Source organism: Phoca vitulina, unplaced genomic scaffold, assembly GCF_004348235.1.
Source record: "Phoca vitulina isolate PV1807 unplaced genomic scaffold, GSC_HSeal_1.0 scaffold81, whole genome shotgun sequence".
Classification (NCBI taxonomy): Eukaryota; Metazoa; Chordata; class Mammalia; order Carnivora; family Phocidae; genus Phoca; species Phoca vitulina.
Window position 1 is genome coordinate 4,906,329 of NW_022589784.1, and position 144,179 is coordinate 5,050,507.

The 144,179-nt window shown below is 41.7% G+C and overlaps 2 protein-coding genes across 2 annotated transcripts; both read left to right on the top strand.

The window, feature by feature from the left end:
• The first annotated feature begins 1,390 nt into the window (after positions 1-1,390).
• On the top strand, positions 1,391-60,838 carry ADGRE1 (adhesion G protein-coupled receptor E1). Its single transcript, XM_032394680.1, has 22 exons — positions 1,391-1,478; positions 3,814-3,867; positions 19,871-20,017; positions 22,317-22,472; positions 22,589-22,708; positions 24,352-24,498; positions 26,619-26,768; positions 36,290-36,430; positions 36,516-36,653; positions 37,804-37,892; positions 39,207-39,290; positions 43,180-43,357; positions 44,675-44,794; positions 45,921-46,126; positions 46,583-46,753; positions 48,251-48,445; positions 49,739-49,974; positions 52,861-52,927; positions 55,021-55,112; positions 57,870-58,038; positions 58,144-58,248; positions 60,048-60,838. The coding sequence occupies exons 1-22, from the start codon at positions 1,448-1,450 to the stop codon at positions 60,051-60,053; spliced, it is 2,802 nt and encodes a 933-aa protein (XP_032250571.1). The 5' UTR covers positions 1,391-1,447; the 3' UTR covers positions 60,054-60,838.
• Positions 60,839-76,889: 16,051 nt separating this feature from the next.
• LOC116625802 (putative adhesion G protein-coupled receptor E4P) lies at positions 76,890-124,131 on the top strand. Its single transcript, XM_032394681.1, has 16 exons — positions 76,890-76,932; positions 80,589-80,639; positions 82,376-82,495; positions 87,523-87,672; positions 89,979-90,019; positions 90,681-90,816; positions 91,350-91,457; positions 96,424-96,608; positions 97,210-97,377; positions 98,912-99,106; positions 108,379-108,614; positions 110,545-110,611; positions 111,196-111,287; positions 112,463-112,643; positions 121,611-121,706; positions 123,819-124,131. Exons 1-16 carry the CDS (start codon positions 76,902-76,904, stop codon positions 123,924-123,926), a joined length of 1,965 nt encoding a protein of 654 aa, XP_032250572.1. The 5' UTR covers positions 76,890-76,901; the 3' UTR covers positions 123,927-124,131.
• The last annotated feature ends 20,048 nt before the right edge of the window (positions 124,132-144,179 follow it).

Sequence of the window (144,179 nt, forward strand, 5' to 3'; positions counted from 1 at the left end):
CCACGTCATTTGTGCTGGCTCTTAACTACAACCTCACTGGGTAGAGTCCCTTGATGCACACACGGGGGACCATTGATGGATCTTCTTCAGTGATCATAACTGCAAGGTGGGTATTTTGCTTTGCACAGAGCAAAAGGGAGAATGCAGAAACATGTGGGGGCTTTTCTTCCCAAGAACTTGGGGCTGGCCTTTGTGCCTCATTTTTAACTTGTGGCAGATGCTTTTGGTGCCTACTCACACCTGTGACCCTCAATCCCTTGGGTCACACTAGGCCAACTATCAGCTGCTGCATTTTGTTATCAATGGGGTTACACTCTGGTTATGCACATTCTCTCTGCTAGGAGGCCAGGCCCAAGGTGTTGTGGGTTGATGTGAGCCTCAATGCATGACCGGCAGTAGCTGGTTGATAGATACCCCAGCTCCGTCGCCCCTCTGTTGGGGTAACTGAAGACTACTCTGGGCTGCCTTTCAGAGGTCCCCAGTGAGATTGAGCTCTAATGCAACTTTCTAGATGGCATGGCCACCTGGGACCCTTTCCCATCCCAATCTCACTGCCCACCCCCCCCCAGCTGGAGTTTTCTGGGGTCATCTCCCTGATAAACTAATTTCACTAGAATCCTGGTCTCAGCATCTGCTTCTGGGGACCCTGGCCAAGACATTACCAGACCTCCATGTGTGTGAGATTGTGTGTGCAGGTGTGTTAGGGCTGGGAATGTGGTAGAGTGCTGCTGTGCAGGGGTCAGATGTAGGAGAGATGGAGGCATATGGGATGGTTCAAGTGCTAGACCTTGGAGCCAGAGGGTCCTGCATTCAAATCTTGACTCCAAGTAATCTTGGACAAGTCCTATCCCCTCTCCATGCTTCAGTTTCATTTTTAATTTAATTTAATTTAATTTAATAATTTAATTTAATTTAATTTAATTTTTGTAAAATAGGTGGGGGTCAGAATCCTTGCTTGATGATATTGATGTGATGTGATGAAATTAAATTTTGTTGGCAATGTGTCTAGCATGGCACCTGGTCCATGATGGCTGTGGTGGTTATTTGTGTGGGACATTCTGGGAAGATAACTTTGGGTCTGGGATTTGCTTCACTGGGGACAAGTGGTTGTAGTATATTTATAGTTGGGGGCAATGAAAGAAGGTTGAGAGGTAGCTGTTGGTGGGGAAAGAAAAACAAGTGTGGAGGAAGACGAGCAATTGGAGAAAGGGAGAACACAGTGACACATTAGCCAGACCAACTTCTCTTCATTCTGGCAGAGAGAAAATTAGGGGTTTGCCATGCTGTCCTCATTCAGTGGCAGGCAATTCAGCAAAAAGGGCCGTCTTGCTCTGGTGGCATTGAGCAATTCTGGCTCCACCCCTCCCCTCTTCCCACACATTCTGTTTACTGAAAACCCCAAGACTGAAGAAGAGGTTCCCTCTTCGAATGAGAGAAACACGGCACCATGTGGAACTTCAGCTTTCTCCTCTTCTGGGGTGAGTGTGGGATGAATGGTGATGGGAGTGTTGGGGGAAGCCTGCACTGGATGTAGACTGTAGGGAAAAGGGAAGGACATGAAGTATCCAGCCAGAGGCCCCAATTCTAGGTTGGATACTGCCAATACCTTCATTGGGGGACCTTTGGCAAAAATCACTGAGCATAGGGAATTCCATCTGTCAGGGCCGACTTTCTTTATAGTTATTCATTTGACCTGTAGTTCCTGAGCAACTATTATGTGCCAGATGCTGTTGTAGGCACTGAGGGGAGAGCAGTGGTAAACAAGCAATTCCTGCTGTCTGCTGTCATGAGGCTGACATCCTCGTGGGAGGGACAGGTAGAAAAGAAGCCACTGGCCATAACAGCAACCACCCACCTAGCACTGTTTTAAGTTCCTCAGATAACTTCACAAAACTCTTCCAGATACTGGGTCACTAATAGCCCCATTTTACAAAGGAGGAAACTGAGGCAAAAGATATTAGATGACTTGCCCAAGACTACTTAGCTAACTGGGGGTAGGGCGGGCAGTCTGACTCCAGAGTCTGTATGCTTTATTGCTTATCACTATGCCATGCTGTCCCAAATAATAACTACACAAAAGCATCTCAGGCAGTGATAGTGCCGCAAAAGAAGAGAGTAACTAGGGGTTATGTTGAAGGGGGAAGTCAGGGAAGACCTCTTGGAGGGGGTGACATTTGTGCTGAGGCCTGAGCCGTGAGATGGAGCCTTCCTGTCTGTTCTCTTATTTCCCTTTCTTCAGGCGTCAGTTTTGTACTGGTCTTGTTTATGGTCTATGTTGTGGTTTTCTTCCTGTCTTTCAAGTTTTTTTTTTAATTTAATTTAATTTAATTATATTATGTCAGTCACCATACAATACATCATTAGTTTTTGATGTAGTGATCCACGATTCATTGTTTTCGTATAACACCCTGTGCTCCATGCAGTATGTGCCCTCCTTAATACCCATCACCGGGCTAACCCATCCCCACACCCCCTTCCCCTCTAAAATCCTCAGTTTGTTTCTCAGAGTCCATAGTCTCTCATGGTTGTCTCCTCCTCCGATTCCCCCCCCCTTCATTTTTCCCTTCCTTCTCCTAATGTCCTCCATGCTATTCCTTATGTTCCACAAATAAGTGAAACCATATGATAATTGTCTTTCTCTGCTTGACTTATTTCACTTAGCATAATCTCTTCCAGTCCCATCCATGTTGATGTAAAAGTTGTCTTTCAAGTTTTAGTCACTGGTTCAAATCTATGAATGAGAGAGATGAGCACTGGGTGTTATACACAACTAATGAATCATTGAACACCACATCAAAAACTAATGATGTACTATATGTTGGCTAACTGAACATAATAAAAAAAAAGCCAATAAATCTCTGAATGAGGGACAATATTTTGAGCAACAAGTGTGGGCTTCCTAGGCTGTGGTCCAGTGCATCTATTTGTGGAAGAGAAAACTTAGACCCAAAGAGATTAAATAACTTTTCCAAGGCCATGCAGTCAGTAATTAGTGAAGCCAGATTTTTAAACCCAAACATTTTGACTCCAGAGTTGGTATGCTTAAAAACAGTGTTCTGTTGCCTCTAAAATAATTAACGAGCAGAATTTTATTTGATGATAATGAATGGGAATGTCAGGGGTTTGGGTCTGTGGGATTTGTTGACTGGCAGGCTTAATTAGAAGGAGCAGGTAACTCGTGGACCACAAATGCAGGAATGCCAAGTTGTTGTTTTGGGGTGTCAGGGCTGGTATTAGCTATTATTGCTGCTTATTCTGCCCTGAGGTTTTTTAGCAGAGTAGTGATGATGACATTGATGGTGGGGATGGTGGGGATGAAGGTGGGGGTGGTGGAGGTCGGGTAGCGGGAGTGGTGGGGTTGGGGTGGTGGTCATGGGGGTAGTGGGGGTGGTGATGGGGGTGGTGGGAGTGGGGGTCATGGAGGTGGTAATGTCAGAGAAGAGCTAAATGCTGGGGTCTGCACTGCCTTTTAGACACTTTTTTTTCATCTTTCCCTAAGAACCAAGTTTTGCCCTTTTGGGGGGAGATGTCATTTCTTTTGAGAATACATGTTTTAGGGTATATTTTTGAAAATCAGCTGGAACTTTGTTTGTAATTGAAAAGAAAATTAAGATAATACAAACAAAATGAAAAAACATAAAGTGCAGAAAAGCAGGAATGGCTGCTGTGAGTATTACGTGAAATATTGTATGTTTGTCATTTGGTTGGATATCTCATCAAACTTATTTAAACGAGGCCATTCCAGGAGTACTTTTCAGGTTGAGCACATTGCTTCTTGATGGTTCATGGTGTTTTTCTTTTCTTTCTTCACAGGGTATTGTGGTATATTCATCTGGGTTTTGTTCCCATTGGAATCAATGACAGATGGTAAGTGGGTCAAAGAGAATCCATATGTTCAATGTGTGGGAGGATGTTTTCTGGGGACGAGACCCTTCTGTCCCAGGAGGCTGAGCCATAGCTGAACACTTGCTGGGAGCTACTCAGTGGCAGAGCAAGGGATAAATAATATCCAGGTCTCCCGGTTCCTGCTCCAGGCACTTACCTTTGTGCCTTGGATTCACTGTGTGACCTCAGGTGAGTCACACAAAATCTCTCTGATGGTCACTTTCCTCAGCTGTGAAATACAGTTAACACAGGTTCCTATCCCAAGGGTACATTGTGAAGCTTAAATCAAAAGAGGTAACTTTGTTACCCACCTGGTATATGGATGAGAGCTTCATAAATGGTAGTGTGGTGGGAATGGGGATGAAATTTACTCAAACTACAACTCAATGTGGAAAGAATGCATTTTAAAAATGTATTAAGTGTTCTCATTTTCTACATAAGCTGCTGCTGGATGGAGAGGAAAAACGTTGCCAGGTCTTCAGGTCCTTAGTGTCTCAGTCCTGGCTCAGCCTTATTTGGGAAACTCAGTTAATCTTTCAAATTTCTTACCCTACTCTTGGTCCTCCCAAAATGGTGGCTGGGTGTTAGAGTAGGGGCAACTATGGGATCTTGTGGCTGTCAAGGGTGGACTCTGGATGGGATGTTTTGTCTACCGGTAGAGCATGGCCCCACCTTGCTTGTCTGGTAGTCCTCTTTGCAATTCTGTACCCCCCAGGGGTCCACAAAGGAGCTTCTGCTTTCCATGTTCAGGCTATAGGAACCCAGAAGAGTTTTCTTGGACCTCCTACTGGCTACCTTCCTCTGTGGGTTCTAATCTTTGGCTCTCATACCCTGTTGGATATGATAGCAGCAGAAAGGAAACTTCTCTTCTAGACTGGGAAATTCTGCCTGGCTTTTGTTGGGAGAAGTCAGGCCCTAGCCTTGATACCCCTAAATTCACCCATTCCTGTCCAGAAGTTTCTGAGGTGAGGTGGCAGAGGAGTAGGGCTCCTGGTGGGTTCCTCTCATCTCTCTTTATTAGCTTCCTACAATGTTTTCTCTTCCCTTGTGATAGATATTTCCCTTATACCATGGCTTAATGAAAACTCTACTTTCCAGTCCTTCAAGCCTGGTTACTGCAAAATCTTTTTATTGAGATATGACTGACATATAACATTGTGCACGTTTAAGGTGCGTGCATGTTGATATGATACACACGTATATTGAGAAATGATTATCACCATAGTGTTCACTAATATCTTCATCACCTTATATAGCTACCATTTTTTTTTTCCTGGTAAGGATATTTAAGATCTACTCGTAGCAACTTCCAAGTATACAATACAGTATTGTTAACCAGAGTAACCATGCTGTACACTAGATTTCCAAAACTCTTTCATCTTATAAGGCTTTGCTTTCAAGGCTATTGTTTTGCTGGGAACCCAAACATCCAGTTTGGTAATTAAAACCTGAACATTACTGTTTGGCTTTCATGTATGTCTGCTGCTAAGACATCTTAATTCTTCCTGAATGAGAGTAAATCTTTTGGCAGAATGTGTTGGGGGAGGGGGCTCACAACCATATAAGTGGAAAAGAGAAAATCATATCACTATATTTCCAAAAAGGTCACCTTGATAAAAAAAAAAAATCGAGGGGCGCCTGGGTGGCTCAGTTGGTTAAGCGACTGCCTTCGGCTCAGGTCATGATCCTGGAGTCCTTGGATCGAGTCCCACATCGGGCTCCCTGCTTGGCAGGGAGTCTGCTTCTCCCTCTGACCCTATCCCCTCTCGTGTGTTCTTTCTCTCTCATTCTCTCTCTCTCAAATAAATAAAATCTTTAAAAAAAAAATCGAGGGCGCCTGGGTGGCTCAGTTGGTTAAGCAACTGCCTTCGGCTCAGGTCATGATCCTGGAGTCCCGGGATCGAGTCCCGCATCGGGCTCCCTGCTCGGCAGGGAGTCTGCTTCTCCCTCTGACCCTCCTCCCTCTCATGCTCTCTGTCTCTCATTCTCTCTCTCTCAAATAAATAAATAAAATCTTTTAAAAAAAATAAAATAAAAATAAAAAAATAAAAAAAAATCGATCATTATTATTGATTCCAGAAAGCCCTTGGCTGGTGAGGAAGTCATTGTGTGACTCTTCACAGCTCTGGGACCCAGCCTGGGCCTGATACTGCACAGGCGAGTTAGGTAGATAAATAAATAAAAGAAAGAATCTGTGCCTCACATGAGAGTGTGAGAGATGTTATAGTCAAGGCACATACAAGGAATTTGTAAGTGGGAATTCCAAAGGCTTAAATTTGAGAAAACTGGGCACTACTGGAATTAAAAATTATAAACACAGGGATGTTAACTTTGTGATAGTTCATCAAAGTGCACACTTACAATATTTGTGCTTTTCTCTCTATATCATACTTAATAAAATACTATGAAAATGCATATACACTTTGACACAGAAATTCCTAATCCAGAAATTTATTCCAAAGAGATATTTGTATAACGTACAGAGATACGTCACCATACACTCAAGGATGTGTTCATTATACTATTCCGATAACAACTTGGAATAATCAATGTTTGTTTACATGAGGGACTGGTTGGATAAAACGTTGTGTTTGTTAGAGTAACCCTAGCTACTGTAACAAACCCAAAATTGTCCATGGCTTAATAAAAAATTTTTAAGAGTCCAATGCAGATATTTCTGGCCAGTGGGTGATTTTTCCTCCAAACGGTAATTTGGAGACCCAGACTCCTTCTGTCTTGTGGCTCAGCCATTTGAGGGTCTCAGAGTCTTCTGCAAACCATGGCCAAAGGGAAAAGAAACAGTGGAGAAGGCACACCCACTTTCTAAAAACCGAGGTCTGGCAGTGAGGCATGTGGTATTTGCTCAGGGTCATAGGACCATACCTGGACACAAGGCACGCTGGGAAATGTAGTCCATGGTGGGTAAGCTGCCTGCTAGTGACAATTCCATACCATGGAAAGGGGAGTGTGGAGTTTCTGCTTGAACCTTTGGCTATCAAGACATCTCTGGCACAGTTAATGCCTTTGGACACAATGGGAACTACACAGTGTTCAAAAGCATGAGTTAGATCTGTATGGACTGACTTGGAAAGTTGCCCCATACATATCCTTCTCTTAACTTTTTATTATAGAAATATTCAAGCATTTCAAGCTGGTGCAGCCACTCTGGAAAACAGTATGGAGGTTCCTCAAAAAGTTGAAAATAGAGCTACCATACGATCCAGCAATTGCACTACTGGGTATTTACCCCAAAGATACAAAAGTAGGGACCCGAAAGGCTACGTGCACCCCGATGTTTATAGCAGCAATGTCCACAATAGCCAAACTGTGGAAAGAGCCAAGATGTCCATCAACAGATGATTGGGTAAAGAAGATGTGGTATATATATACAATGGAATATTATGCAGCCATCAAAAGGAATAAGATCTTGCCATTTGCAACGACGTGGATGGAACTGGAGGGTATTATGCTGAGCGAAATAAGTCAAACAGAGAAAGACATGTATCATATGACCTCACTGATATGAGGAATTCTTAATCTCAGGAAACAAACTGAGGGTTGCTGGAGTGGGGGGTGGGGTGGGAGGGATGGGGTGACTGGGTGATGGACACTAGGGAGGGTATGTGTTCTGGTAAGCGCTGTGAATTGTGCAAGACTGTTGAATCTCAGATCTGTACCTCTGAAACAAATAATGCAATATATGTTAAGAAAGAAAAAAAGAAGAAGAATATAGCAGGAGGGGAAGAATGAAGGGGGGGAAATTGGAGGGGGAGAAGAACCATGAGAGACGATGGACTCTGAAAAACAAACTGAGGGTTCTAGAGGGGAGGGGGTTGGGAGGATGGGTTAGCCTGGTGATGGGTATTGAGGAGGGCACGTTCTGCATGGAGCACTGGGTGTTATGCACAAACAATGAATCATGGAACACTATATCTAAAACTAATGATGTAATGTATGGGGATTAACATAACAATAAAAAAAATTAAAAAAAAAATAAAATTAAAAAAAAAAAAAAAAAAAAGAAATATTCAAGCATTCAAAGGTAGGGGAAATAGTACAATGAACTCCCAGTACCCATCACCCAGCTTCCATGCTTGACAAATTTTGCTGCTCTTGGTTTGCAAGACCTACTCCTAAGTGAAAAAGCAAGTTAAGAGCACAACAGAGTTGTCCAACAGAACTTTCTATGATGATGGACCTGTTCTGGATCTATAGTAGCCACTAGTCACAAGTGGCTACTGAGCAATTGAAATAAAGCTAATAGGATCGAATAATGGAATGGTTCATTTTATTTAATTTTCATAGATTTATTTGTTTGTTTGTTTGTTTTTAATTTTATTATGTTATGTTAGTCACCATACAATTAGATGGTTAGTCACCATCATTAGTTTTTGATGTGGTGATCCACGATCCATTGTTTTTGTATAACACCCACTGCTCCATGCAGTACGTGCCCTCCTTAATACCCATCACCGGGCTAACCAATCCCCCCTTTAAAAGATTTTATTTATTTATTTCAGAGAGAGAGAGAGAGAGAGAGAGCACGAGTGGGGGGAGGGGTAGAGGGAGAGGGAGAAGCAGACTCCTCGTTAAGTGGGAGCCCGAGACAGGGCTCTATCCCAGGACCCTGAGATCATAAGGTGAGCTGAAGGCAGACACTTAACCAACTGAGCACCCAGGTGCCCCAATTTTCATAAATTTAAACTCAAACAGCCATATATGATTTGTAGCTACTGTTTTGAAGAACACAGTGGATTGTATATTGTATGATCTCACTTGTGTTAAGAAAATTGTGTGAATTTATAAATTTATTCATATTTAATAATATACTTGCATGACTGAGCCTGTGAATAGGACTTAGCGTGGAGGGGATTCACTCTAAGCTTTTGACAGTGATTTCCTCCAGGTATAAGGATGGGGGACTGAGAGATCTTCACTTTTAATTTTATATACTTCTGCATTGTTTGAATTTTTTTTACAAGTAATTACTATCTTCTTAAAAAAAGATACAAACAAAACAAAAATGCACGAAAATAAGGATGACCATCTGCTTTTGGTCAGTTTCTGTAGAAGCAGAGCCTGATAGGATTTTTGTGTGAGTAATTTATTGAGGGAGGACTGTCAGGAAGCACTTGCAGGGGAATGAGGGAAGTAGGACAGGGCGGAGGAGAAACTAGCCTCCCAGAAGGTGTTTTGGGAGAGTTTCAGCCATAGCCTGGTCTCACAAGGAGCCCTGGAGTGTGAAGTGCATCCCAGAGGTTCACCTGCTCAGATGCAAGGCAGAAGCTGTGCTGTAACTCACCTGCACCTGTCTGCCAGTCATTGCCTGGGGGATGGGTATGCCATCCCGGTAAAGCAGATGGGGGGTGGTGGGTGCCAAGAGTGGCCACTATCCCACCCCTTCTTACCTGGCAGGTTGTGAAGGGCTCATGAGCTGATGTAGGAGAATCCCCAGGAGGAGACTGGGTTTTCCCCTTCACATACCCACTCCTGCTTTCCTAACTTGCTGCTGTAATCACTGGCACTCGGGGAAATACGGAGACTGGCTGGCTCACGGCCACTTTCAAAGGGATCTGATGGCTTCTCATTGCTCTGCTTGTGGGCTGGTGACAGCTGCAGAGCATGTGTTCTGGGAAGAGGCCTCCCAGACTGAAGGCAATTAGACCTTGGGCAAGCACCTTCAGCTCTCAGTTTTGTCATCTGATTAATGGGTATTGCAATGACCCCACACACACACCTGATCCCCCCCCCCACCTGATGGGATAGTTGTGAGGACTTGACTCCATGTGCAGTTGTTAAGAGGTGGGTTCTGGAGTCATACTTCCTGGGTTTGAATCTTGGTTCCAGTGCTCACGTATTTCAACAAATTCCCTAAAACTTCAGTTTCTACGAAAATGAGGGTCAGAGGGGTTAATCCAACTGGGTTTTGATGAACATTATATGAGGTAAGATACAGGTACCAAATGGTACCTGGAACATGGCAGGTGCACAATTATGTCAACCCTCCCTCTCCTCAGAGAAACCTAAATTTTCTGGTTCATACTGGCTGGGCCAAAGCTGTAGTGAGTGGGTTCAGTCAGGGCAATGGCCAGGACCCCTGGATGCCCTGCCAACCTTGCCCATTCTAGCTGCTGTTCTCTTTCCTTCTGACTGGCGGTGTGACCCGGGGGAGGCTATGCAAACATATCTGTTTCCACATCTGTAAAATTAAGTCCTAATGTTTACCTTGACATAGGGTAACCAACTGTCCTGGTTTGCCTCTGACAGGGAGGGGGCTTCCCGGGACTCTGGACTTCTAAGGATAACACCAGGAAACTCCTGGGAAAACCGGGGTTACTAGGTCAACCCATCTGGAAGCATTATTGTGGGCCTGCAGGAAATGCATGGAAGGGGCCTGGTGCTTGGGGGGCACCAATGAAACAGAAGCTCTAGTTCTATCTTTAAAAGTCTTTTTTTGCCCCTTGGAGTCTCCTTACGCTTGGGTCAATTAAGTGATCATCCATTAAGTTGTTTGGCTCATGATTGAGGATCATGTGTCTGTCTCAGGGGGATTGTTGAAGGGGTTTCCTGGCTTCTTGCCCTTGCAGTGGCCACCAGAGGACACCAGGGAGTGCCCAAGTCAAGTTCCGCCTCTTCTGCCCACAACCCTCCAGGGCTCCCACCACCCTGGGGTAAAAGCCCAAATCCTCCCGGAGGCCCCCAAGGCCCGACATGACCTGCCCTGTCCCCTCCCTGCCCTGCCCTGCCCTCATCCCTCTCTCCCCCTTGCTTACTCTGTTCCAGCCACACATCCCTCCCTTGCTGTTCCTCCAATACCTCAGGCCCAGTCCTGCCCCAGGGCCTTTGCATGAGCTGTGCCCTCTGCATGGGATGCTCTTGCCCTACATATACACTTGGCTCTCTTCCTCACCTTCTTTATATTTCAGCTCATGTGTCATCTTCTCAGTGACTACTCTATTTTTGACGTTGTATCTCTCACCCTCAACTCTCCAGGTTATCAGCTCTGTGAAGGTGGGGAATTTTGTGTGTCTTGTTCCACTGCTGAATCCATAGTGCCTAAAATAGTGCCTGACATATAGCAGGTGTTTGTATTTGTCAGAGTTATCCAGAGAAACAGAACCAATAGGATGGATACATATAGATTAAAAATTTATCATAAGGAATTGGTTCATACAATTAGGGAGGCTGGCAAGTCCTAAGATATTTTTTTTTTTTTGATGGCTTAAAACAATAGAAATTTATTCTCTCACAGTTCTGCAGCCCAGAAGTACCAAATTAAGGTATTGGCAAGACCATACCTTCTCTGAAGTTTTCAGAGGAGAATTCTTCCTTGCCTCTTTTTATCTTCTGGTGGTTGCTTATATACTTGGCATTTCTTGATGTATGGACACATTGTTCCAATCTCTGCCTCATCATTATATGGCATTATCCCTGTGTGTCTCTGCGTTCAAATTTTCCTTTCCTTATAAAGACTTCAGTAATATTGGATTTGGGGTTCACTCTAACCCAGTATGAACTTATCCTAACTTGAATATATCTGCAAAGATCTAATCTCCAGGTTATGTCTCATTCGCAGGTTCTAGGTAGACATGAATTTTGGGGAGCCCGCTATTCGAACCCAGTAGAGTTGATATGACAGTTAGGTGAAACACTATACAAACTGTAAAGTACAAGTTGATTCCATTTCTCAAATTTCTAGTTGTTAGATAATTTTTATGTAGATCTAAGGAAACAAATTATTCATTCAAGAGCTACTTTTATAAGTTGTAAAAAAATCATTTACTAATTAAAGAAAAAATGAGATAATTCCTACTCCAAAATAAAGTTACAAAAGAAGACAAAAGAATTTTTATGTCTAGTATGACATTTCATTATGTAAAATTAACTCATTTTAGAAAATCTATAGTCATGGGATGTATGAGGCAGGAATTACAACATATTGAACATCAAGTTTAATTTTCCATTAGTTATGTTGATGATTAAATTATGTTGATGAGATAGTGTGCCCTTGAGCCAAAGCTTAACAGTCTACTTGCAAGTTTTTGGGGGTTTTTTGCTTTTATTTTATTTTATTTTTTATTTTTATTTTTTATTTATTTTTTATTTTAATTTTTTTATTATGTTATGTTAGTCATCATACAGTACATCATTAGTTTTTGATGTAGTGTTCCATGATTCATTGTTTCTGTATAACACCCAGTGCTCCATGCAGTACGTGCCCTCCTTAATACCCATCACTGGGCTAACCCATCCCCCAACCCCCTCCCCTCTAAAACCCTCAGTTTGTTTCTCAGAGTCCGTAGTCTCTCCTGGTTCATCTCTCCCTCAGATTCCCCCCTTCATTTTTCCCTTCCTTCTCCTAATGTCCTCCATGCTATTCCTTATGTTCCACAAATAAGTGAAACCATATGATAATTGACTTTCTCTGCTTGACTTATTTCACTTAGCATAATCCCCTCCAGTTCCATACATATTGATGCAAAAGTTAGATATTCATCCTTTCTGATGGCTGAGTAATATTCCATTGTATATATGGACCACATCTTCTTTATCCATTCATCTATTGAAGGGCATCTCGGCTGTTTTCATAGTTTGGATATTGTGGACATTGCTGCTATGAACACTGGGGTGCACGTGGCCCTTCTTTTCACTACATCTGTATCTTTGCCCAATAGTGCAATTGCTGGGTCATAGGGTAGCTCTATTTTTAAATTTTTGAGGAACCTCCACACTGTTTTCCAAACTGGCTATATCAACTTGCATTCCCACCAACAGTGTAAGAGGGTTCCCCTTTTTCCACAACCTCTCCAAAATTTGTTGTTTCTTGCCTTGTCAATTTTTGCCATTCTAAATGGTGTAAGGTGGTATCTCAATGTGGTTTTGATTTGAATTTCCCTGATGGCTAATGATGATGAACATTTTTTTCATGTGTCTGTTAGCCATTTGTATGTCTTCTTCAGAGAAGTGTCTGTTCATGTCTTCTGCCCATTTTTTGACTTGATTATTTGTTTTTTGGATGTTGAGTTTGAGAAGTTCTTTATAGATCTTGGATACCAGCCCTTTGTCTGGAGTGTAATTTGCAAGTATCTTCTCCCATTCCATGGGTTGCCTCTTGGCTTTGTTGACTGTTTCCTTTGCTGTGCGGAAGCTTTTTATCTTGATGAAGTCCCAAAAGTTCATTTTCACTTTTGTTTCCCTTGCCTTTGGAGACATGTCTTGAAGGAAGCCCTATGGCCAATTTCGAAGAGGTTACTGCCTCTGTTCTCCCCTAGGATTTTGATGGATTCCTGTCTCACCCTGAAGTCTTTTATCCATTTAGAGTTTCTTTGTATATGGTGTAAGAGAATGGTCCAGCTTTGTTCTTCTGTATATAGCTGTCCAATTTTCCCAGCACCATTTATTGAAGAGACTGTCTTTTTTCCATTGCATATTTTTTCTTGCTTTGTCAAAGATTATTTGACCATAGAGTTGAGGGTCCATATCTGGGCTCTCTATTCTGTTCCATTGGTCTATATGTCTGTTTTTGTGCCAGTACCATGCTGTCTTGGTGATCACTGCTTTGTAATATAGCTTGAAATCGGGCAACGTGATGTCTCCAGCTTTGTTTTTCTTTTTCAACATGTCCTTGGTGATTCGGGGTCTTTTCTGATTCCATACAAATTTTAGGATTGTTTGTTCCAGCACTTTGAAAAATGCCATTGGTATTTTGATTGGGATGGCGTTGAAGGTATAGATTGCTCTGGGCAGCATAGACATTTTAACAATGTTTATTCTTCCCATCCATGAGCATGGAATGTTTTCCCATCTTTTTGTGTCTTCTTCAATTTCTTTCATAAGTGTTATGTAGTTTCTAGAGTATAGATCCTTTACTTCTTTGGTTAGGTTTATTCCGAGGTATCTTATGGTTTTTGGTGCTATTGTAAATGGAATTGTTTCTCTAATTTCTCTTTCTACAGATGTGTTGTTAGTGTATAAGAAAGCAACTGATTTTTGTGCATTGATTTTGTTTCCTGCCACATTACCGAATTGCTGTATGAGTTCTAGTAATTTGGGGGTAGAGTCTTTTGGGTTTTCCACATAAAGTATCATGTCATCTGTGAAAAGAGAGAGTTTGCCTTCTTCTTTGCCAATCTGAATACCTTTTATTTCTTTTTGTTGTCTGATTGCTGTTGCTAGGACTTCTAGTACTATGACCAAATGGACCTCATAGATATATACAGAACATTCCGCCCTAAAAAACAGAATACTCATTCTTCTGGAACGCACATGAAACTTTCTCCAGAATAGACCACATACTGGGTCACAAATCAGGTCTCAACCCAGAATAGACCACATACTGGGTCACAAATCAGGTCTCAACCTCAACCAAAAGACTGAGATTATTCCCTGCATATTATCAGACCACAATGCTTTGAAACTGGAACTCAATCACAAGAAAACATTTGGAAGAAATTCAAACACTTGGAAGCTAAAGACCATCCTGCTTAAGAATGTTTGGGTCAACTAGGAAATCAAAGAAGATCTTAAACAATTCATGGAAACCAATGAGAATGAAAACACATCAGTCCAAAACCTATGGGATACTGCAAAGGCGGTCCTACGGGGGAAATACATAGCCATCCAAGCCTCACTCAAAAAAATAGAAAAATCCCAAATTTACCAACTAACTTTACACCTCAAAGAACTGGAGAAAGAACAACAAATAAAGCCTAAGCCATGCAGAAGAAGAGAAATAATAAAGATTAGAGCAGAGATCAATGAATTAGAAACCAGAAATACAGTAGAGCAGATCAAAGAGGCTAGAAGCTCATTCTTTGAAAGAATTAATAAGATCGATAAACCACTGGCCAGACTCATCCAAAAGAAAAGAGAAAGGACCCAAATTAATAAAATCATGAATGAAAAGGGAGAGATCATGGCTAACACCAAGGAAATACAAACAATTATTAGAAATTATTATCAACAACTATATGCCAATAAATTAAGCATCCTGGAAGAAATGGATGCCTTCCTGGAAACCTATAACTACCAAGACCGAAACAGGAAGAAATTGACAACCTGAATAGAACAATAACCAGTAACGAGATTGAAGCAGTGATCAAAAACCTCCCAAAAAACAAGAGTCCAGGACCTGATGGATTCCCTGGGGAATTCTACCAAACATTCAAAGAAGAAATAATACCTATTCTTCTGTAGCTGTTTCAAAAAAAATAGAAACCGAAGGAAAACTCTCAGACTCATTTTATGAGGCCAGAATTACCTTGATCCCCAAATCAAGCAAAGACCCCATCAAAAAGGAGAATTTCAGACCAATATCCCTGATGAATATGGATGTGAAAATTCTCAACAAAATCCTAGCTAATAGGATCCAACAGTACATTAAAAAGGTTATCCATCATGACCAGGTGGGATTTATCCCTGGGATACAAGGGTGGTTCAACATTCGAAAATCAATTAATGTGATAGAACACATTAATAAGAGGAGAGAGAAGAACCATATGGTCCTCTCAATTGATGCAGAAAAACATTTGACAAAATACAGCATCCTTTCCTGATTAAAACTCATCAGAGTGTAGGGATAGAGGGAACATTCCTCAATTTCATAAAAACCATCTGTGAAAAGCCCACATGTGAATGTGAATATCATTCTCAATGGGGAAAAGCTGAGAGCATTTTCCTTAAGATCAGTAACACGACAAGGATGCCCACTCTCACCACTGTTGTTCAACATAGTACTAGAAGTCCTAGCAACAGCAATCAGACAACAAAAAGAAATAAAATGTATTCAAATTGGCAAAGAAGAAGTCAAGTCCTAAGATCTTTGGGGTGACATGCAAAGGTCCTGAGATCAGAAAGAATTTGGGGAACTGAGCAAAGGTGAGCATGGCTAATGGGACAAAGTAGAAGATGAGCTGGAGAGGTTGGCAGGTGCCAAGTCACAAAGGGCTGGGTTGCAATTCTGATTTGGGGTGGGTTTGAGTTATGAGCAATTGAGCCAGAGGAAGAGGGTAATGGGAAGCTCAGATGAGAGACCGCAAGTGGCAATGTGCCGGAAGTTTGCAAAGAACAATGTTGCCTTTGTAGATGAAAGAGGAAACTGTTAATGAGAAGAGGTACAACTAAGATGTCCTGCAGGGAAAGGAAATAAACAAGGCATATTGTAAGAAGTGAAGAGCCTGACTCTAAAGACCCAGAGAATAATCCATCCCTTAAAGTTTTTGCAGCACTTTATAAAGTGCTTTCCCACTCTACCAATCAATGTTGGCATTACCGTTTACTCCTCTTTCTTTTACACCCCACACCCAATCCATTGGCAAATCCTGTTAACACCACCTTCAGAATAAACCCCGAATCTTGTGCCTTCCACAGCTCCCAGTGGGGTTGCATCCACCATCCTCGCTTATCTGGACAGGTGTAGGCACCTCCTCCCTGGTCATCCTGCCCCTCTACAGTTCATCTTCCAGCCAGGGGCCACAGGATCCTGTTAAAACCTCAGTCCTGCTGTGTCCTGGCTGTACTCAGACACCTCGTGGCTCCCAATGCTCTCCATAGAAAGCCAGAAGTCTAGCAGATCTAACATGATCTGTCCATGTCCAGGCCTCCAATTTCCCCCTGCCCACCCTGTTCCAGCCACACCGACCTGCTTGTAACTCCACCAAATCTCCAGGCGTGGTCCTGCCCCTTCATGCACTTACTGTTTCCTCTGCCCTAGGTACCTTCATAGCTCACTCACCTCCCTCTGGTCTTTATTCTAATGTTAGCTTCTCAGCAAGGTCTTCATTATTGAGCACCGACTGTGTACTGGGCACTGTTGTATGCACTCAGCACACAGCAGTGAATGACACAGACACAAATCCTTGCTTTCTAGAAACTCAAAGTCCATCAGGGCAACAGACTTAATCACAAAAGTTTTCACAAAGAATTGTCTTAGAAATTGCCTGAAAATTGATTCCATTTCCAACCAGAGCTACCTCTTCTTGGGTAGCAGTAGTGAAAATCCCTCACTTCAGGTTTCGACAGGCTTGGAGCTGCCACTCAACAGCTGTGTGTCCTTGGACAAGTTACTTAACCTCACTGAGCCTCAGTTGTCCATATCTGTGTAATGGGAATTGTATTAGTATCCTACGGCTGCTCTAGCAAATTACCACAAACTTGGTAGCTTCAAACGACAAAAACATTAGCTTACGGGTCTGGAGGTCAGAAGTCCAAAGTGGGTCCCACTGGGCTAAAATCAAGATGTCAGCAGGGCTGTGTTCCTTTCTGGAGGTTCTAGAGGATAATCTGTCTTTTTGCCTTTTCCAGCTTCTATAGGCCACCTGGATTCCTTGCCTGTGTCCCTCCTCCTCCATCTTCAAAGCCGGCAATGACTGGCCAGGTCTTTCTCACATTGTGTCACTTTGCCTCTCCTGGCTTCATCTTCTGTTTATAAGGACCTTTGTGATTACATTGGCCCCATCTGGGTAATCCAGAATAATCTCCAGAATAATCTCTTCATCTTGGGATCAGCTGATTACCAATCTTAATTCCATCTGAAACCTTAGTGCTCCCTTACCACATAGCATAATATATTTGTAGGTTCTGGGGATTAGGATGTGGTCATCTTTGGAGGGGCCATTATTCTGATGACCACAGGAATGATAATATCAAATAAGTCTCTTCCCAGGCACCTAGAAGCCTGCCTCCACCTCTGGCTTTGTCTTTCTGGAGCTCACAATGTGGTGGGGGAAATGATCACTAAAAAGCTAATCACACAAATAACAAGCAACTATAATTATTATAAGTGTCATAGAGGAGGAGCACAGGAAGCCTTGGGAGAGTGAGGGTAGGCTTTCTGGAGGAAATGACACTTAAGCAAGACCTGAGGAGTGAAAAGGAGCTGGCCAGGCAAAGCAGAGGCAAAGGGAATAGCACATGCAAAGGCCCTGAGGTGGGAAGTCTGGAAATGGAGACGAACACGAGATGAGGCTTAAAGACGTCGTTGGGTCTGGTCACAGGGGTCTTGTGGGTCCTGTTAAGTGGTTTGGATTTTAATTCTGAGTGTGACAGGGAGCACTGTAGGCAGGGGTGGAGGTAGATGATCAAATTTGTATTCAGAGATGACTACTATGTGGAGAAGAGATTGGAGGGGACAATGAAGGATTTAGGGATGTAGAATCCAGAAGAGGATCTGTGGAAATGGAGAAAAGTGGGTAGATGCCAAATGCTATTTGGACAGAGAACCACAAGGGCTTGGGGACCCACTGGACGTGAGGGTGAGGGCTAAACAGGTAAACTGAGGTACAAAGAGGTGAAATCACTGGTCTCAGAGCTGAACGGGCTAGGATGTTGTTTTGACTGTTTCCACATAAATGAAACAACAACTTAGAAATTTATTTTTTAGAAGTTCATTCTTTTTCTTCTCATACATCTCCAACTTGTAGGTGGAACAGGGTGACAGGGCTGCCCAGATCATCCTAGCTCCCAGGTGTCTCCCATCTTGTTGCCTCTCTATCCCTCAGCATGGTGGCTTTCCCAAACCATCATCCCCATGGTGAGGAATAGATCAGCCCACTCTGTCCATGTTCCAGCCCAGGGAGAAGGGGAAATGGGAAGGAGGCAACGTGTTTATTCTTTTTAAGGGCATGGCCAAACACTATGCATATCACTTCTACATGTGCCCACTGGGCAGATCTTAGCCTTGTGGCCACACCTAGCTGCAGGAGATGCTGGGAATGCAGTCTTTAACTGGATGGTCATGTTACTAAAAAGAAGCAGGAGAGATGGGTCTGGGGCAATAGCTGCTGTTCTCTCCTTGGAGGTTTGCTGCTGGAGCTTTAACCCAGGTCTTCTCTGCTCCAAAGGCTGAAATGTTGAGTCTCAGACTCTTGTGTCTAGAGTTCTGATGCTCATGGTGTGGGCCATGGACCAGCAGCATCAGCATCATTCAGGGGCTTGTGAGAAATGTAGAATGTCAGGCCCCTTCCTAGACCTGCAGAATCGGCATCTGCTTTTCCCAGATCTGGGACCCAGGTGAGGCAGATGCTGTTGGTCTGAGGACCACACCTGCATTAGCAAGTGTCCAGGTCAGTGCATCTAACACTTTCCTGTGCACACAGATCACACAATGGTCTTGCTAAAATGCAGATTCTGATTTATCAGTTCTGGGGTGGGGCCTGAGATGTTGCCTTTCCATCAAGCTCCCAGGTAGTGCTGATGCTCCCACTTGACAGCACTGAACAGTTTCTCAGGGCTGTTATAACCAGTTGCCATAAACCAGGAGGCTTAAAAGAACAGAAATCTATTCTCTCACTGTTCTGGGGGCCAGAAATCTGAAATCAAGGTGTCTGCAGGGCCATGCTTTCTCTGAAGGCTCTAAGCGAGAGTTTGTTCTGGTGTGGCTGGCAGTCCTTGGTGTTCCTTGGTTTGTAGGCACATCACTCCAGTCTCTGCCTCTGTCGCCCACATGGTGTTCTCCCTGAGCCTGTCTCTGTGCCTCTTCTCCTTTTCTTATAAGGACGTCAATCATATCAGATTAAGGGACCATCCTACTCCAGTAGGATCTCATCCTCACTGAGGTCTTTTTTTTTTTTAATTTTTATTTATTTATTTGAGAGAGAGAGAGCGAGCATGAGAGAGAGAGAGAGAAAGAGAGAGAGAAAGCACGAGCAGTGGGGAGGGGCAGAGAGAGAGGGAGAAGCAGACTTCCCACCCAGCAGGGAGCAGGATGCGGGACTCCATCCTAGGACCCTGGGATCACGACCCAAGCTGAAGGCAGATGCTAAACTGACAGCCACCCAGGCATCCCCTTCACTGAGGTCTTAATTACATTTACAAAGACTCTATTTCCAAATAAGTTTGCATTCTCAGGGACCAGGGTTTAGGGCTTCAGCATATTTTTTGGGAGGCACAGTTCAGCCCACAGCAGTCCCCTTCATATTCTCATGCTGGCTCCCTTTGAAGCCCACTCTGGGGCTCTAATTTGACCTCTTCCCTCTGTGCTGCCCAGATGTGAATGAGTGTCTGGATACCACCATGTGCCCAGCTTACGCAACCTGCACCAACACTTTGGATAGTTACTACTGCACTTGCAAACGAGGCTTTCTGTCCAGCAATGGACTGACGCAGTTCAGGGGCCAAGGAGTGACATGCGAAGGTAAGTACATACCCCCTCAAAACCCTCCAGCATATTGTAGGAAAATCAGGTGGAAGCTGGCTGGGTAGTGGATGTAGGTACTTTTTCTTTTCCTGAACATTTTTCTCCTCCTAACCCTCCCTTATCCTTCTTTTCTTTCTTTTTCTTTTCTTAAAAATTTTTTTAATTTAAATTCAGTTAGCCAACATAGAGTATATCATTGTTTTCTTTCTTTTTCTATAATGACAATGATTCCTGCTCACTCAACATTCCAACGATTCAGAGCTAACATTAGAATGAAAATAAAAGTAAAAACCATGCTATTTGTCAATATCCAAAAATAACCACTGATTTCATTTTGGGAAGTCTCCTTTTGGTTGTCTCTCCATGCAGAAAACAACAATTTCTAACATTCACTGAGTACCAGGTCCCCTGTGAAGGGCTTTCTATGCATTTTTACATTAAACTGAGTGCAGGCATCATGATGATCCCCACCGTACAGATGAGGAAACTGCTTGGGGCACTGGAATGACTCATCACGGTCTTGTGGTTGAACTGGCCTCCAAACCCACATCTTTCTGACTAACAGCAATTTCTGAATCACGTCGCCTAGTTGTGAGGTGTTGGGGAAACGTATTTACCCTCTCTAAGCCTCAATGTTTCCATCTGTAGAATGAGTGTATGAGAGTACCTACCTCAAAGGATAGTTGGGAAAATTAAATGCAGTCATGTGTATGCAGTGTGCTAGGCACAGTACAAGTGTTGTAAGTAATATAAATTGAAATAATCCCCAGAATGAGCAAAGTTCTTTGTCTGTATTTCTTATATTTAAATGCCAATTCTCCCCTTGACAGTCAAGATCTGACTGTGCCTCTGAATAAGAGCAGGGGTCGGCAAACTATTTTATGCAAGGGGCCAGAGAGTAAATATTTTGGAGGTTGCAAGCCATATGATCTCTCTCATGACTACTTAATACTCCAGTTTTAGTGCAAAAGCAGCCATAGATGATACACGAAGGAATGATGTGGCTTTGTTCCAACAAAACCTTATTTATACAAACAAGTGGTGGACTGGATTTGACCCATGAGCTGTAGTTTGCTAGGCTCTGAATAAGATAATTCATTTCCATTGTTGTAGTACCCAGGGTGCTCCCAAATCCTTCTTTACCTTTGGGTTACAGTTCATGGGTTATTTGGTAAGCTTCAGTAGTCCTGATGGGCTCCGGTTTCCAAATTTGGGTTGAAATCAACATTCCGCATCTAGAAAATTATGGGATACTACAGCAAGGATTTCATCCCCTTTATGACTTTGACCTCCCTATGGTGCCCGATATCTTGTGAATATTCAGTAGATACTTGTTGAATGAAGCAACACGTTACCTTATTCTTTATGTCAACTACAGATTTAATCAGCCTTAATTGGTTGTTTCTAATGTTTTACTACTTCAAATAAAAGTGGAATGAACATTCCTATGGTCTGATCTTGATGTAGAGGGGCAGCTCCCAATTTCTGTCTAGGAGAGGCACAGTTTTCTGGGAGGAGCTATAAAAGACTTGCCTTGAAGCTGTATTTGCACAACAAATATGTAGCAAGAGTTTAGGATGACTTGGCAGACCAGGGCTGAAGGAGACTTGGGTTGGACCACCCCATGGTACCACGACTGCACAATTTTATGGGTCCTCCAATTAGTAAATTGCTCTTTGTGGGTTTGCAAATTGTTCTTTTTTATCTACTGCTGGGTAGCAGAGCACCTGCGAACTTAGTACATCAAAATAATGGCAATCATTTTTTTGTTCATGAATCTGTCATGATTCCGCAGCACCTCACAACATGTCTCCCTATCTGTCATTTGGGTTGAGTTTGGTGAGTGTGGCTTGTCTCTGTTCCATGCAGTGTCAACTGAGTTGGGTCAAGTGGGGGCTAGAGGATCCACTTTAAAGAGAGCACACTCACATGGCTGGTGAGCTGGTGCTGGCCTTAGGCTGGCTGCTCCACCAGGGCTGTGGGCTGGAGGTCTTGGTTCTTCTCCATATGAGCTGCTTTTTTCATGGCTGGTTCCTCACAGTATGGTGGCTGAGTTCCAAGAGAACAGGGAGGGAGTGCACGGTATCTTTAGGACTTGGTGTCACCACCTTCACAGTCACAGCATGCTCAGGTTCAAGGGGAGGGAATATAGACCCCACTCCTTGCTGGAAGGAATACAAATTCCCATAGAATGAAGGGCATACAGCATGGAAGACATCATTTCTGCCATCTTTGAAAATACAACCTGCTACACATGATGAGGCAAGTTTGTAACTCCAACTCTTTCTGTGTCCAGATATAGATGAATGTTCTCAAAGCTCCCCACCATGTGGTCCTAACTCAGTCTGCAGAAACCTTCTGGGGAGATACAAGTGCAGCTGTTTCCCTGGTTTCTTTTCTCCCACCGGAAATGACTGGGTCATGGGAAATCCGGGTCGTTTCTCCTGCACAGGTAATGCTCTCAGGCATGGGTCTTTGGTGAACAGTGACCACTTAAGTTGGGTACATGTGTCCCTCACCTTAGACACACAATCTTTGGTCTGCTCACTCTCCTCCACTGCTCCTCAGACATCAATGAATGCCTCTCCAGTGGTGTCTGCCCAGAGCATGCTGAGTGTATCAACTCCTTGGGAAGCTACAGTTGCAGCTGCCGGGTTGGATTCATCTCTCACAACTCCATCTGTGAAGGTATAGAGGACCTGTTTTTCTTTATTTACCTACTTAATTAATTAAGAACCACCTTACTTAATGATCCTGTGAGGTAGGGATTATGATCTTCACTTTGGGGATGAGAAAATTAAGGCTCAGAGCATTGAAGCAACTTCCCCAAGGATACAAAGCTGTTCAGTAGAAGAGGCAGGATTTGAATTCCTGCTGAGGGCCTACTATGAGTCAAGCAGTGGGTCAGGCAGTACTTGAGAGTGATGAAGGGCTCTCTCCCTAGAGTGATATCCTTCCAGAGAATATTGGCAATGTCTGGAGACATTTTTGATTGTCACAACTGGTGGTGGGGAAGGAGGGTTGTGGGTGCTACTGTGATCCAGTGGGGGGAGAGGCCAGAGATGCTGCTAAACACCCTGCAATGCATGGAACAGCTTCCCTACAACCAAAAATAATCCGGTCCCAGATGCCTGTAGTTCTGAGGTAGAGAAACTGTCCTGGGGAGAGCTCAGACTCAAACTTCAGAACTTTTACTAAACTGTATTTGACTCAAGACCTGAGAGTTACCCTCAACCCCCCACCACACCTCCATATTAAAACAGTCATCATATCTTGGGGAATTTACCTGCTAAATATGTCTTAAATCTCTCCATTCTTCCCCATCCTTGGTCCGGGTTTCACTGTTATTTTAGCAGACTCCTCACTGGGCTTTCCTTTCCTCCAGTTTTGTCCCCTTGAATCCATCCTCCAAACTGTAGCCAGAATATTCTCACAAGATGCAAGGGCTCCATCTTCCTGAGTCTGGTGCAGTGCTATCATGCTCATTTGTAGGGAGGGTGACTCCATCAAGTAAGGCATGGAGTGATCAAGACCTTATCACATCCCCTTGGCTTGGAATGAGAGATATTTGAAGTCCTCTCTGATTTTTCTGATCCATCTGTAGCAGTTAGCTATTGCTGAGTAACAAATCACCCTGAAAGTCAGTAGCTAGAAACAAACACCATCTATTTGGCTTTCTATTCTGTGCATTCAAAGTTTAGGTTGGGCTCTGCCGGGTCAGTTCTTTGGGTCTCTATTGGGCTTTTTATGTGTCTGTGGTCAGCTGTGGGTCAGCTTTGCTCATCTCGGCTGGGCTGCCTCACATGTCAGGGGGGTCATCTGGGATGATCCATCTCTCTTCTACTTTGTCTCCCATTCTTCATTAGGCTAGTCTAGTGCTTGTTCATATGGAAGAAGCAAGGAGCCCAAAGAATGAACAGAAGCAAATAACTCTCTAGGGGTCTAAGTATGGAACTGGCACCATATCATTTCTGCTGCATTCTATTGGCAAGTGAACATCATAGGCCAGCTAGATTCAAGATGTGGGGAAACAAGCTCCACATCTTAAAAGAGTAGTGGCAAAAAGTCACATTGCACCACACCATCTGCAGCCCATAGTGTAGGTACGGGGAAGAGTAAAGAAGGACAGCCATGTCTATGGTCATTACTTTTTGGAGCTATTTACCACTCTCCGGTTATATATGTTGGGACAGAATTTATTCTCATGGCCATGCCTAACTGCAAGGGAGATGAGAAGGAAGGCGAGAACATGCACAGCAAATCTCTGTTTGCAGTCTCCTGTTCTCATTTCTTCATTCACTTTGACTTGGGTTTTCATTTCCACTGAACAGATGTGGATGAATGTGCTGATCCCGGAATTTGCCCAGAGCATGCGACTTGCCACAACAGTCCTGGAAGCTACTCTTGTGTCTGCAACCTAGGATTTGAATCTAGCAGTGGAAACGTGAACATCCAGGGCCCAGGAGAAACATGTGAAGGTAGGTGGGAGGGGTTTGTTGGGGAACAAGATCCAAGTCTGTTGGCAAAGACCACAGTGGTAGGGGAGGGGTCAGGATGAGTCTGGGTTGAGCTCAAAGTCCTCACCTGCTAAGCTGAAGCCAATAATCACTCATTCATTCATTCATTCATTCATGCACTCATTCAACAAATACTTCCTGAGCACCTACTATATGTCAGGCACTATTCTAGGTGGATACAGCAGTGAATAACAGAGGCAAAACTATTTGTTCTCCTGGAACCATCATCCAGTGCCGGGAGAGATAGATAGCAACATAAATGCATGAACATACTGTGTGCCAGGAATAGTTGAAGGCGATAAAATAAATAAGGCAGGAAAGGTGGATAAGGAGAGCTGGGGATGGGGTTCTACTTTTAATAGAGTAGTAAGGAAAGACCATGCTGAGAAATTGATATTTGAGAAAAGATGTGAAGGATGTGAGGGAGTGAATATTGGGTATCTGGGGAAGGGTGTTCTAGGAGGAGGAAACAGCAGGTACAGAAGCCTGGAGGCAGGATCCCAGCCAAGGTGTTATGCTTTTCCATTCACGTGCTCATTGTCTTCCCAACAACCTGGTATCAGTGTATTTTATACCCATTTTACAGATGAGAAAAATGAGCCTCCATTGTGTTGGAACAACAGTCAAATAGATAGGAAGTAGGGAAGTCAGGATCCGAAATGTGCCGAGTGTGATTTCACACCCTGTGCTCTACCATCATGCTATTCTGCCTCCAAATGAGGTTGCGACATCTGGAAACGCAGGTTGGGGGCTTGCCTCGGGCCAGCATCGACTTAATCCCCAAATTCCCAGACTCTGACTCAAGACAGCCTGGGAATCTGTCCTCTAACAAGTCCAGAAGCAGATAGAGCCTGATTTTAAATCCTGGGTGTGCCTTTCACAGGCTGTGTGACTCTGCACAATTATGAAGCCTCAGTTTCCTTATCTGAAAAACGGAAATAATGTTAGTGTGCACCTCACAGGGGCTACTGTGAAGCATTTCTTGAACAGGTGCATGTAGGACCTTCCTCAGCACCTGTCACAAAAAAGCTCAACATGTCACAGTTAATTTTTTATTTTAGTTAACAAACACTTACCTCATACTTGCTGTTCTCCAGGCTCTTTTCTGAGTCCTTCACAGATATCACCTTATTTAATTCTCCAAACAACCCTAGGGGGTGAGTACTATCATTATCCCCGTCTGACAGATGGTGGTGCTGAGACACACAGAGGTGAATTATCTTGCCCATGCATTAGTCAGCTCAGGGCCGCCAGAACAAAACACCGCAGACAGGGCAGTTTCAACAACTGAGATTTATTTTCTCTATATTCTGGAGGCTGGAAGTCTGAGATCATGGTCAGAGAGGGCTCTCTTCCTGGCTTCTGGACGACTGCCTTCATTCTGCGTCCTTATGGAGAGTGAGCTCTGGTGTCTTTTCCTCTTCTTTTAAGGGCATTAATCCCATCTTAAGATCTCCTCTTAACCTCATCATCTTGCAAAGGCTCCATGTCCAAACACCACTGAGTGTTAAGGCTTTAAGATATGAATTCGGCAGGGGCGCATAATTCAGTCCACAGCACCCAGTAACACACAGACTATAAGGACAGAGCCATGCTTTGAACCTAGGCTGTCTGTGCCCTCCACCCCTCCACTCAGACACTTCTCAATTATTATTATTGATAACGTAGTGATTCCTTGGAAAGGAATTGAGATTTATCAAAGAAAGAGTGAGGCAAGTGAGTTCAAGGCTCAGGGAGAAGAGAATAAGCCTTCATGAATCTCCAGGTAATCAGTGAATCTGGATCAGGAATTACTAAAGGATTAGAAAAGAAAGATAAGCTGGGTGAGCTTAGGTGGGACCAGACTCTTGGGGGTGTCATGTGTTTTAATGAGGAGTTTGGATTTTATCCCAAGCTGCAGAGAGCCTCATCAGGAGATTTGTGTGGGTCACAGACCTGCCTCTTTGCGCTTCCTTTCAGCAGACTTTAGGAGGGTGCGAGCAGAGCCCAGAAGACTCACTGGCTCTGGTCTGGGTGGGATTGTGGATTGCCACAGCTTCGCCATCCTTCATCCTTTTGACTTAGACTGGTTTTCTTCCTAGATGTGGACGAATGTGACAAGAACTCAGCTCTTTGTGGCCTCAGCTCCATCTGTATCAACATCTTGGGAAAATACAATTGCTCCTGCCTGCCTGGGTTCTTTTCACCTGCTGTTTGGACCCCTGAGAAACCAGAGGATTTCAGATGTATAGGTAATGCTCCCAGGCATTCTGAGCACTTTCGATGGATGTCAATCCACCCTGAAACATAGTGGCTTACGAAGAACGCTTTGTGCTTGCTCATGATTCTGTAGGTTGACCGAATGGTTTTTCCGGGTCACTAGGATGGCTGCCAGGTCCAAAATGGCCTCGCTTACGTAGCTAGTAGTTGGTGCTGGCGTCTGGCTGGGAGCTCAGCTGGGCCCCTCAGTTTCCCTCATGGGCCCATCCTCATGGATTCTTGGGCTTCCTCAGAGCATGGCAGCTGGTTTCCAGTAAGGGAAGTTGCAAAGGGAAGGAAGCAGAAACTGCTGGTTCCTGTAATACCTGGGCTTGGAAGTCCCAGAACGTTACTTCTGCCACATTCTCCTGGCCGAAGTCATGGGGCCAGCCTAGATGCCAAGGAAGGGGAAATTAACTCCCCATCTCATTGGGGGACAACAAATGCACACAGGAAGTGGAGGGAGGAATTGATGGCAGCCGTCTTTGGAGGATGTACTCTACTGTAGAACATGTCTTATGTTCTTTGACCCCAGGGCAAATACATGCTTCTTTTCATTAAAAATGTTCTATTTCTTTTCATTCATTGATCTTCATCAGCTGTTGACATTGTTAGAGGCAGAACAATAAAGAGGCAAATTTGAAAGGGACCTTAGAGATAAACTAATACAGCATTCCAGGCTCCTAGGCATCTTTTCAGGACCCCTTTTCGGTTAGATTATCACCACTCTTATTTGTTTTAACTACTCAGTAGGTTTCACTTTGCATGAAAGAAGGTTTCCTCAGCTAAAACAGTTTTGAAAACCACGCACCTAGTCCAGCTCCATATGCAAAATGTAAATTCCACTTGTGCTATTTCTTTGTTTTAAGTGCTATTTCTTTTATTATTATTATTGTGTTCAATTGGCCAACATATAGTACATCATTAGCTTTTGATGCAGTGTTCAATGATTTATTAGTTGTGTATAGAATTGCAGTGGGCACTATTTCTTTTTTTAAAAAAGATTTTATTTATTTGAGAGAGAGAGATAACATGGGAGGGTAGGGGCGGGGGGAGAAGGAGAAGCAGACTCCCCGCTGAGCAGGGAGCCTTTGGGGGGCTCGATCCCAGGACCCTGGGATCTGAGCCGAAGGCAGATGCTTAACCAACTGAGCCACCTAGGCACCACCACCCCCATCTGTGCTATTTCTTTTTTCTTTCTTTCTTTCTTTTTTTTTTCTTGCAGAATGTGCCCTCTTTAATACCCATCACCAGGCTAACCCATCCCTCCATCCCCTCCCCTCTAGAACCCTCAGTTTGTTTCTCAGAGTCCATAGTCTTTCATGGTTCATCTCCCCCTCTGATTTCCCCCCCTTCATTCTTCAACTCCTGCTATCTTCTTCTTCTTTTTTTTTTTTAAACATATAATGTATTATTTGTTTCAGAGGTACAGGTCTGTGATTCAACAGTCTTACACAATTCACAGTGCTTACCATAGCACATACCCTCCCCAATGTCTATCACCCAGCCACCCCATCCCTCCCACCCCCCACCACTCCAGCAACCCTCAGTTTGTTTCCTGAGATTAAGAATTCCTCATATCAGTGAGGTCATATGATACATGTCTTTCGCTGATTGACTTATTTTGCTCAGCATAATACCCTCCAGTTCTAGCCACATCGTTGCAAATGGCAAGATTTCGTTCCTTTTGATGGCCGCATAATATTCCATTGTATATATAGACCACATCTTCTTTATCCATTCATCTGTTGATGGACATCTTGGCTCTTTGCACAGTTAAGATATTGTGGACATTGCTGCTATAAATATTGGGGTGCATGTACCCCTTCAGATCCCTACATTTGTATCTTTGGGGTAAATACCCAGTGGTGCAATTGCTGGGTTGTATGGTAGCTCTATTTTCAGCTTTTTGAGGAACCTCCATACTGTTTTCCAGAGTAGCTGCACCAGCTGGCATTCTCACCAACAGTGTAGGAGAGTTCCCCTTTCTCCGCATCCCCACCAACATCTGTCATTTCCTGACTTGTTAATTTTAACCATTCTAACTGGTATGAGATTGTATCTCATTGAGGTTTTGATTTGGATTTCCCCGATGCTGAGCAATGTTGAGCACTTTTTCATGTGTCTGTTGGCCATTTAGATGTCTTCTTTGGAAAAATGTCTGTTCATGTCTTCTGCCCATTTCTTGATTGGATCATTTGTTCTTTGGGTGTTGAGTTTAAGAAGTTCTTTATAGATTTTGGATACTAGCCCTTTATCTGATATGTCATTTGCAAATATCTTCTCCCATTCTGTTGGTTGTCTTTTGGTTTTGTTGACTGTTTCTTTTGCTGTGCAAAAGTTTTTTTTTTTTTTTTTTTAAGATTTTATTTATTTATTTGACAGAGAGAGACATAGAGAGAGAGGGAACACAAGCAGGGGCAGTGGGAGAGGGAAAAGCAGGCTTCCCGCAGAGCAGGGAGCCCGATGAGGGGCTCGATCCCAGGAACCTGGGATCATGACCTGAGCCGAAGGCAGGTGCTTAACGACTGAGCCACCCAGGCGCCCCAGTGTGCAAAAGCTTTTTAACTTGATGAAGCCCCAATAGTTCATTTTTGCCCTTGCTTCCCTTGCCTTTGGCGATGTTTCTAGGAAGAAGTTGCTGCGGCTGAGGTCGAAGAGGTTGCTGCCTGTGTTCTCCTTTAGGATTTTGATGCACTCCTGTCTCACATTTAGGTCTTTCAACCATTTGGAGTCTATTTTTGTGTGTGGTGTAAGGAAATGGTCCAGTTTCATTCTTCTGCATGTGGCTGTCCAATTTTCCCAACACCATTTGTTGAAGAGACTGTCTTTTTTCCATTGGACATTCTTTCCTGCTTTGTTGAAGATTAGCTGACCATAGAGTTGAGGGTCCATTTCTGGGCTCTCTATTCTGTTCCATTGGTCTATGTGTCTGTTTTTGTGACAGTACCATACTGTCTTGATGATTACAGCTTTGTAATAGAGCTTGAAGTCCAGAATTGTGATGCTGCCAGCTTTACTTTTCTTTTTCAACATTCCTCAGGCTATTCGGGGTCTTTTCTGGTTCCATACAAATTTTAGGATTATTTGTTCCATTTCTTTGAAAAAAGTGGATGGTATTTTGATGGGGGTTGCATTGAATGTGTGGATTGCTCTAGGTAGCATTGACATCTTCACAATATTTGTTCTTCCAATCCATAAGCATGGAACGTTTTTCCATTTCTTTGTGTCTTCCTCAATTTCTTTCATGAGTATTTTATAGTTTTCTGAGTACACATTCTTTGCCTCTTTGGTTAGATTTGTTCCTAGGTATCTCATGGTTTTGGGTGCAATTGTAAATGGGATTGACTCCTTCATTTCTCTTTCTTCTGTCTTGTTGTTGGTGTATAGGAATGCCACTGATTTCTGTGCATTGATTTTATATCCTGCCACTTTACTGAATTCCTGTATGAGTTCTACCAGTTTTGGGGTGGAGTCTTTTGGGTTTTCCACATAAAGTATCATATTATCTGCAAAGAGTGAGAGTTTGACTTCTTCTTTGCCGATTTGGATGCCTTTGATTTCTTTTTGTTGTCTGATTGCTGTGGCTAGGACTTCTAATACTATTTTGAATAGCAGTGGTGATAGTGGACATCCCTGCCGTGTGCCTGACCTTAGGGGGAAAGCTCTCAGTTTTTTCCCATTGAGAATGATATTTGCTGTGGGTTTTTCATAGATGGCTTTTATGATATTGAGGTATGTACCCTCTATGCCTATACTCTGAAGAGTTTTGATCAAGAAAGGATGCTGTACTTTGTCAAATGCTTTTTCTGCATCTACTGAGAGGATCATATGGTTCTTGTTCTTTCTTTTATTAATGTATTGTATCACATTGATTGATTTGTGGATGTTGAACCAACCTTGCAGCCCAGGGATAAATCCCACTTGGTTGTGGTGAATAATCCTTTTAATGTACTGTTGGATCCTATTGGCTAGTATTTTGTGAGAATTTTTGCATCCATGTTCATCAAGGATATTGGTCTGTAATTCTCCTTTTTGATGGGGTCTTTGTCTGGTTTTGGGATTAAGGTAATGGTGGCTTCGTAAAACGAGTTTGGAAGTTTTCCTTCCATTTCTATTTTTGGGAACAGTTTCAAAAGAATAAGTATTAATTCTTCTTTAAATGTTTGGTAGAATTCCCCTGGGAAGCCATCTGGCCCTGGGCTTTTGTTTGTTGGGAGATTTTTGATGACTGCTTCAATTTCCTTAGTGGTTATAGGTCTGTTCAAGTTTTCTATTTCTTCCTGGTTCAGTTTTGGTAGTTGATACATCTCTAGGAATGCATCCATTTCTTCCAGATTATCTAATTTGCTGGCATATAGTTGGTCACAATATGTTCTTATAATTGTTTGTATTTCTTTGGTGTAGGTTGTGATCTCTCCTCTTTCATTCGTGATTTTATTTATTTGGGTCGTTTCTCTTTTCCTTTTGATAAGTCTGGCCAGGGGTTCATCAATCTTGTTAATTCTTTCAAAGAACCAGCTCCTAGTTTCGTTGACCTGTTCTACTGTTCTTTTGGTGTCTATTTCATTGATTTCTGCTCTGATCTTTATTATTTCTCTTCTCCTGCTGGGTTTAGGCTTTATTTGCTGTTCTGTCTCCAGCTCCTTTAGGTGTAGGGTTAGGTAGTGTATTTGAGACCTTTCTTGTTTCTTGAGAAAGGCTTGTATTGCTATATACTTTCCTCTTAGGACTGCCTTTGCTGCATCCCAAAGATTTTGAACAGTTGTGTTTTCATTTTCATTGGTTTCCATGAATTTTATTAATGCTTCTTTAATTTCCTGGGTGACCCATTCATTCTTTAGTAGGATGCTCTTTAGCCTCCATGTATTTGAGTTCTTTTTGACTTTCCTCTTGTGATTGAGTTCTAGTTTCAAAGCATTGTGGTCTGAAAAGATGCAGGGAATGATCCCAATCTTTTGGTACCAGTTGAGACCTGATTTGTGACCTAGGATGTGATCTATTCTGGAGAATGTTCCATGGGCACTAGAGAAGAATATGTATTCTGTTGCTTTGGGATGGAATGTTCTGAATATATCTGTGAAGTCCATTTGGTCCAGTGTGTCATTTAAAGTCTTTATTTCCTTGTTGATCTTTTGCTTACATGATCTTGATCTGTCCATTTCAGTGATGGGGGTGTTAAAGTCCCCCACTATTATTGTATTGCTGTCGATGTGTTTCTTTGCTTTTGTTATTAATTGGCTTATATAATTGGCTGCTCCCATGTTAGGGGCATAGATATTTACAATTGTTAGATATTCTTGTTTGGATACACCCTTTAAGTAGGATATAGTGTTCTTCCTTATCCCTTATTACAGTCTTTGGTTTAAAATCTAATTAGTCTGATATAAGGATTGCTACCCCAGCTTTCTTTTGGTGTCCATTAGCATGGTAAATGGTTTTCCACCCCCTCACTTTCAATCTGGGGGTGTCTTTGGGTCTAAAATGAATCTCTTGCAGACAGCATATCGATGGGTCTTGTTTTTTTTTATCCAATCTGATACCCTGTGTCTTTTGATTGGGGCATTTAGTCCATTTACATTAAGGGTAACTATTGAAAGATATGAATTTAGTGCCATTGTATTGCTTGTAAGGTGACTGTTACCGTATATTGTCTGTGTTCCTTTCTGGTCTATGTTTCTTTTAGGCTCTCTCTTTGCTTAGAGGACCCCTTTCAATATTTCTTCAATATTTCTTGTAGGGCTGGTTTCGTGTTTGCAAATTCCTTTAGTTTTTGTTTGTCCTGGAAGCTTTTTATCTCTCCTTCTATTTTCAGTGCCAGCCTAGCTGGATATAGTATTCTTGGCTGCATATTTTTCTCATCTAATGCTCTGAATATATCCTGCCAGTCCTTTCTGGCCTGCCAGGTCTCTGTGGATAGGTCTGTTGCCAATCTAATGTTTCTAACATTGTAGGTTACAGATCTCTTCTCCTGAGCTGCTTTCAGGATTTCCCTTTGTCTCTGAGACTCGTAAGTTTTACTATTAGATGTCAGGGTGTTGACCTATTTTTATTGATTTTGAGGGGGGTTCTCTGTGCCTCCTGGATTTTGATGTGTTTCCTTCCCCAAATTAGGGAAGTTCTCTGCTATAATTTGCTCCAATATACCTTCTGCCCCTCTCTCTCTTTCTTCTTCTTCTGGGAGCCCAATTATTCTAATCTTGTTTCATCTTATGGTATCACTTATCTCTCGAATTCTGGCCTCGCGATCCAGTTGTTTATCTCTCTTTTTCTCAGCTTCTTTATTTTCCATCATTTGGTCTTCTATATCACGAATTCTCTCTTCTGCCTCATTTATCCTAGCAGTTAGAGCCTCCATTTTTTATTGCACCTCATTAATAGCCTTTTTGATTTTGACTTGGTTAGATTTTAGTTCTTTTATTTCTCCAGAAAGGGTTTCTCTCATAACTTCCATGCTTTTTTCAAACCCAGTTGGTATCTTTAAAATCATCATTTTGAACTCTAGTTCCGACATCTTACTAATGTCCGTATTGATTAGGTCCCTGGCAGTTGGTACTGCCTCTTGTTCTTTTTGTTGAGGTGATTTTTTCCGTCTTGTCATTTTGTCCAGAGGAGAATAGATGAATGAGAGAACAAAATGGTAACAGGGTAACAACATCCCCAGAAAATATACACTGAACAAATCAGAAAAGACCTGAAACCAGGGGAAAAGAAAGGGAAAGAAAGAAAAAAAAAATGAAAAAGAAAAAGATAAAAACAAATAAACAAAAACATACAAAAAAAAAAAAACAGAATATGATCAAATATGATCAGGCTGGTGCATTGATCAGTGCCACACACTAGATTTGGGGCGTATTTTGGTCTATTAGAAGAAAGTGCCTCCCAAAATTTTAAAGAAAGAAAAACTTATATATGTACAAAAAATAAGGGTTAATACGATGAAGGGATGGAATATGACTGTAAAGATGAAAATTATAAAAGATTTTATTAAAGGAATTGATAAGATAAGAAGTTGGTTGAAAAAAGAAAGAAGAGGACTTAAAGAAAAAAGAGGGGGAGAGAATGTGATCAGGCAGGAGACTAGAACAAAGCCATACACTAGAGATTTAGGGTATATTTTGATCTGTTAGAAGAAACTGTATCCAAAATTTTAAAGAGAGAACAACTTATATATATACCAAAAATAAGGTTAACTACTATGAAGGGATAGAATATGACTCTAAAAATGAAAAATAAAAAAGATTTTTTAAAAAAGAGATTGATAAGATGTTGGTTGAAAAAGGAAAAAGAAAAATTCAAAAAAAAAAAGAAAGTTAAAAAAAATTAAAGTTGAAAGACTAAAGAATCATGGGGAAAAAGCCATGAATTCTATGTGCAGTATTCCCCTAGCTCTGGAATTCTGCCGTTCTCATTGATCGGTAAACTTGGTCTTGGCTGGCTGTTCTTGCTGATCTTCTGGGGGAGGGGCCTGTTGCTGTGGTTCCCAAATGTCTTTGCTGAGGCGGAATTGCCCCGCCCTTGCCGGTCTGGGCTAAGTAATCTGCTCGGGTTTGCTCTCAGGAACTTTTGTTCCCTGCAAGCTTTCCGTACAGCTTTGGAGGCCGAGAGTGAAAATGGCAGCCTCCCAATCTCCGCCCCGGAGGAGACGAGAACTCGGGGCCCCGCTCCTCAGTGAGCCCCCAGAGAAAAGCAGTCAGTCACTCCCGTCTCCCCGGTCTCTGGCCGCACTCCGTGCTCACCCGGCCTGTGACTGAGCATTTCTATCTCTGGCACACGACCCCGTGTGGAGTCTCCAAACCCAGCAGATCCCCACGGTGCACTCCCATGCCACTCCTCCCAGGGGAGGAAGGGGAGTCTCCCCGGATCTGCCGCTTGTTGGGTCCCTGCTGGAAGAGCAGTGGCCCAACTGTGCCGCGGATCACGGTTTATGGCAACCCAGGGCTGAGAGCCCACTCGTCGGCTCCATCTCTGCAGCCGGCTTCCCTGCTCTGATACCTGGGAGCTCTGCCACACTCAGGCACCCCTGGTCTTTCTGTGACACCGAGGGTCCTGAGACCACACTGTCCCCACGAGGGTTCCACCCCCTCGCTTAGCCACTGGAGTGACGTCCCTCAGCGGAGCTGACTTCTAAAAGTTCCGATTTTGTGCTCCGCTGCTCTATCACTTGCTGGTAGCTGGCCAACGGAGCCCCCCTCTCCCGCCATCTATCCTCCCGAATATTGCCTCGGATTCACTTCTCCACACGTCCTACCTTCCAGAAAGTGGTCGCTTTTCTGTTCAGAGATTTGTTGCTGTTCTTTTCTTCAATCTCCTGTTGAGTTCATAAGTGTTTAGAATGGTTTGATCCCTATCCAGCTGAATTCCTGGGACCAGATGAAATTTAGGTCTCCTACTCCTCCGCCATCTTGCTTAGGTCCCATCTGTGCTATTTCTGACGAGCGTTCACCTAGTGGATGCTTAAATGTGTCTGTAAGTGGGGAGCTCACTATTAAAGGAAGGGCACCCTTTGTTTAGAGATGTTTTCTGTGATATCAAGAGGAAATCCACTTCCCTGTACCTTCCAACTGTGGGTCATTCTCCTGTCCTTTGAGATCTCCAAATTAGTCTACATTCATATCCCAAGGACTCCTCCTAATGCTCCATGGTAATGCCCAGTGCAAAACACTGTATACTTGCACAGGCCTCTAATGGATGTTGCCTGTTTATTCCTCCTGTTTTGTGAATTGACAGAGGAATATGAAAACTTTTGCCCTTACCTCCCTCCTGATTATTTTTTTCCCAGGACATTCTATTCCATATATCCCCTATGGCTCAGAAACCTCCAGATGGAGAGGTAACTCCATAGTGCCACGGTGACCTGGCATCCCCCTGTATTAGTAGGCCAGGGTTCCTTGACTCTGGTGCTATTGACATTTTGGGCTCGATAGTTCTTTGTGGTGGTGGGCTGCCCTGGGGACTGTAGGATATTTGGCAGTATCTGTGGCTTCTACCCACTAGATCACCCCCTACCCCCAGCCCAGTCATGACAACCAAAGATGTCTCTAGACATTGCCCAATGTCCCCTGGCAGGGGGTAGAGGGAGCACACTGCCCTCAGTTGAGAATCACTAGCTTAACGCTAATAGAAATTTTTTGCTCTCATTACCATCCAATATAGACATACCTGGCCAGTGGGCAGCTTTTCTCCACATGGTGATATAGGGATCCATTTCCTTGTATCTGTTGGTTCTCATATCCCTTATGGCTTTGGAATCCCTGGTTCAGCCAGTGGTGGGGAAAGAGAGAGAAGGCACACCCACTTTGCAACCACCTTGGCCCAGAAGAGACAAATGTCGTACCTGCTCACATTCTATAAGTGAAAACTAGTCACATGGCCCCACCTACATGCAGAGGGTTCTGGGAAATGTTGTCCCTGCTTGGGCTACCATTTTTTAGGGATAACTCTATGCATTGGAAGCATGACTTTTGGAGGATTGCTAGCCAACTCTGCCTCATGCCCATTCTCTACCCTATAGATATTGATGAGTGCCTTCACATGTGCCCTTCCAATGCAACATGCACCAACACTCCTGGGAGCTACTTTTGCACCTGCTCTCCTGGCTTTGTACCAAGCAATGGACAGCCGAGCTTCACAGACCAAGAAGTCGAATGTAGAGGTGAGAAGAGAGTTTGCTGAACATCCCTAGAAAGAAGTATCTCCTGGTTCTTCTGGGTTGGTTGATATTCTCAAGTTCTTTGCAGATATTGATGAGTGTTCCCAAGATCCATCACCATGTGGCCCCAATTCTGTCTGCACCAATGCCCTGGGCTCCTACAGCTGTAGCTGCATTGGGGGCTTTCAACCCAATCCAGAAGGCTCCTTGAACTTCAGCTGCAAAAGTAATCATTTCTTTGTGTCTCTTGGCAATGGAATCTGTGTCTTGGTTTCGTTGTGAAATCCTCAATCTACTCAAACTCAGGATCTTCCTCTTACTTTTACCTCATCTACAATTCTCTCTTTTCTAATGTATTCATTCACTCATTGATTAATTCACTCATTCAATAAATTATTCTTGGAACATCTATTAGTCAACTAGGCCCCTGTACTAGGCACTGATGATTCAGTCCTGGATGTGATGGACATGATATTCGCCTTCATGTAGTTCATAATCTAGGGAAGGAAGTAGAGAGCACACACATAATTATTTAATAAGCACAATGAGTGTGACTCCTGAAAAATCATAATGTGCTTCAGAGTGAGTAATGAGATATTTAATATACTCTGGGCAAGTGACATTTAAGCTGAAGCTTGAAGGAAGAGTAGGAATTATCCAGATGAAGAGTGGAGATCTCAGTGTGCCAGGTTGTGGCATGTGCAAAGGCCCTGAGGCTAACATAGAGTGAGGACCAGGGGTGATGGCATTAGGTGCACCTTAGGACATGGGCAGAGGTCAGATCCTGCAGGAACTGGTGAGCCATGTGAGGAATTTTGAAGATGGTTTTTTTATTTTCCCCTGAGAACAATAGGGAACTGTGAAAGGTTTAAATTTTTTAAAATTGTGGATACTTGATACATTAAAAATAGAGGTAGCTTATATGGAGGCAATGAAGTATAATAATAAAATGAGTATGCCTGAGGCCCCTCACCAACATGAGAACTAGAATATCATCAATGCCCTTGTGTTTCCTGCATGTTTGTTCCCCATTAGATCTCCCTTAGTCCTCCTCAGAGGGGACTACTGGGAACTTTATGTTTAATTCCCCTACTTAAAAAAATGCCCCCCATGTATGTATCCCTAAACAATACTTCACTACGTTTTGCTTGCTTTGGAGCATTATAAAAATGGCATCATGCTCTGGATAGTCTTTTCTGACCGGATCTTTTCACTCAGTCTCCTGCTTCTCAAAGTCCCTGATGTTTCAGTGTGTAGCTATCATATAATCTGGTAATGGACGGATTTGAAGCAGGGGATAATGAAATCAGATTTGTCTTTCAATCATACTTTGCTGTGGTTGAGCTTTAATTTGGTTGCTTTTGTTTTCTTCCTAGAGATTCCCTTCAAGTGTAAAGAAGATGTGATACCCAACAATGAGCAGGTCCAGCTCTGCAAAGTGGGAGGAGCAGTGGAGCCTGAACATGTTAAGTATTTTTAAGGTTCCTAGCTCTTGAGTTTCCTAGAAGACCTTCTAGAAGTTTCTAGAAGGTTCCTAGAAACCACTCAGGTAGGAGGTTGTTTTGCAGCTTTAACAAAGGCCAAAATAATGGTGACCTAAATTGTATAACAGTTTATTTCTCTCCTTGCAAACAATCTGAGTGTCTGCTGTGGAGAGTTGATATGATGGCTCTGTAAATCCTCTGCCAGCATTAACACAAGCCTCCCAAGATGGCTGCTCCAGCCCCTGCCATCACGTCTGCATTTCAGCTGGTGGGCAGGGGAGAGGGGGAAGTGAAAGGCATAGTTCTTCTCTTTAAGAGTTTAACCCAGTATCACTTCTGTTTATATCTGGCTTCAAGGAAAGCTGAGAAGGGAGGACATTTGTCTATCTAAAACTTGGGAATTCTTTCACTAACAGAAGAAAAGATGTTGTTTTTTTTTTAAATTGTGGTGATTTACGAAAACAATGAATCATGGATCATTACATCAAAACTAATGATGTATTGTATGGTGACTAACATAACTTCATAAAATTAAATTAAATTAAAAAAATAAAAATTGTGGTGAGATAGACCTAAAACTTCACCATTCTAACAACTTATTTATTTTTTATTTAAAAAAATTTTTTTTATGTTCAGTTAGCCAGCATATAGTACATCATAAGTTTTTTTTGCTGTGGTATTTAGTATACTCACCATGGTGTGCAACCATCACTTCTAGCCCTCAAACATTTTCATCCCCTCAAAAGAAACTGTATCCCCAACAACATTGCCCTCCAGTTCCTCCTGCCTCTGGCCCTTGGTAAACACTGATCTGCTCCCTGTGTCCATCAGTTAGTCTATTCTGCATATTTCATATAAGTGTAATCATACAGTATGTGGTTTGTGTGTGTGTGTGTGTGTGTGTGTGTGTGTGTGTGTGGTTTCTCTCACCCAGCATGATGTTTTCAAGGTTCATCCACATTGTAGCAGGTGCCAATGCTTTACTCCTTTTGGTGGCTGAATAATATTCGATTTGGACCACTGGACGTTTTTTTCACACATTCCCCCATCTTTGACCCCACTAAGTAGTTTTGCTGTTTCTTTGTATTTGCTTCTTTTATTCATTGAAGAGAAAGGTGTCGTGACTCCAAGTCTGCTCAAATGGTGAGTTTCCATTTTCCTGAGAATTCTAGAGCCTCCTGACTCCTTAGCTGTTTAGGACCACTCTTGTGGTAGACTGGATGGCCAATGTGTACTTCACATGCTGGGGGATCGATCAATCAGTGGCTCACTCATGCTCTTTCTCTGGGGCACAGGGTTCTTTCTGCACACTAATGAACGCCACCTTCAGTGTTCTGGACGATGCCTGTGGAAACAGAACTGCCGTGGTTTCTCTGAAGGTAACAGCAAAGTCTTTGTAACCGGGTTTCAAGCTTTGAACATCTTGGGGGGACACTTTGGGTACAGAAAGTCCTCTTATTATTAATGGTTGAGTTAGCATTTAATTTATTTCAGCTGCAAGTTTTTAAAATTTAACATACAGTAAAATTGCCCTTCTCTGTCCAGTTTTATGAGTTTTATTACCTAAGTAGATTTGTGTAACCACCACCACAATCAGAATATAGAGCCATTCCTTTTCCTTCCCAAACTCTCCCTTGGGCTTCCCCTTTATCGTCAGATGCTCCCTCCACCGCCAGCCCCAGTAAATCTCTGTCATTAGAGTCTTGTCTTTTCAAGAATATTATATAAATGGAATCACACAGGATGTGGCTTCTTTCTTCTTTCTTTCTTTCTTTTTTTTTTAAAGATTTTTATTTTTTTATTGGGGGGTGAAGAGAGAGAGAGAGCATGAGTGGGGGTGGGGGGAGAGGCAGAGGGAGAGGGAGAAGCAGGCTCCCAGCTGATCAGGGAGCCCCGGGTGGGCCTCAATCCAAGGACCCCGGGTCATGACGTGAGCTGAAGGCAGACGCTTAACCGACTGAACCACCCAGGTGCCCCCAGGATGTGGCTTCTTTCACTCAGCATAATGCCTTTGAGATTCATCAAGGTTGTGATCAATAGTCCCAATTCTTATTTTTTTTATAACTGTTAGTGACATTGTCTACATTCACAACATTGTGTAAACACCACCACCACCACCACCATTCCCCCAAAAGGAAACTTGGACCCACGAAGCAGCTGTTCCTCATCCCTCCCTCTGCAAGCCCCTGGCAACCACTAATCTGCTTTCTGTCTTTTTAGACGTACCTGTTCTGGGTATGTTATGAAAAAGGAGTCCTACGAAATGTGGTGTCTGGCTTTTTACTCGGAATGTAATATTTTTGTGTCTGGCTTCTTACTCGGAGTGTAATATTTTTAAGGTTCATGCACATTAAAGCACAGGTGGGTGCTTCATCCCTTTTTATGGCTGAGTAGTACCCCACTTTATGGATGTACCATGGTTTATCCATTCATCTGGGAAGGACATCTGAGTTGCTTCCACGTAACCAACATCTCCCTCTTCCCCTGACCCCCACCTCAGCTTTGGGCATTAATCAGTAGAGCTGCTGTAAACATTCGCATACAGTTTGTATGTCTGTGTGTCTGTCTGGGTGTGTGTGTGTCCCCCTGATTTTTCATTTCTCCAGGGTAAATACCTAGAGATAGGATTACTCGGTCATTACAATGGTAGATTTTTTTTTTTTAAAGATTTTATTTATTTATCTGAGAGAGAGGATGAGAGGAGAGAGAGAGCACATGAGAGGGGGGAGGGTCAGAGGGAGAAGCAGACTCCCCGCTGAGCAGGGAGCCCGATGCGGGACTCGATCCAGGGACTCCAGGATCATGACCTGAGCCGAAGGCAGTCGCTTAACCAACTGAGCCACTCAGGCGCCCCACAATGGTAGATTTTAAAACCTAGTTTTTCTTAAGACTTTAAGTTGAACTTACAGTTGTTGTTAGTTTATTAATAAATTTGGTTGGTTTTGTACCAAAATAAGAATAATGCTTTCATTTGTAATTTGATTTAAAATTAATTTATTGGTAAAACATATTTATTCATTAAGTGTACATTCACTCATAGGGTTTTCAGATTAAATTTCCATAAATGAACCGATTTTACAAATTTAGTTAGATTCCCTCATTTTATACTATGTTTACGAATATTCTTATTTCCCTCCAAATTTCAAATACCTAATGAGGAAGATTTACAATCTAAAAGGCAAAGTCATTATGCATTCAAGGGATTCATAAATCCAATCAATCAAATGTGTAAATGTAATAATTCAGATTTTTTTAAATATTCAAAACCATTTATCAACAGCTGTGTTCTCTTACAGTGTTCATACTAAATACACATTTATCACACATCTAATTGCTTTTGGCAGTGAAATCACGTGGTTACTCAGTTACCTTCTCTAATGTGTTGAATTGTTCCAAACCCTTTCAACAACCACTTTCCAGATTATGCCAAAGATCACAAAACTTTCTAAATTGAACAAGAAGTGTGTTCAATGGTGTCTTAGTTTGCCTACTGATGTTTAACCTCCCCAAGGAAATAAAATAGCATTCCCAGCTAAGAATAGATTTCACATTTCAAAGGGAGTTTTAATGAGGTTTCCTCAGCCATGGAATTGAAGACGACATTTTTGCAGGATGATTCTACCTGAGATTTTTCTGTGTGTTGGTGGGCAGGGACCCCACACTCATGCCTTGCACTTGGGATATGGTTACAGAACTCTGTGTGTCCTGTTTCTCCAGAATGAACATCTCTCAAGTTGTACCCTCATCCAGTTTTTACTGAAATTCTTTTCATATTTTTTAAGAGATTTATTTCTTTATTTCAGGGAGAGAGAGAGAGAGAGCGAGCACAGGGGGAGGGTCAGAAGGAGAAGGACAGAGAGAATCTCAAGCAGACTCTCCACTGAGTGTGGAGCCCAATGCAGGGCTCGATCTCACGGTGGAGCCCAACGCAGGGCTCGATCACACGACCCTGAGATCATGATCTGAGCCAAAACCAAGAGCTGGATCCTTAACTGACTGAGCCACCCAGATGCCCCTCTTTTCATGTTTTTACTGTGCAGTTTGGATAGATAGAAATTGGTATTCCTACTAGGATTTCAGTTAATTTCCTTCCTCATCTGACTGGAGTCAATTAATTTCTTCCTTGTATTTATTAGGTTGTGAATCCTTCTCATTTTTTTTTTTTTTTTGGTTGGGGTCAGAGTCACATTGAAGAAGTCAATTTATTGATGATCAATAAAGGGAATCGTATCAACATTAATATTATTATTGCTATTCTTTCCTTAACTCTATTCCTCAGATATAATCAATGTTAACATTTGGATGTATATCTTTCCATACCCTTTCACTTTGTGAATCGCATGCTCATGCACAGACAGACACACACACACACTGAAGCCATTTAGTGAACACCTACTAGAAGGATTCAGCCTCTGATACCAGCCTGCCAAGGTTCAAATCTTGGTTCTGCTACCTCCTAGATGTGTATCCTGTTTCCCCATCCAAAAATGGACACAATAGTCTTTACTTCACAGATATCATCCTAAAATTAACATATGTAAGACACTTAATACCTGACTCATAGTAAGTTTGATTATTTTTATGTCTATGCGCCAGAAATATTAATATTATAAGTATAAACATTTTAATGAAAGTACTTGTTTTTTTTAAGTGAAATGAGATACTATACACATGTTACCTTGTAATTTTCTTTACTTAATAGCTCATGGACCTTTTTGCTTGTTAATATGTCTATATATATACATATATATATATTACACCATTCTTTTATTAACAGCTGCATACTATCGCATGATTTGATTCCATCATCATTTATTTAGCCAATCTGTTGGACATTTAGACTTTCTGACTTCTTGCTATCAAAAGCCATACTGAAATAAACATCACTGGACAAGATCCTTGCACACTTTTTAAGCATTTCTGGAAGGATTAATCCCAGGAGGGGAAATCGCTGGGTTGGAGCTATGTGCAAGCAATGTTATTCCAGGTGCTGATTTAAAGGCTACACCATTTTGCATCCCAAGGGGGCCTTTGGGATCAGGAAAAGGAAGCTGAGTAGATGCCCTTTTAATTCTTCATTGGCTTAGACTGTCAACCCAGTCTCTTGAGGAGAGAAAGAGAGAGAGGGGGAGAGAGGGAAGGAAAGAGAGAGAGGGAGGGAGAGAGAGAAGGAGGGAGGGGGAGAGGCAGAAGGAGGGAGAGAGAGAGAGAAGGAGGGGGAGAGAGAGAGAGAGAGAGTGCACAGCGTGCAAACACCTTTCCTTGCAGAGCGCAGTTGAGAGCTTTGCCTCTGTGCTTGAACAAACATCCACATCGTCCAACTTCACCAAAGAAGAGACCTCCGCCCTGGCCACTGTGGTCCTGGAGAGTGTGAAAAGCACCACCCTGGCAGCCTTCCTGAAACCGTCAGCAAATGTCAGTCAGACTGTCCAGACTGAACATTTAGGTAACATGGCAAGGTTACACCTGGGCGCTGACTTTGAGGGGGGGCCTTGAGAGATGCGATTCTCCGTGGCTTTCCCATATCCCATTTTCCCAAGTGTTTCAAATCTCTGAACTCACAGAAGAGCCAGTCCAAGGATATGAACAACATCTCCCATTTACTGAGTGGCTGACATTGAGTTATGAGTGTTGCCAGGTAGGGTTTGGAGTGTGTTATCTATTCAACAACTATCTGAATTCCACAATAAACAAACATCTGGTATACCAGACATGGATAATGCTATTGAGAAAAATACAGCAGGGCTAAGTCGGCTGGAGAGGGTCAGGCTTGGTGGGGAGCATTGCTAGCTTACCTGGGAAGGGAGCCGTGTACCTATGTGGAGAAAGGACAGGCACAGGAATACTTGGTGAGTTCAAGGAACAATGAAGAGGCCAGCATGGCCCAAGTGGAGTAGAGAATCATAGAGCTTGCAGGAGAAGGGGTCAGAAAAGGAGGGGAGAGGTGGATTTTGTAGACAAATGTAGGGACTCAGGATTTTATCTGAAGTAAGACTGGGGGTGGGGTACGGAATTGGAGAGTTTGAGAACAGGCGTGACATTATCTGGCTTATATTTTAAAAGGATACCTCTGGTTCCATTACCTATTTTGTTTTCATGAAGACCCCTGTAATTACTGCCATGCCACAGGTGAGGGACTTGCGGCTCAGAGGGTTTAAGTCTGTTCAAGTTGGCACAGCTGGTGAGTGGCAGAGCTGACTGCAACACCTGAGCCCTGGTCCACTCTGCTGGGTTCGCCCCAGCCCCTTCCTATTTCCTTTGGCTTCAGGAAACTAATCTAAATGTAGAGAAGCCAGAGGGTCATGACTGTTGCTTTCCACCACTGTTGACTTCAACCCCATCTTTCCCCTATGGGGCGAGAGCTCACTCCAACAGCTCCGGCTGGGTTTCTTAGTTGTCTGGTGCTACCATCCTCCTGTCACTCATCAGGGGCTCAAGATCTTCCCCATGATGAACTGGCCTTTTTATTCTTTGCTTGCAACTAGGTGTGTATAACTTTTTTTGGACAGAAACCGAATTCAGGACTCACTTTCTGAGTGACCTCAGGCAAAGTCTCCCTATCTCCTTTTAAAGATTTTTATTTATTTCTTTGTCAGAGAGAGAGCACAAGCAGGGGGAGCGGCAGGCAGAGGGAGAAGCAGGCTCCCCGCTGTTCAAGGAGCCCCATGTGGGACTGGATCCCAAGACCCTGGGATCATGACCTGAGCTGAAGGCAGACACTTTGCCGACTGAGCCACCCAGGCATCCCCCTGTCTCCTTTTAGAAATTGAAAGCAAAATTATCAAGGAAGAATGCACTGAAGAGAATGTGACCTTTCACCTGAGAGCCAAAGGGGACAAGATGGAGATTAGGTGCTCCACCATTGAAGAATCTGAATCCACAGGTACAGACTTGCTCCTGAGAATCAAGGAGGGTGGTTATGGTGTATTCAATCAGCACACATTTATCAGTCAACTCATAGGTGCCAAGACTTGTGAGGGGATCAGTGAAGTGAGGTCCATGCCCTCAGGGAGTTTTCCATCCACTGGGGAAGTCAGATATTAAATAAATAAATACTCTCACAATAATGGAGCATCAAGACCTTCAGTGTCCAGTGAAGTAGCCACTCAATAACCTTTTGTTATTGAGCACTTGAAATGTGGCCAGGCGGTGAGTGTAAAAATATACACTGGATTCCAAAGGCTTAGTATAAAAAAAGAAGGATGGAAAAATCTCATTCATATTTTTATATTGATTATATGTTGAAATGATAATATTTTGCATGTATTGAGTTAATATATCATTAAAATTAATTTTTACCTGCTTTTGACTTTTCTAAAAATGTGGCTACTAGAAAATTTAAAATTACCTAGGTGGTTCATGTTGTATTGCTAAGTGGACAGTGCTGGTCTGTATCGGGGATTGACAAACTTGTCTTGTAGAGGGCGGGTTTGTAAATGTTTTAGGCATTGAGGGCAATACAGTCCCTCACGGTGCAAAGGTGTTCATACATGAATGTGTGTGGCCATGTTGCAGTAACTCTTTTACTTATACAAAAGAGGCAATGACCAGATTGGCCTGTGGGCCACTGTTTGGCCCCTTCTCAATCCATCTTCGGTCTGGAGGGCTCAGGGAGCAGGCCTGGGACATCCCTGAAGACCACCAACGTTGAAAGGGGAAGCCTACCAAGGAGATGGAGCAAGAATAACCATAAATGTGGGAGGCAAACTTATTTCCCACTGCTCAGTTTGATTGTCTCTTACAAATACAAATTAAAATTTATTTTTTAAATATAGCCAACATCTCTCCAGGTGGAAGCAACTCAGGGTTTTTTTAATGGTTCTAGTGAGGGTCACCAATCTAGGAGTCCCCTGGTTGCACTGGTGTTGCAATCCTCAGAGTGGGCCAGTGGAGGTACAGAGATGCATGGGATATTAAAGTGTGTATGTGTGTGTACATGTTGGGTCATCTGTAATCACTACTGAGCAAATGATTCCTTCTTTTTTTTTTGCCTATGGGGGAAATCACAGGGACCACTGGGGTGGCTTTTGTCTCCTTTTCGGGGATGGAGTCTCTTTTAGATGAGAGCTTCTTCCAAGACCTTGAGACCCCTTTGGCCAACTCCCAGAGGAAGTTGAAGGTGAAGATGAATTCTCGCGTGGTACAGGGCATCATGACTGGGGAGAAGAAAGATGGCTTCTCTGACCCAGTCATTTACATGCTGGAGCACATTGAGGTTTGTGAAGAGGTCCCTGCTGAGCCCCCATCTACCTACTGAGAATGCCCTATCCCCCAGTGGGCTTGACTTTCATTTTTGATAGGGACCCACGAAGGCAGCAAGCTCTCACAGTTTCTTGCAACTCAAGCTGATCCTCAAAATCCACCTTTAGAGAGGAGGGCTCTCCTCTTTCTATGTGTATTCTTCCATCCATCACTGGGCAAGATTGGGCTCAGATTAAGTGATGTTGATGCAGGAACATTTACAGGGACGTTATCTACACTGGCTATGACCAATTCAGTGTTAGAGGCAGATCTGGTATCTGAGAACTTTCTCTCCATCCTTGCACACTGAAATACCACATTTCCCTCCCAAACATACCTGCATCTTCCTGCCCCAAATGACTCTTGAAGTTGGTCGTACTGGATCCATTTGAAGGAGAGTCTCAGGTGACAAGAGCCTTTCCATTTTCAGCCAAAGCAGGAATTTGAGAGGCCTATCTGCGTTTCCTGGGACACCGATGTGGAGGGTGGTAGGTGGAAGCCCTCTGGCTGTGTGGTCCTTGAAGCTTCTGAGACGCATACTGTCTGCAGCTGTAATCAAATGGTGAACCTGGCCATCATCATGGCTTCTGGGGAGCTCACGGTCAGTACTGATTCTCTGTGTTCTGGCTCCCCAAATCCAAGGGGAAAATATTGAGTAAACATCCATTGTGTGTCTCTCATGGCCTTGGGTATTGTGGGAGGGAGTTGGGGTGGGGACAGATGGGGTGTGCAATACCTCTGCCCTTGGAGAATTCAGGGTCTGGCTGGGAAGCCATGACATTCACGTATAAAATGAGAAGTGACCCTAAGCAGATGCTGGGACAATTATAATCACAGATCCCATTTACAGAGCACCTACTGTGTTGGACCCTTTATTTTAAGTTATGTGTTTTCAGGCCCTTTTACAGGATGGGGGCTGAGGCTCCGTAGCCCACCTACTTAGGAAACTCGAGGTGAGACTCAAACCCAGGACAGTCTAGCTCCAGAGGACTCTGTCCACAAAACCATGTACATGGTGCAAGAAGTTGTGCTATGGGAATTCAGAAGTGTGTTGGTGAGAGCTAGCAATCAATCAGGGAGGGGATGGATGTGAAGTGAGCCTTGGTGAGTGGGTAAAGACGTACAGAGCATGTATGTTTCCTGCACAGTTGTGAGCACTTTAAGTATTTTCATTGAATCCTCCTGCAACAACCATACAGGGTAGTTACTGTTAGGATCCTCTTTTAACAGATGAGGAAACAGAGGCTCAGAGCAGTTAAGTGTCTTGCCCAAGCTTATACAATAGGAACTGGCAGATCTCTAGTCCATTCTCTTAGCCACCACATCATAAAATCATAGGGAGTAGCTCGTGAGATGGTACCTTGTCACATCTTCAATACACAGAAGGAACTCAAAAATTTAAAATTAATTGTGAATAAAAATAATTGTGAATAAGGGAAGGACTCAGCTTGCCATTTCCACTCCCAGAAGTTGGGGCATCTCTGAACACCTGTGTAACAGTCCTGGTGCAGGGCAGGAAATGGTAACCACTCTAGATATTTCAAGCAGGGAATGGGATGCTCACAAAATCATGGGAAGGGATGGAGGAGTCGAAGTCAGGGGCTGCCACTTGGGGTTTGGTTTCGAGATCACCCCTCTGCAGCTGCAATCTAGAGGTCAGAAATTGCTGCTGTCAGATCACCCCACATCCATGCAATCAAAGAAGGGACAGCTGGAATGTGGAGCCCAGCCATAGCTTGCTCCTGTCTGCAGGAAGAAAACCTGTATCTGCCTCCATTCTGCCGTCGAAAACTTCTGTGCTTACATCTCATTGGAGAACTTAAATGACATCCAGGACCCTAGCCCCAGGAGATTCTGGGAAATGTAGTTTATAGACATCCTGCTTTAGTACAACATGAAGTGGGGCACAGAACAGGAGTGGGAATGGGTGCTGATGGATTCCAAAGGATGATGCTGGACAATATCTAGTTCACTCTGAGTGTCAAAGGGAGAAAAGGTCTCTGAGTCCTTTCTGCCCCAGTCAGGAGTCTGGATAATTCTTTTTTCTGCCTGGAGGGATGTCAGTCCCTCTCTGAGTGGTGTATCTCCTTCCTGACAGATGGAGTTCTCCCTGTACATCATTAGCCATGTGGGCATGATCATCTCCCTGATGTGTCTCATCTTGGCCATCGCCACCTTCCTGCTGTGTCGTGCCATTCGCAACCAAAACACATACCTCCACCTGCACCTCTGCATCTGCCTCTTCTTGGCCAAGACTCTCTTCATCATCGGTGTAGACAAGACTGACAACCAGGTCTCACATCCCTTAGACTGTGTCCTTACTCAGCCCCACCATCTCCACATCTGCCCCTGCTCATCCTACCCAACAACGTCTATGCTAGTTCCCACCTCAGGGCCTTTGCATGTGCTATGCCCTCTTTTGATAATACTTGTTCCCAGTACTTCACCTGGTTGACTCCTTCTTGTGGTAGGTCTCAGCTTCAAATCATTTCCCTGATCATGTTATATATTGTGGTAGTCCCTCCGATTACTGTTTAAACCATTGGTTCTTATTTTGGAGGATTCTGCCGCCTAGAGGACACTCGGTGATATCTAGAGACAGTATTGGTGGGGGTGCTGCTGGCATCTGATGGAGACTAAGGACGCTGCCAAACACTGTACAATACACAGGACAGATCCAATGACAGAAAATAATCTGGCAATAGTGTTACAAATGTCAATAATGTTACAGCTGTGAAACTCTATTCCTTATCAGTCTTTGTTGCTTTCTTTCCCAGCATTTATTTGAAACCATATTGATTATTTGTTGTTTTACTTGTTGTGTATCTGTCCCCCCACACTAGACGATGAGCCCCATGAGAGCAAGAACTTTGGCCAATTTACCCCCATAACTATACCAGAAACATAGTAGGCTCCCAGGATTTTTCCACTAGGAGCACTAGTGACATTTTGTCTGGGGTGATCATTCTTTGTGCAGAACCACCCCCCACTCCCGCCACCACTGTGGAATGTTTAGCTTCCCAGAACTCAGTGCTGGTAGCACATGTCACTCCCACCATTTGACCGGGAGTGAGCAAACTTTTTCTGTAAAGAAGCACATATAAATATTTTCGGCTTTGCAGATCCTAGGGCTCTGTCACAACCACTCAACTTTGCTGTTTTAGCATGAAAACAGCCATAGAAAATATAGAAATGGAAGTGGCCATGTGCCAATGAAACATTATTTACAAAACAGAAAGCCAGCCCAATGACTACAGTTTGATGACCCCCACACTCAATATCTTCAAACATTCTCTGAGGTAGGGTGATCAACTATCCATTCTTTTCAAAACTCTCCCAGTTTTAACACTGAAAGTCACATGTCCTAGGAAAAACCAGTCCCAGGCAAACCAGGACAATGGGTCCCCCTACCAAAGGGATGATAGCACCTGCAGGGAAAAATATCTCTATAAAGGTTTGTGGAATGAATGAATGGGCTGTGGTTGAGGAACTCCAATCAAAGTTACCCCCACTGTTGTCTGAACCTGCTTCTTGGGTTGGGGTGGGGGGTAGGAGGATCCTGAGTGTGCATGTTTCTCCTCTCCAGATGGGCTGCGCCATCATTGCAGGCTTCCTGCACTACCTTTTTCTCGCCTGCTTCTTCTGGATGCTGGTAGAGGCTGTGATGCTCTTCCTTATGGTCAGGAACCTGAAAGTGGTGAATTACTTCAGCTCTCGCAACATCAAGAAGTGGTACCTCTGTGCCTTTGGCTACGGGCTCCCAGTGCTGGTGGTGGCTGTCTCTGCCAGTGTGCAGCCACAAGGTTATGGGATGCATAATCGGTAAGTGATACCCTTCTCTCTCCCTGAAGAGCCTGCTGCCAGGGTTTATGATGATATTTACATGAACAACAAGAAGAGCAATAACAGTAGCGGTAATTGTGTCTACCATTTATTGAGGTCTTTATGTTTTGTCGGTCTCAGGGTTGCCATGTACAGTAGCACAGGATGTGCACTGCACAAATCCAGGAGCCACTGTTTCCACTACAGTATAGATGAATGGTGGTAGTGTAAACAATGTACTTGGTTGTAAATTTTAAAATCATGGATTCTGGAGCCAACCTGCTTGGGTTTGAATCCTTGCTCTACCACCTTCTAGCTGTGCTACCTTGGGCAAGTTACTTATGCTTCCATTTCCTCATCCATATAATAGGGGCTGACAGCAATGCCTACATCATAGTGTTGTGAGGGTTAAAGGAGTTATTATCTGCAAAACATTTAGAACAGTCTCTGGCACAGAGTAAAGCATTATACATGCCATCATCATCATCATCACCACTGTCTGTTTTAAAGCAAGTTTTGTTTATCACATGGTTCATGTGAGAGGATTTTGGGTAGTGTGTTGGTGAGTATCATTTAAAAATATTTTTGTATTTATCTTATAGGACATTAGGAAAAAATTGCCAGCATACCAACCAAACTCATGGTATCATAGACATGATTCCATTGTATAAGTAAAAAAAAGTGAGTCAACTTTGAAAATCAGGTAAATGACAGGATAAGCAGTATGTGGCTAGGGCAGAGACTGTAACTCACTGCATCATGTCATGTAATTCTATGATCCTTGTGATAGTGGTGCTGTTCTAATTTACAGATGAGGAAAGCCAGGCTTTCTTGCCATTACAGTGAGAAAGGGGCTGTGTGAGGACATGAATCTGGGTCTTTCCAACCCCAGGGCCTGTGTTCATCACCCTGTGTTGTAGGCACTGCTGAGCTGTAGTTAGGGAACTAAATATCCAGGTTTCCTCCCTGCCTACTACTGATGGTTTGTATTTCAGGTGAGGTCATGAGATACTAGGTGAGGGAAAGGAATCTGTAGGAAGTGAGCACTCATCAAACCTAAATCCTGCGAGCTTTACAAACATGTATTATCTCTGGTACTTCTCAACAGAAATCCTCTGTGCAAGGACTAAGAGTCTCCATTGTGTACAGTGTGAATAGTGTCCCCTGGGTTTGTGCAGTGTACAACCTGTGCTGCTGCACATGATGGTACATAAAGTAACAGCTTAATGAATGGTAGCTTCAGAGGAAACTGAGGCTCAGCACAGTTGCAGAACTTGTCCTGGGCCACATAGCTAGGAAGTGTCCAAACTGAATTCAGATCTGTCTTGTCAGGAGATGGTGGTGACAACGCAAGCTCACCATGATGAAGTGTCCAATGTTGGTGTGGGTAATATAAGCACTGACAAAGACCAGAGAAGGATGATAGCATATGGGAGTGGGAAAGTTCATGGAAGGCTTCCTGGAGGAGGCAGAATTTGAATGAGTCTTGAAAGCTCTACTGAAATGTACATAGGCAAATAGAAAAGGGGGTGGCAACATCGGTGAGGGCAATACCTTCCCAAAGGAGGGCTAAAGGTCTGTTTGGAGAACAGATGGATTGGGCTGAAAGAAGGGGAAACTGGGGGAGGGTCATGGAATTTAGAGAGTACCTTCCAGGTGGTGAGAACCACAGAAAGTTTGGAAGAGAGGAACAGTATGACAAGGATTTGAGATGACCTTTGGAAGAAGCACTAGGCGTGGGGAAGAGAAGGAGCAAATACGGGGTGCCGGTGTGCAGGTGTGGCTGCGGGTAAGAGGCTCCATCCCAGTGGGTACCTCTGGGAAACTGTGTAGGGCATGTACCTCTGACATCCCACCCAAGGGGGCATATTTGTCCACCATCTCCCTCCCAGCAGCCTTTGGTTGAGGGCTGCTCCTGGTGAACTAATCCTCAGAGCTTTCAGTCTGATGCCTCCAGCCAGAGATGCAGAAGCTGATAAGGGAATTGGCCAGTGTTTACTGAAGTGGTTGTTCCTGAAAGAACAGGGACAGCATCTTCTGTGCATTTTACATCTTTTCATTACTACTACTTGGAGACTCCTGTTCCGGGGAGAGAATGCCTGGTTAGCCAAACTTGATTATTTTCCTTCTCTTGTGGGGGGAGGCACACTTTTGCTTAAGGAATATTGGGGTGCTGTTACTGAACGTGGTGGAATCGTTGTCAGATGGTGAAAACAACAAATTCCTAGAGACATGATGGAAAGAGGCAATGAATTCTCTCTTCCTTCTCTCCCTCCATTCTTCCCTCCCTCCCTCCCTCCCTTCATTTCTTTTAAGAAATAATTATGGAATGCCTCATCCATGCCAGACTTTGCACTGAGTGCTGGGTATTCAGAGATGAACAAAAGTTCAAGGTCTAAATTCTCATATAGCTCATACTCTTGTAGGGAGTGAAGGACAGTTTGCAAGGAAACAAACACCACCATAATTTATGATACCAATAGATGCTATAAAAAAGAAAAGCAACAAGCTCTGCTAGAGATGGACCAGGGGTAGGAGTAGTCAGAAGTGGCTTTTCAGAGGAGGTGACTTTGAGCTGAGATTTGAAGGAGCAGGTATGCCAGTGAAGAGGTCTGAATAGAGAGGAAGGGGTTACAAAGATTATGAATTGAGGACGAGCTCTATGCAGGGTATCAAGTGAATGCTTCAAGAACATTTACCCAGGAGGAAGGTCTGAAAGAAGACTTGCTGTGGCCCAAAGAAAACTGAGCTGTAACCTGCCCCATCATGAGAATTTTCATCTCAGGGTCAGCTCCCTACACTCTCCTCCACTAGTGCATTTTTTGGAGTGTGAGTAACTGTAGGGTTAAGACTGAGACAAGCTCTGACTCCTGTTTCTCTCCATAGCTGCTGGCTGAATACAGAGACAGGGTTCATCTGGAGTTTCCTGGGGCCAGTCTGTGCCATCATCATGGTAAGCAAATTGCTTGGCACAGTGTGTCCTGGAGCAGGAACAGGGAGACCCTGGGGATCAGGAAGTACCAGTGGAAGTTGCGTCGCCAAGGTCACTTATTCCTCTCAAACATTCTGCCTTCTGATCCCTGGTTCTTTTTTTTTTTTTTTTTTTTAATTTTATTTATTTATTTGACAGAGAGAGACACAGCAAGAGAGGGAACACAAGCAGGGGGAGTGGGAGAGGGAGAAGCAGGCTTCCCGCGGAGCACGGAGCCCGATGTGGGGCTCGATCCCAGGACCCTGGGATCACGACCTGAGCCGAAGGCAGACGCTTAACAGCCGAGCCACCCAGGTGCCCCTGATCCCTGGTTCTTGAGATTTCCAAGTTAGAGTGTAATTTCTTTGACTTGTGATTTTTTTTTTCTTTGCCAACATGCAAATCCTCTGGAAGGGACCACAGTCTTATCTGTCTTTTGTGTTTCAGTAAGAATGGGTCTATTAATGTCTTCTGAGGATAGCCATTGAATGGGGAAAAAAAAGGGAGAAAGAAATTAAGAGTATTTAGTGGTCAGGGAGAAGAAGAAAACAGTGGGATGGAAGCAGAGGGAAGCCTAGAGTTGTTTTTGTTTTTGTTTTTAGCTTTATCGGGGTATAACTGACAAATAAAAAATGTATATATTTAAGGTGTACAACTTGATGTTTTGACTTATGTATACGTCATGAAATAATCACCACAATCAACCCAATGAACATATCCATCGCCTTGCATAGTTACTGTTTTTCTTTCTTTTCTTTTCCTTTTTTTTTTTTCGTGGTAAGATCACTTAAGATCTACCCTTTTAGCAAATTTCAATTATACAATACAGTATTGTTAACTATAGTCACCACGCTGTACATGAGATCTCTAGAACTTATTCACCTTGCGTAACTGAAACTTTGTGATCTTGGACTAACATCTTCCCCCATTTGCTCCCCAGCCCCAGCACCCACTGTTCTACTCTCTGGGAACGTGGGGGTGTTGTGCGCCATCTCCTTGCCTCCTTACCTCCAACCCAGATTCAACAGTCCTGCAAGATGATGTTTCTTTTGACTGTCACTCATGGTGGCTTTTTTCCTTGTGTCACTTGTAACTGTTAATTGTGAGCTCCTATCTGACTGATTTAAATCTTGGGAATTCTTGAGATTGTATTCCTCCAGAGGGGTTTTGCTCTGACTTCTGTAAGATTTGGGAGGGGGGCATGTATTAGTTTCCTAGGGCTGCCAAACAAAGTATCACAAACAGGATGGCTTAGAACAACAGAATTTTATTGTCTCACAGCTCTGGAGGCTAGAAGTATAAAATCGAGGGGTCAGTAGGGCCATGTCCCCTCTGAAGGCTCAAGGGAATGATCCATTCCAGTTTTCTATCCAAGAAGACTGGTAACCTCAGGAGTTTCTTGGCTTGTAGATGTTTGGCTTCTCTCTGTGCATGACTGTCTCTGTGTCCAAATTTCCCTGTTTTATAAGGTCATGTGGGATTAGGGCCCAACCTATGACCTCATTTTAATTTGATCACCTCTGATAAAGACCCTAACTCCAAATAAGATCACATTCCTAGGTCCTGGGGGTTAGGTCTTCAACAATTCAACCCAAACAGGGCACCAATCTTAATTCTAACTTTCCACATACATCCAGTGAAAATAAGTGGTGATCACCCAGATGAGAACCAGCAAAGCATATTTATTGCAATAGTAAGGGAGTCAGCCACCATCACTTGCACTTTGCAGAGACTCAAAAGCAGGCAGAGGAGTAGGATAAAAAAGGGGTAAAAAAGGGAAGGCTTCAGGTGTGCCCCGATCAGAGGCTGTAGGCATCAGTACCCTAGAGGCAAGCTAACTCAAAGCAGGGTATCCTATGTGAATGCTTAGGAGAGCATATTGGCTTTTTCCCTTTGGTCCTAAGTTGGAAGTGAGGGCAGAAATTAGGGAAGCTGTCAGTTACCAATCAAGAGGTGGTTGTTTAGGGTTGACTGCTTCCTGGAGTGGTTACTGCAGACTATGGGTTTTTACAGGGGGTCTGGCCATTGTCCATTTGTATATCCAATCTCTCAGTCTTTTCTGCTTGACTTTGTAGATCAATTCCATCCTCCTGACTTGGACATTGTGTGTCCTGAGGCAGAAGCTTTCCAGCGTCAATGCTGAAGTCTCAACGCTCAAAGACACCAGGTGCGGACCCTCCTTCCTTTTCTCTTCTTTTCAAGTCTCCTTAATTCTTCCCACAAACATTCACTGAGTACCTTTTGTATGCCTGGTCCTGTGCCCAGGACAGAACAGCACAGTGTCTAGATCTGGGGTCTCAAATGCCAGGTCTGCCACTTATAAGCTGTGTGACCATAAGCAAGTTACATAACCTCTCTGAAACTGTTTCCTCATCTGTATACTGGGGATATTAACATTGCCCACTTTATTTGGCTTATGAAGCAGTAACACAGTTACTAGGGAGAGTGTTTCCTATATTGAAACTATTAATACATTTTCTAACTCATCTACTGTGCATAATAATATGTGGGTATTTACAAAAACAGACTCATGCCATCTACTTTATTTTTATAACCATTTTTCTCTTAATAATGTCATGAATATTTTTCAATTTAACTAGACATTCTTTAACAATATCTTCTTTTTTTATAAAACATTTCAGTGTAAGAATGCAGCACAACTTACTTAAATCATGCCTTATTCGTGGACATTCAAGTTGTTTCTGATTTCTTGGGGTGGGGAGAGCTATTATAAGCAATGCAGTCTTGAATACCCTTGTAGATAGATCTTTTTCCACATCTGTGGTTATTGAATCATAACAGTAGGCATGAAACTGCCCGAGTCAACGGCAGGTTGGATTGTCCCACTTTTAGTATATATTGAAAATTATTTTCCAGAAAATTTGTTTCCATTTGCAAGAGTGCTTGTTTACCTACAGCTTTGCTGACACTGGGATTTATCATTTTTGTGTCATTTTGATTATTTAATAGGTGAAAGATACTATCTTATTATTTTAGTTTTGTATATATTATTTTATCTTACAGATGTGGGACGTTCTCATACTTTTATAGGCCATTTGTGTTTCTTAACTTCATCACTCAACTACTCTTTTTTAAAAAAGATTTTATTTATTTATTTGAGAGAGAAAGCACAAGTGGGGGGGAGGGGCAAAGGGAGAGGAAGAAGCAGACTCCCTGCTGAGCAGGGAGCCTGATGAGAGACAGAGGCTTGATCTCAGCACCCTGAGATCATAACCTGAGCCAAAAGCAGCCACTTAACTGATTGAGCCACCCAAGCACCCCTCAACTAATCTTCATCTTAAGAACCTACCAAAGTCAGACATTGTCTACGTTTTATTGTCAGGAACCTTATGATGTCCTTTGCTTGTTTTCCTGTCAGTATCCAATCCCTCTTCCATCTTAAATAATTTTTTCTAAAAATTATTTTTAAAAAGTTGATGCAAAAAGTATAAAACAAAGTTAATACATGCAATGGTAAGAAAAATTAAGCAGTGAAAAAGGGAACACATGGAAAGTAATTCCTTCTCTCTTCCCTGACTCCCAGGTCCCCAGATCTCTCTGACCTTAAGCAACAATTATCACTTGAATTGAGCTTCCTTCCAGAATATTCTATACCTACACATCAACCTTCTATTACATACATGATAGGATACTATACATATTCTGAACTTTGGTTTTTTTCCACATAATATATAGCTGATTTCATATCAATACTTATGGCTAAAAACAACTAACAAAAATGTTTTTGTGCTAGACACTGTTGTAAGCATCCTTAGAGTTTTGTTATCTCATTTAATCTGTAGAACAAGTAATATCACCCTGTAGGAATTGTATTATTGTCCGTATATCAATTTGAGGAAACTGAGGCACAGTTTCCACAGGTACCCAGAGCCTGTTCCCTCACCCCCTATAGTATATGGTCTCTCTCATCTCATTTTAAAAAATGGTTTTATGGGACACCTGACTGGCTCAGTCAGTGAAGCATGCAACTCTTGATCTCAGGGTTGTGAATTCGAGCCCCATGTTGGGTATAGAGATTACTTAAAAATAAAATCTTTTAAAAAATGGTTTTATTATTTGCTTTTATTTATTTTATTTTTCTTGTGAAAGCAAGAGCACTGAAAATCAGTTTTTCACATTTATCTCCACTTTGGAGTTCCATTAAGTCTATGAGTTGGCTCAGCTTTTGGTCTCTATAGATTTGCCTATTCTGGACACTTCCTATAAATTGAACCATATACTCTGTATCCTTCTGCGACTGGCATCTCTCACTGACATAATGTCTTCAGGGTTCATCCACGTTGTAGCAGATGTCAGTGCTTTATTCCTTCTTATGGCTAAATAATAATCCAGAGTATGATTGGACCATATTTTGTTTATCTGTTCATCAATAGATGGACCCTGGGGTTGTTTTAGTTGCAGGGAGGATGGGGAATGAATGCTTAATAGGTGTGGGGTTTCTTTTTGGGGTGATAAAAATGTCTTAGAACTGGCTGGTGATGATGTTTGTAAGGCATCGTGAATGTGCCAAATGCCACTGAATTGCACACTTTAAATGGTTAAAATGGTGAGTTTTATATTATGTGAGTTTTTCTTCAATTAAAAAAAGTGTCCTTATATTTCATACTATGACATCACCATTCATTTAACGTGTCCCCGGTTCTTGACCTGTAGGTCCTTCGAGCATTTTCATCACTATCAACACTATTACATTAAATATATGTGTCCACACATCCTTGTGCCATGTTATCTGTAGGCCAACTGTCTTTTAAATGCCAACGGGACTCGATGTCCCTGCCTCGGGGCTTGGAGACTCCACTGCATGTTTATTCCCACCAAGGTGGCAGGTGAGTGGTAGGAGCACAGTCCATGAGGACAACAGCCACTGCCCAGAATTTTACCCTCTCCAAATCTTCTCCCCTAGGTTACTGACATTCAAGGCCTTTGCCCAGCTCTTCATCTTGGGGTGCTCCTGGGTGTTGGGCATTTTCCAGATTGGACCCATGGCTAGTATCATGGCCTACCTGTTCACTATCATCAACAGCCTGCAGGGGGCCTTCATCTTCGTCATTCACTGTCTGCTCAACCGCCAGGTACATAGCAGTTGCCCTTCCCGGCCCCATCCTTCCGGGGAACATGCCTGTGTCGGCCCACATCTAGGAATAATTCATCCTCTTGTGATGTGTCTCTTCCTCCAGGTACGGGAAGAATACAGGGGATGGATTACCAGGAAGAGCAAACCCAGTTCCGAGTCCCAGACTTCAGGGATGTTACTGTCCTCTGTCGTCTCCACTTCTAAAATGGTGAGAGACTGTGTTTCATGTGGTTTCTTCTGTTCAAATGGAATCACTGCTTCTTAGCAACACCAGATGCCACTGTGCACGGAGTATCTACTGTGAGCTAAGTGTGTCTATGTATATTAGCACATTTGATAAAGTGCAGTGTTCAAGAGTTGGGGTTCAGGAGCCAGGCTTCATGGTCTTAAATCCCAGCTTTGCCCCTTAGTAGCTGTGTGAACTAAACAAGATAAAATCATGACTCATACAGATATAATATGAGCATACATTAAGGATTTTATTCTACTCATTAATCAGTGAGGGAGTGAGGCGGATATTAAACTGGCTCAAGAGAGAATGTACAGAACAGACATATATATTATGTAACATAAATATATTGTATTATGTAACATTTATCATATATCTCATATATTGTATACATTATATACAAATTATGTAATATCTTATATATTTTGTATAAATTATATATAGTATATATTATATATGTATTATGTAATACATACATATGTCTGTACTTTGCATTCTTTTCTGAGCCAGTTATAACATCTGCTAGGTTCTCTTGTTGATAATTTTATAAAATTATTTTTTAATTATATATTTTAATTTTAAAAATATTTAATTTAATTATATAAAATTTTATAAAATTATTCTTAAAAATTAAAAATTTATAAAATTATCAACAAAATATATAATTATATATATAACATATATAATTATACATATAATTATAAAGTTATATATTATATAATTATTATATAATTATACCAATACATAAAATTTCATATTATGTATTTAAAAATGAATTAAAATATATATTAACATATGAATTATATGAATTATACACACATATATAATTTCAGAGACATTCAGAGACATGAATGTGCAAATGGAGGCAAAACTGATTTTTCCACATAATTTTGCATTGCTATCATCGCTATTTAAAATTTACAGAGTTGTATTTAAATTCAGTTAACCAAGTTATAGTACATCACTAGTTTTTGATATAATATTCAATGATTCATTAGTTGAATATAACACCTAGTGCTCATCATATTTAAATAAATAAATAAATAAATAAAAATTAAAGAGTAAAATTTACAGAGTTGTAAAACTTTCTCTACACAATTGCTCTTCCATCCCCTATTGGAATTTTTTATATTTTCAATGATTTATTCCAAACACAAATAACTAAGATTCAGTGGCTTAATTAAACAGGAAATTATTCTTTTCTTCTTTTTTTTTTTTGCAAGAATAGAAGCTCAGAGTTAGGTGTTGCTCGTATTGGTTCTGTTGCTCAGGGATGTTGTAAAGGATCTAGGTTTTCCCTACTTTTCCAATCTACTAACATGTTGACTTCATCAAACAATTTTCATGGTTGCAAGATGGCTGCCATAGCTCCAGACATCATGACCATGCTGAAGGCAAGAAGAGGGATGGGGCAGAAGTGGCAAACACTTTCTCCCTTTCACAGGAAACAAAAGCTTTCCCAGAAATCCCTCAGTGGGTTTCCCTTTCACTTAGTTGGTCAGAACTGTATCACATGATGACACATAGTTACAAAGGAATTTGACAAAACAAGTATTTGGCTTCTTTGCTTCTAGAGTGGAAGCTATCAGTGGTGAAGAGGTTGAGAACAGCTTTCAAGTTTGCCATTAGTGCCTGCCACACTAGAGACCGTCACTGTTAACATTTTAATGTTTATCCTTCTGGTGTTTGTTGCCATATTTCTCTCTCTGTATTTATAAGACCCCAGAATCACATTTGTACTAATCCTGCTGATTCTAATTCTGATTTCTCTCTCACAGGGTTAAAGCTCTTTCTTACTTTCAAATATGCTATGAAGCAACATTTGAGGAAAGCAGGTACCAGCAGGAGCCTACTCTGAAATCTCTGCACAGCTTGATGCACAGATGCAGGATCCCGCTAGCCCCAGAACTCTCTGGAAAACAAGAATTTCTGTTCAAGATGATAAGTTCATCTTCCGTGTTCTGCTCTTTGAGTTTCTAGACTTTCGTGGAAGTAACAGATCCCAGGGCAATAGCATGAACAAGGTTACCTGGCTACCATTTTGGTTTCTCCTAAGTTCATTGGTGCATGGCAGCAAGCGTTCCTCTCCAGCACTGTCCTGCGCCTGACACAGAGCAGCCCTCAATAAATGATTTGTTATATGACTGACTGACTTACCCTGACAAAGCCTCCTCCTGCTTTTAAAGAAATGGTCAGTAAAACAGTAATGGTGACCCCAGGGGATGAATAAACCCCACAGACCTATAGGCCACTTTTGCACAAACACTTAAAACAGTTATGTTGGTGAGTAGGAGTGCTGGATGGAGCAGAATCCCAGCATTTCATGGAGGGTTGCAGTGCTTGATGACAACACCCTTTGGAAAGTGTTTTGGTTTCCTGGGACCTTTCAGCAAACCAACATCTCTCTTCCTTCCAGGAACTTCCTTAGGACTTGGCTAGGATTCACACTGCTCACAAAGTTATCACCATCCCACCTGGCCCTCCATGCTGCATAATATCTTGATTGCCAGGGAGAGTAGAGGGAGATGAAACTTTTTAAAATGTAGATATCCTGGGGCGCCTGGTTGGCTCAGTCATTAAGTGTCTGTGTTCAGCTCGGATCATGATCCCAGGGTCCTGGGATCGAGCCCCGCATCGGGCTCCCTGCTCCGCGGGAAGCCTGCTTCTCCCTCTCCCACTCCCCCTGCTTGTGTTCTCTCTCACACTGTGTCTCTCTCTGTCAAATAAATAAATAAAATCTTTTTAAAAATGTAGATGTCCTCTGTGCTCGCTTTGGCCGCACATATACTAAAATTGGAACAATAAAATGTATATATCCTCCCTTCCAAGGCCACTCTGATACCTCCCTACTCAAAGTGTGGTCTGTGGACCAGAAGCATCAGCATCACCTTGTTAGGAAAGCAGGATCTCAGGCCCCACCCCATATTGGCTGAACCAGAACTTGAATTTTAATGGGAGCCCCAGGGGATTTGTGTTGTACACATGAATGAATGTTCTAGAATATTCTGGAATATTCTTCTGCTTGCCATGCTGATAGCAGAGCTTGTCTTTAAAACCAGAGAGGAAAATATCTTCTTGACGTTTGGACTTTGCATCTGCCATTCCCTCTTCCTAGGATACCTTTCCTCAAAATCCGACTAATTTCTACCTTTTCTTGAGTCTCAGTCATCACTTCCACCAGGGAGAATTCTTTGAATCTCCTCAAGTAGACTAGATGTCATTTTGTGTGTCCCTAGGGCTTCATGCTTTCTAACCCTGTATTATAACTTCTCTTTTTCTTAGGCATCTTCAGCCTAGACTGTGAACTCTATAAGTACAGGGAATTATATCTAGGAGATTCTCCATAAATATGTTGAATGAATGAGTAAATGAATGATTACTCTCCATTCTGAGGATGAGGAAACCGAGGCTCAGAGAGGTTAGGTAACTTTCCCAGCCTCACACAGCTGTAGGTGGCTGAGGTAGGCTGTGAACTCTTGACCACAGAGCTCCTCTTCCAGACCCTGTGTCTTTCTCCTTCTCTTCCTTTGACCCCAGGAATTCTTAGTTTGGAGATACAGAGGAAAGACAAAATATTTACTTTGCGTCAACTTACCACCGAAGATTCAATTAGCTCAGTAATGATCCTGGGTTAGACAATTTGATAACATTAAACTTGGCTGATGGAGGCTCAGTCTCTATTATTTGTGGCAGCCACAGCTTGAGAGGGAAGCTGACCCATGAGTTCATTTATGACAGGTTGGTCTTCAGTGTTTTGCTTGTCCAGAGAGTTCGATACAGAGGCCGTAGTTCTAAGGGATAGTGAAGCAAGAGATGGCACGGTTCCTACCCGTCAGCAGTTGTGGTAGATTGATTGCATCAGTGGCCTCAGGAGGTGGCCTCCATCTCTCTACACCCCTTCCCTGTCACTCTGTGACTCTTACTGCTCTCACTCAGGCTTGGCCTTGAGTCTTGCTTTGGTCAACAGAATGACTCAAAGACAGAGGGTTTCACAATTGGGTGTGTATTCTTTCTTGCCTTTACAAGATCAGTTTTACTTGCTCTTGCCTCCCTGCCTCCGCCCTGAGAACATATCCAGCTAACCTGCGGGAGGGGTGTGAGAAACATGGAGGACAGCTACGTCATCCCATTATACCAGCTGAGGCTGTCCTCAATCAGCCAACCCGCCGACCTGTAGCTGACTGCAGGCAGGTGAGCAAGCCCAACTAAGAGTGCAGACCTGCTAAACCAACTCAGAGACTCAGGAGTAGCAATAAAGTATCATTGTTTTAAGGCACTGAGTTTCAAGAATAGTTTGCTATGAAGTATTATTTGTGGCAATTACTAACTGATACAGTAACCAATGGATTATCAACATTTTGTATTTAATTGCAACAATTTGGAATATACAAAAAGAAGGATTGGGGTCTTCATTTCCTCTTAGCTATCAGGATCTATAAATTTGTAACGCTTAAACTTCTTCCTGATAGAAGACTTACACAAAAGCTTGTCTTTACGACAAGTGTTACACGTTGGTCAAAAATAATGTTGTCCTTCAGGGGGCAGAATATCAGAGCTGTTAATCACACCTGCCTACACGTAAAGAGAACACCAGAATGTGACAATGCCATATATATATATATTTATATATATATATTATATTATATAAATATACATATTTATAGACATATAAGATATATATATATATAATTTATTTTAACATATAATATATATTATATATAAAAAATATATATTTAAAGGGACATATGCTCTTATTTTTTATTTATTTTTAATTTTTTTAGAGAGAGAGAAAGTGGGGGGAGGGGCAGAGGGAGAAAGTGGGGGGAGGGGCAGAGGGAGAAGGAGAGAGAGAATCTTAAGCAGGCTTCACACTCACCACAGAGCCTGACTCAGGGCTCAATCTCATGACCCTGAGATCATGACATCAGCTGAAACCAAGAGTCGGATGCTTTAACTGACTGAGCCACCCACACACCCCAGAAACTCTATATTTCTAAGGTAAGTAAAAGCTGTGGCCTCCACAACAAGAATTTTTCTTACCATAAACATCAAGCTACCTTTGGTAGAGTCCTTTACCACCGTCACCTCCAGTGCCTCCACTAGAGAGAGAAAGGGACTCAGAATAAAAACTGCATCGTTCTCCAATCCCATAAATATAAAGATCCATTCATTCAAGAAATATTTGTTGACCACCTACAATGTGCTTCCCCCAGAACATTAAAATAATTGAAACAATATTGAAAAATTGAAGTTAAGGTATTAGAACTGAAAACATTTCAAATTTAAATGTCTTATTTTTCCCCCAAACCAGAATTTATTAAAATTTTACTTTCTTGGTTTTAATGGAAGTAAACTCAATCAATAATATTTTCAAAATCAAGTTCTAGGAAAAAATTAGCTATTAAAAAGTACATTGAGAAAGTGTATGTAAGGGTGCACATTTTTCTTTTCTGCCACGGGCAAAAAATGGTGACCTGGCCTAGCAAGGGATATTTTGGATGTTTGGTTTATCATGGGTTTTCTTGCATTGACTTTTGATGTTTTGAAATGTTGCATTGACACAGTGTTTATCTTGATTACTCAAGGGATTGTCTCCTTTTCTGTTGTGCCTGAGGTGGGTGCTTCCTTCTCCTCACCCTTGTGCTGGCCCTGATCATGACCACTTGGGGGCAGATTTACAGCTAGTTTTTAGGAAATGGGACAACATCCTTGTCATCCCTTGCCTAAAAACACTTAGTTATAACACTCTGTTAGTCACACCTGCCTACACGTAAAGGGAAAACCAGAATGTGACAATGCCAGATGTCTCATGCCCACCTGAGAATGATCTAGAACAGGTATACCTATGCTATCCTGAAATATGTATTTTTTTTTTTTTTTTTGCGTTTGTCACATTGTGAATATCTTTTCAACTCATCAAACCTTTTGAAACTTTTTTTGTTTTGTTTTGTTTTGATGGTTGCATGGTGGTCTGTGGTATACACGTGTCATAATGTATTTAATCTGAGTTGCATCATCTCCAACTTTTCAGTATAAACAATGCTGTAAGGAATATCTTTGAGCTAAATTTCAAACACTCTACTATTTAAATGCTTTTGAGACAAGTTATAGGTTGTGAGTGGGAAGAAGTTTGTATGTCTTCCTTAATGCATGGTTGAAGAAACACATAACTGTACCAAAGCCATCAAAGTTTTCCCAAACTACCAAAAAAATAAGCCATTAGAAATAGTAATTTGAAGTTTACTTAAGGTGTACTCAAGAGAAGCTTTCCATCATCAGTTCTGAGTCATCTGGTCACCTCCTTGCCTTAACATTCCATTCCATTGTGCCTAAAGCTATCAATCTTTTATTTGTAATACTCAGCATGTTGGATTATAATCAGATGTTCATGTGTTTTGTCTCATTTGTCTCTGTATGCCTATGACCAGCAGAAGACTGGGCTCGCAGATGGACTCTCTAGTGTTTGTGGAATGAATGCATCCAGAAAGTGTTGTGCCAGTCTGCTGCACAGTAATAGGACAGTGTTCTGATACTCTGCCCCCTGAAGGACAAGCTCTCCTGGTTTTCCAAATCATGTCCTGCTCTTGCCCAGCGACTGAAACAAACAGGCCCCTTGCCCATTTCCAAGAACTACTCCATGATAACTCCATTACAAACACTACTATTTCTAAAACGACAATGGGTGACTTAGGGATTTTGGTGCCCATGACTTATTGATGGAATGCTCTGAGAAAAGAGGAAGTGAGGGAAGCAGGATGTGGTAGGAGAAGGATGTGGGTTCAGCCAGACCCCACGGTGAGCTCTGATGCCTGGATTGCACCTCAGCATCGGTCCCCCTTTGAGGCGGGGTGACCAGCCTTTCATAGCCCTGTGTCAGTCAGCTACTGGCTGTGTGGGGCCCTTGTGGGGGTGGGAACCTTTAGCTCCTGTTCAGCTGAGGCCAGTCTGGAGAAGGGACAGCTGGCCCAAAAAGGAACTTAATGACAGACATCAACAATATTGACTACTTTGCCCCATCCCCATGACTGCCAAATATGAAAAAGAAAGTTGTATTAATCACGTAGATACTTGGTCACAGCTCATTGTAATGCGATTTTGAGCTGCATTTTAAAATGTTTGTTTCAAAGGATGCTCCTTAGACATTCCGATAAAACCTTCCTCTTACTTAACGATCTTAGGGATTGTTTACCATTATCATTTGGCTTTATTGAGCCTGAAATGTAATGGTGTTTATATTTCCAAATAGACCTTTAATCAAGTGCTTTCATCTTTAAAAAATATGAAAATCTTCAGGAGGAGACATTTCTAATGCTTATCCTGGGAGGGGGATGCCTTCTCTTTGAAATCCTATAATGTACAATGTGTGAGAGAACTTGCCACTTTTCTCCCTGAATGTTCCATCACTTTATAATCAGTATTAATCTTTGTAATGTCTCATTTCTGTGACCTTACTTCATGAATAATTCCTAAGTTTGATAAAATTATCCACCATGTGTGACTTGAAACCCTCAAGCTGCATCTGCCTTTGCTACAAATGTGGGCTTGCTCAATTTACGTATCTAGCTTTTTGACCACAGGATCTCAGACTATGTTTCTTCCTCTTCCCTACTTCTCAGAAAATCCCTCCTCGGAAGTTTGTGGGTGTGGCTGAAATGGCCTCTGGTCTCTGCTCTGGATGTATTTCTCCCATCTTGCCAAGTCTTACCAATTATAATTTCTTACTCCTTGTCCACGCTGAAATTTTCTCAAGAGCATTACATATAATTCTGAAACCTCCTCAGCTTATCCTGTGATTTTATTTCTGTATAAAATAAAAAGAAAATTTAGAAAGCTTCAGTTATAAAATTTGAGGAATTAATATTTATATTTTTTGCATGAATTATAACACGTCCTGCTCTCCCCACACATTGTGATCACTACATGATCACCATAAAGGTAAAACCAAAGGCCAAAGTTGTCTGGATTTTATGGAAAATAAGGTCCAACAAAATCCACTGGGTAAGGAATATAAGTTTGCCAAAATCCAAACAGGTCAACCCGGTTCCCTGTTTCAACTTGAATGGGACCAGTGATTTCTTTATTTCTTTATGTTTTATTAAGATTAAAGTCACATAACATAAAATTCATCATTTCAACCATTTTAAAAGTGTACACTTCAAAGGCTTTTAGAACAGTCAGAATGATCGGGCACCTGGGTGGCTCAGTCGGTTGAGCGTCTGGCTCTTGATTTCGGCTCAGGTCATGATCTCAGGGTCACGGGATGGAGCCCTGCATCAGACTCCATCCTCCGTGGGGAGGCTCCTTGACTCCGCACTGTTGAAAATCTATGCATATCTTTTGACTCCTCAAAAACTTAACTATTAACAGCCTATTGTTGACTGGAAGCCTTACTGATAAACAATTATCACATATTTTGTATGTTATATACATTATAGACTGCATTCCTACAGTTAAGTAAGCTAGAGAAAAGAAAACATTAAGATAATCATAAGGAAAATCCATTTACAGTACTGGACAGTATTTATTTATATATAAAAATCCATGTGTAAGTAGACCCATGTAGTTCAAACCCAGGTTGTTCAAGGGTCAACTATATATTCTAAGGGAATGGTTCAGTAGATTTCCAGGAAACCAGGTGCTGACTAGTACTGGTTTTAGTGTTAAGTCTAGGCTGCCGTTCTGATAGGGCATAAACACTGGGCTCTGCTTGGTTCTTGTGTCCCTTTTCTGCAGGGTAGAGCACCTTCACCATATTTTCCATTTCCAGCCAATGCTTTTATGGAGTACCACCATTTCAAAGTGTGGGAAGTTTGCTGAGAAACAACTGTTTTTTGTTTTGTGTTTTTTTTGTTTTTTTTTAGAGGGAGAGGGAGAGCACTCAAGCTGCAAAGGTGGTGGGGAGGGGCAGAGGCAGAGAGAGAATCTCAAGGAGACTGTGCTCACATGGATCCAGTGGCAGGGCTCATCTCAGGACCCTGAGATCATGACCTGAGCCAAAATCAAGAGTCAGATGCTCAACCGACTGAGCCACCCAGGTGCCCTAGAGAAACAACTGTTTTTAAATGACAAGGAAAAAGGGGCACCTGGCTGCTCAGTTGGTAGAGTATGTGACTCTTAATCTCAGGGTCGTGAGTTTGAGTTCCACGTTGGGCACGGAGCGTACTATAAAAAAAAAAAAACTAAAAAATTTTAAAAAGTAGGGGTACCTGGGTGGTTCAGTCACTTGAACATTGGACTCTTGGTTTCTGCTCAGGTCATGATCTCAGGGTTGCAAGAGGGGGCCCCACGTGGACTCTGCACTCAGTGTGGTGTCTGCTGGAGATCCTCTTCTTCTCCCTCTGCCCTTCCCCCACTCACCCTCTCTCTCTCTCTCCAATAAATAAACAAATAAAATATTTAAAAATTTGTTTTAAAAAATAGCAGTGGTTAAATGACAGGCAAAAGAGGAAGGGGCATTTGTGTTTTGTGTTTCAAGTCCACACGTCAGTAAAGGATGATGTTTCCTTCTTTTCTTGAAATGTGGTTTCCTCTTGCATGACAGTTAAGAAGAAAAGCTTGGCTTCTGGTTAGAATGGGTAGAACCAGTGTAAGTGCCAGGGTGTGTTTTGGATGGCAGCTTGGTGAGAACAGGTGGCTCAGCCAAAGGAATTAAATGAAGAGGGTTTAACAAAGAGACTATTTATACAGGTGTGGGGAGGTAAAGGGGGCTCTGAACCCAATTCTAGTGTGTGAGTGAGGTTTTTTTCTCACCACCAAGTGAGACTCCAACACCAGCTGGGTGCTCTACAATTCAACTCCATCGTGATACTATCTACCTGGAACTAGCATAGTGTCAGATTCCTTAGGTGAAATGGCTCAGTCCCACAAGACTGCCCTCACCCCACCTCTGAAGCCTGAAAAACCCAGGTGGTCCCCATTTCCCCTTGGAGTTTGATTAATTTGCGAGGTTCACAGAACACAGAGAAACATTTTACTTACTAGATTACTGGTTTGTTATGAAAGGATATGACTCAGGAGCAGCCAGATGGAAGGGATGCACAGGGCAAAGTGTGGGGGAGGGGCTCGGGGCTTCTCCGCCCTCTGCAGGTGCACCTCCCCAAATCTCCACATGTCACCAACCTGGACGCTCCCTGTACACCATACTTTTGGGTTTTACACAGGCATGTTTGATCAAATCATTGTCTATTGGTGATTGAATGCAATCTCAACCCCTCCTCCCTCCCAGGAAGTCAGGGGTGGGACAGAAAGTTCCAACCCTCCATTTGTGGTTGGTTTCCCCTGGCAACCAACCCCCATCCTTAGGTGCTTTCCAAAAGTTACCTCTTTAACATAAACCCAGTTGTGGTGAAAAGGGGCTTGTTACCCATTTCAGTGTCTTGTGATACTGTCCTTCAATGTCACAAGAGACCAAATATTATAACAAAAGATGCTCCCATTGTTCTTATTGCTCGGGAAAGTCCAAGGGTTTTAGGAGCTCTGTGCCAGAGCAGGATGAATGCCAAATATATATTTCTTATTATAAATCACAATATCAAAGCAGAGCTAAGGGAAACCAAGAAAGGATGGGGAGAGGGGAGGGAGGGAGTAGCAACAGGGGGTAACTCTTATCAGTCCTTGTCTTAAAGGGGCAAGGGGATGGAACAGGTATAGGAACCTGGAAAATGCCTTGCCTGTGACAGAAGAATCTAACCACTGCCCAAATGTGCAGTCCCTGCAGGGAAGGAGGAGCTTGGAAAATGAATATCCCCATCTCTCTCTCCTCCAGCTTTATTCCTTCCTTCTACAGCTACTGTTGGTCAAAAAAGGTTGGAAGACAGAGCACAAGAGAAGCCTGATAATGCAGTCCATACAGGACAACCTCCCTGTGCACAGAGCAGGGTGGAGAAGGATGGAAAACAGATTCTTTCACAATCACCCAAAATGAATTGTTAGAAGCTTGTTAAAGTTTGAGAAGCAGCCAGACCCTATGGAACTGTTCCTTAAATTGGGCATTTGCTCCCTTGGATTGTGGAACCCTACCCCTAACCCTAACTGACTGGGATTCTGTTATGGTGATGGTCTACTGCTCCATCAAGGAGAGGTGAGATAAACAAGTAGGGATTAAAGAAAAAGATCATCAACAGATTCTTCCTTCTGACGGCTTCTGCTTTTGTTATTTCTCAGCTTGTTCATTGTTTCATGGACCACTCTACTGTCTATCTGTGTCCCTCTCTGGGGTTTTGCATTCAGACTCTCCAAGAGAGAAAGAAACAAGCTGAATCGATTGGCCAGTCAGCATCCAATATGGAGAAGTACTCTAAGGTAGATTTCTCTGCTTGGGCCACCTCATAGATTGTTGGTGCTGAATGGACCAACCCATGGTCCCATCAATTGTGGTTAGAAGGGGAAATCACATGGTTCCATGCCTGACAACATGTGTGTAAAAATCATCTTTCAGTCCACTTTGTGATGTGTATCAGTTAGCCTTAGCTGTATAACAAACCATCCCCAAATTTCATTTGCTTAAAATAACAACTATATTATTTTGTTCATGATTTTGTGGGTTGGTTAGACATTCCTTCTGGTCTAGTCTAGCCTGGCTGGTTTCTGATGAGCTCGTTCATGCATTTGTGGTCAGTTGGTGGGTTAGCTGGTTGCCAGATGATCTAGCATAGTCTCACTCCTCATCTGGAAGGCTGGCAACCAGAGTGGTGGATTGTTGATGAGTGAGCCTTGGCTCTCTTCCACATTGCCTCTCATCCTACAGTAGACCAGCTTGGGCTCATTCACATGATGATCTTGGGGTTTAAAGTGCAGCAAAAGAGGGCAAGCCCCGATATGCAAGCACTTTTCAAATCTCTGTTTCCATCCTGTTAGCTGTCGTTCCAGTGGCCAAAGCCAGCCACACAGTCAAGTCTAGAGTCAGCATAGGAGGACTACACCCCAAGATAGGGGAATTCTTACATCTGTTTGTGCAAATATCCTGTCACTTGCAGAATTAGGCTGTGAGCACATGAAATGCTCAAAATTTCAGGGATTTCTCTTGGATTCAGGAATTTCAGTTTAACATTCAAACACTTTTCACTTCTCAGCTGACAGTGATAGACCTACACCCTCTTTCACTTGTCATTCAAAAGCAACATTTTGAGTATCACCTAGAACAAATATTTTGAGTCTTATGTGGAGCGGCTAACTGCCTGCACACCATATCTAAGTGATTGAATATTTTATTGCATTGACTCTAATTAATTTATAAAATAAAAGAGACACCAAAAAATGAAAATATTTATGTCAGGGATAATAAAGCTATGCCTCATAAATGCAACAAAACCAAGATAAGGAGTAAATTACTAGGTGTGTATTTGGACTTGTTAAACTAGGGTTTTGTGAGAAAGGGTGTTTGCCATATTTGTGCTGGCTCTTACAAAAATTCTTCTAATATGAACAAGAAGAAATTTCAGGACACCATGCTAATGGGACCAATAAAGAATTTCATCAGCCAAGTAGATGAATGTAATTATGCTGGGTGACCCTATCTCAAAGTCCAAGAATATGGATATGTTGTTTTCCCAAGATGGTAAACTGAGAAGTGATACCTTAATAGGGAAGTGCATGATACATAGAAACACTGGCACGGTGGGATACACTCTTCCACAGTCTGGCCTTCAACTCTCTTTCTAAGAAGTTCACCAACTAAAGGAGGCTGCCCAATGTTGGATCCATTTTCTTGATGTAGATAGAAGTTGGCGCCACTCTCCATTAGGTGATTTTCTGTACTGAACACCGTCAGCATTTTCAAATTCACTCTCTGAGGCACTTTAATATGATCCACCCTAATGTAATGCACTATTTAAGTTGCCCAAATGAAAAGAGAACTAAGGGACTCTGCATTTTGCAAACTGCCCAACCAACACCCTCAGCCTTCTAGTGCACCACTAGACTCCTTGAGAAAGTGGAGCTCAAGATAAGAAGTGATGTACTTCCTTCTTCATTAGCTTTGAGAAGCTACTGGACTGGGTAAGAAGCAAGAACTTTTCATCTTGTGGGTAAGAACTGATTAGTGTATTTCAAGAGAAAATAGAAAATGTTTCATGTGTGATCTTGGGTCTAGAAAAATGTCTGGTACTGTAAAATTGTTCAAGGGGAACTTTTATATGTCCCGTTGCTTTGTTTTTGAAAACTGCTATATGGGCAACATTTTCTAGCTTCTGCTTGGGCAATATGTGTATTATGTGATGCAGAACATACTGAAATGCTTTGGCATTCTTGACAGAGATGATGCATTGTGTATTAAGAAGCTTAAGGTGAATTAAAGTACAGGCATACCTCGTTTTATTGTACTTTGCTTTATTGCACTTCACAGATACTGCATTTCGTTTTTCTTTTTTTAATTTTTTTTACAAATTGAAGGTTTATATCAATTAAATCTACTGGCACTATTTGTCTGACAGCATTTGCTCACTTCATGTCTCTGTGCCACATTTTGGTTATTCTTGTGATATTTCAAACTTTTCATTATTATTATATTTGGTGATTTGTGATCAGTGATATGACTCTCTGAAAGCTCAGATTATGGTTAGCATTTTTCAGTAACTAAGCAACTTTTCATTACAGGATGTACATTTTATTTAGACCTAATGCTATTGCATACTTAATAGATTACAGTATAATGTAAACATATTTTCTTATATGCACTGGGAAACCAAAACATTTATTTGACTCGCTATATTGAGGGAACCAACCCTGCAATATCTCTGAGGTATGTCTGTAATAAAGTTTCAAGAAACAGAGTCTGAAGCAAATGTAGCATAGAACCAATTTGCTATTAAAAATGAAGAAAACAAGACCTAGAAAGAGGAATAGGTTTACAGAGGTTGCATGGTGAATTGACAAGCATTGTCACACACCACATGCATCACCTCCATGATAAACCCATCAGCACAGTTAAATGCAAGGCTCGCTGTCAAAGGATTGTATATTTTATTCATGGCCAAAGTGACTTACTGTAAAGGTCAGTGTTTTTCCAGCTGCTGTGACCCACTGGCGGGGAGCAGGGTCATGAAACCAACTTGCTGGGTAATAACCAGCATTTTAAAATAAATTAAAGGGAGTATAATCATAAAATATCAAATGCAGCATATTGATTTGTGAAACTTGGTTGAGTTCTCTCTCTCTCTGTCTGATGTATTTCTTACAGTGTGTCACAGTCAAAAATCTCTCCAAGTCAGCCTTGCTAGATATGTAAAGAAAGCCAGACACAGAAAGACAAATATTGTATGTTCTCACTTACATGTGGAGCTACAGTACTCAAATTCACAGAAGCAGAGGGTAGAATGTTGGTTGCCAAGGGTTAGGGGAAATGGGAAATGATGGTCAAAGGGTACAAAGCTTTGGTTACACAAGATAAATAAGTTCCGGAGATGTACTAGACAACATGGCACCCATAGCTAATAATACTGTAATTGTATACTTAAAATTTGCTGAAAGGGTAGATCTCACGTTAAATGTTCTTACTGCACACAGACACAACTAACCACAGGGGAGCAGGAGGAAACTTTGGGAGGTGATGGATATCTTTATGATCTTGATGGTGGTGATGGTTTCATGGGTGTGTACTCATGTCCAAACTCATCAAGTTGTACACATTGAACATGTACAGCTTTTTACATGCCAATCATACCTCAAAAAAGTAATTTTAAAAAGCTAAAAGACCAAATCAGCATTGCTAGAGGTCTCGGCGCTTCTGAAAAACATTATCCCCTCTTTCATGTAAAATACTCACTTTAGTTAAACCAGTTTCCAAAGAGGCCTCTGAATAATCCTCATCTAGACAAAATTTCTTTTTTAAAAAATTCCTTTAAAGTAATCTCTATACCCAGCATGGGGCTTTAACTCATTACCCTGAGATCAAGAGTCACATATTCTACCTACTGAACCAGCCAGGTGCCCCTGGGCACAATTTCTTTGCAGTATATTCTATAATAGGTTTTTGGAAGAGAAGAGAACCAAGAATCAAAACAGGGAAATGTATGCTGAGAGGGGGAGTGCATCCAGGAAGTGACCAAGTATAAGTCCTCGAAGAGGCCCACGTACAGATTTTGATTTGCAATTAGGCAGTATTGTCCACTGCAGAGATTGCAAGCTGGTGGCCCAATGGTTCTGCATTTGGGGAAAAAGTTGAATTGAGTATCTCTAGACAGAGCCCAGGGTTTTCAGTTCTCCACAGTCCTCCTTGCTTCCCCAAAATGGCCTTGCTTATTCTTATTACAGTTTTGCACCTAAGAGGCATTGGGGCTTAGGATCTTGGTCCAGTGGTTATACTCAGGTTTTGAATCCAGCCTGACATTTTTCAAATCTTAGCTTTGCCTTTTCCTAGCAGCATCACCTGGAGAAAATGATAGAATTTCTTTGAGTCTCAATTTCATCATTTGAAAAGTGGGAAGATATTATTCGATCTACATTAATAAGGTGATTGTGAGCTTTCAATGAAACAATAGTGTCAAAGCACTTAGTAAGGGACTTGGCCCACCACAGAAGGTCCATGAATGTTTTTAGGAAGTGAGAATAGAAGGCTAAGAGAAGTATCTGTAGCAAAATTTGATTTATGTGCTAGATACCAATACATAATGTGTGACTAGCCTGTTCAGGCCATCGGGAGTAAGAGATTTTTCTGGAATGGGATTTCTCAGGCCACTACTTTGTTTTGGGGGGAGCTTCACAGGACCCTGTTAATTCTCATCACCACTTGATAATGGATCAGTCAGTCCTTAACACACAAAGTCATGGTTATAACTGGAGTCAGGAAAGAGGAATGGGAGACCTCCATGGCCACCACTGTCATCACTGTAACTACTATCTCCACCATCACCACCACCATAACCACCATCTCCACTATCAGTAGAACCACCATCACCATCTCCACCATCAGTAGAACCACCATCACCACCACCATAACCACCATCTCCACCATCAGTAGAACCACCATCACCACCACCATAACCACCATCTCCACCATCAGTAGAACCACCATCACCACCACTGCCATCACCACCACCTCCACCATCACCATCACCATAAGCACTACCATCATCAACATCATGATGTTATCATCACTTCCACCATCATCACCACTATCACTGTCATCACCAAAACCACTCCCTGCACTGTCACTACTACCATTTATATTATTTTCACCATTACTGTCATCACCATCATTGCCATCACTTCCACCTTCACCATCACCATCATGTCCACCACCACCATCATCATCATATCCTGTCCCCATAACAGTTAACTTTATTCAGCACTTGTCACATGCCAGGCAGGTGCCCACATGCTATGGGAGGTCATCTTCACTGCATCAACACAACATTACTGGGAAGTATATGCTCTTTCTTAGCACCATTTTGCAGATGAGAAAACAGGCCCAGAGACAAAGTCACCACCTCAGAGTGATTGAAATAGTAGCTGCCGATTTGCAATCCAAACTCGGGTTTTCCTGGGCACTGAGTTATGTTCTCATCTCACTGCCTATCGCCAACAGCTAACTGTGGGTGAAGTGTTGAGAGAATTGCCCCACAAGCAGACCCCTAGAGATTCCAAACTCAGAAATCAAAGCAGAATCTACATATCAAAGCAGGAGCATGGAGAAGGGAAGGACCTACCAAGAGAATCCATTTTTCAGCCATTTTGTTTCCTCTTCTGTGAAAATACTTCATTATTGTTGTTATTTTCTTATTGCTATAGTAATGTATAAAATGTAGAGCTAGTTAAATAAAAAGAAATTTAAATCACTCAGAATGCCACTCTTCTATTAACATTTATAGAATCCCCTTTAAATGTGAGATCACATATTTTGCTCTATTACCTGCCTTTATCCTAATGCTGGATTACAACCACCTTCCATGTTATGTTAGTAGCCTCCTACAGCATGATTTTTATTTATAATATCTAATTATTTGTGTTACACATCTTTGAATGCTCCCTTTCTTACATTTTATGTAAGAAAGCATCTTATCTTTAAATGCTCCCACTTACATTTTATGAAAATATTTTCTTCAAATTCTTTAGCTATATCTTCCCCATTGGTGCCTTTGTCTTCACTGGCACATTTGATGGTTTAACAGATTTGCAGGGCATATAGTCTTTGCTAATGTGCACTGGAGGTTTTGTCCTAAATCTTAATTGCTCATGGCATTACCTGAGAATGGTGCTTTTTACATTTCAAAATGATATTCACAGAGCAAACACTAACAACTTAAAGTCTTTGAAAGTCTCATTTTTGGTGATGTGCAGCACTTCCATTGTTTCTCCAAGAAGGGACTTAGGTTTTGAATATGAAATACCTTCACTTACTTCAAAATTCAAATGGCATCAAAAGGTGAAATATGAAGTCTCCTTGCTCCTGCTTCCCAGTGGCTCAGTTTTCAAAGGCAACAGGTATTAGGAGTTTCTTGGGCAGTTTCCAGGAATATTTTATGCAAATGCAAAATCATAATATGCATTTGTATGTTTGTGCACACACATTTGTATGTGTGTATATGTTAGTTATATATGACCTTATGTAGGTGTAAGTACACACACACATAACTGTATAGAGAATAGCTCACATTTTGCAGTTTCCCTGTTGTATAAATATATTATAAATATATGTATGCACATTTCTAATTGTGTATAGTGTGCTGAAGTCTTCCTTATTATCTCCCCATCTTACACAAATGCTAGCATACATACTTCTGCCCCTTGGTATCTATCTATCTACTTAATGAACAACATATCTTTAAGATAATCCCCCCTTTTTTATTATGGGACTTCTCAAACATACACAAATGCAATGACAATGGCATCGGGAACCCCATAGACCCTTCACCCGGTTTTAGCAATGATCAACACCTGCCAAACTTGTATCAAATTTATTCCCACTTACTCCCCAAACCATTCCCTCACTCCAATTATTTTGACATAATTTCTACATATCATATGATTTGCCTGCAAAATTTTAGTGTGTAACTCCAAAATATCAGGACTCTGTATACAGCCACTTTATCATACCTACAGCCTCCTCTGGAGCAACCGTCGGAGTTGACAGATAAGGAACTGGAGGTTGAATTATCATATTCACGAGAATGAACAACCATTCTTTAATGTTGTCACATTGCCAGGCTTCAAACATTTTAAAAAATTATGTTTGATTTGGGATCCAGTAAGACACTGCAGTTGGTTGATGTATTTCTAAGTCTTTTTAAATCTAGGTCTCCCCTATGTTTTTCACCCCTTAAATTTTTTGAGGAGGGTGAAGAAATTGGATAGTTTGTCCTGTGGAATTTCTTACAGTCCAAACCTTGCTGGTTGCAACAGACTGGGAGTTTAAATTCCAGCAGGATATTTGTTCCACATTTGTTGGGTTGTAAGCTTGTTTCCTATAATCTACTCTCCTTCGATCACCTTTTCCTTGAGATAATTTCCCAGAAAGTGGGATTGTTGGGTCAAAAGATGGGCAGAAATTAAAGGGTTTTGAGAAGCATTGGCCACCTGGCCTCTGAAGTCTGTGACCATTCGAAATTGACTTTCATGGGGCTTCTTCATTCCAGACATCCTTGCCACATCCTGCTTGAGAGCGCTTCTCAGATTGGTGCTCCTGGTATCTCAGTGCTATGGGAAGCAGGTGCCTGCCCCTGCTCTCAGGTGAGTACAACAAAGAATTCTCTCTTCTGCCCATGACCCCTGCATCCTAGTTTGGGTTGCTCCACCCAGTTTGGCACTTTGTGCAGAAATGATTGTGTGCACCTGTCCTATTAGAAACTCTCACACTGAGTCTCTTAGTTGCTCTCCCCAAGCAGAACTGAGACAGACTTGGATGTAAGTAGTTTATTTGGGAAAGGATCCCAGGAGGCACAAGGGAGGGAGTGGAGAATGACAGATCAGGAAGAGACAAGCACAGATGGGGGTGTGTTAATGGGGAGTTACCCTGTGGGTAAGTGGCACTCAATCCTGTTGGGGCACCTCCAAGAGAGAATACCTTATGTGCCTTAGCAGTGCAAGGAGGCTGAGCTATTTACCCTCGGTCCTCATCCCTTGCTGCTAGATAGCCACTCCAGCATAATTCCCAAATATTTGGGGCTTGCCCTCCACAGGCTGCAGAAAATGCCCTCTTACAGAAAGATAGTTATTTGCATGCATAGGAATCCCCTCTGGGGAAGACTAAAGGGGACACTTCAAGGGCCTGCTACACTGATCAACCACCACCAAGAGGGTCCATGTTTGGAGTGCTGTGGCTTAGTACATTACAATGACCTGGATCTACCCACCCTTCTGCTCTGGGATTTTGGCTCTTCAAGGTAGTTCTAAAACACCACAGGAGGACTCAAATACAGTTTAAGGTAGGTTTGTTAAGGAGATCTTATTAGCAACCATGTGATGTCCAATGCTCTATGTCAGGGAAAGGCAAACTTTTTCTATAAAGGGCCAGATAATTACTGTTCTCAGTTCTATGGGCATTTGGTCTCTCTCTGAACTCACCAACTCTGCACTACCATGTAACAGCAATCCCAGGCGTTCCTCGGACTGATGGGCATCTCTGTGTTCCAATAAAACCTGATTTATAGCCATAGAAATTTGAGTTTCATATTATTTTCACGTGCCATGAAATCTTCTTCTTGTTTTTAGCCGTGTAAGAACTGTGAAAACCATTCTTAGCTCACGGGCCATATAAAAACAAGCACTGGTCTGGATTTGGCCTGAAGGTGATGGTTTGCTGACCCTTGCCCCATAGGAATCAAATATTTCTTTTTGTGAAGAAAGCATTCACAGGGAAAGTACTGATGTTTGAGCATTTTTCTGACTTACAGAAATGGCCATGTCATATGATTCAGTGCAATATCATGAATCCTTAAAGGTGATGTTTTTGTCAGTACCCATAATACAGAGGATAGTAAATATTATAGAAGATGTAGGAAGAGCAGGTGTTGACCTTATCTTGTCCAGGGGACTTGTCCTGTTCTGTGATAATCCAAACGGGCCATACGCAGATTTCTTACTCCTTCTCCTTCCATGTGATTCCCCTTCCATTTGTGATACAAATCCAAATTACCTTGATTTTCCTTGTCATACTTAAGCCATTTGGGGGCTGGTGTTAGCTATGAAAGTAGACGCCTCCAGATTTTTTTTTTAAGATTTTATTTATTTGAGAGAGAGAGAGAGCATGCGTGAGTCATAGGGGGTGGGTAGGGGCAGAGGGGGAGGGAGAGGGAGAGAGAATCTGAAGCCTACTCCATGCTGAGTGGGGAGCCCCTAGTGGGGCTGCATCTCACAACCAGGGAATCATGATCTGAGCAGAAACCAAGAGCCCAAAGCTCAACTGACTGAGCCACCTAGGCGCCCCTAGATACCTCTAGATTTTAGCAAAGGATCCCAGTACAACCTGCTTGCAGTGAAAGAGATGCAGGAAAATCCATTTTTCAAGTGCCTAGTTATTTGCCACCTATGTACTTTGAGGAAGTGATATTAGGAAATATGTGGGAAAGTTTTCTGCATTTCTGATTTCATCCCCAACTTTAATATAAAGCTTCGTCTAAAACTGTGGGAGACATTTTGAGATCATCCTCAAAAGGGACCATGCCCCAAACATGCTCATCCATTCCGATTTTGCCACAGTCTTGGACTCTGGGGATTCTTAGGGTCTGTGATATTCAGATTCCCTCTTACTCCAGAGAAAACATGAGTTATTAGTGGTCAGACCTGTGCTGTGCAGGACCATAGTCACCAGTCGCATGTGGGTCCTGAGCACTGGAAACTAGGCCAGCCCGAGTGGAGATCAGCTGCACATGCAAAATGCATACTTGGTTTCAAAGACTATCTTACACAGAGAAAGGATCGTAAAATACTTTATGAATAATTTGTCATATATTGAATGCTGGTTGAAATGATCCCATCTTCGCTCTATTAGGTTAAATATAATGAAATTAATTTCACCTGTTTTTCTTTGCCTTTAAAAAATGTGGCTACTAGGAATTTTAAAAGGACCTATGTGGCTTGCACTTTGTCGCCATCAGACAGTGTAGGGTAGAGGTCTGGACAGGTCCAGAGGGACCACTGCATATGGAAAGGAGGTTGGCACTTGGCCTTTTGGTACTAGATTCTGAGCCACAGGTTTTTCAGAAATCGGGACATACAACTTGTGATATTGTGATTTATAATAAGAAATACATATTTGGGCTTTGTCCCCATTTCAGGCACAGAGCTCTTTTTTTTTTTTTTTTTAAGATTTTATTTATTAGAGAGAGAGAGCATGAGCAGGGTGAGGGGCAGAAGGAGAAGCAGACTCCCCACTGAGCAGGGAGCCCGATGCAGGACCCCATCCCAGGACCCCATCCCAGGACCCCGGGAACTATGACCTGAGCCAAAGGCGGTCATTTAACCCACTGAGCCACCCAGGGGGCACAGAGCTCTTATAATCCTTGGCATTTCCCCATTTCCCCCAAGGGCAGAGTGATAAATGTGTCTTCTGTTATGGTAATGAGGTGATTTGGGAAACTCATGGGGTGGGCGGGGCGCTAGGGGAGGGGCTGGGGGAGGAGCCAATCATGTGATTTGAAGGTTGGACCTTTCAGCCCCACCCCCTGATTTCACAAGAGGGGAGAGGAGCTGGAGAGTGAATCCCTGGCCAAGGGCCAAAGATCTAATCAACCCTGGCTGTGTGAGGTAGCCTCCTGAAGCCGGGAGAGGCTGGACTGCTGGGGCTGGTGAAGCTGGAGGTCTGGGGAGAGTGGCCACCCAGAGACGGTATGGAGGTTCTGCGCCCTACCCCTGTACTTTGCCCCATACCTCACCTCCCTCAGGTGTTCCCAAGTGATACCTTTTCCTAATAAACCAGCAATCTAGTAACAGAAATGTTTCTCTGGAGTCCTGAGTTGCTCTAGCAAATTAATGCAACTCAAGGAAGTGGTGATAAACTAGGCTTTCCATGGCTTCTAAAGGGGGGGGGGTAGGCTTGTGGGAGCAAGCCCTTAACCTGTGGGATCTGATAGTCTCTGGGTAGATGGTGTTGGAATCGGTTGAATTGTAGGACACCCAGCTGGTGTCAGAGCACTGATTGTTGGTGTGGGGAACACCCCTCCCTGACCCCCCCAACATTGAAATTGGGTGCAGACCCTCTTACAGCTGCAACCAGATGGCCCTGGTATGCTTCAGTAGTATATGATGTCCCCTGTGACTGGTGTTTGTAGCCTGCCTGGAAGGACCTGCAGTGAAGTTAGCACACGTATGCCCGGGCAGTTGGAGACGAAACCCCTAACCCCTGTGGGCTTCAGCCAAGCTGAACTGTCCCCCTCTCTCTGTGCCAGGTCTCAGTGTCCTGCTGGCTCTGTCAGGATCAGATGCCAAGAATTCTGGAGGTGAGTTTACTCATTACCAAATGCCAGAGAAAGGAAATTGGGATCAGCAACCTGCCTCGAGGGGAGGGAAGGGGCCCTTTTCAAGGGAGACAACATAAATCTCTGCCGCCTTCTGCCTTTTTCTTGCAGCTCCCAAGAACTTCTCTCCCCCTTCTCCATCATCACCACCACTTATGTAGCTCTTGCTTTGCACCAGCCTCCATGATAAGCAAATTCTACACGCATCCCATTCAGTCCTGACATTCCTGCAAAGAAGGTCTGGAGAGTATCCTCACTTGAACAACAGCCCTCAAGGGAAGTAGCTGGCTCAAGGTTGCACAGCTGGTGGATGGTAGACTCTGCCCTTTCTTTCCCAGAGCCTGTATCTAAGTCATGGCAGGAGATACTTTTATTTTCACCCCATGTCTTGGGTTGGGTTCCCCCCCTCCCAGAAGCATACCCTAAGAAAAGGACCTGAGAGCAAGTCATTTGTCAGGGAGGTGATCCTGGGAAGTACCAGCCGGGAGTGGGAAATTACTGGGAAGGTGAGGAGACATAAAGGTCCATTGTCAAGCAGATTACATGAGGGGAGAGGGGAGCATAGTAAGGAGCATGTACCCCAGCATCCCAGCATGATTCCCCTTCATGGGCAAGGAAGCTGTTATCTTCTTATTTATCTTTTTAAACATGTGGTAAAATATACACAACATAAAATTCACCATTGTAATCATTTCTAAGTGCACAGAGCCATGGCATCAAGCACATTCCCATTGTTGTATACCCATCCCCACCATTCACCTCCAGAACATTTTTCCTCTTGCCAGACTGGCATTCCCCCCCATGAAACAGCAATTCCCCGTTTCCCCTCCCACTAGCCCCAGGATCCACCTGAAGACTTTCTGTCTTTAGGAATTTGGACTCCTCTAGCGGCCTCCTGTAAGTGGCACCAAACAGTAGTTGTCCTTTTGTGACTGCTTTATTTACATATCTAATGTCTTCAGAGTTCACCCATGTGGTAGCAGGTGTTGGAATTTCCTTCTTTCTTAAAGCTAACTAATATTCTGTTGTATGGATGGACCACATTGTGTTTATTCATCTGTCACTGGACACTTGGGGTGTTTCCACTTTTTGACTACTGTGAATCATGCTGTTATGAACATGGGTGTGCATATAGCTCTTCAAAACACTGCTTTCAATTTTTTGGGCTATATACTTAAAAGTGGTATATGGTATTTCTAATAAAAAAATTGTTAAGACTTGCCAAACTGTTTTCCACAACAGCTGCACCATTTTACATGCCTTACCCGCAGTGCATAGGGTTACAGTTCCTCCACATCTTGCCAATACTTGTTTTCTTTTTTTTTCCCTGATGATAAAAAAGCCTTTTTTTTTTTTTTTTAACATGTTGATTCATGTCAGTCATTGATTGAGGGAACTGCTCCATTGCTAACCCACCATGTGGTGAGCACAGAGGACTCTGGTGGCCAGAGAAAGCCCTCAGGGAAAGACACACTGATGCTGACAGTTAGAAGTTCTACTGTTGAGCGGAAGTGGTGTTGATGGTAGAGGCTGGATGTGGGTGGGGCAGGCACGCAAGCATCTGTGTTCAGCCGTGGGAGGGATGCACGGTGGAGGACAACAGAGCTATTCCCAAAAGGACATTCTTCTGACTACAGCATCTGGGACATCGTAAGTGCTCAAGGAATCCTTCTTGAATGAATGAGTAAATTAATGAAAGGATCCTGTGTTCCCTGCAGCTTTCTGTCCCATATGCCCTGAACATGCCAACTGCTCCAACAGCACCCACTGTGCTTGTAAAGATGGATTTCAGTCTCCGTCTGGGAGGAGGTACATCAAGCCCCACGAGAAATGTGAAGGTAGAGACTCAATCCACGACATCCTGAAATCTGGAACGGGGTGGGGGCGTGTGTGGGGTGCTGGTGAGGCAAAGATGCAGCCGTGCTACAAGATAGAACATGTCAGAGCTGTCTCGGTGCCCTTAGAGGAGTTCTTATCCCTTGTGTCCCCCTTGCTCTTTCTGAAGCTGGTTTGATGTCTTCCTTTCTTTATTTTTTATTATTTATTTATTTATTTATTTATTATGATATGTTAGTCAACATACAATATATCATTAGTTTTTGATGTGGTGATCCACGATTCATTGTTTGCATATAACACCCAGTGTTCCATGTAGTACGTGCCCTCCTTAATACCCATCACTGGGTTAACGCATCCCCTCACCCCCTTCCCCTCTAACACCCTCAGTTTGTTTCTTAGAGTCCATAGTCTCTCATGATTCGTCTCCCCCTCTGATTCCCCCCCTTTCATTTTCCCCTTCCTTCTCCTAATGTCCTTCCTGCTATTCCCTATGTTCCACATATAAATGAAACCATATGATAATTGACTTTCTCTGCTTGACTTATTTCACTTAGCATAATCTCCTCCAGTCCCATCCATGTCGATGTAAAAGTTGGGTATTCATCCTTTCTGATGGCTGAGTAATATTCCATTGTATATATGGACCACATCTTCTTTATCCATTCATCTGTTGAAAGGGCATCTTGGCTCTTTCCACAGCTTGGCTATTGCGGACATTGCTGCTATGAACATTGGGGTGCACATGCCCCTTCTTTTCACTACATCTGTATCTTTGGGGTAAATACCCAGTAGTTCAATTGCTGGGCCATAGGGTAGTTCTATTCTTAACTTTTTGAGGAACCACCATACTGTTTTCCAAAGTGGCTGTACCAACTTGCATTCCCACCAACAGTGTCTTTCTTTAGAGGAAGGTAGAGTTCCCAGGACCCTTGGAGTTTCAAGCATCAGTTTTTGTTTGTCTGTCTGAGAATCCCACAAGAGGGGGGACCATGTCTGTTTTGTTCATTACTGTAAGCCAAGGACAGAGAATATGTCACATAACAGAGGCCCAATAAAAAAGTGTTGTCCAAGAGAACAAATGAATAACTCACTATCTTGACACTCAAACATCTTCCATGATCAGGCCCAACTCAGATCTTGACACTCAATATCTTCCATGATCTGGCCCACATCAGATCTTGACACTCAAATCTTCTATGATTTGGCCTCAACTGAATAACTTACTATCTTGTCACTCAATATCTTCCATGATCTGAGTATTCGAACTCAGATTCCAGTTTCCCTTTTCACTACTCCCTTCTGCTCCAGCCAAAATCCTTTCTCATTTCCACAAATTCTAAAGGTCCATTTGACTGCCAAAAAGAAAAAACACTCCTGAATATCTAATTGGTGGAGTTTTGTAAATTCAGAAGGCAAACTGGACCATGGTAAACTACTTAGGATTTATTTTATTTTATCATGGCAAAATATAGATAATGTAAAATTTACCAATTTAACCATTTTTGTGTACAACCCAGTGGCATCAAGCACACTCACACTGTTTTGCAGTCATCCCCACCATCTGTCTCCAGAACTTTCCCCAAACTGAGACTCTGTCCCCATGAAACACTGCCTGCCCACCCCCTGCCCCACCTCTTACTCCCCCCCATCTACTCTCCGTGTCTGTGGATATGATTCCTCTAGGGACCTCCTGTGAGTGGAATCAGACAATATTGGATTATTCATTTACTTGAATTATTTTTTTCAATTGTGGTAAAATATACACAACAAAATTTATCATCGTAACTATTTTTAAGTGTATAGTTCACTGGCATTAAGTCCATTCACAGTGCTGTGCAACCATCCCCACCATCCATCTCCAAGACTTTTTTTATCTTGCAAAACTGAAACTCTGTCCCCACTAAACATTAACTCCCCATTCTCCCTCCCCTGGCCCCTGGCTCCCACCATCTACTCTCTGTCTCTGTTAATTTGACTCCTTTAGGGATCTCCTATAAGTGGAATCATACAACATTGGATGTATCTGTTTTTAAAACTTTTTAAAAAGAGTTTAGGAAATTCTCTATTACCCCTTCACCCAATTCCCCTAAGGTTCACCAACAACATGGCTATACTACAATGATGAAAACTAGGGAATTAATATTGATATAAGGATGTTAAACAACAGACTTTTTTTCCAGTTCCACCAGTTTTTTTCCCCAATGCCCCTTTTTGTTTTCTGCTTCAAGAATTATTTCAGGATCCTATTTAGTTGCCATGCTCCTGAGTTGGCAATCTGTGACGGATCCTCAGTCTTTTCTGGTCTTCTCTGACTTAGACACCTTTGATAGGACACCAGAGATGCCCTTTTGCACTTTGCTTTTTTCACTTAACAGTATATCCTAGAAATTATTCCAAATCATGTAGAGATCTTCCCCCATTCTTTTATGTACCTGTGTGGATGAACCATAGTTTATTCAAACTTCTTCTGCATAGGGACCTTTTACTTGAATCCTTAGGCTTTTTCCAGTATTTGTGGGAGATGTGTCTTTACAGTCCTGGAGGTGAGGTGCCTTAGTTAAAGGGTAAATCCATATGTAGCTTGATTAGCTATCCCAAGTTTAACTCCAGAAAAGTTGTACCAATTGGCATTCTCACCAGCAATGCATGAAAGCACCTGTCTCCCCACAGTCTTGCTGACAGAACATGTTGTCAGAACGCATCGCCAGTCTGCTAGGTGAGAAATGGTATATCAGTAGATTTTTCATGATTTTCTCTAATTATGAAAAATTTTTTTAGGTAATCTGTTCACCCAACATGGGGCTTGAACTCATGACCCTGAGATCAAGAGTTGCATGTTCCTCTGACTGAGCCAGCCAGGCATCCCTAATTATGAAAAATTTTGAACATTATATATTAGAGGATCATTTTTATATCTTCTTTCTGAATTGTCTGTTCATGTCTTTTCCCTATTTTTTTTTATTGAGTATTTGTTTCTTTTCCTCCCAATTTTTGATTTCTTTATATGTTAGAAATTTTGGTCCCTTGTTAGTAGTATACATTGAGAATATTTTCTCTCTGTCAGTTTTCTTTAGACTTTGCTTGTATATATTTTTTTTAACCATGCAACTAATTAAAAAATTTTTTTATGTAGGTAAATTTATCAAGGTGCTTAAGTCATCATTAAAATGTTTTCCCTGGGGCACCTTGGTGGCTCATCGGTAGAGGGTCTGACTTTTGATTTTGGCTCAGGTTGTGATCTCGGGGTCATGGGTTCGAGCCCCACCCTGGGCTCTGTGCTGGGGCATGGAGCCAGCTTGGGATTCTCTCTCCCTCTCCATTGGCCCCTCCCCTCCCATGCTCTCTAAAAAATAAAAAATAAAAATAAAATGTTTTTCCCTACACTGAGATCAAAGAATTCACCTCTGTTTAATTCTAGTACCTGTATGGCTTCATTTTTACATTTAGATCTCTGATATATGTAGAGTTTATTCTTTTATTATTATTATTATGTTCAATTAACCAACACATAGTACATCACTGGTTTTTGATGTAGTGTTCAATGATTCCTTAGTGTAGAGTTTATTCTTAAGAAGTGTGTGATATCTGGGTCTCATTTTATCTTATTAAAAAATCCATCCTGGGGCGCCTGGGTGGCTCAGTCGGTTAAGCGTCTGCCTTCGGCTCAGGTCATGATCTCAGGGTCCTGGGATCGAGCCCCGCATCGGGCTCCCTGCTCCGCCGGAAGCCTGCTTCTCCCTCTCCCACTCCCCCTGCTTGTGTTCCCTCTCTCGCTGTGTCTCTCTCTGTCAAATAAATAAATAAAATCTTTAAAAAAAAAAATCCATCCTGAACCAGGATAAAGAGGAACCCCGTTCTAGAGAAGGGAAGTGTGCAGAAGTGTAATGTGCATTTGTTATACTGTTTGAGACTATTTGGTTTTGCTGCAGAAGAAAGAAAATCCAATGGGATATATGAAATGCATAAGATGTGTTAAAATAGGTAAGTAGTTGGTGGGTAGAGCATATGTGTGTTAAACGTAGAATAGAATGGAGAGACCAACAGTGATATTCATGAAGCGATAAATATACACAAGGCACATAGGTGCTAAATGCTCATGGTAAATTAAATAAGAGGCATTTAATGCCCAAGATACACAATAGAAACAAAACATACAAAGCACTTAAGATTTATGAGGTCTTAATTCAGTCACTCATTGATGATAACCATTCTGGCCCATATAACCCTCTACCCAAAACACACACCCATAGCCCGATATAACTCATAGACTAGTAGGCAAGTTGTAACTATTGGTTAAATGCACTTGTCCTGAGTCCTTCCAACAGAGAGAATAAGTGTGAGTCATTGGCTCAGGGTAACTTCTGTCTGTGGGTCCCTTTGCTTGAACCTCAACTCTGGTCCACCAGAGAGATGTGGCAGATCAATGCAGAACACATGAATATTGCACATGCCAGGACTTAGATGGTGGGAGCCTTTTGCCTCACTTGTACCATTTCCTAAGGGTATATGCACCTGTCCTATCTCTTTCCTTGCTACTTGCTGTGTATTTTAAATTGATTAAACAAACCGTGTGATCCAAGTATTGAAAGAACCACTTGTCCTTCCTTCAGTGGTTTGACATACCACCATCATACTCTAAAGCTCCATATGTACTTGGGTCTATTTCTGGACTTTGAGTCTATTTCACTAGCCTCTTCATCAATTCATGTGCCAGCACTCATTTTATTGAGGCTTTAAAGTGTGTTTCAGTGTCTAATAAGATGAGTCCCCACTGCAGAGTTTTTCTAGCTATTCTTACATGCTTGTATCCACTGTCTTACTCCTTAAAGTCCGGCTAGACGTTTTTCACTAGGATTGTGTTGGATTTATAAATTCACTGGAGGAGAACTATCACCTTTATGATATTGAGTCATCTTATCCAAGAACAGATGCTTATGAATGATGGTGGGTACCCGAGACTCCCTGTGCAAGGGAAGATGGTATAGTTTGATGAGAATGAAAAATGATGTTTTCTCTTGATTTGCAGATATTGATGAGTGTAAGGTTGGGCTGGCAAAGTGCAAGAAGGAATCATACTGCGGAAATGAAATTGGAAGTTACTACTGCAGCTGTTTCTCAAATCGTATCTTGAACTGGCTGGCTAGGTTCATTAAATTAGATGATGAAGCATGTCATGGTAAGGATTTCCAAATACTCTCGACAATGAAGGAGTGGTGGGGGGAGACTTTGAGAGCTTCACTGATTTCAGGCCAGGGTAAAAGAGCAGAGATCTGTCCTGGCCCTGGTCCTGCATCCTACTATTGTCCCTGGTAATCTTTTCCCAGAAGGCACCACTCAAGCCTCCAGCACCAATCACCGTCCTTATGGGGCTGCCTTGCAAGAGTATGTCTCCTGTCTGGGTCTCTTTCCTGGTCTTCCAAAATGACATCTCAGATTTTCCGCTGGACTTCCCTACTTGTTTCTCCCTCTCTCACTTTAAATTCAATTTCTACATCTATTTATCTGTCTATATACTAAACCCTATGAGTTCACACTGATACCTCAGATTCCCATCCAACACCAGGGCTCTTTCTAGCCTTCCCTCTTTTCTTATTTGTGGCTGCTTCTGTGGCATTGAGAACCTGGTCCTCAATGACCACAGCATGTTTACTTATTTGCTCATTCCTAGTATAATTCCGTGTTTTGAGTTCAATAGTTTGGACTTAACTTCTGGCTCTACCACTTACCAGCTGACTTTTGGGTGGGTAATGACCTAACTTCTATACACCTCACCTGTAAGTGGGAACAATAATAGCATCTACCGTATGAGTTATGTATTGCTGCATAACAAATTACCCCAATGGTAGTGGCTTAAAACAACAATATTGTCTCACAGTCTCTGTAGGCCAGGAATCTACATGTAATTTCCCTACATTCTCTGCTCCAGGGTTTCTCACAGCTACAGTCAAAGTGTTGGGTGGGGATGCAGTCTTATCTGAAGGCTCATCTAGGGGCAGATCTGCCTCCAAGCTCACTCACGTGGTTGCTGGAAGGATTCAGTTCTTTCAAAGCTACTGGACTGAAGGCCTCAGTTCCTTTCTGGTGGTTGGTGAGAGGCTGCCCTCAGTTCTTAGATATGTCAGCCTCTCCAGCTTGCTTTGTTGTAGTGAGCACATGAGAATATCCAGAAAGAGAGTGTGGACAAAATAGAAGTTGTAGTCTTTTATAACCCAGTCTCAGCAGTGACATCCTCTCACTTTTGCTGTGTTCTGTTCATTAGCAGTGAGTCACTGGGTCTGATCAGGGGGAGGAGGGTTCCAAATGGCAAGGATCACTGAGAGTCACTTCAGAAACCTACTTACTTCATGTACTGGGTAGAATAGAATCTCCCCAAATTCACATACATCTGGAACATGGGAATATGATCTTGTTTGGAAAGAAAGTCTTTGCAGCTTTAATAAAATCAAGAGGCAGTCATACCAGATGAGGGTGGGCCCTCAATCCAATATGACTGGTGTCCTTATAAGAAGAGGGGAATTGGGTATAGAGACACACACACATACAGAGGGACATGCAAGGACAGACACAGAGGCTGGAGTTCTGCTGCCACCAGCCAAGGGACACCAAAGATTGCTTGCAACCACCAGAAACTAGGAGAAGCAAAGAAGGATCTTCCTTAGAGCCTTCAGAGGGAGTGTGGTCCTACTAATAACCTTGATTTTGGACTTTTAGCCTCCAGAACCATGAGAAAATAAATTTCTATTGTTTTAAAGCCACCCAGTTTGTGGCACTTGGTTACAGCAGCCTTAGGAATCTAATACACCTTACCTACCCATTTTGATTATTAAGGTGTGTAAAATATTCAGTGCAGTGCTAGCCACCTAGGAAGGCTCAATAAATATTAGCTATTAAGCTACATAACCCTGTTCTAGAACCTTCTGTCTTCTTTACATGAGATAGTGTGTATTAAGGCACTTTATATGCCATGTTGTGTAGACAACTGCAGGTATTATTACTACTTCTGTATTATTAACCCAGTTAACACCCACTCCTTCAGGAAGACTCCTCTGTACCCTCCATATTCTAGGATTTCTCTTTGTGTTCCCAAGGTATCTTGTCCTATATATTAAAAACAGGTGGGACCCTTGTAATCACTTAATCATTTATTTGTCATTATTTACCTAGTGACTCTCCCACCAGACTGCAAACTCCACAAGGGAAGACCCTTTGTTTCTTTGTCAATTTACTTCCATAAGGTTTAGTATTGTTCCTGGCCTTTAGTAGGTGTGCAATAAATACTATTGACTTAATTATTGAACTGGAGGCCCCACCCTAATCCCCTTTTAAATTTCTACTGTAGAAGACATTTTGGACTTCTTGGAGGGAACTTGGGCAAGGATGGGAAGCATCAGAGAAAGACTCAACTCAATAGTGATTGGAAAGGGATGTGGGCCAGGCCTGTTACCTCCCACATTCCACTCAATGGCTACTTTTCTTTCCCAGAGGGCGCCAGTGAGAAGACAACATTCTCAGGGAACATTCAGGTGAGTGAAGTGAAGCCTAGGTCTGGGAGACAGCTGACCAGTCTTGCTATGTTATTCTCCTGCTCAAATAAGTACCATGGCTCCTTCTGCCTTTTAGGACACACCAGCTCTCATGCAGGAATGATTTGTCCATTCTCCCAGGGGACATCTGGCAATGCCTGGGGACATTTTTTGGTTGTCACAACTAGGGTGCCACTGGCATCTAGTGGGTAGACACCAAGGATGCTGCTAAACATTTAGTTATGCCCGAGGACAGCCTCCCCCATTATCTGGTCTCAAATGTCAATAGACACTGAGAAACCATGGGGAAGGTTTTTAGTGCCTCAGCTGTTGTTCAAAGACTGGCATCAAAAATCTAGAGCTTCACTCAACCTCTGTTACCACTTCCCATCCCCTGTCTTTCTCTGTAAGGCACTCTTCATGGGTTCCAGACACCTCATCCTTTAGGTCCTCATGTTCCCATAAATACAGTGGAGTGAATGATACACCTTTCACAGGGCTGTGTGTGGTCAATGAGAAGATACATATCAGGTTGAGAGTGCAGAACCTACACCTTAATCAATGTTATTGTCTTCAGGGCTCACCCAACCACACACAAGTATATTCCTGCTTTCTCAAGTTTCAGGAAGAGCCTACCTAATTAGTTTTATTTCTTTGAAAGGAAATTCTGAGGAATAACGGAAGCAAAGAGCACATTGCAAAAATGGCTACCCAAATATTTCAAAAAATGGAAGTGATCATATGGACTGAAGATTTAGCATCTCCAGGAAAGCATGATAATTCTACACTTGGTATAGGTAAGAAACATAGAGCACTTTCCTTATGACCAAAACATTTTATGAGGGTAATCTTTTGTCAGACCTGGTGTTTATATGTTTATGTGACATGGAGAATTCATTCAAGGGGTTCTTCCCAAATGCAGACCTGCTCCCAGGTGACTGTCCTTGGAAAACTTTTAAATGTTTAGCTTCTCTTGCTTAAAAACTTAGTTACCCCCTCACCAGGTACTCCAGTATACATTATTTAAAAAATTTTTTTATCTTTAAATATTATATGTAAAAGCTGAGCTTGCCTACGCTGGTTGCAGCTCCAGGAAACATGGCCATCCCCTCTCTTCTCCTGGGTTGCTGTGGCCAGTGGATGCTGCTTAGACCATTTTGACCATCTCATCCCCATCAGCCAGAGGTGTGGAAGGGAATGCCATCTGGTGTACCTTGCATACAGAAAAGGAAATCACCAGTAGGGGGCCTTTCAAAGAAGAGAGTTCTTCAACAAATTTCTTATGCATGAGAAGCGAGCAAAGCAGGACTCACTTTCTTAATGTTTCCAGTCTATGAAATCAAGAGGTGCAATGAGACAAGTGAGAAGACTGTTCTGGAAGCTGGAAATAACACTATGGATATCGACTGTACTGATGCTTTCAAAGGAACCATAGGAGGTACTGTGTTTGAGATGGATTCTCCTGACTTCCAAATCCTAGGCACTGTTGTCTCATTTCTAGGTGACTGGGCCAACTTACAAAGCCTTCAAGGCAGGGGGGACTCTACATGGGTTCCACTAACCAGGCAATTTGGGGGACACAGTTGTTGGTGGGTACTTTGTGACATGCTGAGGTTCAAACAAGGATCCCTTGGCATGCTTCCTTAAAAGGAACAGGCTGATGCATGCTCTGTGTCCATGTGATGGTCTGAAAAGGCAGCACTTGAAAGTGGCAGATGATTGTTGCCTTGAACACTATTTCCCTTGAGAAGTGTTTTATGATCGCCCTATTTAAAATAGTCCCTAGCCTTTCTCTGTCCTATGAGTTGGCAAACTTTTTCTGTGAAAGGACCAGATAGTAATTTTTTTCTCAAGTTCTTATTTAAATTCCAGTTAGTTAACATACAGTGTAATATTAGTTTCAGGTATAGAAGTTAGTGATTCATCACTTACATACAACACCTAGTGCTCATCACAAGTGCCCTCCTTAATACCCACCACCCATTTAACCCATCCCTCCACCCACCTTCCCTCCAGGAACCCTCAGTTTGTTCTCTATAGTTAAGAGTCTGTTTTATGTTTGCCCTTCTTTTTTCTTTTTTCCCCTATGTTCATCTGTTTTGTTTCTTAAATTCCACATGTGAGTGAAATCATATGGTATTTGTCTTTCCCTGACAGACTTATTTCATTTAGCATAATACACTCTAGCTCCATCCATGTCATTGTAAAAGGTAATATTTCATTCTTTTTTAATGGCTGGGTAATATTCCATTATAAATATATAATCCATCCCACATCTTACATCTTCATCCATTCATCAGTTGATGGACATTTGGGCTCTTTCCCAAAGACTAACGTTTGATAATGCTTGACTAACGTTTGACTAACGTTGATAATGCTGCTATGTGTGTATCCCTTCGAATCAGTATTTTTATATCCTTTGGGTAAATACATAGTAGTGCAATTGCTGGATCATAGGGTAGTTCTATTTTTAACTTTTTGAGGAAGCTCCATACTGTTTTCCACAATGGCTGCACCAGTTTGCATTCCCCACCAACAGTGTAAGAGGGTTCCTCTTTCTCCGAATCCTTGCCAACATCTATTGTTTCCTGTGTTGTTAATTTTAGCCATTCTGACAAGTGTGAGGTGATATCTCATCATGGTTTTGATTTGTATTTCCCTGATGATGAGTGATGTTGAACATCTTTTCATGTGTCTGTTAGTCATCTGTATGTCTTCTTTGGAAAAATGTCTATTCATGTCTTCTGCCCATTTTTCAACTGGATTGTTTTCTGGATGTTGTGTTTTATAAGTTCTTTATAAAACTAACCCCTTATCAGATATGTCATTTGCAAATATCTTCTCCCATTCCAAAGTTTGCCTTTTAGTTTTGTTGATTGTTTCCTTCACTGTGCAGAAGCTTTTTATTTTGAAGAAGTCCCAATAGTTTATTTTTGCTCTTGTTTCCCTTGCCTTGCTTGGGGCAGATGATCTCTTTTTTTTTTTTTTTTTAGTGTTATGTTAGTCACCATACAGTGCATCATTAGTTTTTTATGTAGTGTTCCATAATTCATTGTTTGCATATAACACCCAGCACTCCATGCAATACATGCCCTCCTTAATACCCATCACTGGGCTAACCCATCCTCTCACCCTCCTCCCCTCTAAAACCCTCAGTTTGTTTCTTAGAGTCCATAGTCTCTCATGGTTCGTCTCCCTCTCTGACCGCCCCCTTCATTTTTCCCTTCCTTCTCCTAATGTCCTCCATGCTATTCCTTATGTTCCACAAATAAGTGAAACCATATGATAATTGACTTTCTCTGCTTGACTTATTTCACTTAACATAATCTCCTCCAGTCCCATCCATGTTGATGTAAAAGTTGGGTATTCATCCTTTCTGATGGCTGAGTAATATTCCATTGTATATATGGACCACATCTTCTTTATTCATTCATCTGTTGAAGGGCATCTCGGCTCTTTCCACAGTTTGGCTATTGTGGACATTGCTGCTATGAACATTGGGGTGCATGTTGGGCCAAATGATCTTTGTTTTAACTACTCAACTATGACATTGTAGTGGGAGAGCAGCCATAGATGATTTGTAAATGAAGGGGCATGACTGTGTGCCAATAAAATTTTATATACAAAAACAGGTGGTAGGCTGGATTTGATTCTCAGGCCATAGTTTGCCACCCCTGCTTTATTCCACCATCTCATTTAAATTTCTGTACAGCATGTACACTATGCAATTTTTCTTAATTTATTTGTTGTCCATCTCTCCCACTATAATATCAGCTCTCTGATGGCAAGAACTTGGCCTGTTTTCATCACTGTTGTATTGCAATGCCTAGAACACTGTCTGGCACACACTGGATGCTCAATAAATATTTGATGAAAGAGTGAATAAATACATTAATGAAAGAGTGCATGAAAAATATCCCAAAGAGAAAGACCTGGTTCTCTGGAGAGAGTGAAATACCTGCTGTATTTTCTCCAGAAAATTCCCATCTACTGATTAATCTTCACTCCTTATTGTGAGCTGTCAGATGGAGAAGGCAGAGGGAAAAGATCTACAAATGAGTTGGTTTTTAAAATGGAGTAAATAATAATATAGGTGGAAAGTGGCTTTGGCTAAAACTGGGATGGTGGCCCATGAATAATTGCAGTTTAAGAAATACTACATCATGCTATAGAGCATCATATGTGAATTTACCTTCTGTGAATTAAATTATTCTTGCATGAGAAGGAGAGGGAAAGAGGATAGGAGGGAAACAGAGAAATACAGAGAGAGGGAAGGAGAATGAGAGAATGAATTAAAAGAATGTGTCATCCTGCATACCTTCCCATACCTTTCTAAACTAGATACCCCAGAGTGAGCTTGAAATGGAAGATGGGTTCCTGTCTCACATTGAGGTCTTTCATCCATTTTGAGTTTATCTTTGTGTATGGTGTTAGAGAATGGTCGAGTTTCATTCTTCTGCATGTGGCTGCCCAATTTTCCCAGCAGCATTTATTGAAGAGACTATCTTTTTTCCATTGCATGTTTTTTCCTGCTTTGTCGAAGATTATTTGACCATAGAGTTGAGGGTCCATATCTGGGTTCTCTATTCTGTTCCATTGGTCTATATGTCTGTTTTTGTGCCAGTACCATGCTGTCTTGGTGATCACTGCTTTGTAATATAGCTTGAAATCGGGCAACGTGATGCCCCCAGCTTTGTTTTTCTTTTTCAAAACTTCCTTGGCAATTCGGGGTCTTTTCTGATTCCATACAAATTTTAGGATTGTTTGTTCCAGCACTTTAAAAAATCCTAGAAGAGAACATAGGCAGTAACCTCTTTGACATCGGCTACAGCAACTTCTTTCAAGATACATCTCCAAAAGCTAGTGAAACAAAAGCAAAAATGAACTTTTGGGATTTCATCAAGATAAAAAGCTTCTGCACAGCAAAGGAAACAGTCAATAAAACAAGAGGCAACCCACAGAATGGGAGAAGATATTTGCAAATGACACTACAGATAAAGGGCTGGTATCCAAGATCTATAAAGAACTTCTCAAATTCAACACCCAAAAAACAAATAATCAAGTCAAGAAATGGGCAGAAGACATGAACAGACACTTCTCTGAAGAAGACATACAAATGGCTAACAGACACATGAAAAAATGTTCATCATCATTAGCCATCAGGGAAATTCAAATCAAAACCACATTGAGATACCACCTTCCACCAGTTAGAATGGCAAAAATGGACAGGGAAAGAAACAACAAATGTTGGAGAGATTGTGGAGAAAGGGGAACCCTCTTACACTATTGGTGGGAATGCAATTGGTACAACCACTTTGGAAAATAGTGTGGAGGTGCCTCAAAAAATTAAAAATAGAGCTACCCTATGACCCAGCAATTGCACTCCTGGGTTTTTACCCTAAAGACACAGATGTAGTGAAAAGAAGGGCCATATGCACCCCAGTGTTCATAACAGCAATAGCCACAATAGCCAAACTGTGGAAAGAGCTGAGATGTCCTTCAACAGATGAATGGATAAAGAAGATGTGGTAAATATATACAATGGAATATTACTCAGCCATCAGAAAGGATGAATACCCAACTTTTACATCAACATGGATGGGACTGGAGGAGATTATGTAAGTGAAATAAGTCAAGCAGAGAAAGTCAATTATCATATGGTTTCACTTATTTGTGGAACATAAGGAATAGCATGGAGGACATGAGGAGAAGGAAAGGAAAAATGGGGGGGGGGAATTGGAGGGAGAGATGAACCATGAGAGACTATGGACTCTGAGAAACAAACAGAGTTTTAGAGGGGAGGGGTGAGGGGGGATTGGTTAGCCCGGTGATGGGTATTAAGGAGGGCACGTACTGCATGGAGCACTGGGTGTTACACAAAAACAATGAATCATGGATCACTACATCAAAAACTAATGATGTATTGTATGGTGACTAACATAACATAATAAAATTTAAAAAAACAAACTAATGATATATTGTATGTTGACTAACATAACATAATAAAAGAAAAGAAAATATAAAATAAAATAAAATAAATAAATAAAATGGAAGATGGGAATGTGTGGTTTCCTCATTCTACCAGTTCCACCTGCTCTTTTGAGGACAAACATCTTGCCTCATGGCTCTGATTTTGATGTCTAAGGGCTCATATATATTTTTTAATTCATTAATGGATATTTTGCATACATATCTCTTATAATGTGTGGTACACTATAATATGTATTACATGTACAAAATGCTGTACCCCAAACCACACATAATGTGTTGATGTAGCAACATAAGGGATTTCCAAGGGCGATTTTGACTATACATAGTATTTGCTTTATGACTTTCACACAAGACACTAGCATACTGATATCCTATAATACAGATGTCCTCTAAAATGATTTCTGTTTTCTCAGATAGAAGTGCAGTTGCGCTTATCACTTATCAGTCTCTTTGGGATATTCTGAATGGATCCTTTTTTAATGATGGAAGAGGGACACAGGAAATGAAACTGAACTCTCGTGTCGTGAGTGGCACCATTAGTACAAAGAAGAAAGTATATCTGTCTGAACCTGTGTTCCTGACCTTCCAACATATTCAGGTGAGCAAAATCCAGAGCTGGTTCTCTGTGCATTACCTCAAAGAGGTGTGTTATGACGGGTCCTGCCAAGAAACTGAATCCAACTCTGCTCATTCAGAGTTAACAGAACCAACAAGAAATGTTGAGGCACCCAGAGATTGCCACCAGGGGAAGCTATTATCACATTTAAGCCTAAAAAGGCAATAGGGGGATGAGCATTGTTGAGCCCAGTGAGAGCTGGAGACATGCAGGAGTGTTGCCCTGCTGGAGATGGAGATATTCTGAAGCAGAAGAAGTGTCTGGAAGAAACACCTGACTTCCTCCTCCTCTCATCTAAGGACTTCTCACCAGTTCCTCTCATTCATTGTCCCAGTGACAAGGAGCCTGGGTAAAGCAGTTCATAAGGGTCAATCCCTGGGGCTCTGAGATGACCAGAGAAGGGCAGAATAAAGGAAGAATAAACCCCACAGAAGGTGTGGTCATATGAAACTCTTCCCCACAAGTGTTCTAGATAATGGGATTTTCCCATTCCAGTTTCTAATGCAATGCATCCATGACTAACCTATAAAATTAAGATAATAAAACCAGAAAGAGCCCCACTTTCATGCTATTTTCTTTTCAGCCTGCTGGTGCAAGAACAAAACATTTCTGTGTCTACTGGAAAGGATCAGAGGAGGGGGGCACCTGGTCGACAGAGGGCTGCTATCATGTGGGCAGCAACGATTCACACACCAAATGCAAGTGCTTCCACCTTTCCAGCTTTGCTGTCCTCATGGCTCTTGTTCCCAAGGTACCAAGATTCATGCTCCCTTCCTGGTATCTGATTGTGTCCAACAAACTGTGAGATTGTCCTCTCCATGTCTTAGAAAAAGACTGAGATAAGAAGTCAAGTGGAAGTAGTTTACTTGAGAGGTAATTCCAGGAAGCACCAATAAGGGGCTGGGAAATGAAACAATAAAAAACAAAAGTTAATGCAGAGAGCATTATCAAGCCACTCACTACTTTGGGCATCTGGAATTTAATTCCCTCTAGGGTACTCTGGGAATCAGTGTAGGAGATGCATCTGAGTCATCCTAACTGAACTGCAAGAGAGCTAGGCTATCTATACACCACCTCCTCTCAGGCATTGGTTGAAAGCTGCATGGGGGTGGGGGTCGTTAATTCTGGCATGTCCATGGGCATGGGCAGAGTAAGCTCGAGCTAGCAGAGAAAGCTCTCAAACATTGGGAAGTTGGGTTGTCAGCCCCTACAGTTGTGGGGTCTAAGATGATCTGGAATTAAACATCCATTACTCTGCAAGAGACAGTTACAATTGGTCAGATGGGAAAGAAGGCAACTGACTGTCACCAATGAAAAAGTATAGGTCCTTGAACTTCCCCGATCCCAACCACATCTAGGATCAGCCAGATTTAAAGAAATTTACCTAACTTCTTCCCCTATTTCTTTTAAGCTCTCAATTACTGAACATTTACTGTATGACAATCATTATATTACGCATTTAAATGCATTGGCCTCATTTTATTCATTCAACAAATTTGCATGTGACTGCCTACTATATGTCAGATGCTGTTCTAGGCATTGAGGATACAGCAGAGAACAAAACAGATAAACAAATTCCAACCTTCATGGAGATGACTTTGGAGAGCTATGTTGTCCAGTAGGATCACCAACCACATATGGCTATTGAGCACTTGAAACGTGGCTAGTGTGGCTGAGAACCAACTTTTTTATTTTATTTAATTTTAATTTATTTAAACTAAGAAGCAGTGTGAAATATTTTTCCATTAAATACCACTTCATTCGTAGGATTTCACTTTTATCATTGAAAATAAAAGCATCTGAATTCAGATGTGTTGTAAGCATAAAATACACCCTGGATTTCAAGGGCTTAATATGGAAAAAAGTATCAAATATCTCACTAATAATTGTTTTACATTGATTGTAATTTGAACTGATTGCATTTTTGTTACATTGATTATATTATATTCAATACATTGGACTGATAATATTTTGAACATATACTATTAAATTAATTTGACCTGATTCTTTTCACATTTTAAAAGATACGGCTACTAGAAAATTTTAAATTCCACATGTGGCTCACATATTTCTTTTGGACAGCACCAGGCTAGTGGTTTTGGTTTTTAATAGCCTTGTGTGGTGAATGCTATTAGTGCACCCATTTTGAAGATGAGAACATCAAATCTCAGAGAGGTTAAGTCAGTAATTTAAGGGATTGAACTTGGAAGCCCATCAGACTCTCCATCAAAAACATAACTGCAGAATTGGAAACTATAATGAATTCTTCACTTGGTGGCTCATAGGTGGATCCTGTGTTGACCATGATCACCTATGTGGGGCTGAGCTTCTCTCTGCTGTGCCTCCTCCTGGCAGCCCTCACCTTCTTCCTGTGCCGACCCATCCAGAACACCAGCACCTCCCTCCACCTGCAGCTCTCCATCTGCCTCTTCCTGGCCCACCTGCTCTTCCTTACAGGGATTGATCAAACTGAGCCTAAGGTAGGTAATTTAACCAAATCACCTTCTTGTCATAATCAAATCTAGCCATCTTGTCTTGAGGAAGGATGGGGAGAAGGCAAGAGTCAGCAGTAATGGTAACAACATGGATGGAGCTAGAGGGTATTATGCTAAGCATAATAAGTCAGTCAGAGAAAAAAAATACCATATGATTTCACTCATATGTGTAATTTAAGAAATAAAACAGATGAACATAGGGGAAGGGAAGGAAAAATAAAATAAGATAAAAATGGGGACAAACCATAGTGACTCTTTTTTTATTTTTATTTTATTATGTTATGTTAATCACCATACATTACATCATTAGTTTTTCATGCAGTGTTCCATGATTCATTGTTTGCGTATAACACCCAATGCTCCATTCAATATGTGCCCTATTTAATACCCATCACCAGGCTAACCCATCCCCCCACGCCCCTCCCCTCTAAAACCCTGTTTGTTTCTCAGAGTCCATAGTCTCTCATGTTCGTCTCCCCCTCCAATTTCCCCCCCTTCATTTTTCCTTCCTACTATCTTCTTCTTTTTTTTTTTTTAACATATAATGTATTATTTGTTTCAGAGGTACAGGTTTGTGATTCAACAATCTTACACAATTCACAGAACTGACCATAGCACATACCCTCTGCAATGTCTATCACCCAGCCACCCCATCCCTCCCACCCCCCACCACTCCAGCAACCCTCAGTTTGTTTCCTGAGATTAAGAATTCCTCATATCAGTGAGGTCATACGATACATGTCTTTCTCTGATTGACTTATTTTGCTCAGCATAATACCCTCCATTTCCATCCACGTCGGTGCAAATGGCAAGATTTCATTCCTTTTGACGGCTGCATAATATTCCATTGTATATATAAACCACATCTTCTTTATCCATTCATCTGTTGATGGACATCTTGGCTCTTTCCATAGTTTGGCTATTGTGGACATTGCTGCTGTAAACATCAGGGTGCACATCCCCCTTCGGATCATTACATTTGTATCTTTGGGGTAAATACCCAGTAGTGCAATTGCTGGGTCATATGGTAGCTCTATTTTCAACTTTTGAGGAACCTCCATACTGTTTTCCAGAGTGGCTGCACCAGCTTGCATTCCCACCAACAGTGTAGGAGGGTTCCCCTTTCTCCGCATCCTCGCCAACATCTGTCATTTCCTGACTTGTTAATTTTAGCCATTCTGACTGGTGTGAGGTGGTATCTCATTGAGGTTTTGATTTGGATTTCCCTGATGGCGAACGATGTTGAGCACTTTTTCATGTGTCTGTTGGCCATTTGGATGTCTTCTTTGGAAAAATGTCTGTTCATGTCTTCTGCCCATTTCTTGACTGGATCATTTGTTCTTTGGGTATTGAGTTTGAGAAGTTCTTTATAGATTTTGGATACTAGCCTTTAATCTGATATGTCATTTGCAAATATCTTCTCCCATTCTGTCGGTTGTCTTTTGGTTTTGCTGACTGTTTCTTTTGCTGTGCAAAAGCTTTTTATCTTGATGAAGTCCCAATAGTTCATTTTTGCCCTTGCTTCCCTTGCCTTTGGCGATGTTTCTCAGAAGAAGTTGCTGCAGCTAAGGTTGAAGAGGTTGCTGCCTGTGTTCTCCTTTAGGATTTTGATGGACTCCTGTCTCATATTTAGGTCCTTCAACCATTTGAGTCTATTTTTGTGTGTGGTATAAGGAAATGGTCCAGTTTCATTCTTCTGCATGTGGCTGTCCAATTTTCCCAACACCATTTGTTGAAGAGACTGTCTTTTTTCCATTGGACATTCTTTCCTGCTTTGTCGAAGATTAGCTGACCATAGAGTTGAGGGTCCATTTCTGGGCCCTCTATTCTGTTCATTGATCTATGTGTCTGTTTTTGTGCCAGGACCATACTGTCTTGATGATTACAGCTTTGTAATAGAGCTTAAAGTCTGGAATTGTGATGCCACCAGTTTGCTTTTCTTTTTCAACATTCCTCTGGCTATTCGGGGTCTTTTCTGGTTCCATACAAATTTTAGGATTATTTGTTCCATTTCTTTGAAAAAAATTGATGGTATTTTGATAGGGATTGCATTGAATGTGTAGATTGCTCTAGGTAGCATTGACATCTTCACAATATTTGTTCTTCCAATCCATGAGCATGGAACGTTTTTCTATTTCTTTGTGTCTTCCTCAATTTCTTTCATGAGTATTTTATAGTTTTCTGAGTACAGATTCTTTGCCTCTTTGGTTAGATTTGTTCCTAGGTATCTTATGGCTTTGGGTGCAATTGTAAATGGGATCGACTCCTTCATTTCTCTTTCTTCTGTCTTGTTGGTGTGTAGGAATGCCACTGATTTCTGTGCATTGATTTTATATCATGACACTTTACTGAATTCTTGTATGAGTTCTAGCAGTTTTGGGGTGGAGTCTTTTGGGTTTTCCACATAAAGTATCATATCATCTGCAGAGAGTGAGAGTTTGACTTCTTCTTTGCCGATTTGGATGCCTTTGATTTCTTTTTGTTGTCTGATTGCTGTGGCTAGGACGTCTAATACTATGTTGAATAGCAGTGGTGATAGCGGACATCCCTGCCATGTTCCCTACCTTAGGGGGAAAGCTCTCAGTTTTTCCCCATTGAGAATGATATTCGTTGTGGGTTTTTCATAGATGGCTTTTATGATATTAAGGTATGTACCCTCTATCCCTATACTCTGAAGAGTTTTGATCAAGAAAGGATGCTGTACTTTGTCAAATGCTTTTTCTGCATCTATTGAGAGGATCATATGGTTCCTGTTCTTTCTCTTATTAATGTATTGTATCACATTGATTGATTTGCGGATGTTGAACCAACCTTGCAGCCCAGGGATAAATCCCACTTGGTCGTGGTGAATAATACTTTTTTATCTCATTTTTTAAAAATTTTTATTATGTTATGTTAGTCACCATACAATACATCATTAGTTTTTGATGTAGTGATCCACGATTCATTGCTTTTGTATAACACCCAGTGCTCCATGCAGTACGCGCCCTCCTTAATACCCATCACTGGGTTAACCAATCCCCCCTCCACCCTCCCCTCCAAAACCCTGTTTGTCTCTCAGAGTCCATAGTCTCTCATGGTTCATCTCTCCCTCCAATTCCCCCCCCCAATTTTTCCTTTCCTTCTCCTAATGTCCTCCATGCTATTCCTTATGTTCCACAAATAAGTGAAACCATATGATAATTGACTTTCTCTGCTTGACTTATTTCACGTAGCATAATCTCCTCCAGTCCCATCCATGTTGATGTAAAAGTTGGGTATTCATCCTTTCTGATGACTGAGTAATATTCCATTGTATATATGGACCACATCTTCTTTATCCATTCATCTGTTGAAGGGTATCTCGGCTCTTTCCACAGTTTGACTATTGTGGACATTGCTGCTAGGAACATTGGGGTGCATATGAACCTTCTTTTCACTACCTCTGTGTCTTTGGGGTAAATACCCAGGAGTGCAATTGCTGGGTCATAGGGTAGCTCCTTCTAATTTTTTGAGGAACCTCCACACTGTTTTCCAAAGTGGCTGTACCAATTGCATTCCCAGCAACAGTGTAAGAGGGTTCCCCTTTCTCCACAACCTCTCCAACATTTGTTATTTCTTTCCCTGTCCATTTTTGCCATTCTAACTGGTGTAAGGGGATATCTCAATGTGGTTTTGATTTGAATTTCCCTGATGGCTAATGATGATGAACATTTTTTCATGTGTCTGTTAGCCATTTGTATGTCTTCTTCAGCGAAGTGTCTTTTCATAACTTCTGCCCACTTTTTGACTCGATTATTTGTTTTTTGGGTGTTGAGTTTGAGAAGTTCTTTATAGATCTTGGATACCAGCCCTTTATCTGTAGTGTCATTTGCAAATATCTCCTCCCATTCTGTGGGTTGCCTCTTTGTTTTGTTGACTGTTTCCTTTGCTGTGCAGAAGCTTTTTATCTTGGTGAAGTCCCAAAAGTTCATTTTTGCTTTTGTTTCAGTAGCTTTTGGAGATGTATCTTAAAAGAAGTTGCTGTGGCCGGTGTCAAAGAGGTTACTGCCTAAGTTCTCCTCTAGGATTTTGATGGATTCCTGTCTCACAGTGAGGTCTTTCATCCATTTTGAGTTTATCTTTGTGTATGGTGTTAGAGAATGGTTGAGTTTCATTCTTCTGCATGTGGCTGTCCAATTTTCCCAGCACCATTTATTGAAGAGGCTGTCTTTATTCCATTCCATAGAGTTGAGGGTCCATATGTGGGCTCTCTATTCTGTTCCATTGGTCTATATGTCTGTTTTTGTGCCAGTACCATGCTGTCTTGGTGATCACTGCTTTGTGATACAGCTTGAAATCGGGCAATGTGATGCCCCCTGCTTTGTTTTTCTTTTTCAACATCTCCTTGGCGATTCGGGGTCTTTTCTGATTCCATACAAATTTTAGGATTGTTTGTTCCAGCACTTTGAAAAATGTCATTGGAATTTTGATCGGGATGGCATTGAAGGTATAGATTGCTCTGGGTAGCAGAGACATTTTAACAATCTTTATTCTTCCAATCCATGAGCATGGAATATTTTTCCATCTTTTTGTGTCTTCTTCAATTTCTTTCATGAGTGTTCTGTAGTTCCTAGAGTATAGATCCTTTACCTCTTTGGTTAGGTTTATTCCGAGGTATCTTATGGTTTTTGGTGCTATTGTAAATGGAATCGTTTCTCTAATTTCCCTTTCTACAGTTGCATTGTTAGTGTATAAGAAAGCAACTGATTTCTGTGCATTGATTTTATATCCTGCCACATTACTGAATTGCTGTATGAGTTCTGGTAATTTGGGGGTGGAGTCTTTTGGGTTTTCCACATAAAGTATCATGTCGTCTGTGAAAAGAGAGAGTTTGACTTCTTCTTTGCCAATTTGAATACATTTTATTTCTTTTTGTTGTCTGATTGCTGTTGCTAGGACTTCTAGTACTATGTTGAACAATAGTGGTGAGAGTGGGCAACCTTGATGTGTTCCTGATCTTAAGGGAAAGGCTCTCAGCTTTTCCCCATTGAGGATGATATTCGCTGTGGGTTTTTCATGGATGGATTTTATGAACTTGAGGAATATTCCCTCTATCCCTATACTCTGAAGAGTTTTAATCAGGAAAGGATGCTGTATTTTGTCAAATGCTTTTTCTGCATCATATGGTTGGGATGGACCATATGGTTCTTCTCCTTCCTCTTATTAATGTGATCTATCACACTGGTTGATTTGTGAATGTTGAACCACCCTTGCATCCCAGGGATAAATCCCACTTGGTCGTGGTGGATGATCCTTTTAATGTACTGTTGGATCCTATTAGCTAGGATTTTGTTGAGGATTTTGGAATCCATATTTATCAGGGATATCAGTCTGAAATTCTCCTTTTTGATGGGGTCTTTGCCTGGTTTGGGGATTAAGGTAATGCTGGCCTCATAGAATGAGTTTGGAAGTTTTCCTTCTGTTTCTATTTTTTGAAACAGCTTCAGTAGAATAGGTTTATTTCTTCTTTCAATGTTTGGTAGAATTGCCCAGGGAATCCATCAGGCCCTGGACTCTTGTTTTTTGGGAGGTTTTTGATCACTGCTTCAATCTCGTTACTGGTTATTGGTCTATTCAGGTTGTCAATTTCTTCCTGTTTCAGTCTTGGCAGTTTATAGGTTTCCAGGAAGGCATCCATTTCATCCAGATTGCTCAGCTTATTGGCATATAGTTGCTGATAATAATTTCTAATAATTGTTTCTATTTAGGTCTCCTACTCCTCTGCCATCTTGCTCCTTCCTATTTTTTATTTTTTTAAGTCATCACATTTTTATTATGTTCAGTTAGCCACCATATAGTACATTTTTTTATGTAGTGTTTATATAGTACATTAGTTTTTTATGTAGTGTTCAATGATAATTGCGTATAACACCCAGTGCTCATCACAACTTGTGCCCTCCTTAATACCCATCACCTGGCTATCCCATCCCCCCACTCCCTCCCCTCTGAAATCCTCAGTTTGTTTCACAGAGTCCATAGTTTCTCATGGTTTATCTCCCTCTCTGATTTCCCCCCTTCAGTTTTCCCTCCCTTCCCCTATTGTCTTCTGTGCTATTCCTTATGTTCCACATATGAGTGAAACCATATGGTAATTGTCTTTCTCTGCTTGATTTATTTCACTTAGCATAATCCCCTCCAGTTTCATCCATGTTAATGCAAATGATAAGTATTCATCCTGTCTGATGGCTGAGTAATATTCCATTGTATATATGGACCATATCTTCTTTATCCATTCATCTGTTGAAGGGCATCTCAGCTCCTTCCACAGTTTGGCTATTGTGGAATTGCTGCTATGAACATTGGGGTGTACGTGCCCCTTCTTTTCACTACACCTGTATCTTTGGGTTAAATAACTAGTAGTGCAATTGCTGAGTCATAGGGTAGCTCTATTTTTAACTTCTTTAGGAACCGCTACACTGTTTTCCAAAGTGGCTGTACCAGCTTGCATTCCCACAAACAGTGTAAGAGGGTTCTTCTTTCTCCACATCCTTGCCAACATTTTTTGTTTCCTACCTTGTTAATTTTTGCCATTCTAACTGGTATAAGGTGGTATCTCATTGCGATTTTAATTTGAATTTCCCTGATGGTTAGTTATGTTGAACATTTTTTCATGTGTCTGTTAGCCATTTGTATGTCTTCTTTGGAGAAGTGTCTGTTCGTGTTTTCTGCCCATTTTTGACTGGATTATTTGTTTTTTGGGTGTTGAGTTTGAAAAGTTCTTTATAGATCTTGGATACCAGCTCTTTATCTATAGTGTCATTTGCAAATATCTCCTCCCAGTCCGTGGGTTGCCTCTTTGTTTTGTTGACTGTTTCCTTTGCTATGCAGAAGTTTTTATCTCAATGAAGTCCCAAAAGTTCCTTTCCCCTTTTGTTTCCCTTGCCTTTGGAGATGTGTCTTGAAAGAATTTGCTCTGGCTGATGTGAAAGCGGTTACTGCCTATGTTATCCTCTAGGATTTTGATAGATTCCTGTCTCACATTGAGGTCTTTCATCCATTTAGAGTTTATCTTTGTATACGGTGTAAGAGAATGGTCCAGTTTCATTCTTCTGTATGTAGCTCTCCAATTTTCCCAGCACCATTTATTGAAGAGACTGTCTTTTTTTCCATTGGATATTCTTTTCTGCTTTGTCAAAGATTAGTTGACCATAACATTGAGGGTTCATTTCTGGGTTCTCTATTCTCTTCCATTGGTCTATATGTCTGTTTTTGTGCCAATACCATGCTGTCTTGGTGATCACAGCTTTGTTTTAAAGATTTATTTATTTTGAGAGAAAAAGAGAGAGAGAGATTGAGAGAGAGAGAAAGAGCTAGCAGGGGGAGGGGCAGGGGGAGAGGGAGATGGAGAATCCCAAGCCGACTCCCTGCTGAGCGCAGAGCCTGACTCAGGGCTTGATCCCACAACCCTGAGATCATGACTTAAGCCAAAATCAAGAGTTGGTTGCTCAATCATCTTAGCCACCCAGCACCCCAAGAGACTCTTAACTATAGGAAACAAATTGACGGTTACTGGAGGGGAGGTGGGTGGGGGGACGGGGTAATTGGGTGATGGGCAATAAGGAGAGCACTTGATGTAATGAGCACTGGGGGTTATATGCAACTGATAAATCTCTAAATTCTACCCCTTAAACTAACAATATACTATATATTAACTAAATTAAATTTAAATTAAAAAAATTTTTTAAATAAATAAAAAAATTTAAAAATAGAGTCAACAGTGATGGTGTTAGGGGAAAAAGCAAGTTTCGATTTCAACCCTCTTCATCTGTAACTCTGAATAAAACCTGTACTTTTTGAGAAGCCATTTAGCAAGCTGACTGAGAGTCATACTGATGGCATTAGGTAAGGTAACAGTAGTTCCTGTAACAAATAAACTCCAAAATGTCATTGACTAAGCACAAGAGTGGTTAATATCCCCCTTCTGTATTAGTGGAGGATGGACAAACAGGTTTGAAAGGAGTCTATCCTCCAACTTCAGGCTTATGGAAGCTCTTCTGCCTTGTATGCACAGCTTTCAAGGTCATCCAAGAGTCCTTTCCATTTTCGTTAACTGAAAAGAAAAAAGAACGTGGCAGAGTCCCATGAGGGAGGTTTATATGGGCCATCTTAGAAAGTGGTGCACATCACATCCCTTCACGTTCTACTGGCTATAAATCAGTGAAGTGGTCCCACCTGAGAGCAAGGGGAGCAAGGGGAGCAGGGAGTTGTAGATGAAGCCTCATCCTAGTGACAAGTCTATAGACTGGAATCAGGGGTAGAGGGAGTTTTGAATTCTGGGTGGACAGTGGCTTTGCTACACAAGTGATATTAGCTTTTGTCTCCATTATGATCACAGTCATCATCATAGCCAGGAAGAATTGGAACTAACTGTTTTCCAAAGTTCCTTTTAACCCTAAAAGAAAGCTTTATTTCACAGCCAGAAGGTTGTGAAAGCACTATTTTTCTCCCCTGGGAGGCAGTACATTGCTATGGTTAAGAGTAAGTATAGTCTCTGGAGACAGTTTGGGTTTCAAATCCATTTCTATTTTTTACTAGCTATGTGATCTTGGGTGAGATTTACCTTTTGGTCCCCAGTTTCCTCATTAGGAAATGGGCAAGGTTGGCAAGTACAGTGCTGACACTGATTCTGGCCCACCCTCTGTTTCTGTTAAAAAAAAAAAAATCTGTTTTATAAAACAGTCTGTTTTGTTTATTGGAACCACAGCCACCAATGTCAGAGATGGATGTCCCAGCTCAAGCAGAGAGCAAATTCTCCCTTCCTCCATCTAAGTTTTTCTTAGACCCTCAGGTGGATTGAATGATGATGCCCTCATTGGTGAGGGTGATCTTTACTTAGTCTACTAACTCAAGTGCTAATCGCTTCCTGTAAAACCCTCACAGACACACCCAGAAATAATGTTTTACATGTTATCTGGACATTCCTTATCAGTCGAATTGACACATAAAATTAAGCATCAAACCCACCCAAAGGGCAAGGACGATGGAATATTCATCTACCAACTCTTGTCTGTCATGGATCTGAGGACTGTTCCCATGGCATTCATTCCTTGGTATTTCTAGTCCGCTCCATATGTGGAGTAAGCAAGGGACACTGAGAGCTCCCCAAAAATGTGTTGCCCCCAGGCAAAATGTCACAGGTGTTAGAATTGAAAATGTAGGCCAACATCCAGGAAATGCTAAGTGCTGCGGACATGATCAGGCACAGACCACATTCCGAACTCTTGTCTCCCCTCCAGGTGCTGTGCTCCATCATCGCAGGGATGCTGCACTACCTCTACCTGGCCTCCTTCACCTGGATGTTCCTTGAAGGGCTGCACCTCGTCCTCACCATTAGGAATCTCAAGGTGGCCAACTACACCAGTGCAGGCAAATTCAAGAAGAAGTTCATGTACCCTTTAGGCTATGGGATTCCAGCTCTCATTGTGGCTGTGTCTGCAATAGTAGGACCCCAAAATTATGGATCACATACTCAGTAAGCATGATGTGTGCCTTTATGGTGGAAGTGGCGTCTGTGGCTGATATATGATCTGAAATCAAAAAACATTTCAGTCCATTTCCTGTTATGAATTATACTTCACAAAAACAGTCCCATTTTAAGCCAGAATTCTATTTTCTCTTAGAAATTCCTAGAGGAATGATTCTCAGCATCTTTGGAGTTGGATCCTTTTGAGACTTTTGGTGAAATCTAGGGCTTATTTCCCCAAACAAGGAAATATACCTTTCAGACAAATGTACTTACACATAAAATTTTGAACACAACTTCAGGACATTAGGGACAAAAAAGTATACTCAGAAAATTCAGGGACAGAAAAGCCCACCTGTGGCCTCTGTGTTCTGGAGGATTCTGGAAGAGCTTGAGATTCATCCCAAAATGTAAAGAGTAACAACAATAGCAACAAATCTTGAAGGCCTGTGATGCATCAGAGATAGTGCATATCATGTCTCATTCTCCCCGTGATCCTGTGGGGTCAGCACGGTTCATCACCCATACTCAGGACATCTGGGTCTTAGCGCATCTAAGAAACTTTCTTAAGGTCTCAGCTAAAAAGAGAATAAGTCAGAATTCCTCACTAAAGGAATTGCTGCCTCACTAAAGAAGTTTGCAAAGCTCTGCAAAGTTAGTTGAAGACGTTAGTATTTTGGCAATGGGGCTTCGGTTAGGGAGTAGGCATGCATGTGCTAAAACAACATGATGAAGGTGTCTCTCTTGAAGAAAAAAAGATGTCCTGTCTCCAGCCTGAACCCTATGTCCTGCTAGAATGATTCTGGAGATCTCATGGTAGCATAGATCAAGGGTTGACAAACTTTCTATAAAGGGCCAAATGGTAAATGTTTTTGTCTCTGAGGGCCATATGGTCTTTGTGGCAATTACTCAATGTTGCCCTTGTGGTGGGAGAGCAGCCAATTCATAGACCATATATAAATGGATGGGTGTGGTTATGTTTCAATAAAGCTTTATTTACAAAAACAAGGGTGGACTGGATTTGGACTATGGGTCATCATTTGTAAAACTTGGAATAGAACTTAAGTGTCGGAGCTTTTCTGCTCACTGAGTGTTGGCAATTGCTTGTTACATTTACTAGTTTTATGCTGCCAGGTCTTTGTTCAGGATAATTTATACTATCTTTGCCAACATAAGGCATGATTTAATAAAAAGTATTTGGGCAACAGTGTACTTGATACATGGAAAATATTTAGTGTTGGTAGGTATTCTTGTAGTTAAATTACTACTTTTACTCTCTTTCTGATAGCAATCATTATTTTGGGGCACTATTTATTGAACCTTACCTCTTTGCCAGGAACCATACTCAAAAACTATATACACATTATCTCATTTGATCTTTCCTACAAGATCTATCTATATGGGGAAAACTGAAAAAGTCTGATGAAAAAAATCAAAGAAGATTCAAATAAATGGAGAGATAGTCCATGTTCATGGATAGGAAGATTCAATATTGTCAAGAAGTCAGTCAGTTCCTCCCAAATTGATCTATAGATTCAATGCATTCACAATAACAATCTCAGAAAATTATTTTGTAGATATTGATAAACTGATTCTAATGTTTATATAGAGAAGCAAAAGATCCTAAGTAGCTAACACAATATTGAAGGAGAGGAATGAAGTCAGAGGACTGACCCTACCTGACTTAAAAACTTGGCGTATAGCCACTGTAATCATGTAATCTTTTCAATACTTCCATTTGCCCCCACTTTACACTTGAGGAAACTGAGGCTTAGAGCATACAGCTTGTGTCAGATGAGGACCCATGTCTGATGGCACTAAAATCTAGGTTCTGAATGAAATGGTTCCCAGCACTGGTTGGATCTTGCTACAGGAGTCTGAATTCAAACTCTCTGCCCTCTGAGAAATAGGCAGCTGATGCATACCCTTCTCTCAACAGCTGCTGGCTCAAGGTCAATAAAGGGTTCATCTGGAGTTTCATGGGGCCAGTGGCAGTCATTATCTTGGTAAGTGACTAGTGATAGTTATTTATGGGTGTGTCTGCCCTGGGTTGGCCAAGCATGGAGTGCGTTTCTTGCTGTGAAAATGGAAATGAAGTGAAGATAAGAAAATATAGCCTAATGTGATTAACTCCTCTTCCTAGAAATACTGTCTTCATATGTCTTTCCCTTGCTCCCTTACGGATTACTAAGGAAGCTGATATAATATAACTCTCTGCTGGGGATTCTTGTAAAAACCTATGTTTGTTCATTCAACAAACACTTAGCAAGTATCTACTCTGCACAGAGTGACATGTTCTCCTGTTTGCCAACAACTTTCTGATCACATCCATTGTCCTGGTATAGACATTAATAGTAATCTTCCACTTTCAAGGCATCTTGGTTTGAATGATACATTATATAGTCACCCTAATCAAGCACCAAGTGCCCCAGGTCCATATACACACAATGTGCTGTATAAAATACCAGAGCATAGCATCCTATGAAGCCAGTATCTTTTGGAAAAAGATACTTAGGTCCACCTCAAATTGGGTTTCATGACATGGTCTCAAAATAAAATTCCAAGTCAATATTTCATTCTGTGTCCACAGATAAACTTGGTGTTGTACTTCCAAATTCTGTGGATTTTGAGAAGCAAACTTTCGTCCCTCAATAAAGAAGTTTCTACCATTCAGGACACCAGGTAAGAAGGTCCCAGAATCAGTGGTATCCACAGATTTTTCCTACAAGGCTACTTTTCTTTCTACCTGGGAAAGAAAAACCTATACAAAAATCTGATATAAAATTTCATGGTACTGGATAAAGGGTGTGTGCAGTACAACTTCTAGAAGTAAAAACTATAATTTTCAGGTAGCTTAATGTACTCCTTGATCTCTTTATTCAACAAATATTCATTGGGTTCCTCCTTTGTGTAGCAAACTCTTCATCTGAAATTCATGCCAAGAGTATCAACATTATCCTCCCTCCCCCACCCCGCTAGTCCACCCACTTCTGGACTCCATTATCCTTGGTTGTAGACACTCAGTTCTTACTGTGCTGATCTAAATTATTAAAAATAATGATAAGAACAACTAACATTAACTAGGAACTTAGTAGATGTTTGGAGTTTACCAATATTCTTTTACTGAATGCTCATAACTTCAATCTATGTGGTGGGCACAACTACCATCCCCCCATTGATAAGAGGAGCAAGTGCTTATTTTACCCAAGCATGGGCAAAAATTTGCATTGGTGAGTCATGTGGACAAAACTTAAAGGAATATCTTTCCAATTTCAGACCCTGGCTTTGATCTCATCTACTTATCAGACCGAGCTAACATCTCTTTGCCTTAGTATTTTCAGTCTTGGAAGGTCACAGCTTCACCCTTCTTGGCGTTTCTTCATCCCTCTACACGTGTTGGATGAGTGCAGGCTCACTCCCCTGTGTGCATGCACACACACACACTCACACGTGTCATCTCTCCTAGACAGTTGCCACCAAGAACCCCATTCTGTTTTATAAAACACAATTTTCCTTTGAAGAAACACAACAGCACGTTCTATTCTGAAGTCATGATATCATCATCAACACATTTTCAATACAAATTTCTAGAAGGCACTTCCACACATCTTCCAATAGATCCAGGTAAAAGACTTGCAGATAAATCACTTCCAAGAATAGGAGAAAGCATTATTCTCAGAAGCAGCCATGGAAAACATGGGTTCTGCCTCATCTTCGAGTCGTATGACTTTGCATAAATCACTTAAGCACATGGGGTTGGTGTGAAGTTTAAATCAGGTAATATGTGCAAAGCATTTAGCACAGCACCCAACACATAATGATGAATGATACTTATTATTGCTCCCGTTCCTTTTCAGAGTCATGACATTTAAAGCCATTGCTCAGCTATTTATCCTGGGCTGTTCTTGGGGCCTTGGCCTTTTTATGGTTGAAGAGGTCGGGGAGGTGATCGGATCAGTCATTGCATACACATTCACCGTCATCAATGTCCTTCAGGGTGTTTTGCTCTTTGTGGTACACTGTCTCCTTAATCGCCAGGTAAGGCTAATTATTTTGTTTCTCAACAGCCAACTCTCAAAGTCTTATTGAATGGTTGTTCCCATTCTCACCTTTCTCTGACATTTCATATTTGTATTTGGGGTTTCCTTATTCTGAAAGGAGGGTTTAGGTGATGATTTGATATGCTCTGTGCTCTGGGTTTCACTAGCATCTGACTAACCTTCACATTCCAACCTATCTCTTAAGAGTATGCTTTTGTCACCTGGGGATGACACATCAAAATACCATAGACTGTGTGGCTTGGGCAACAGAAATTTCTCGTATGATTCTAGAGGCTGGAAATCTGAGTTCAGAGTTCCTGTGCAGTTGGGTTCTTGTGAGATCTCTGTTCTTTTTTGCAGATGGCCACCTTCTTGCTCTACCCTTACATGGGAGAGAGAAGGAGAGAGCTTTTATGCCTCTTCTTATCAGGACACTAATCCTATTGGATCAGGGCTCCACCCTTGTGGCCTCATTTAATCTTAACTGCTTCTATAACGGCCATCATGTCTTCAAATACAGTCATACTGGGAAGTTAGGGCTTTAACATGTGAAGTTTGAGGAGACATAGTTCAGTCCATAGCAGAGCATGTTATCAGTCAGCATAAGGGAGATTATGATTCAGTAACTTATAGCCACCACCCTCTAATTTCAGTGGTTTATAACAATAAAGGTTTATTTCTTGCTCATGCTACATAGCCATGGCTTGATCTACATTGTCTTCACTCTGGGATATAGGTTGAATAAGGTCAGCCCTTATTTAGAACACTGGTATTCTCATGGCCAAGGGAAGGGAGATCCTGGCAAAGTGAACTTAATTAGCTCTCTTTCATTGGGTGGAGCAAGTTCCTTGGCCATACCTGAGTTCACCAGAAAGAGGATACAGAAGCCTCTTATAGTGAGGTGCACTCTATGGAGGGACACTGGAATATTTGACTTACTATGCCAAAAACAGAGTGACTTCAGCTCTAATGTAGGTTTTCCACTGAGTAGGTTGCTGTGTGACCTTGGCCAGCCGTCTTACCCTCTCTGAGCCTCAGTCTTCTCACCTGTGTTCGTGGCAATACCTGCCTCACAGGATTAAGAATTAAAAGGGGGGGGGGGGGGGGGGGGGGGCAAGATGGCAACAGAGTAGGGGACCTTGTTCCATCTGGTCTCTCAAAGTTAGATGGATATTTATCAAACCATTCTGAACACACATGAATTCAACCTGAGATGTAAGAAGATTTATCTGGATCTCTACAAGCAGAAAAATGACTACTTTTTGCAAAGTAGGAGGTGCAGAACCTTGAATCTTTGGGGGAAATATCAGTAGATAAACAGAGGGGGAATGGACCCTCCATAAGCTAGCCCCTGGAAAGTGATATAACACTGGAGCAAAAAATGAAGACCCTTAGAAATCTGCTCCAGTGAGAGACATCCCTTTCTGAAAAGGGCACAGGGGATGAATAGGGCAGAATACTAAGTGGATCATTGTGGTCTCAGAATTCCAGGAGACTCAGAAATTATGGGGGAGTCTGACCAGTAGAGTGCCCAAGCAGTGGAGCAAGGAAAGTGGTTATGGTCAGTGAGCCCAGAGGGGGCTCTCAGATCCAGTCACCATAAACTGCCAGCTGGCTTGTAGCGAGACCACTCTCTTCCTGATCACCCTGAAAAGGACTAGAAGGTGCAGGCTGTTTAACATCTCAGATGAGATATAAAACGGCTTGTGCCCATGACTGGACAACAGCTCTCAGGGTGGTGTGGCCCATGAAAGAATACTGGGGAGGCACCCAGCTATGAACTGGGAGCCACGGAAGAGGGTGCATGCACAAGCCCACAGCCACTAGCAATTGCTAAGTCACAAAGCACACAGATGCTCTCAGGTCCCCAGAACTCCCCTGGGAGAGTTGCAGAGGGTGGGAATAGCACGAGTCTGTGGAGTTTGGTACACACAGAAGTGGAGATGGTTTGACCTGGCAGGGTTATTGAAGAAAGGGGACAGCGAACTTGCGGCTCTGGGCCAGAGATTCCTGAATGGCCATATTTGCTCTGACCCTCTAAAGAGAAGCCAAAACCCACCAGGGAACAAGAGCCACACAAATGACCAGCTCACATTAAGCCCATCCCCCTGACAAGGGGTGGGGCATTCCACCCAGGCAAAGACACCTGAGAAGCCAAGCAGCAGGCCCCTCCCCCAGAAGACAGACTGGATGAACAGGTGAATGATAAGCTTATTTCCCACAGGACTGTAGAACTCCAGTGCCAGGGGGAAAATAATATAGGAAGCTCCAGGTTCTCTCATGATTCATTTATACTTCAGGCTAAAATTTTACATTTCTTTTTTGTTTCTTTTCTTTTTCTTTCTTTTTTTGTTTTACCCTGTTCATGTTTCAAATAGATTCTTATTTCCCAAGTTATGTTTTAGGCTGCTTTTGAACTTTTATTTGTTCACTTCTACGTTTTATAGACTATTCCCCATACTAGTCCATTTTTCACTCTATTCAATTTTATCTTGATAAATATATAAGTTCTGATTTTTTTGCAATTTTGGGATATAGTGTCTTCAAACACACAGACCAAAAATCAATCAGGAACAGGCAGATAACCCTGCTTTGTACACCCTGAGAGATTATAAGCTCTCCCCCACCTTTTTTTATTGTTTTGGATCATCTTGGCTTTGTTTGCATATCTGTGGTAGCTTCCGACCACTTTGGATTTTTTTTAGGGTGCATTTTGCTTGGGTGGTGGTTGGTATTTTGGACTCTGTTCATTCACTCAACCATCCCTCTACAGAATGACTAGGAGGAGGAACTCTCAACAAAGAAAAGAACCTGAGACAATGTCCTCTGCCACAGAACTAATGGATATGGAAATAAGCAAAATGTCAGAGATAGAATTCAGATAGCAATAATGAAGTCAATAGCTAGGCTTGAAAAAAAGCATTAGTGACAATATAGAATCTCTAAGGGAAGAAATGAGATGCAATTAGGCCAAACTTAAAAATGCTATGACTGAGATGCAGTCTAAACTGGATAGTCTAACAGCCAGAGTAAATGAGGCAGAATAGAGAATAGTGATCTAGAAGATAAGCTGATGGAAAGGAAGGAAGTCGAGGAAAACAGAGATAGGCAGCTAGCAGCCTATGAAAATAGAGAGATTAATGATACCATGAAATGTTCCAATGTCAGAATTATTGGGATCCCTGAGAGGGTGGAGAGAGAGAGAGGACTAGAAGGTATATTTGAACAAATCATACCTGAGAACATCCCTAATCTGGGGAAGGAAACAACCATTCAAGTCCAAGAGGCAGAGAGGACCCCTACCAAAATCAATAAAAATAGATCAACACCCTGACATATAATAGTGAAGCTTGCAAATCTTACAGCTAAAGAGACTATCCTGAGAACAGTTAAGGGGAAGGAGGTTCCTTACATATGAACAGAACATCAGAATAACATCAGATCTATCAGCAGAGACCTGGCAAGCCAGAAAGGGCTGGCAAGACATATTCAGGTTACTAAATGAGAAGAACATGCAGCCAACAATACTTCATCCAGCAAGGCTGTCATTCAGAATGGATGGAGAGGGGCACCTGGGTGGCTCAGTCATTAAGTGTCTGTCTTCAGCTTGGATCATGATCCCAGGGTCCTGGGATCGAGCCCTGCATCAGGCTCCCTGCTCTGCAGGAAGCCTGCTTCTCCCTCTCCCTCTCCCACTCCCCCTGCTTGTGTTCCTGCTCTCGCTATCTTTCTCTCTGTCAAATAAATAAATAAAATATTTTAAAAAAAGAATGGATGGAGAGATAAAGAACTTCCAGGACAGGCAGAAAATGAAAGAATATGTGACCACCAAGCCAGCCCTGCAAGAAATATTAAGGGGGATTTGGTAAGCAAAGAGAGACCCCAAGTGTAATATAGACCAGAAATTAACAAGACAATCTACAGAAACAAGGACTTTACAGGCAATACAATAGCACTAAATTCATATCTTTCAATAGTTACTCTCAATGTAAATAGGCTGAATGCTCCCATAAAAAGACACAGGATTTCAGATTGGATAAAAAAGCAGGACCCATCCATATTCTGTCTACAAGAGACTCGTTTTGAACCTAAAAAAAACATCCAGACTGAAAGTGAGGGGACGGAGAACCATTTACCATGCCAACGGACCTCAAAAGAAAGCTGGGGTAACAATCGTCATAACAGACAAATTAGATTTTTTTTTTATTATTATGTTATGTTAGTCACTATACAATACATCATTAGTTTTTTTTACTTTTTTTATTATGTTAATCATCATACATTACATCATTAGTTTTTGATGTGGTAATCCACGATTCATTGTTTTCCTATAACACCCAGTGCTTCAAATTAGATTTTAAACCAAAGACTGTAGTAAGAGATGTAGAGGGACACTATATCATACTTAAAGGGTCTATCCAACAAGAAGATCTAACAATTGTAAATATCTATGCCCCCAACATGGGAGCAGCCAATTATATAAAACAACTAATAACCAAAAAAAGAAACATATTGAAAATAATACATTAATAGTAGGGGACTTCAACACTCGATTCACAGCAATGGACAGATAATCTAAGCTGAAGATCAACAAAGAAACAAGAGCTTTGAATGACACATTGGACCAGATGGACTTCATAGATATATACAGAACATTCCATCCCAAAACAACAGAATACTCATTCTTCTCGAGTGCACATTGAACTTTCTCCAGAATAGACCACATACTGGGTCACAAATCAAGTCTCAACCAATACCAAAAGACTGAGATTATTCCCTGCGTATTTTCAGAACACAATGCTTTGAAACTGGAATTCAACCACAAGAAAAAAATTTGGAAGGAACTTGAACTGTTGGAGGTTAAAGAGCATCCTACTAAAGAATGAATGGGCCAACCAGGAAATTAAAGAAGAACATAAACAATTCATGGAAACCAATGAGAATGAAAACACATCGGTCCAAAACCTATGGGATACTGCAAAGGTGGTCCGAAGGGGGAAATACATAGCCATCCAAGCCTCTCTCAAAAAATTAGGAAAATCCCAAATGCACAAGCTAACCTTACACCTAAAGGACAAGGAGAAAGAACAGCAAATAAAGCCTAAACCAAGGAGGAGAAGAGAAATAATAAAGATTAGAGCAGAAATCAATGAAATAGAAACTAGAACAGTAGAACAAATCAATGAAACTAGAAACTGGTTCTTTGAAAGAATTAATAAGATCGATAAACCTCTGGCCAGACTTATCCAAAAGAAAAGAGAAAGGACCCAAAGTAATAAAATCATGAATGAAAGGGGAGAAATCATGACAAATACCAAGGAAATAGAGACAGTTATTAGAACTTATTAATAGCAGCTATATGCCAACAAACTAGGCAATCTGGAAGAAATGGATGCATTCCTGGAAACTTATAAACTACCAGGAAGAAGTAGACAGGAAGAAATAGACAATCTGAACAGACCCATAACCAGCAAGGAAATTGAAACAGTAATCAAAAACCTCCCAAAACACAAGAGTCCAGGGCCAGATGGCTTCCCAGGGGAATTCTGCCAAACATTTAAAGAAGAAATCATGGATACCAGCCCTTTATCTGTAGTGTCATTTGCAAATATCTTCTCCCATTCTGTGGGAGTTTGCCTCTTTGTTTTGTTGATTGTTTCCTTTGCTGTGCAGAAGCTTTTTATCTTGATGAAGTCCCAAAAGTTCATTTTTGCTTTTGTTTCCCTTGCCTTTGGAGGCATGTTTTGAAAGAAGTTGCTGTGGCCAACGTTGAAAAGGTAACTACCTATGTTCTCCTCTAGGATTTTGATGGATTCCTGTCTCACACTGAGGTCTTTCATCCATTTTGAGTTTGTCTTTCTGTGTGGTCATGCCATTGTTGTTTAACATAGTACTAGAAGCCCTAGCATCAGCAATCAGACAACAAAAAGAAATAAAAGGCACCCAAATTGGCAAAGAAGAAGTCAAACTCTCACTCTTCACAGATGATATGATACTTTATGTGGAAAACCCAAAAGACTCCACCCCTAAATTACTAGAACTCATATAGCAATTCAGCAATGTGGCAGGATACAAAATCAATGCACAGAAATCGGTGGCATTTTTATAGACTAACAATGTAACTGAAGAAAGAAATTAAGGAATTGATTCCATTTATAATAGCACCAAAAACCATAAGAAAGCAAGGAATAAATCTAACTAAAGAGGTAAAGGATCTATATTCTAGAAACTACAGAACACTTATGAAAGAAATTGAGGAAGACACAAAGAGATGGAAAAACATTCCATGCTCTGGGATTGGAAGAACAAATATAGTTAAAATGTCTTGCTGCCCAGAGCAACCACACTTTCAATGCAATCCTTATCAAAATACCATCAACATTTTTCACAGAGCTGGAACAAACAATCCTAAAATTTGTATGGAACCAGAAAAGACCCTGAATCACCAAGAAAATGTTGAAAAATAAAAACAAAGCTGGGGGCATCACAATGCCTGACTTCAAGCTATATTACAAAGTTGTGATCATAAGACAGCATAGTATTGGCACAAAAACAGACACATAGATTAATGGAACAGAATAGAGATCCCAGAAATGGACCCTCAACTCTATGGTCAACTAATCTTCGACAAAGCAGGAAAGAACATCCAGTGGAAAAAAGACAGTCTCCTCAATAAATGGTGCTGGGAAAATTGGACACATGCAGAAGCATGAAACTAGATCATTTTCTTACACCATACACAAAGATAAACTCAAAATAAATGGAAGACCTCAATGTGAGACAGGAATCCATCAAAATTCTAGAGGAGAACAGAGGAAGTAACCTCTTTGACATTGGACACAGTGACTTCTTTCAAGACACGTCTCCAAAGGCAAGGGAACAAAAGCAAAAATGACCTTTGGGGACTTCATCAAGATAAAAACCTTCTGCACAGCAAAGGAAACAGTCAACAAAACTAAGAGGCAACCCACAGAATGGGAGAAGATATCTGCAAATGTCATTACAGATAAAGGGCTGGTATCCAAGATCTTTAAAGAACTTCTCAAACTCAACTCCTAAAAAACAAAGAATCCAGTCAAGAAATGGGCAGAAGACATGAACAGACACTTCTCCAAAGAAGAAATATAAATTGTCAACAAACACATGAAAAAATGCTCCACATCACTTGCCATCAGGGAAATACAAATCAAAAGCACAATGAGATACCACCTTACACCAGTTAGAATGGCTAAAATTAACAAGACAGGAAACAACAAATGTTGGCGAGGATGTGGAGAAAGGGGAACTTTCTTACACCGTTGGTGGGAATGCAAGCTGGTGCAGCCACTCTGGAAAACAGCATGGAGGTTCTTCAAAAAGTTAAAAATAGAGCTACCCTATGACTCAGCGATTGCACTACTAGGTGTTTACCCCAAAGATACAGGATGTAGTGAAAAGAAGGGCACATGCACCCCAATATTCATAGTAGCAATGTCCACAATAGCCAAACTGTGGAAGGAGGGGAGATGTCCTTCAACAGATGAATGGATAAAAATGTGGTTCATATATACAAAGAATATTACTCAGCCATCCTAAAGGTTGAATACCCACCATTCACTTTGAGATGGATGGAACTGGAGGGGATTATGTTAAGTGAAATAAGTCAAGCAGAGAAAGAGAATTATCACATGTTTTCACTCATATGTGGAACATAAGGAATATCATGGAGGACCACAGGGGAAGGGAGGGAAAACTGAATGGAAAGAAATCAGAGAAGGAGACAAACCATGAGAGACTCTGGACTCCGGGAAACAAACTGAGGGTTACAGAAGGGACGGTGTGGGAGAATGGGGTGACCAGGTGATGGGTATTAGGAGGGCATGTGTTGGGATGAGCACTGGGTGTTATATACAACTAATGAATCATTGTACACTACATCAAAAACTAATTATGTACTATATGCTGGCTAATTGAACATAATAAAAAAATTAAAATAAGAAAGAAAGAAAGAAAGTTAAAAAAGAAAAAAAAGAGATAATGCAATATGAATCTCCTAGTGCAGTCCTTGGCGTACATTAAGTTCTTGTAAGGGTCATCTTCTTGTATTTTTACTCCTTTTAGATGATTGGAAACAGTTTTCCTGGCTTTTCTTGCTTTGCTATTGGGCAGGACTACCAACCATTAAGATGCTGGTGACAAAGACAGCAGCATAACACTTCATTTATTTCTCTTTCATCTCCTAGTGCCTTCTTAATTGTTGGTATCCTCACACCCAGAAGTACAGTACAACTTAAGTGTCTTTGTGAAATAATGTTGAATATTAAATATTTAAATATCTTTTTATAACATGTTAAGCAGGTTTCAGGAAGGAATCCATGCAATCACAGGGAGTGGTTCAGCATAGCAGTTAGTGTTGGGGCTCTGGTGTGAGAATGATGAGGTGCTGAATGCTGGCTGTATGACCTTGAATAAGTCCATTTACTTCCAACAGCTTCAGCTTCTTTATCTTTAATTGGGGGTAACAGAAGAACCTTCCTCACTTGGTTTATGTAGGATGAAATTATATATTGGGTAAAATAAAGTGTACTGGAGATTGCTAGTGTTCAATAAATGTTGACTTTCATTGTTATAATCACCACCACCACCACCATCATCTGCACTGTCATCATTATGACCATCATCACTTCCATGATAACCATCACCTTCTCCTTCCTCCTCCTCTTCATTGTCAGAATCATCATCACCACCACCACTCTATAGACTCTAAAGAGACTTTGTGATGCCTGACATTTAGTAAATACATTTAGTAAATACATTCAGCAAAAGTTGAATTTTAGAATGAACCAAGAAGAGGATGTCCAAGACTATACAGGAAACCAATGAGAGGGTAGTCATGGGGCTTGGCATGTATATCTTTAACCTCCTATTCAGGGTCCTTTCTCCCTAAGCAAGCTCCTGATGTGACACAAACCTCTATATTCCTCAGGTGCGAATGGAATACAAGAAGTGGTTTAGTGGGATCTGGAAAGGGGTTGAAACTGAAAGTATTGAGGTAACACATTCTACGACCCAAACCAAAACGGTAAGACCAATTTCTCTACAATGCTGTGTACTGGCTGAACCCAACATCTTGTACTGCCAGGAGTTTCCTGGTCTCTTGATCTGAAGGAAAAGAGAAATTGCATTACTTCCTCCATTATGCTGGTGCTTTCTGGTTTTTGAGGCCAAAATCAGTGGAACACTTCCCTTCCCTTCCCTTCCCTTCCTTCTTCCTTTCTTCCTCCCTTCCTTCCTTTCTCTCCCTCTCTCTCTCCAGTCTTTCCATAAACATCCAAATGATATTTATCAAAAAACTTAAATTTATTTAACAAATATTTAACAAATTTAACAAATATTTACTGAGTAGCCAGTACATGCCAGATGCTGTTTTAGGTGCTGGGGAAACAGCAGAAGATACACTGACAAAAATCCTTGCCCTCACAGAATTAATATTCTGGTTGGGGGAGGCTGAGAATAAACCCCCAAACATGGATTATACAGTGTTTCACCAAGTGATGTGGGCTATGGAAAAATACAGAGCAGTGAAGAGAAATCAGGACTCATGAGGTGGGGGGAGTTTGGTTTCCAGTACAGTGGCCACTGACAATCTTTCACTGTCTATCACCACCTTCTATTTTAATTCTCTGCATGATGTGCCTCTCTGTATGATACTTGTTTTACTCTGAAAAACATGAAAGTGTTTACGTTTGGTCAATCTCTACCCCTGTAAGTTTCAGTGCTGTGGTTACTATGATTTTCCTTCTACCTAGAGCAATGCCTGGCCCGCAAAAGATGCTCGCTTAACTTGTTGAGTGTCTAAGGTCCTTGTTTATAGATGAGAACTCAGACTGGGAAAGTCCACATAATTGGCCTGAAGCTACTCAGCTGGGTACAGGGGTTCAGACTCAGGTCTGTTTTCCTCTGAAAGTTGAAAACATTCCTTGGTTGTCACCAGAGTTGTTTGTCACTGCAGATCATCAATAACTTTTGGGACCAGCTTCCTGGGACATGCACTTTCAGACCGAGGACAATTCTGTTTACTGGCTGCTGACTGTGTCCTAACAGTATATGCCACTGATTCACCCCTTGGCTGAAATCACCAGCAGTCAAAGGTTATGTCAACCTGAACTGTGTAAAGGAACTGTCCCAACACATGTGGTCTCCAAAAGCATGTTGCATAGTGGAACCCATTGCATGGACTCTGGGGCTCACTGGATTTGAGTTTGAATCTTGATTCTTTCAGGTTCCAGCTGGTAGATGCTGGGCAAGGAGCTTAACCTCCCTGAGCCTCAATTCGTTCATCATTGAAATGTCTGGTTGACTGAGTAACAAAACAATGTACATGAAAGCACTTTGCTCTACTCTGAACCATGTCAACACTACTTGTATGAACACCACATTATCAAGAGTCAACTATATAGAAGGTCCCAAACAGTGATCCTATCCTCTTATCTTTGGACAACATTTTACATTCTAAAATGCACATATTCAGGGCTCAGTCGGTGAAGCATCCCAAACTTGGTTTCAGCTCAGGTCACGATCTCGGGGTTGTGAGATCCAGCCCCACCTCAGGCTCCGAGCTAAGCGTGGAGTTTGCTTGAGATTCTCTCTCCCTCTCTCTGCCCCTCTCCCAACTCGTTCTCACACTCTCTCTAAAAAATTAAATACGTAAAAATAAAAAACAAAAAGTGGATATTCAACCTTACAGGCTTCATTGATCCTCTGTAGCATTTAGTGATCCTTCATTGTTTGAATGGAGCCAACGTGCCTGAGTTCAAGTCCCAACTCCACCACTTCCAGGCTGCATGAGCCTGTGCTAGCCATTTACTGTCTCTAAGCCTCAGGACTTCATCTGTATGATGAGGATGGTGATAGGATCTATCTCATCATGAGAAGAAAGCAAGGTTATATGTGTTAAGAGCTTAGAATGCTGCTTGGCACACAGTAAACAAACACCCTGCAAATGTTTGTGAAAAGATCAGATAAATAAAAAGACCATCATAGATGGTGTTTGGGGGAGGAAAGACTGTAAAGTCAGGTATTAAGATATTAGTCAGATCTTAATGAGCTTTGGATCTTAGAGAAATTCTGGCTTGTCATTTCCTGAGGTGTTAATTTCTTTTCAGCTTGTTCTACATATTATCTCCCCAAATAGGAGGAACCAGGGACGTCATCAGAAGTCTTTCCCAGAAGAGATGCTGCTTCTGTGCAACCTCAGCATCAGACTCCTATCTCTGCTTTTTGGCTAAGAACAGAAAACTGAGCTGCTTCTGGACAGCGCCCCCTGTGGTCACACGTGGATTGGACAAATGCTACCATCTGTATCTTCCTCCTGAAAGCAGTTCTGAGGCCTTACTCTATTGGCTTCTAGGTCCTTAGAAAGAAGGGGTCATGGGGAGACCTCTGAGACCCATACCCAGTATTGTTTATCACATGCCATTAAATGTTCAAGGAATAATTTTTAATAATGAAGGAAATAAGGGGATTTTCTTCTTCCAGCTATCGCTACCTTGCCCAGGATTTATTGGCCAACATCTAGATTCACCTGGCAGGTTTCTCTCTCTGGGCATTTGGTGTTGCATTTTATGCTCCTGAAGATTTTGCAAACTCGACACTTTCAGAATTCAGTAATTCCCATATGAATAAGTATTATAAAGGGGGGGGTTGCATTCTTGCAATGCAAAATTCCACCACCATCCATCTTAGGAGCACGTTGTCAACAGGAAGGGTCTTGTGGCCAGGAGACCAGCACCGACTCCTTTGTTTGATGACTTTCAAACTTACTCATTTATTGGGTTAATTTTGTTTTCTTAGTGTCATCTGGAAATGCTCCCAAACCAACAGCGTGAAGGTCACAGCAGTTGTTTGGCCTTATTTGTTTTCTTTTAATATTTCTAATTTCTTTTTCAAAGTAATTGGATTCTAGGAATGTTTTTCAGCACTGGAATTAATAAATGCATGGCTAACTTTGTTGCCAGAAGGTATTTTAAAACCAATTTTACATGATAACAGCAGGAAAGGTAAAAATAGGAGCAAAGAGTTGCCAGATTCATTTGAAGAGATTTCATGTGCAGTTTTTAGGTGGTGGACCAAAGATTGTGTCCCTTTTCTGCTTAATCAGCTCAAGTGTCTCTTCCACATGGCAGCAATGCAACAAGAGTGTATGATTCACTCCACCTGCTGGCCTTAAAATATTGTTATTCCTTTTGAACAGTAAAAATTTTGGGAGATTCACATGTTTTCAAAAGGTATACCTGCAGTGTTAATTTTTATATCTGCAATTTCAAGTTTGCACAAATAAAACTTGCAGGAAATGCAACCTTCCTGAGCAGTTGACACATCCTTGCACTTAAGTCCCACAAGTGTTGCTGCTGTTTTTGTGTTCAAGACAGTTGCAAGAAGAGGATAAACCAGCCAAATGTTCTAGGTGCTGTGCGCTTGGACCTCTCTATTCAATATTTTTCCTCCCCTCCCAACATGAAGTCTGCTTTCTTTCTCTTTTCTGCCTCTCTCACTCCTTTGCTTTCTTTAAGAAGTAGCTTCTTCATCCTTCAAGAACCTTTTCTTCTTCTAGCTCTCAGAAATCCATCTCCTTTACTCGCTCTATTATCATCCATATGACTTGACTTACCCTGTATTTTGTGTGCTGTTGCACACATGATGTGTGTGCTTATAAATCATGCCTGCTTGGATCATAAACTTCTGGAAGGTCAGAATGATAAATGTCTTAATAATAAATTAAAAAGGTGATAAGTGAAATGTTCCTTGCCTCCACTTAGAGCATTACTTCTCAAGGTCTGCACTATTGACATTTTGGGTTTTATAATTCTTGGTTGTGGGCGGCTATCCTTTGCATTGCCGAATGTTGAGCAGCATCCCTGGCCTCTACCAGTTAGATGCCAGTAACCACCCCACCCCACACACCCATTGCAACAATCAAAAATGTCTCCAGACATTGTCACCTGGGAATAGAAATGATCCTGTTGAGAATTTACTGGTCTAAGCATTAGTTCATAGTGAACAGGCAACTGCTGAAGAAGTCCTTTGTGGTCAGCCAGCTGTTCCAGGAAATGAATAATCGAACAGAAACCAGAATGTGGTTGCTAGGTGCCTACTCTATACTTAGAGGTGGTGGTATGTGTGGGGAATGCCTCTTGTGTTGTCTGCCCAGCTTTTCTTTTCTGGGAACTGCCCACCCCACTGAGGTAGAAGCAAAATCCACTTCTGCTTCTATGCAACATGCACTTTTGCTTAGAGGGCCCATGCTTGGGTTAGTGCCCCAGAGGAGAGAAAATAAAACTAAGGGACTCCAAGATGGGAGCTCTTAAGATTTTCTTTTATTGCATCAGAGAATACTTTGAGAGCCTGATTTTGAAAAAGTGGCTCCTCTCCCTGCAAAAACACATATAGGCAGCAATCAATCAGAGATGCTTTTATTTGCAAGTAATAGAAACCTAACTGACCTGCTTTGCTGCTCCAAATGTGGCCTGATAATCAGTAGCATAGTGGCATCTGAATCATGTGGAAATCTGGTACAAATGAAGAATCTTAGGCTCAGTCCCACATCCAGTGAATTGGGCTCTTCATTATAACAAGATCTCCAGGAGAGTTTACGCAAGTTAAAGTTTGAGAAACCTGGGGTCTGTGGATCTGCATCATCAGCATTGCCTGGGAGCTTGTTTAAAATGCAAACCTTAGATGTCACCTGGGAATCATCACCAGACTCAAAATCCCTGCAGTTGGGGGCCCAGGAATCCATGGCTTAGCAAACTCTACAGGAGGTTGAGAAACACTGTGCTGCTCAAAGCGAGGTCCTCAAACCAGCAGCAAAACACTGACTACTTATTAGAGATTTAGCATTGCAGCCTTCACTCTAGACCTACTGAAGCAAACCTGCATTGTAACAAGACTCTCAGTAGATGTGGATGTTCATTTGCACTTGGGAAGCACTGCTTCGAGCAATAAAGACATTTCATGAACCCACATGACAAGGAGTCTGAGTGAGAACAGTTGAAGTCTGGTGAAGCAGCTTGATAAGGTCATCAAAGACCCAATCTCCACCCCTTTCCCTCTCATCAAAAATGATACTGTTCCTTACAGACAGCTGGAGAATCTTCTGGCATCTTGTCGATATTCAAGGAGTGAAGACAAAGCTAATGCAGTAGCTGCTTTACTGGTCCCTCCACATCTGCTCTGATGCCTGTCATCAGCGTGGCATCCAGCCAGTGGGAACTGCCATCCTGATTTGCCCAGGACTAAAGAGTTTTCCCAGATGTGGGAACGTTGGTGCTAAAACTGGGACAGCCCCAGGCAAACTGGGATTGTGGATCACCTTAACTTACTTGATTATGAAGTCAGATCAGGTTCCTCCACTATTCAGAATCTTAGTTCCTATAATCACAATCCAGAGTCCTCTTGGAGTGTATCCACAAATCAGGCACTTCCCCACCCTTACTTCTGGGGTTCCACCTCCTGCTATTTTCCTTCTAGCTTCCTTCTACTTCTCTCTCCAGTTGAACAGCTCTCCTGGTCCTCCTCAACCAGAACAGGCCCACTCCTGCCTCAGAAGTGGCAGGGAGTTTGCTGTTCCCACTCAGAGTGCTCTTTACCCCTAATATCTGGATGACTTGCATACACTGCAAGTCTCTTTTCTCACACCACCTTGACAATGAAGCTATCCCCATCTCTATCACCTTTCCCTGCTTTATCATCCTCAATGTACTCAGCACTGTTGCACAGACGTTTACTTATTTGGATTATTTCTTGTGTTGTCACTGGAGTGTCTATACCACATGGGCAGGGGTTTTTGTCTGTTTTATTCACACTGTAATCTTGGTGTTTAGAATAACATCCAGCACATAGTAAGTGCTCGATAAATATTTTTGTTTTATGATGAACTTGCTGATTAGTCCTTCCTGTTCCTGGTTTAGTTCTTACACTCTCTGCTACTGTCTGTCTTGATCATTGTTTCTCATCCCCACACCTCTTTATATTTACGCTATATTTATGCATACACACAGATATACACTCAGATATGTATATATACGCTCGCCTATGTCTACAATTAGAAGACAGCATTAATCTCTACAACTAGTGTGTCAGCTTTCTTCCATGATACCTTTGCCTTTGGAGTAGAAGGTGCACCCCACATGCCACATAACTTTGTCCCTACTGGCCATCACTGATTGCAACAGTGTGGTCACCCAGGAGGGGTCAATTCATTCACTTGTCCTAAAACCCATCAGATTTTCTCTCTTAAGCATTTGAACTAAGAGACCGGAATGGACCTGGCAGCTGTTCAAGAAAACATATTATTCAAACTCCTAGAGAAAAAGTCATTTAAGGACACTTGTTAGAGAACAGTAAGGCCGACTTTATCCAAGAGGGGGAGCATCATGATGGGTATAGGGACCAGTGCAATAGGGTCTTGTAGTAAGGGAGGAGATTGGACTCAGTTCTGATTCCAACAGTGACAACTGGAGATTTATATCCAAGGAGCAGGGTAGGAGTCAGGGATATAAAATCACTAAGAGGAAATATCAGAACCAGGGGAATTCTTACTGAAGGCAAGCCAGTGTGGTAAGATATGGAGGGTGATCAGATACCAAGGGTGGGGGATTTTTGCTAAACTGATTTAGCAGGATTCTTACTCAAACTGGATTCTACAAGGATAGAGAGGAAAGTCCAAGGTTGAACCTAGTCCAGCAGAGTCCAAGGAGAGAGTCTTTGTCAGAGGTCCCATTGGGATGGCCATAAAGGACCCTGTTCACCAGCTAGAGAAAGTCAGTCTGCAGAGTGAAGAGGACAGACTGAACCAAGTTGTAGGAAGAAGGAGCAATAATTATGTGATTCTATAGCACAGAGGTTAATGGCTAGAGCTGAGGGTCAAAGGGACCCAAGTGGGGCTTGGGCACATGGCTCAACCTTCCCAACCCCCACCGTCCTGCCACAATGTGTGAGATATCTAGGTTCTTGCTGCTCCTCTTGGAATAGCACAGAGTTTCCTCAATATTGCTGTGAACTCTAAATTTACTATCTAGGAAATAGACAAGAAATTTAATCTCTACCCCAAATATGACATTGACTTTCTTTAGCTCATTGGGAGAATCATCCATTCTCCAGCCAGAAGTAGAGGCTGGCAGCATGGTGTCTCTAATGGGGAACTGGGCTGGGGAACAGGTGAGGTCAGACAGGGCAGTTCTAAGAAGTGAGCCCTTAGAGGCTAAGGAATGAGAAATAGGACAGCTGATATTTCTATGTCTGCTTGCAACAAGCAGGGTTAGGGTCAGGGTAAGGGAGAGGCTAAGAAAATCCACTTCAAAGTAATTTCTGCATGGCAGAAATACCATAAAAAACGGGAAGAAAAGCACTTCTCCATCTCACAGATCAAATCCTAAAAGTCTGAAGTGTGGAACTGAAATGTTCCTATTTTACTATTATATGTTAACTCATTCCTTCATTTACTTACACTAAGTTGCACACGTTAATATTTAATATCTAGTTCTGTGGGGTTTTTTTTAAAAGATTTTTATTTATTTATTTAACAGAGATAGAGAGAGAGCACAAGTAGGCAGAGCGGCAGACAGAGGGAGAGGGAGAAGCAGGCTCTCCGCCGAGCAGGGAGCCCGATGCGGGGCTCGATCCCAGGACCCTGGGATCATGACCTGAGCTGAAGGCAGCTGCTTAACTGACTGAGCCACTCAGGCGCCCCTAGTTCTGTGGTTTTGATTCTATTTATTTTCTCCCCCCACAACAAGTTTTAGAGATCAACAAAGTATGACTGACAAATAAATTTGTATGTATTGAAGGTGTACAATGTGATATTTTGATAGACGCAGACACTGTGAAATAATCACACAGTTAAGCTGATTAACACACCCATCCCCTCCCATAGTTACCATTTTTATTTTTGATGAGAACACTGAAGATGCACTGTCAGCATATCTCAGGATTACAAACCTGTATTGTTAGCTCTAGTCCCCATGCTGTACACCAGATCCCCCGAATTCATTCATCTTATACAACTGAAAGTTCACATCCTTTGACCAGTATCTCCCCATTTCTCCCTGCCCCCAGCTCCTGGCAATCACCATTCTACCCACTGCTGCTATACACTCAGCTTTCTTAGATTCCACATGTAAGTGAGATCATGCCATATGTGTCCTTCTGTGTCTGGCTTATTTCACTTAATATCACATCCTCCAGATTGATCCATGTTGTTGCAAATGTCAACATGTCTTTCTTCTTTCAGGCTGAATAATATATGTATCTATATATTTCTGGCATAGCTTGTTTATCCATTCATGCTCTGATAGACACTTAGAATGTTTCCATATCTTGGCTATTGTAAGGAAAGCTGCAGTGCACAAGGGAACGCAGATATGTTTTGTTTTTTTTAAGTTAATAAAATTAAATTTTATTTTATTATGTTAGTCACCATACAGTACACCATTAGTTTTTGATGTAGTGTTCCATGATTCATTGTTTTTGTGTAACACCCAGTGTTCTATGCAATACATGCCCTCCTTAATACCCATCGCTGGGCTAACCCATTTCTCCCACCCCCCACCCCTCTAAAACCCTCAGTTTCTCAGAGTCCATAGTCTCTCATGGCTCGTCTCCCCCTCCGATATCCCCCCCTTCATTTTTCCCTTCCTTCTCCTAATGTCCTCCATGCTATTCCTTATGTTCCACAAATAAGTGAAACCATATGATAATTGACTTTCTCTGCTTGACTTATTTCACTTAACATAATCTCCTCCAGTCCCATCCATGTTGATGTAAAAGTTGGGTATTCATCCTTTCTGAGGGCTGAGTAATATTCCATTGTATATATGGACCACATCTTCTTTATCCATTCATCTGTTGAAGGGCATCTCAGCTCTTTCCACAGTTTGGCTACTGCAGACATTGCTATGAACACTGGGGTGCATAGGGACCTTCTTTTCACTACATCTGTGTCTTTGGGGTAAATACCCAGGAGTGCAATTGCTGGGTCATAGGGTAGCTCTATTTTTAATTTTTTGAGGCACCTCTGCACTGTTTCCCAAAGTGGCTGTACCAGCTTGCATTCCCACCAACAGCGTAAGAGGGTTCCCCTTTCTCCACAACCTCTCCAACATTTGTTGTTTCTTGCCTTGTCAATTTTTGCCATTATAATTGGTGTAAGGTGGTATCTCAGTGTGGTTTTGACTTGAATTTCCCTGATGGCTAATGATGATGAACATTTTTTCATGTGTCTGTTAGCCATTTGTATGTCTTCTTCAGAGAAGTGTCTGTTCATGTCTTCTGCCCATTTTTTGACTTGATATTTGTTTTTTTTGGGTGTTGAGTTTGAGAAGTTCTGATTCCATATAAATTTTAGGATTGTTTGTTCCAGCACTTTGAAAAATGTCATTGGAATTTTGATCGGGATGGCGTGGAAGGTATAGGTTGCTCTTTGTGGCACAGACATTTTAACAATGTTTATTCTGATCCATGAGCATGGAATGTTTTTCCATCTTTTTGCGTCTTCTTCAATTTCTTTCATGAGTGTTCTGTAGTTCCTAGAGTATAGATCCTTTACCTCTTTAGTTAGGTTTATTCCAAGGTATCTTATGGAAAGAATTAATAAGATCGATAAACCACTGGCCAGACATATCCAAAAGAAAAGAGAAAGGACCCAAATTAATAAAATTATGAATGAAAGGGGAGAGATCACGACTAACACCATGGAAATAGAAACAATTATTAGAAATTATTATCAACAACTATATGCCAATAAATTAAGCAACCTGGAAGAAATGGATGCCTTCCTGGAAACCTATAAATTAGCAAGATTGAAACAGGAAATAAACTGGCAACCCGAATAGGCCAATAACCAGTAACGTGATTGAAGCAGTGATCAAAAACCTCCCAAAAAACAAGAGTCCAGGGCCTGATGGATTCCCTGGGGAATTCCACCAAACATTCAAAGAAGAAATAATACCTATTCTTCTGAAGCTGTTTCAAAAAAATAGAAACAGAAAGAAAGCTTCCAAACTCATTCTATGAGGCCAGTATTACCTTGATCCCCAAACCAGGCAAAGACCTCATCAAAAAGGAGAATTTCAGACTGATATCCCTGACGAATATGGATTCCAAAATCCTCAACAAAATCCTAGCTAATAGGATCCAACGGTACATTAAAAGGATCATCCACCATGACCAAGTGGGATTTATCCCTGGGATGCAAGGGTGGTTCAACATTCAAAAATCAATCAATGTGATAGAACACATTAATAAGAGAGAGAAGAACCATATGGTCCTCTCAACTGATGGAGAAAAAGCATTTGACAAAATACAGCATCCTTTCCTGATTTAAACTCTTCAGAGTATAGGGATAGAGGGAACATTCCTCAAGTTCATAAAATCCATCTATGAAAAACCCACAGCGCATATCATCCTCAATGGGGAAAAGCTTCCCTTAAGATCAGGAACGTGACAAGGATGCCCACTCTCGCCACTATTGTTCAACATAGTACTAGAAGTCCTAGCAACAGCAATTAGACAACAAAAAGAAATAAAATGTATTCAAATTGGCAAAGAAGAAGTCAAACTTTCTCTCTTCGCAGATAACATACTTTATGTGGAAAATCCAAAAGATTCCACCCCCAAATTACTAGAACTCATACAGCAATTCAGTAATGTGGCAGGATACAAAATCAATGCACAGAAATCAGTTGCTTTCCTATACACTAACAATGTAACTGTAGAAAGAGAAATTAGAGAACTGATTCTATTTACAATAGCACCAAAAACCATAAGATACCTTGGAATAAACCTAACCAAACAGATACCTTTTAAAATGTTGTCAAGCATGCAGCATTGGCTGGGTGGTTGATGGCTTGGCTGATTAGTGCCCCAAATTCAGCGGTGTCTTACTTCCTTGGTCCTTATTTCTGTGTCCAATGAGTTACTAAGTGACCTGAGAATTCTACGGTAAGCATGATGTGGATATCTATGGCCTATAGAGGTTTGTATTCATGATGTTGCCTTTAATTAGACTTTGACTTGACCCGTGGAAATTACACCAACAGATTGTGGTCCTCTTGAAACTGCCAAGACTCCTTGAGAAATAGGAAATAAGACTCTACAATTCCCTCCCTGTTATCAGTTATCAGTTAGAAACTGGGGGAGCTATGGCCAAGAGGACAAACTTTCTTCTGTGTGTTGAGTGTTCAACATCTTATTTTCTGGTTCTAGAACACCTATAGTATTCAGTTGAGCTGGTGGAGGGCTGGCCTGAGGGGCATCTCTTGAGAGGGGCATGTCTGGATTTCAAAGTGTGTGTTAACTTAGATAGAGCCAATATTTCAATGGTTTTTATTTGCTTTCAGATACCATGTCTAATGTCCTTGGAAGTAAAAACAACATTGAAAGTAGTGGTTGGTTTTCTGACGTTAAAAAAGAAGAAAGAAAGTAGTGGTTCTCAACTGGGGGCCATTTGGTGTCCCCACAGGGGACACTTAGTATTGTTTGCAGACAGTTTCGGTGGTTGTGACTTGAGTGAGGGTGTTCCTGGAATTTAGTGGGTGGAGGCCAGGGGTGCCACCCCACACCCTCCAGTACATGGGCCAGCCCTTGCGATGAGGAATTATCCAAGCTAAAATGTCAATACTGCTAAGACTGAGCAACCCTACCTAAAGGAAGGTATAAGTATTTTTTTTTTAATTTTAATGGCATGAGCTAAAACAACAACAACAAAAATGCACCAAATTGGTAAAACAAACAAACAAACAAACAAACTCAAGGGGAGATTCATTGGCAGCAAACTCAAAACCTCCATGAAATTTTTGACCATTGGTGTAGTTGATTTTTTTCTTAAGTTCCAGTATGGAGTATCTCCTTTCTCTGGACTTGTCAGCATGTACATATGAACATCTGAAGTTGACAGAGGATTTGGAATTTGGGGAAAGTTTGGGGCCAGTCCATGAGGCTCTTCAGGGAGTCCTGGGTCACGTAAATAGAGTCTAAAGAGAATTGATTTCTCTGTCCTGTTGAAAGAATCTATCCCAAATGGACAGTGAGGGAATCTTACCAATGCACATTCTCTCCTCTCTCTCTGGCACAAAACAGGACACTTTCTGGCCCCCGGGACTGTTTGTGTAATGAATATAGTGTTAATTAAAGGGGTGAGATCTCACAAACCAAGGTTGTGAAGGAGTGCTTAACGAAAACAGTGAGTGGCAGTGTAGCCTAGTCAGAGGTTGGGCTTTGTTGCTTCCCCATTGTGTTATCTTGGGCAAGTTCCGGAACCACTATGACCCTCAGATTCCTGTGCTGTAAAATGGGGCTGAGAAGAGACTCTGCTTCTTGAGAATGTCAGGGGGAATCCATGAGATGGCTGTATCTGGAAGGTGGTTATCAGGGGTTAATGCTTACTCAACACTAGGTATCACTCTTGGTGATACTGTTTCCCTGTGCACCTGCTCTGCTGTAGCTTTCAGCATAAATACCACTATATTATTTTTAAATTTAATTTTTAAAAACTTTATTGGGATATAATTGGCACATAACATTGTGTAAGGTTGAGGTGTACCCCATGTTGATTTGGTACCTTTATATATGGCAGTATGATGACCAACTTAGCTTTAGCTAACATCTTGTGGCATCTCATAAGCGCCATTTCTTGTTTGTCAGAGGAACCAATGAGATCTAGTCTGTCAGCATTCTTTTATTTTATTTTATTTTATTTTATTATGTTCTGTTAGTCACCATACAGTACATCATTAGTTTTTGATGTAGTGTCCCATGATTCATTGTTTGCTTATAACACCCAGTGCTCCATGCAATACATGCCCTCCTTAATACCCATCACCAGGCTAACCCATCCCTCCACCCCTTCCCCTCTAAAACCCTCAGTTTGTTTTTCAGAGTCCATAGTCTCTCATGGTTCATCCCCCCTTCATTTTTCCCTTCCTTCTCTTAATTCCTTATGTTCCACAAATAAGTGAAACCATATGATAATTGACTTTCTCTGCTTGACTTATTTCACTTAGCATAATCTCCTCCAGTCCCATCCATGTTGATGTAAAAGTTGGGTATTCATCCTTTCTGATGGATGAGTAATATTAAAAATAACCTGTCAGCAGTCTTAAGGTTTATACTATGGTTCTGTTGTCTATCATCACTATGCTGTGCATTTGATCTCCAGGACTTACCTGTCTACTAGTTCCAAGTTAGTTCCCTTAAACAACATCTCCCCAGGTCTGCCCCCATCCACCCAGCCTCTGATAACCACGATTCTACTGTCTGTTTTTATGAGGTCAGCTTCATAACCATGATTGAATTGGATGGGTATGAAACAGGCTTCAACAGAGAGGTTGAATTCAGGATTACATAGTCTCAGATTCAGGAGAGGACACACTAAGGGGAACCCTCTTAGACTGTTGGTGGGAATGCAAGTTGGTACAGCCACTTTGGAAAACAGTGTGGAGGTTCCTCAAGAAGTTAAAAACAGAGCTACCCTATGACCCAGCAATTGCACTCGTGGGTATTTACCCCAAAGACATGGATGTAGTGAAAAGAAGGGGCACATGCACCCCAATGTTCATAGCAGCAATGTCCTCAATAGCCAAACTGTGGAAGGAGGCAAGATGCCCTTCAACAGACAAATGGATAAAGAATATGTGGTAAATATATACAATGGAATATTACTCAACCATTAGAAAGGATGAATACCCACCATTTGCATCGACATGGATGGGACTGGAGGGGATTATGCTAAGTGAAATAAGTTAAGCAGAGAAAAAAAATTATCATATGTTTCACTCATATGTGGAACATAAGGAATAGCATGGAGGACATTAGGAGAAGGAAGGGAAAACTGAAGAGGGGGAAATCAGAGGGGGAGACAAACCATGAGAGACTATGGACTCCGGGAAACAAACTGAGGGTTTCAGAGGGGAGGGGTGGAGGATGGGTTAGCCCGGTGATGGGTATTGAGGAGGGCACATGTTGCAAGGAACACTGGGCATTATCCGCAAACAATGAATCATGGAACACTACATTAAAAACTAATGATGTAATGTATGGTGATTAACATAACATAATAAAATTAAATTAAAAAAATAAACAAAAACTAATGAACTGCTGTATGATGACTAATATAACATAACAAAAAAAGAAGTTATGTATGAGCTATTGAAAGAAAGAAAGGGAATTAAAAAAAAAAAAAAAAGGAGGGGACACTTGCTTCTTCAACCTCCATGGAGCCTCACCCTTGCTGATGGGTCCACATGTTCCACTTTCCCCTCTGCTCTATTTTTTCTTCTCCTCTTTCCTCTTCCCCTTAAAATCTAAGCCAGAGTTACAGGGCAAGGTGAGCTGGGAGGAAAGTGTTAGGGAGTGGTCAATCTGTTCCAGTTCCATTGGGGGAAGGCACTCTAGATCCGCAGGAACCACACCCATCACTGACCACCTGGGTCCACCTACCTCTCAGGAACATTGAGTTGGCCCCTACCTGCTGGGCTGTAGGGGAGGAGGCTATTCCCCTTATACTGACTGTAGAGTTGATATTGGTTCACAACTCTCCCTCTTGGGAAGATCCTAGCTGTGATCTGAAATTGGCCCCATTGCTCCAGGGCAGGGAGAGACTGAAGAAGGAGGCAGGCCACTCCAGGTTGGGAGGTGGCAGGTTTAATAAGGAAAGGGAACTTACATATAGGGTTTGTCTTGGGCAACAGCAAGACAAATGGATCCCCACACCCATCCACCAAATCTTGTAAGTCTGCATATAGAGAGGAGGGGCTTGACTGGGTTTAGTCACTTATACACCACATCACTATCTCAAGGTGATGTCCTTGGAGCAGCCTCTGGGAGCAGGAAAGGTAAGGAGAACCTGCTTTGCAAGGACAGGTGAGGGGGTGAGGGGGTGAGGAGCCTCTGAGTGTCTGAGTCCTGCTCATAGGTCAATTGGTGGTTATGTCTTTTCGATGACCTTCCTCAGCAGTTGCGTTGGCAGACTTGGGAAATAGAACCCTCTGGGTTCCAATGGTTTCATCAGAACAACCAGAATGACTCATACCAAAAAGATAAGGTGGGGTTTTCACTGCTAGGGCAATCAAGCTCTTTGCTAAAGGAGCAGAACTTTGTCTTCAAAATAATCAGGTGGTCACCCTGATTAAAATTCATGAGTGTCACCAAAAAGGTAGGATTTCTGTATTGATGGGGCTGGTGGTGGTGGTGGTGAGGCATATGATAATTTTCTCAAAGGCTGAATACTCTCACAGCTTCTATTCTCCAGTATCATTTTATATTCTCTGAAAAGACACAGTAGTACTTCTTAAGTCACTATATAAGTAACCCATCTTTACTCTAGGAAAACAGAAAATACAGATGAGCAAAATTGAAAACTACCTGGAAATGACCACTCTTCACATCCTGGTCTATGTCTCGCCACACTTTTTCCTTCCAGTATGTATGAGTAATAAACATTTATTTTGTGTTGGTCTTTTCAAATCAGCCTCCTGCCACACCAGCTTAAACCTGATGTAAGTGTTTAGCAGCTTCCAAAGAAGAGACCATTTTATTAAGTTTGCTAGCATTTATCAGTTTTATAAAATTGATTAAAACCTTAATGAAATGTATCTACATGTTGTAAGGAGAAAGGGAACTTAATCTATTTAAGTGAATAAACTATTCTGCTGGTAGGAGTGGTATCTATGGAAATGACAAATTTACTTATGTTTAACACGCTGCCCTTCTTTGTAATCAAGACAGTATGTTCTATGTTGTAAATCAAGTACTGTCCCTGGGAGAAACAAGCAGGTTGCCAGGGATATTCAGAAGTCCACTGAAGGATTTAAGGAAGATTCCTGAAATGTTAATTCCTTCCTTTTATTTTTCTCAGGGCTTTCTTGCTTGGTCTTTGTTGTGAGGACACAAGATTCATCAAGCTATGGTATGTTGGCACTTGAAACCAAAAGCAAGTTCTTTTTTTTTTTAAAGAGTTTATTTATTTATTTATTTATTTGAGAGTGGGAGAGAAACAGCATGAGAAGGGAGAGGGTCAGAGGGAGAAGCAGGCTCCCCACTGAGCTGGGAGCCCAATGTGGGACTCGATCCCAGGACTCCAGGATCATGACCTGAGCCGAAGGCAGTTGCTTAACCAACTGAGCCACCCAGGCGCCCCCAAAAGCAAGCTCTTTTTAATAAAATCACTGCCCAGTGTATCTGGATGGGAATGCCCAGCGCAACAGGGCACAGTCCATCAGGATGTGGTCTTTCTCCCGTGGCCTCAACAGACAGCTCTAAAGTCTGGCATCATTTTTTTTAGAGAGAGAGAGAGCATCAACAGGGGGAGGGACAAAAGGAGAGGGACAAGCAGACTCCCTGCTGAGCAGGGAGCCCAATGCAGGGCTTGATCCCAAGATCCTGAGATCATGACCCGATCCGAAGGCAGATGCTTAACTGACTGAGCCACCCAGGTGCCCCCAGTCTGGCATCATTTCTAAGAGCTCTGCGACTTTTTTTTTTTTTAAGAATTTTATTTATTTATTTGACAGAGAGAGACAAAGCGAGAGAGGGAACACAAGCAGGGGTAGTGGCAAAGGGAGAAGCAGGCTTCCCGCCGAGCAGGGAGCCCGATGCGGGGCTCAATCCCAGGGCCCTGGGATCATGACCTGAGCCGAAGGCAGATGCTTAACGACTGAGCCACCCAGGCGCCCCCAGCTCTGCGACTTTTGATTAATTCGGATGAGCTACATTGATTACCATTTCTGTAGGTCCAGAGTGGCCAAATACTGTCAATTTTGTGTGGTTCTATTCACTGTTATACTACAACTTTTGTACTGTGTTCATATGGAAGACTATGCCCAGATTCATATGAAGGTGGAATGAGAAGGCAGTTTTCCATTTTGCCTGACACTTTCAAAAGTCCACCATGCCTCTCTGATACAAACCTGCTTTTTTCTGGTATCATTCCATTGCTTCCATCAGACTCCCAGAAGCATCCTTGTTCTCTTCCTCTCTTTCCCACAATCCCCCAAGTCCAGTTGTCTTCCTCCTTACCCTATCATTTAGGCAGAGTCCCCATGCTTTGCAACTGGACCAGTGCTGTCCAATCGAAACAGAATGCAAATCAAATCCACATACCTTACTATTTTATAGTAGCCACAATTAAAAAGGTCTTACCACTCACTAGTTGGGCTGGGCATACTTTTTCCAGGCTGGAGGGATTGAAAACTATCACCCCTTCATCTGCTGCTGCCATCCGCAAAAGCAGTGTCCCAGATGCTACTCCTTGGCAGCCAAGCTTGCCTCCATCTCCAGAACCTTTTCTCTCATCCTAGGATGAAAAGTGATGGTCCCAAAGCACGCCTTATTTCTTGTGACAAAATCAGTTGCTTCTCAGGGTGCCTGAAGGTAGAAATGATCATTGCTTCAGATCATAGTTTCTGGAGCCAGACTGCCTGGGTGTGAATCCTGGCTTGATAACTTACTAGCTATGTGACCTTAGGCAAGTTAATCTCTCTGTGCCTCATTTCCTAATCTATAAAATGGAGATTTTACTATAGATCATAGTACCCACCTCATGGAGTTGCTCTTAAGTTGGTATTATGATCCAGAAAGGGCAGAAACAGTCCTGGCACACAGCAAATGCCATATAAGGGTTTGAGAAGATTTCTCCCATCCTTTCTAGGTGAACCACACTCAACTACCCAAATGGGGTCTTGCTTCTCTTGGTCCAGACGAACACTAAAAAAATCTTATGTTGGCCCATTTCTTTGCTCCTTCTCTCCCTCCCTACCCTCCTTCCTTCTTCCTTGGTAACTTTTCATTTTAAATAATTTCAAACACAGAAAAATTGGAAGATTACTTTCAGATCTTCCCTCCCTCCCCCGCTTCACCAATTGTTAAAGCACCAATTGCTTTATCATATAAGTATATAATATATATTATATACAATAAACATTATATATTATATATAAACACAGACACAGTCATCCATTTGTGTATATATAATAAACATTATATATTATATATAAACACATAGAAACATTCATCCATTTCTGTATATAATACATATACATAGGACATACATACATTTACATATTGCATGTATGATACATAGTACAATAATTTCATACATGCATTGTGTATATGTGTATATATGTGTATATACATATATAACACAAACACATATTTTTTTCTAAACTACTTGAGAAGAAGCTGAAGACATCATACTCCTGCACTCCTTAATACTTCAGTATGCATTTTCTAAGAACAAGGACATGCTCTCAAATAATCACAGACTAATTAAGAAAATCAATGCAACTGACCCATTAGTTATGGGGCAGGTTCCATTGTCATTTTAAAGATGAGGACAAGGAGGCTTGGAGACTTTTCAGAAATCAACTGAAGCCCCAGCTAAGTAAGTGGTACAACAGTAAAGGTATTTTATTCCCCCACAGTGCAAAGGTTAGCGGGAAGGGACAACTAATTACAGTGTATTAAGACTGCAATGTCGGGGCGCCTGGGTGGCTCAGTCGTTAAGCATCTGCCTTCGGCTCAGGTCATGATCCCAGAGGCCTGGGATCGAGCCCTGCATCGGGCTCCCTGCTCTGCGGGGAGCCTGCTTCTCCCTCTCCCACTCCCCCTGCTTGTGTTCCCTTTCTCGCTGTGTCTCTCTCTGTCAAAAATAAATAAATAAATAAGACTGCAATGTCATCACTTTAGTTTGAGCTGCAAACACTTATTGGTAGGGGCCAAAATAGGAAGAATGTGGAATTCAGACAGGATAATGTCTCCTAATAAAACATGGCATGATGGTTTTTGTCAGTCAACTTTTTATTTTGGACATTTAAATCTATAGAAATATTGTAACAATAGTAAAAATGATCGCCCCATACTCTTCACCTGGATTCATCAACTGCTAAGATACTGCTAGATTTCCTTCTGGTTTCCTAGCTACCTATCTAAACACACAAATATATATTAGCAAAAATAATTATATGTAGCTATCAGTGAAAATTGATAAAAGGAAACCTCACTAACATAGGGTCTGGAGGTTCAGCAAAGGGAGCTCTCCTGCCCTAGCACTTGTGGTCAATTACAAACCCAACAGGAAGAGATGGACCTTGCAAGCCAATACTACTTCACTCAGCCAGCAGGAGGAAGAAAGTCTCCTCTGCCCTGCTTCCCTCCCTCACACCCTCAACAGACTGAACAATGAGAAATAGTCACAGCTCAGCCAATGAGAGACAGTCACAGCTCAGCCAATGGGAGACAGTCACAGCTCAGCCAATGAGAAGCCACTATACTTCAAACTCCCAGTTTACTCCAATGGACTTTTTGTGTAGAATAGCCCCGCCTCTTTCCTCTTTCCTCTAGAAAACAGCAGTCTTCTCCCTTGTTCAGTGCACAGAGGACTTGCCTTGTGTGTCCCAGGTTGCAATTCTCTTCCGTTCCAAATAAACCCATTTTTGCCAGGAAAATAACTGGCACTTTTACTTTTAAAGTTAACATATCTATATACAATATAGATATATCTTCAACTTAGTTAATTGTCACATTGAGATTATATAATGGTTATAAATATTCGTATACATATCTATATGTATTTATTTTTTGCTAATTCATTGAAAAATAAATTGTGGATATCATGCCCCTAAATCCCTTAGCATTTATCTACTAAGAACATGAAGATGCTCTTACATAAGACAAGGTCAATTTAGGAGATTTGTCATTGATGCAATTCTATTATTTAATTTAAGCCCATTGTCAAATTTTCAATTGTTCCAGTAATGCATTTTTTTTTCTAATTTAGGATTTATTCTTCAATCACATAGGCATTATATTTAATTATTATGTTTCTTTAATCTCCTTTAGTCTAGAACAGTTACTTTCAGCCTTTCTTTTTCTTTCATGACATTGACATTTTTGTTGAGGTGAGGCAGTTAGGTTAGAGCATGTGCCTCAATTGAGTTTATCTGAGAATTCCCCATTATTAGGTCTGGTTATGCATGTGGGGCAGGGAAAGGGCGCATATGGTATTCTATCTTTCTTTGTGCATGAACTTGGAGGTAGCAGATGGCAGAGATGGTAAGTAGTTTGTCTAATATATCAATAACAGAATTCCACTGATTTAACCAGCTTATTTACTAACTCCAAGATACTTTTAAAGTGCATCTAAGAAAAGTCCTAGAAGAAAGAAGTTTTTTTTAACTCACTAGTAAGTGAGTAAAGTCATTTGTTGACATTTTAAGAGACAGGATTTCAAGTGGGATTAGATTGATTAAATATTGAATAAAAAACAGAACCCACAGAGCTGCCTTCTTCTCTCTCTCCCTACAGATCCATGTGCAGCCCATCCCTGTCATGCTTCTGCTTCCTGTCTTCGAGAAACAAAAATACTACTGTTATTGCATAGAAGGGTATGTCTCAACCACAAGAGAAAAAAACTTTCACAGACTGGAACATCAAATGCACAGGTGATTCTGGGCTTGTAGAAAGAGTGGCATTACTGCAAGAGTATGCATATCTTGGAAGAGAAGCTGGCCATAGGCTTCTCAGAGGGGAAGAACTTCAGTGTCCTGCCTGAAGATCATGTCTCTTTTCTCTGTAGCATCATTCATGTGAGAGATGGGTAAGAATTTGAGGTCCAGGAGAAATTGACTTGTGTTCCATCTCAATTCTAATTAAGTATCTGTGCAACTCTAACTAAGTAATCTATGCAGATTAAAGCAGTTTTTGCTTTAATCCTCAGTCTCAAGTGTATAACCTGTAAAATAGGAGTAATCATCATATCTTCTGCAGATCAGGGAATTCAGGTCAGAGGAATATGTGTTTGTTTAAAGGAGTCAATCTAAGTGAAATAAGTCAAGCAGAAAAAGTCAATTATCATATGGTTTCACTTATTTGTGGAACATAAGGAATAGCATGGAGGACATTAGGAGAAGGAAGGGAAAAATGAAGGGAGGGAAATCGGAGGGAGAGATGAACCATGAGAGACTATGGACTCTGAGAAACAAATAGGGTTTTAGAGGGGAGGAGGGAGGGGGGAGGGGGGAGGGGGGATTGGTTAGCCTGGTGATGGGTATTAAGGAGGGCATGTACTGCAGGGAGCACTGGGTGTTATACAAAAACAATGGATCGTGGATCACCACATCAAAAACTAATGATGTATTGTATGGTGACTAACATAACATAATAAAATTTTTTTAAAAATTCTACTACAAAAAAAAAGGATTCAATCCCAAAATTAATGAAATGCCCAGTTTAAAAAAAATAAGTCCTCCTATGCATCTAGTGTCATGCTGGGCACTTTATTTATTTAAACCAAAAAAAAAAAAAAAACAACTCTCTAGGTCCACCCACCTTGTCACAAATGGTGGGATTTCATTCTTTTTTATGGCTGGTAATATTTCACATCTGAATTTTATATCTATATTTATAGATAGATAGATAGATGATAGATAGATAGATAGGTAGATGATAGATAGATAAATCTTGTTTATCCATTTATCTATCAGTGGACACTCAGTTTGCTTCCATATCTTAGTTATTATAAATAATGCTGCAATGAACATAGGAGTGCATGTAAACAAACAAATAAACAAAAACAAAACACATACCAACTACCCATGACATGGATGTCTCTTTTAAGTTGGAAGTTAGCAAACTTTTTCTGCAGAGGGCTATCCAGTAAATATTTCAGACTTTGCAGGCCATATGGTCTCTGTTGCAACTATTTAACCCTGTCTTTATCTTGTGACTGCAGCCATAGACATAAATGAATAGATGTGGCTGTGTACCAATAAAACTTTACAAAAACAGGCAGTGGGCCAGCCCAGGGCCACAGTTTGCAACCTTGGCCTAAGTAATAAGAATACTTGCTATCCCCCCAAATTCCCTAATACTTACAGTAGGAAATAGTCATATTTATTTGAAAAGGAAAATGTTTTGCTGGATTTGCATTCAAGTATATCTCAACATATTTTCTAATATAAATCTGAGAGAAGCCACTTATGTGAGCCACACAAGTAATTTCAAATTTTCTAGTAGCGGGGCACCTGGGTGGCTCAGTCAGTTAAGCGGCTGCCTTCAGCTCAGGTCATGGTCCCAGGGTCCTGGGATCGAGCCCCGCATCAGGCTCCCTGCTCAGCAGGAACCCTGCTTCTCCCTCTCCCACCCCCCTGCTTGTGTTCCCTCTCTTGTTGTGTCTCTCTCTGTCAGATAAATAAATAAAATATTTAAAAAAATTTTTTTCTAGTAGCTACATTTAAAAAAATAAAAACAGGAAATTAATTTTAATAATATACTTTAACAACATATGTGAAGTATTAATCATTTCAAGCTGTAATCAATATAAAAAGCATTAATGAGACCACTTATATGCTCTTTTTCATATTGTCTTTGATTTCCAGAATACATTTTATGCTTACAGTACATTTTAGTTCAGACTAGCCATAGCCTCAGGTGACTGGTTGTTCCTGTTTTGGAAAATGGATTTCTTGGACCTGACTCTCAGTTTTGTGACATTTTAAAAAAGTCC

Bases quoted from the DNA above. Each gene is read 5' to 3' on its own strand.
- LOC116625802 (XM_032394681.1), top strand. From the start codon at position 76,902: ATGGGAAGCAGGTGCCTGCCCCTGCTCTCAG. The intron at 97,378-98,911 runs GTACCAAGATTC...GGTGGCTCATAG, and splicing joins TCATGGCTCTTGTTCCCAAG to GTGGATCCTGTGTTGACCAT. The intron at 121,707-123,818 runs GTAAGACCAATT...CTCCCCAAATAG, and splicing joins CTACGACCCAAACCAAAACG to GAGGAACCAGGGACGTCATC.
- ADGRE1 (XM_032394680.1), top strand. From the start codon at position 1,448: ATGTGGAACTTCAGCTTTCTCCTCTTCTGGG. The intron at 52,928-55,020 runs GTAAGCAAATTG...TTGACTTTGTAG, and splicing joins CAGTCTGTGCCATCATCATG to ATCAATTCCATCCTCCTGAC. The intron at 55,113-57,869 runs GTGCGGACCCTC...CTTCTCCCCTAG, and splicing joins TCAACGCTCAAAGACACCAG to GTTACTGACATTCAAGGCCT.